Raw genomic sequence first — 144,179 nt, forward strand, 5'->3', positions numbered from 1 at the left:
CATGCGGTTGTTCTGAGGACCAAATTAGTTGATATATCTAGGTGACTTAGACTAGATAGTAGCCATTATTATAAGGCATTGATACAGAAAATCCAAAATTTGGATCCAATATCAGAGCATCTGGCCAGCCCGCCTCTGCCTTTTAAACTCATCTGATATGTGTTGGACATCAGTCCTTGGGTATTCAGGGGATACTCATCAAACTCCCCAGGTTCCAGAGACTTGAAGCAGGGAGACCCAAGCATTCTATTCAGGGATAGGCTATCGAGTCAATCCCTGGGCTGGGAAGATCCCCTGGAGAAGGAAATGGCAACCCACTCCAGTATTCTTGCCTGGAAAATCCCAAGGACAGAGAAGTCTGGTGGGCTACAGTCCATGGGGTCGCACAGAGTCGGACATGACTGAGTAACTTCACTTCACTTATCAAGTCCAGTAACCACCAGACCCTAGACATTCTCTCCACCTTCCTGGCTTCTCTAGCCTCCAACCTCAGTTTGTGTTCAAAACACTATCTTTGAAATTTCCTTCCTCAAATCTTGTGCAATAGCTTCAGACCTTACTTTGTACCCTGGCATCTGTTGTCTTGGATATTCAACCTAAATAAGACAAGTATGATTCTCTCCAGTAATTTTTTCTGCAACTGGAATGGTCTCAAACACTTATCTAATTCATTGATTTGTGTCTGAATGTGTAAGTGCTTATTGAATATTTATTGAATGCTATATAAATGTACTAATACAAGTTTCCTATTTGTACACATAATTTGATTAATTACTTATGATGGAAAACTATTTCCTCTGAGCTCTTTCAGATCAGGTTAAGCTGTCCTGTCAGGAGGTTTTTGAACTAACTGTCTTGAGACTGTAGTCAAGACTACCACTGCGGCCTGTGGTAGCCTTTTCCATGCCCGTTCCTAGACTCAACAGTGCCAAACTTGTGAACATCATAGCTTCTTGTCCCAGAAGCAACTTGCTTTATCTCTTACTCTCTCCTGAATTCATAATCCATTCATTTGGGAGCATTTTAGGTTCTGAGAAAATGGATTCAAAGCCTGACTCAACATTTTTGTTCAGGCTTCCAGCTGCTAAATAACCCTCCAATCAGTTAGGTAAAAGGGAAGTTTCACTTAACAATCAGGCTGCTTCAGACCCCTGCTGTAAAGAAATCAGGCCTTGGAAGGATTCCAAGGCATGGGATCCGGGGACACCACATCTGGGCTGGGTGAAGCAGAGACACACAGTTAGGGGAACCAGGCATGGTAACTAACTGCTGTCTCCACAGTTGGGAGGAGGTGAGCTGCTGCGCAATGAGCAGCGGTTGTTACCCACAAACGACTCTCCTTCTGGAGGGCCAGAGCTGATCCCTTACCCATCACGCTGAGAACAGAGCCGAAGTCCTTACTTCATCTAAAGGTTCATATCATCGTCACCTCGATCCCTTCCCTGGCCTTCTTGGTGTTACTCAAAAAAAGCAGCTCAGCCTCATCACCTGCTTTTCTTTCTTTCTTTCTTTCTTTTTTTTTTTTTTTTTTAACATTTTTAGTGAAGCACAGTTTCTTTACGATGTTGTGTTAGTTTCTGCTTTACAGCAAAGTGAATGCTTACATATATCCCCTCTTTTTTGTAGTTTCTTCCCATTTAGGCCACCGTAGAGCACCAAGTAGAGTTACCTGTGCTATACAGCAGGTTCTCATTGGTTATACATTTTATATGTAGTATACATGTCAAACCCGGTCTCCCAATTCATCCCCCCCTTCCCCCTTGGTATCCATATGTTTGTTCCTTATGTGTGTTTCTCTATTTCTGCTTTGCAAATAAAATCATCTATACTGCTTTCCTAGATTCCACATGTGTGCATTACTGTATGTTATTTGTTTTTCTCTTTCTGACTTGTTTCAGTCTGTATGACAGTCTCTAGGTCCATCCATGTCTCTGCAAATGGCACATTTTCATTCCTTTTTATGGCTGAGTAATATTCCAGTATGTGTGTGTGTACATATAAACCACAAATCTTCTTTATCCATTCCTCTGTTGATAGGCATTTAGGTTGTTAGTTTCCTTAAAAAACTAAAAATAACTAAAAATAACCATATGACTTAGCAATTCAACTTCTGGGCATATATCCTGAGAAAACCATAACTCAAAAAGATACATGTACTCCAACGTGCATTGCTTTTCTTTCTGTCTAGAAATGACTTTCCACAGACCTGTGCATGGCTCACTCTCACTTCTTCCAGATCTCTAATACCATTTCTTCTTCAAAGGAGACTTTGTTAACCATTTTACTTTAAAAAACTCCCAGCCCCCTAATCTAGTCACTGTATTCCTTCATCCTGTTATACTGCAGTGCACCAGTCTGATGCATTCTTTTTTTTTTTTATTTTAGTTGGAGGCTAATTACTTTACCGGAGAAGGCAATGGCACCCCACTCCAGTATTCTTGTCTGGAAAATCCCATGGAAGGAGGAGCCTCATGGGCTGCAGTCTATGGGGTCACTAAGAGTCGGACACAACTGAGCGACTTCACTTTCACTTTTCACTTTCATGCATTGGAGAAGGAAATGGCAACCCACTCCAATGGTCTTGCCCGGAGAATCCCAGGGACGGAGGAGCCCGGTGGGCTGACATCTATGGGGTCACACAGAGTTGGACACGACTGAAGTAACTTAGCAATTACTTTACAATATTGTAGTGGTTTTTGCTATACATTGACATGAATCAGCCATGGGTGTATATGTGTTCCCTGCCTCCCACCTCCTTCCCCATCCCATCTCTCAGGGTCATTCCAGTGCACCAGCCCTGAGCACCCTGTCTCATGCATCAAACCTGGACTGGCAATCTGTTTCACACATGATAATATACATGTTTCAATGCTATCCTCTCAAATCATCCCACCTTCGCCTTCTCTCACAGAATCCAAAAGACTGTTCTTTACATCTGTGTCTCTTTGCATTCATTTTTATCTATTTGCATATTTTCTGGATCCTTCCCTTGAGAGTAAGCTTCATGAGGTCAGAGGCTTTATCTGTGGCTGTTTCCAGTACCTTGAACACTTAGTAAGTGTTCCAGAAATATTTCTTGAATTAATAAGTATTATCCTACTTGTTTTCATTTTGTTTGTTTTCATCAAGTATCTCATATGTGCACAGAAGTCTGAGTGTGACTTACAAACTAAATTGGAAAGCCTTATAACTCAAACTTGGACCATCAGAACTGACACTACAAAAACAGAGCCTCTGGCTTTCTCCAAAACTACATAAGGTAATGACTGTATATTAGTGCCCTGTGGCTGCCACAGTAAACTACCACAAAGTAGGTGGCTTAAGGGATTCCCTGGTGGCTCAGATGGTAAAGAATCTGCCTGCAATACTGGAGACCTGGGTTCAATCCCTGGGTTGGGAAGAGCCCCTGGAGGATGGCATGGCAACCCACTCCAGTTTTCTTGCCTGGAATATCCCCATGGACAGAGGAGCCTGGCCGGCTGCAGTCCATGGGGTCGCAAAGAGTCAGACATGACTGAGTGATTAAGCAGAGCACTGGTGGCTTAAAACAACAGAAATGTATTTCCTCATAGTTTTGGAGACAAGAAGTTCAAAATCAAGATGTCAGCAGGGCCATACTCCTTCAGTTCAGTTCAGTCGCTCAGTCGTGTCCGACTTTTTGCAAACCCATGAATGGCAGCATGCCAGGCCTCCCTGTCCATCACCAACTCCCGGAGTTCACTCAGACTCATGTCCATCAAGTCAGAGATGCCATCCAGCCATCTCATCCTCTGTCGTCCCCTTCTCCTCCTGCCCCCAATCCCTCCCAGCATCAAAGTCTTTTCCAATGAGTCAACTCTTCGCATGAGGTGGCCAAAGTACTGGAGTTTCTGCTTTAGCATCATTCCTTCCAAAGAAATCCCAGGACTGATCTCCTTTAGGATGGACTGTTTGGATCTCCTTGCAGTCCAAGGGACTCTCAAGAGTCTTCTCCAACACCACAGTTCAAAAGCTTCAATTCTTCGGCACTCAGCTTTCTTCACAGTCCAACTCTCACATCCATACACGACCACTGGAAAAACCATCGCCTTGACTAGATGGACCTTTGTTGGCAAAGTAATGTCTCTGCTTTTCAATATGCTCTCTAGGTTGGTCATAACTTTCCTTCCAAGGAGTAAGCGTCTTAATTTCATGGCTGCAGTCACCATCTGCAGTGATTTTGGAGCCCCCAAAATTAAGTCTGACACTGTTTCCACTGTTTCCCCATCTATTTCCCATGAAGTGATGGGACCGGATGCCATGATCTTCATTTTCTGAATGTTGAGCTTTAAGCCAACCTTTTCACTCTCCTCTTTCACTTTCATCAAGAGGCTCTTTAGTTCTTCTTCACTTTCTGCCATAACAGTGGTGTCATCTGCATATCCGAGGTTATTGATATTTCTCCTGGCAATCTTGATTCCAGCTTCTGTTTCTTCCAGTCCAGCGTTTCTCATGATGTCCTCTGCATAGAAGTTAAATAAGCAGGGTGACAATATACAGCCTTGACGTACTCCTTTTCCTATTTGGAGCCAGCATGTTGTTTCATGTCCAGTTCTAACTGTTGCTTCCTGAACTGCATAACCCTGCACCAAAGATATATCAAAAGTCCTAACCCACAGTATCAGACTGTCATCATATTTGGAAATAGAATCTTTACAGAGGTAATCAAGTTAAAATGAGATTATCAGGATGAACCCTCATTCAGTCTGTCTAGTGTCTGTATAAAAAGGGGGAATTTAGACACAGAGACAAACAGGTACAGAGGAAAGACAGACATGTGAAGATGGAGGACTGGAGTGATCCAGGGATAAGCCGAGGAGTACCGAGGATTGCTGGCAACTTCTGTGAGCTAGGAAGAGGCAAGGAAGGACCCTTCCCTGTCAGGTTCATGGCCCTACCAAAACTTGATTTCAGATCCGGCCTGCAGAACTGTGAGACAATAAATGTCTGTTGTTTTCAGCCACCTAGCTTCTGGTACTTTGTTATGGCTGCCCTAGAAAATTAACATAAGCCCTGACCTCGACCATCCCCCTTCCTTAAGCACACAGAATTCCCTGTCCTCCTGCTACCGCCCTCCTAGTTGCTACCTGGGTTGCCATCTGGGTCAGTTCTTTGGTTGAGACTTAAAATAATACAATGAAAGGCTAATCATTTATTTGAAGCTCCAAAGAAGGCTTCAGGAGAATTATTTCAAAATTTGAGGCAAGTGAATGCATGTGTAATAATAGTTCAAGATAAGGGCTTATTTATATAATCTCAAACTGGCCAGTGAATATGCTAATTCATATAAAACCTGCATAATTATTTAAAACGGTTTAAGATATAAGATAAGTTAAGAAGACAGGAATCCTGTTGTGAGAATAATTGAACGCTGGGCTAAGTCTGGAGTAATTATCTCATAAATTTTTGAATTATAAAAATATGACTTTTCCTCTTATCTATTGGCACACCCCCAGACTCCCAACAGGGCTCCATCTTTGCTTCTGCAGGTGTAGCATGCAGAGAGCAGAAGAACCACTGGTATTCCTAGGATGCTACAATAGGCTGGCCCCTGTGCTGGAACATTCAAAGGCTGCCCATGCTGTTAGCTGAGAAAGGTCCTTCTCAGTGACTGGTACTGTTATGAGTTGTCCTCACCATTTTAATATTGTTTAGACAGAAAAAGATGTCTGCATGACGTGTAATTAGTAATTTTTATTCTATTTTTAACTGAGAAGAAAAATTTCCCTATAAAATATCCATTGTTAATATTTAATCATCTAACAAATGCATGTTTTCCTATTTCCATTCTATGTGAAAGTAAGATACTAATGCAAATTCTTCCAAAAGGGATTACCTTCCCAGAAGATATGTGCATTTTATCAGGGACCCTCATCCAAAGACATTAATACCTCTACTTTATAGGCTGCAGGGTTAGTGAGGGTGGATTTTTTTCCGGCAAGGTTCTGGCCTAATGTGTCTCAAATCACACAGCAGAATGGCTGCCCACGCTGTCTTTGTATAAAGCTATCCAGAAAGCTCAGCACGATGGAAGTGCAGCACCGTGTGCAACTGTGATGGACCAACAGCAAGTGGCCTCCCAGCTCATGGAGCAAAAAGGGGCATACGAAGTTCCCGAGAGGACTGCGTGTCAGACTTGCCTTCTGCAGGACACCTGGTAATGGTTGCCTCTTGCCCCTGAGACCCGTACCCTGCCATACTCCCCAGGGACGATGTTTCCATGACCTTCCTGAAATGGCAACCAAACAGTGATGGGTCAATGTCACCATCTGGCGACTAGCGCTCTAACCATCTAAGCTGAAAGTTGTTCCTACTTTCTTGAGCAAATTAGATAGAACAAAACCTAACTCCCAACAATCTGCTTTTCCTCAAGTGCCAACATTCACAACAAAGAATAATCAAAAATGTGCCCAACTTTTCCTTCTTTTATTTAATTACCATATTGGAATAATATTTTCCAGTTTAGATACATAGCATTTTAAATGAAATGATTTTAATTTTAAATGAAATGAAATCTTTGAAGGCTGTCTGGTGATCTATTTTCTATGTATAAACATAGTTTCATGGATAACTATCTTCATAGTTCCAAACTATTGAAATATTATTAGAATTGACTTTTGGTTTGCAATTTCCTGATAATTTGGAACACAAAATATAAACACACACACACCACCAAATACCTTAATTTCAGGATGCAAAATATATAATTTTCTGTCATCATTTAAATAAAATGTAATATTTCTAAACCTCCATCCTTCTGTAATGATGGGAAATTCAATCTCATTCGTGACTAGATTCTCTTCCCCTAGTTTCACCAGGGTTATTGAAAGGTCCAAAGTATCTTATTCAGGCCAGGTCTTACGTGAAGGGCCCTTTGGTCTTTAGTCTTCATGGTCACTGCTGATTGTGATGGGAACACACAGAGAACAGTTGGTTCCACTGGTTTATCAACTGAGGGGAGGGGCAGAGAGATCTTTGCCAAGTACTGTTTTCCTTCCCAGGGAGGGGCTGTCTAGATGCCACCGACAGACGTTCCCACCCTATGGGGAACTGCCATCTCCCCTGTAGCTCTTCTCTCTCTGTCCTCCCATTGCCCAATGCCACCCGCCTAGGTGTGGAGGGTTTCTGTCCCTTCCATAGGCCCCCATCTGCTTTCCTGGTCAGAGCAAGCTCTTTTAGTTTAGGCAGTACCCTGCACCCCCATTCCCAACCCATAAACCACCCACCCTTCCTCATCCACTACTTCCAAAAGGCAAATATTTTCCATGAGTAAAGGAAGCCTTGAGTCTTCTGGACTTCAATCCTTGTTCGTCATCAAGGTCGTGATTGTGGGGGAAGGACAAATACTCCTCATTGTTTCTCATTCTTCCACAGACAAACAAGTAAAATAGAAAGCAAGCAAGAGTAGCAAAGAAAACAAAAAATGCCACAATATCTTATTAAACTGCCCTTCAACATGTGGGTACTTGTGATTGAATTCTGATGTTCTTAATCTTACAAAGTGTTTTCAACACTCTGAGCAGTTAAATATTGCACATTACGAAATTTTGTCATTGAGTCTTTGAAAAAGTAGTAGCAGAAACTGGACTGCATTTTGAGTGACTTTAAAGACATACTACACTGATTTTTCAAATTGGGGTTGTTCCAGAAAGGTTTTCACCTTTGTGTAACACGCACTGCTGCTGCTGCCGCTAAGTCGCTTCAGTCGTGTCTGACTCTGTGTGACCCCAGAGACGGCAGCCCACCAGGCTCCCCCATCCCTGGGATTCTCCAGGCAAGAACACTGGAGTGGGTTGCCATTTCCTTCTCCAATGCATGAAAGTGAAAAGTGAAAGTGAAGTCGCTCAGTCATGTCCGACCCTCAGCGACCCCATGGACTGCAGCCTACCAGGCTTCTCTGTCCATGGGATTTTCCAGGCAAGAGTACTGGAGTGGGGTGCCATTGCTTGACCCTAAAACATTTAAATGTATTTGGGGCTTTCCCAGTGGCTCAGATGGTAAAGAATCAGCCTGCAATACACGAGACCCAGTTTGATCCCTGGGTCGGGAAGATTCTCTGGAGAAAGGAACAGCTACCCACTCCAGTATTCTTGCCTGGAGAGTTCCATGGACTGAGGAGTCTGGTGGGCCATAGTCCATGGACTTGTAAAGAGTTGGACACCACTCAGTGACTCACAGTTTTACTTTCACTTTTGAGATGAGAGGCAAGTCTCCTGGCAGGGTTGCTGTTGCTCTCAGGTCATGCCTCCTACAAGCAGGGTGAGGTCTGGTACTAACTTTTCCTTTCCTTGATCCTCTCTCCATGTGGGACTCTCTCTAGAGTCATTAACATAGTCAAAAAGAGGGAACTTTCTGACTAAGGGAAACATCTACAAGGAACAAATCTATCATTTATCTTCCTCCAAGGAGAATGACCTCAAAATCAAGATATGAATGTTGGATAATACAGTTAAGAATTGAATGGATTTTTTAAAATGTCATTTTTTCTTTGAAAACCAACCTCCTTCAATTTTCTTGGAAAAAAATTAAAAACCCTGCAGAGCTTGTGATGATAAATACAGCCCTTGGCCAGCTTTGCCTGTGTTGGAGTGTTGGAGGTGCTGATGTAGGGTTTTTTTCTTAAGTTATTTTGGGGAATAGAGCTTATTTAAATTCCGCCAGTTGGAAAAAAAAAAACCCACCCCCAAACACTGCTGTTTCATGTTGGTTGAATAATTCACGAATGGGCAGATGGAAGGACACATATAGCTACAGAGTGTCCCTTCGTATAAGCACTGTTTTGTTAAACACTCCCTAGCCAGTTCCATCACAGTTAATGCAGTTCTTGGGACGAAGAATAAGATCACTTCTCCACTAAAATACTATGTGTATGAGGTATTTATTAAAACACCTACTAGCCAAGCGCTATTTTCTGGAATCCTCTAAACAAGAACAGAGTAATCAGAATTCAGGCATTGTACTGCAAAAGAAGCTTCCTGTCAAAGAATTCTACTCCTGATTCTGAGTTTCTTTATTTCTGAAAAAATAAATTTGTTTGGAAAAACACGATGATTACATTACTATTAAAAAGCATGAGTGAAAAAGCAGAAATAAATGCACTGCCATGTTTTCCTGAGCTCTCAGCCCAGGCCTCCTGCAGAGGAGCAGTGGGGGCTGCGTGACTCAGGAAATTAAGCGCTGGGATCAGCTCCTGGGGCCTTCATCTAATTTTCAGTGACCTTGTGAAAATTACTTCACATGTCTGTACCTTTGCTAGCTTTTAAGGTGAGGAGAATAATATTGGCCTCCCACCAAAGGAGTATGGGGGGTGAATAGCAAATGCATATAATTGATATTGCCTTGCTGATACTGTGTGAAGAGCCATGTGGAATGATAAACCGACTGGATGTAAGATGGTGGAAGGATGACAAGTAGCCTGGTGTATTTCCAGAACTACAGTTCAGCCATGCTTAGCTTGGAATCCTTTGAACGCTTTGTCATGGTCTAAGGGCATGAAGCGCTCGTTTTAGTCCTAAAGAAATAGAACATTAGCAACTTGCATAATCAGGTGTTTCAATAAGATTTTGGAAAAGATATGTCTACTTTCATTTTGGGCTTCCCAGGTAGTGTTAGTGGTAAAGAACTCGCCAGCCAATGCAAGAGATATAAGAGATGCAGGAAGACCCCCTGGAGGAGGGCGTGACAACCGATTCCAGTATTCATGCCTGGGGAATCCCATGGACAGAGTCACTTGGAGGGCTACAGTCCATAAGGTCGCAAAGAGTCCAATACGACTGAAGCGCCTTAGCATGCACGCACCCACACATGCACTTTTAGTTTATTCGAAGGTCCTAGAGGCCTCAGAAATCATTCAGCCCACATCCTTAGGAACCACATCCCTGAGTAGGGCCATTTCCTGTGGGAAGACAGTCACCATCTCCTGGGTGAATATAATAGGCCGCAATTCTTTCTGATACTGAGTTGAATTCTGATTCCCTGTACCATCCATCTGTGGGTTCTAGTCCTACTCTCTGCAGCAGCAAAACCCTGTCTATTTCTTCTTGCATGTAACAGACTTCCAAATTATTGCATGTCTGTCTCTAGGTAAAATATTTCCTTCTCCATTCCTTGTATGACCAGGTACTAGTAGCTTCTCATCATCAATGCCATCTTCTTGTAATTCAGCCCAGCTTGTTTTTCTTTCCCTTAAGATGTCTTCAAAAAGGATCACTGCCTGAAGCAGTGCGTCTAATAGTTCAAGGCTCAGTCAGGCCTCTTTTATTTACATTTTAATCAAAATCAAATTTATTGATTATCACTTTGGATATAATAATGAACAACATAGACATAATTCTTGGCCTTAAAAGCTTATGCTGGGAAATGGAAGAAGTGCATGGGGAAGATCCCCCTCCCAAGAAGATAGTTTACAATGATAAGACTTGAGACTCGGACCAGGAACAAACTCAGAACCAGAGGCAGAATTCTTGGGTGGATACAGCTTATTAGTACTCAGCCTCCAATCCTCCCCTCCTTCTAGCTTGTCTCCCTTTTCTGCACAGCCTGGAAAGCTAACACTATACTTCCCAGACAGTCTTGTAGATAGGAGCCTGGACAGAAATTAGGCCCCACCAAATAAATGCAACTCAGGTCCTTGCTAAGGAGTTTTGTTAATGAAATAAAAAGTCATTGAGTAAATTTAAGCAGTATTCCAACATTTATGTGTTTAACAGGTTAGGTACCTGATAAGGCTGATCTTCTGTTATTTATTTTTCCCTTTTTTTTTTGAAAATTTTAAGCTCTTTTTGCCCAGTTATACAACTAGATGAAGTTTAGGATAATTTTATCAATTAAGACATCCAACTGTGGATGATCATATTGGGTTAAGCTTAAAAATTAATTTGAGAAGAAATAATTTAGTTTTCCATCCTTGACATATACTTCTTTCCACTTATGTACATTTTCTATCTCTTAAAAAATTGAATAGTGAGGTAAACAAACATACTGATTATTGCTGCAATGAGGAATTATTGGGGCATTGTGAGAACTTACAACGGAACTTAAGGCATACTCAGGATCAGAGGCAAGTCTTTCCAAACATGACATCTTAGTTAGGCCTTACAGAATGAATAGGAGTTCACTGGGCAAAGAGAAAGATGAGGGAAGAGACTTGCAGGCAACTTGGTCATTTTATACGAAGACCTAGAGACAGAAGAGTATGGGATGGTCTTTCAAGCTTTAAAGTGGCTAGCACAAAAAATTCAAAAGGAAAGGAAGACAAAAATGGAACAATCCAGGTAAGCAACAGCCAAATTATGAACAACTTTGTTAGCTGTATTTGGGTATTTAGATGTGTCTTTAGAGTTTAGATGGCAGAACAAACTGGACATAATAGTAGAAGCGTTGGGATGGTGATGAGAAGGGAGGTGTAAGTAGAGTGCCCAGGCTTCTGGCTTTCGACCTGGGAGGATGACTGTGCTTTTCACAGGGACAAGGGCAAGAGGTTAATCAACTCTTGAGGGGGGAAAATATCATTAATGCGTATTTGTACCCATTGAATTTGTGCTGCCTGGGGACACCCAAGTGGAAATGTTCTGCAGACTTTGAATCACAACCAAAGATCAAAGATGTAGATGGAGATATTGGTTTCTGAATCATTATAATTGAAGGCACCAAAGTGGACAGTATCAGTCAAGGACAGTGTGAGGATCAAGAAGTACAAGAAAAACATGTGACTTAGGCCATTTGTTTTTAAGCCCAAGGATAACCTTGGTGAATTTAGAAGTCCCATTACACTGCTGACTCATACTGCATTCATATAAACCTTTTGGTCTCTTTTGCACACACTCTAGTGAGGCCACCTGGTTATAAGTGGCAGAAACCCAACTCAAACTAGTTTAAGAAGGGAAAAAAAAGGAGATTGGGCTCAAAAAGTAGGAGATCCAAGGTAGACTTTAGATATCGTGACATCCAAGGGACTCAAAAGCTTATTTCTGATTAGTAAATATCTATAGAGACTCTGTTTCTACATAGTAGACAAGAGGAACCCCAGTCAACCCAGATTACAACCTCAAAGCTTAGCAGTATCAATGGAAAGACTATTACTCTCAAATGTGTGTGTATATATACATATACATTATATATATAAACCTTAGTGTGTGTGTGCATGCATGCTCAGTCATGTCTGGCTCTTTGCGACCCCATGGGCTATAGTCCACCAAAAGAAGACAGCAGTTGGCTCTGCTTAGGTCTTATGCCCAACCATAATTTGTTTCAGTGATCAGGATAATGGAGCATTGGATATTCTATATCTGGATCTCCAAGAAAGTTAAAATTCTTGAAATTCACTCCAGACCTTCTGAATCAGAATGTCTGGGGAACAGTCCCATGAAGTACTATTTTTCACAAGTGGCTAGGGTGACTCTTACTGGGGGCAGGGTTCACAGATCATGTTTTGAGAAATTCTACAAGCTCCAGAACCACTGGGACAGAATCCTGCCTGAGAGGTCCTCAGGTCTGTACCCTGTCAGTCTTGGTAAAGTTGAAAAACGTTCAGGCTTTTGAGTGGATTTGAAAGGACTTGGGGTGCACTCTAGTCTGAATCACCTCATTAAATCTATGACCAGGCAATTCATTTAATTCCCTTTTGACATTTACTTCCCTCATTTCAGCACACAGGGAAAATGCTTACTCAGAATAGTTGTGCAAGGTTAAATCAACAACACTGTGAGGTCTGGTTGCCCATTATTCTTTCTCCATTGCTCAGAGGCCTCAACCCCGTGACTAACGTCTAGGTTTTCCATTGCTGGGGTGGTTTCTGCCTCCTGTGTCATTGCCATTTATTGCCTAAGGAAGTTCTCAATGTTCAATGCTTCCATGTCCTCTCGGGTCCCTACACCTGCACTTCCAGGATGCTAAACTCAGCCTGTCCTCCCAGACCCTCACTGTCTCTCTGTCTCATCTTTTACCTGCCATACCCCTACCTGCGCCAACCTCCACATCAGTTGTTCAGGGAGTTTTTTAAATCTCCACAGTCTATACTTCTGAACCTAGGCTATAGGCCTGGGATATATTTTCATATATGATTTGGTACAGATAGCAACGTCTTGAGCTGAAAGCTGATCTGGGCTTTTTGAGTGCCAAATTGCAGAAGAAATAAAATGATCACTTTTTTGCTTTTTTAGGAGATAATATCTCATATGAAGGACTTGATAATAGACACATGAGACTCCTTGAAGAGCTATGCTTAGGTAAAAGTAGACAAAAACCTACAGATGCCAGACTACATTACTCCTGTATTTGGCCCTTCATCATTTTTTAATATCTTTTTTTCCCAGCTGCCACCTTGGGAGAAATAGAAAAGCAAAGAGGGTGCAGAAAATTGACCTGTAATTTAAAAGAAAGCTGACTCCACTTATGAGAGCCCTGATGCAGCACATATCAGAAATGGGACAATGAATGAAATGGCATCAGTGCCCTGTGAACTCATGCCACCCAAGAGCGCTTTGCCATGCTCTGACAATGCTCCTGAATTTGTGCCAGGAAGAGGTTTGTAAAGCTGCTCTTCTGTGAGAGCCCAGCTTCTTCAGCTTCTAATCTTGAATACTGAAGGCACTGTGCTGTATTTTGCAAATTTTGCCCTCTGTGGTTACTGGGTTGGTGCCAGAAGAAAAGTTAATGGAACCCTCATCCAAATCATCCTAAGACCTTTATTCTATACTTGGTTCCTTACAGTTAAGTGGCATTTCTTTTCTAAAGAACTCCAAGTGGCAAGATACTATTTTGGTATTATTTTACCCTGGATTATTGTATTTTTCCTTCCCTGTATTTTCTTTGTTGAAACAGCTTACAAGTCTCCGCCCCCCACCTCCAAACCCCCACTCCCAGCCACCGCCCTGGCCACCTCCAGAGAGGAAGGGGCTGGATAAACTTGGAAATCCTGGCTTTTATTTTCCAAATCCTAAGCCCTCGAGGGAGGAGAAAATTTGTGGGCCCAGAGAAAGTGACCTTAATAAGCATGGTGAGTAAATGTTCCACCAGATGAGATATAGTCCCCAGAGCCCAGGGCTGTGAAGAAAGTGATGGGTGAGTTCATGCCCTACTTCCTTGTTTTACTAGCAGAGAAGGTCTTGGGTCTCACAAGCAGAAGGGACTAAGGCAAGCAAGACCATGGAGACCAAGGTGTTGTGGGTTCTCTAACCAGGCTCATAAACTCAATGTGTTCAGGTTCCTGGTGGGTAACATATGTGTGAGGATTGGAAGTGATGTGAGTGGAAGACTGTGTGTGCATGCTAAGTCACTTCAGAGTGTCCAACTCTTTGTGACCCCATGGACTGTAGCCCACCAGGCTCCTCTGTCCATGGGATTCTCCAGGGAAGAATACTGGAGTGGGTTGCCATGCCCTCCTCCAGGGGATCTTACTGACCCAGGGATAGAACCTATGTCTCCTATGTCTCCTGCATTGGCAGGCAGTTTCTTTACCACTAGCGCCACCTGGGAAGCTGAACAGGAGACGAGTGAGGCTTGTACTCTAGAGTATGTGTCCTGCCCAAAGGCAATCTAGTTCTCACTTCAGTTCAGTTCAAATGCTCTGTCATGTCTGACGCTTTGCGACCCCATGGACTGCAGCATGCCAGGCTTCCTTGTCCATCACCAACTCCTGGAGCTTACTCAAACTCATGTCCACTGAGTCGGGGATGCCATACAACCATCTCATCCTCTGTCATCCCCTTCTCTATAAGCACAAAAGAAACCAATCTGTTGTACTTGACAAGTTTTGGCCCACAGTCCAGGGGCCACATTGAATGGAATAATGACTGTGTTGATATTATTTACTGTGGGGCAGATTGCTAAGGCTGAAGGCGCACCCAATGCCTTTATGCCACATCAGCCCCTAAACATTGTCATTAACTCAGGGTACAATGAGAGGGATGAAATCTTGAATGGCCCAGGTTAATAGTTGTTGAAGTTTCAAGGTGAGGCTTAAAATAGAAACTGAACCAAGTTAAAGAAATCTTTAAGACTTTCTTGTACACCTGAATTTGTAGACTGATAATATACTTCTATCATTAGAGAGGTATCTAGGATAGTTTGGGCTTTACCAATGTGGAACTTGGTGCTGTGTGATCTTAGGAAAGTCAGTATCTCAAGCCTGTTTCTCCAACTGTGAAAGAGGAACAAATGCCTTCTGAAGTTTGCTGCATTAAATGTAGGACAAGGATATGGAACAGTGCTTGCCTCTAAATAAGATTGTAACTCTTAGTGCCAAAGATGCTGATACCTTGTGTTCATTGCCTCACAGTGAGTTTGGTGAAATACTATTGATGAACTTTATCAATAATGAAGATGTCAATACATGATTCTCTTGTCCCTTAAGATGTATTTCCCATCTTGCTCCCATCACTCTCATATGAAGATGCTCCTAGAGTCTCCCCCATCAGGCTAGAGTCTCAGACATCTTCAGACTCACTTGAATTGGACTCTTAACATTTTCTTCCCATTGCCTTTAGACTAAATTACAAGTTCTTGAAAACAGCCAACGAGCCCAACCTGGCCACTTACCATCCACCTCCATAGCAAACTTCATATTGGAAGACTTGAATTACTGCCTTGTGTTTTGATTCACAGCTGACCTAGTAGGTCTACTGGGGGTAGGTCCAAACAACACAAGTTTAAGAGTCATGAACTGATGTAGGTTTGAGTTATATCTCTGCCCATACTAAAATTGTGATTTTGGGCAAACTTCAATTTCTGCATTCATGAAAGTAAACCGGGATACTTCTATTATCTGGGAATAATAACATTATCTGCCTCTTATGTAATTCAGTGGCTTAAAAAAAAAAGGCACAGTGAAGATGAAAAACACTCATCAACCGTAAAGTGTTACATAAATGTCCGTGCTGCCCACATAGGCTTGGCCAGTCCCCACCTCTTTTTTCTCCATCAGACCATCTCAGCTGGTGCTCTCTCTGATCTTGATCTCTTTGTCCACCTGCTTTTTGGCAGTGTGGGTCAGCTGCAGCTCAGGAGGGCCCTGGAAGATTCAGGCCACCTAACCTCACTTCAGGTCGACTCATTTGTTCCTTTGCAGAGAAGCCCACTCTTAGTCCCTGCTCAGCCTCAGATCTGGTGATGGAAGCCTTGGCTCTGCCCCAGCTCATTTCTGGAGCAATTTCTGTCTCCCATAAGGGCTAAGTAAAAATGATGTGTGTGATTGTGTGTGTGTGTGTATGTTGAGAGAAGTGGTGACAGACAAAGGAAGAATTAGGCTACTAACTATGTCTGGGACTCTCTTTACCCCTTGTTGTTCCAGGGAGAGGACAAATGCATTTCCAAATGGAAGAATTATGGACTGAGAAGATTGTAAGGAAAAGTAGCTCATACCAGTATATCTTTAGGGATCATCTATGACCTTTGTGAGTCTGGGGATTATTCCACCGATTTGGAGCACCAGAATACAGTCCATAAGTTAACATTCTCTGATTCATTCAGGCTTCTTAACTCACTTGTTGAAATTTTCTGACAGGGATCAGAAGCATAGGGAACTAATTTTCCAATTCTTTAAAGTTTTGAAGAAACAGCAGACCTCACATCCAGGCTCTGGGGTCAATTACACAGGAGGACACTATAAAAAAGCAGCAAAGGAACAGAGAAGAACTTTTTTTTTTTTTTTTTCATTGCCTAGAACTAGAGCAAATTACTTTTTTATGCTGGAGAGCTAGAAGATGCATTTAAAAATACTATATAGAAGATTCACTTTTTGGATTACAAAATTACTACATGAACATCATGACAGGCATTTACAGACATAAATTTCATCTACTGTGAGTGGTGCCTTACAAAGAATCTTTTGTATATATATAAAAGCTTTTGCATATGTATAAATTGCATAAGATAGCATTTTCACAAAGGAAGAAATTCTGCAGGCATTTCTATAATTGCTTTCCATTTCAAATTTGATTAGAAATCCATTTCATTGTCTTAATCTTTCTTTTATTGTTTAAAAAACTCCTTATGTGAATTAATTATCTATACAAAAGCTTCTAGACCTTGAATTATGACAACTCATATATATGTATCTCAAATATTATGTTAAATGTTAAGCTGCAAAAATAGAGCTATCCAATCTATTATTAAATTTCCTGGGCATCTTGAAGAAAAAGTTATCATTTTTCTTTAAGTTTCTGAATAAGTGTCGATAGTCTTCATGCTGAAGAACACATAACCATTATAAACATACACACACCTGACAACAGAGACCCAAAGTGTATGAAACAAAAATTGGAAGAATTAAAGGGAGAAATAGTTCTACAGTAATAGTTGAGTGTTTTCCATGCCCTGCTTTCTATAATGGACTGAACAACTAAACAGAAGACAATAAAGAAATTAAGGATTTGGCCAGCACTGTAAATAAACTAAGAGGCTTCCCTGGTGGCTCAGTGGTAAATAATCCACCTGCCAGTGCAGGAGACATGGGTTTGATACCTAGATTGGAAAGATCCCCTGCAGAAGGGAATGGCAGCCCACTTCAGTATTCTTGTCTGGGAAATCCCATGGACAGAGGAGCCTGGAGGGCTACAGTCCATGGGGTCACAAAAGAGTTGAATGTGACTTAGGGACTAAAGAACAACAGCGTAAACAAACTAGACATGAGAGACAAATATAAAACATCCCCCAAAGCAGAATACATGTTTTTCTCAAGTACATTTGGAACAGTTTCCAGGATAGACCATATGTTAGAATACAAGTCTCAGTAAAATTTTTAAAGTTTAAAATCATCCAAAGTACCTTCTCTGATCACAATGGAATAGAACTAGAAGTCAGTAACAGAAGGAAAACTGGAAAATTCACAAATTTGAGGAAATTAAAGAATATACTCTTAGTAGAAGTCAACCCGTAACAAGGATTATTGTTGTGTTTTTTTTCCCCCTCAAGTACAGTTAGAAAACTAGAAAATGACTCTAATGGCCCAACTGGACATTGGTCACTATCCCTGAGCCAGTCAGTTAGGGCCAAGGTGACTGGGTTAAGAAGAGGCTAATCCTCCTATAGACTCACAATGGGGTTTGGGTGATTTCCCAGGAACAGGAAGGGGACCCACCACACTGATAGTGGTTTTTATAAAGTCAAAAGCGTTATAAGGAAATTAATATTTAAGATACACACGGAGAAAGTAGGCTGATAAGATAAGGGTCATCTATTGCTATGATGGGTGAGGAAAATGTTTTTACCTCTGTTGCCCAGGCAATGTGAATCTCTACATCTGAAAGTAGCAATGGCCAGCAAACCTGAGAGTGAGTATCTCTGGTTTTCTATGCCAAAGAAAATAGAGCAGATCCAAATGTGTCATTAGAACAATGTTTCCTGAGCTAAACACTGAGAGCTGAAGCTACAGAGAAAAATGTATTGAATAACCTAGGAAAGATATAAGGAAAGCGGCACAACTTAGACAAATGCCAGAGGTCAGGCTGTGGCCCACAAAAGTATATGTTCATGTTTCTAAAAACATATGGAGAGTGTGCTGTGCTGCTGTGCTTGGTCACTCAGTCGTGTCTGACTCTTTGTGAGCCCGTGGACTGTAGCCCACAAGCAAGAATACTGGAGTGGGTTGCCATGTCCTCCTCCAGGGGATCGTCCCCACCTGAGGATCGAACCCCAGTCTCCTGCATTGCAGGCGGATTCTTTATCCACTGAGCCATCTGGGAAGCCCCCATATGGGAAGGGTGGTGGTGGTGGTGGTTTAGTCGCTAAATCGTGTCTGACTCTTGCGACCCCATTGACTGTAGCCTACCAGGCTCCTCTGTCCATGTCATTCTATAGGCAAGAATACTGGAGTGGGTTGCCGTTTCCTTTTAGGCTAAATCTAATAGTAAGACTTGATGATTTTAAGAATACATTTGTTTCCTTATTCTAATCCTTTCATATATATTTCACTTCTTTTGTTCTTTGTTTCTGGGGGTGGAATGAAAAGAAGGCTTCTAGAAACAAAGATTTACATTGCTATTGTCACTTAACAGGGTAGACCCACTAACAGGTCCCTTTCCCATTTCAGGTAGTCTCCGAGAGTGTTGTTTGTGGTGTTTCTCGTTTACGGGTGCTCATCTCCTTATCTGGATGCAGCAGGGAGACAGGGAAAGCACCCTGAGCCCAGAGCTCAGAGCACTCATAGGGGGTGGGTGTTCTCAAGGCAGAGCTTTCTTTGTTCAGAAACTGCTGAGCTCACCTCTGTTCCTGGTAATTAACAGGCTCTTCTTCACCCTTGTTCAGGGGGAGCTACCTTTTTTTCTTTCCCTTGGCAGTGACCAGTCTACTTCTTTGACAGCTTAGTGAAATTCCTAGGAGGGAAAGGATAAGAATAGCTCTCAGCAAATTCACCGCAAGAGGAAATTCTTTTATAAAGGAGTTTAAATTAGGAAATACATTGATGTTAAATAGTGTTTGTCCCATTTTGGAAACTTAATGAAATGTCTTCATATATTTTGAGCTCGCTTAAGTAAACCTTCCTGAGTACTCTAAAAATATTCAAAAAAAATTAAAGCTACAATATTAGAGAAACTCGAATTTTCTTAAATGTCCACAAACTGTATGTAAATTTATTAAGATTTCATTTTGAAATCACAAGTGTAAATTAATTATCCAATTATTCATTTTAAACTGAAATTACAAGGTTGATCTGTTACTTTGTCTAAAGTCTTATAAGCCTAACAAGTACAAAATAATAAAAATACACAGTTTCATTAACACAAATATTAATACCATGGTTTTGTTTACTTGTACATGTCTATATTTAATTCTAAATCTTTACAGAATTGAAAGAATGTTTAACTGTCAGTGAAATAATTATGACTTTGTGAGTAATTTTGAAGGATCTCTTCTCTGCTTGTTGAAATTCTTGTTGTGGATGACCTTGATGGGGCTTTTTTTTATCAAGACCCTCTAAATAGGGTGATCTGATGGTACTTGTGGGCCTTATTCCTATGATTAGGTTGTATATTACCCAATTCTTTTATCTAATCATGTAGTATGAGACTCACATTCAGCAGTACATAAATTATTCTCTTAAATCCTTTTTTCTTCTTCCAAGGGGTTCTGGCTGAGGAATCTTATACCAGCTACCTATTTCTTTATGATAAACTACTTCAAAACTTAGTGGCACTAAGAAAAGCTCTATTTTATTATATCTTGCAATTTTTATGGGTCAGAAATTTGGGCAGGAATCAAGTGGTTCATCCTTCTATCAGATGACCTCCATTAACATCACATGGAAGAGAAGGATTATCCAGCTGAACCCCACAGCATTCCTGATGCACAAAACTGAATCTAATAAAATGGTCTGAAAAGTCCAAAGTGGTTTCATTGCCATGTCTCAAACTTTGGGAGAAGAGCTAGAAGGCTGGGCTTAGCTGGGACTATCAGTTGGAGTGTATCCATGTGGGATCTCTAGCAATGTGACCTCAGGGTAGTCAGACTTCTTACGTGGACTTCAAGGGCACTAAAAGCAAATGCTCCTGTGAGCAAGGTGGAAGCTGCATGAGCTTTTGTGATCTAACCTCAGAAGTCCCAAGGGCTGTACTTGCCACTGGACTTGAGTGGTTGAAGAGTCACAAACCCCATCCATATCCAAGAAAAGTGCACATAGACACCCCCCTTTCTACGGCAGAAATGTCAACAAATGTGTGACCACATTTGAAACTGCCACAAAGCTATTAGCATAATTAAAGATCTTTTCCATTTAACTCCAAAGGTCTTTGACTTGTGCATTATTTTCTTTTTTTTACTTTACAATGTTGTATTGGTTTTGCCATACATCAACATGCATCCGCCACAGGTTTACACGTGTTCCCCAACCTGAACCCCCCTCCCACCTTCCTCCCCATACCATCCCTCTGGGTCATTATTTTCAAGTACTTCCCATATGCTATAAACATGTGGTATTAAAACAACATCTGATTAAATTCTAGGTATATTGCATGGCATTGTCTCACAATCTGTTCATGACTTTGAAAGATCATATTATTTGATAAAATGACCTTGGAAGATTATTCTACTTGATGAAATTATGTATAAGAATAGTTCTGTACTTTATTTGCTAATGAGCCACAGATGCCATCTCTTGAACTCAAAGGTGAAATGTTCTGGTCTTACATTAATGATTTTTTTGAATTTTTCTAACAGATAAGTGTGCTATGAAGAATACTTTATGTTCTTCTATACTCAATTCAACAAATACAGAATGAGTACATTCTTTAAGTGAAGCGCATTTTAACAAAGGTTTGGATTTCATCTGGTGTAGATGGCTTGGAAGTCATTCAAAATGCATGGGAGAAGATGAACAATAGAGAGAAGACATTTTTTAGAGTAGTTTGTTAAGAAAAAAATACAAGCAGGTCTGCAACCTTCTTTGTTCAGTCAGGTTTGGGGACCAAGTTCTTTCTGTTTGTCTTATCTTACTCCATCTTGTTAGGCTTCCCCATGGCTCAGCTGTGAAGAACTTGTCTGCAATGAGGGAGATGCAGGTTTGATCTCTGGGTGGGGAAGATCCCCTAGAGGAGGGCGTGACAACCCACTCCAGTATTCTTGCTGGGAGAATCTCATGGACAGAGGAGCCTGGTGGGTTATGGTCCACGGGGTCACACAGAGTCAGACACGACTGAAGCCACAGCAGCAGTAGCACTACTCTGTCTAACTCCTACACAGATCTTAATCTTGATCCTGCTTTTTGGGTGATTCTGTCCATTGCTCCTCATTGAAACAAGAATTGGTAGAGGTTGAATAAATATTTGTTGACTGAACAAATGAATGTCTAATTTCAAAGAATTTGAACATATGAAGTCAGCTCTTCACACTAAAATTATACTGCTCATAATTTTTCAAGGATCAGAAAGCATTTTACATTCTCACTAGTGCCTTTGGTTATCATTGTAAATAATCAGTTATCATTGTTTTTGCCACTCAACTCATTTTGCTTTTCTGGGTATTTTGATTCCAGATAAAGAGGCATATACTGTATTGCTTTCCAACTGGTTTTTCTATCTAAATAAGATAATAGAGAATTAGGACTCTAAGAATTCAAAGCGAGCTCACTGACATACAAACTATCACGAGCATTTTCAGTGGCTACTATAAAATACCCTCAGGAATAGAATCTTGTTTGGGTCCAGTGAAATGCCCTGAAGAATGCATAATGTTTGATGTGTGTTAATATTGCAAAGTCGCCATCCCCTACATTCAGCTGGTTTTGATCTCATTTAGTTGTCCTATAATATGGGTCCTATAATATGGGTCTGAAGAGAGATTTGCTTGATCTGCCTCTGATGTAGTTGCAGGGTTGCCCTACCTTTTACCAGTTCATACTACCTCCATGTTAATTCCCTCTTTCCACTCCAAATACCGCATTCTCATTGTCTCATTCTCATTTGTCTTATGTAGTTTGTGCAGCTCTTGAAAATAACCTACCACAGTTAAGGGGGCCCAAGAGGAAAAGCGATCACTGTGACTTAGGGTGATAATATCAATTTTCAAACACCCTCTACATACGAGTGTACTTGCTTGGAAAAAATGTGTTTAGAATGGGATCAATTGTGACAGGCTTCTTGGTTTCAAGAATCTGAAGGGAGTGCTGAACAGAGAGGATTGGAATGGAATGTGAAATGAGATTCATAGTCCTAAACTCTGGCAGGCTGAGCTGTGTCACGGTAGGGAGCCATTCAAGGGGAGTGTGACATGGGCCTTGGATGTGTTTTCTCCTTATGCTGTTGCAGCTAAGTGACTGTGCTGTCAGTGTTTTCCTACCATTTAAAAACAAAAAGCGTTCCTGGTAGGAAGGCCTCTAGCTATTTTTGATTTATTAACTAATTTTAGGAGGCTAGAAATTAACAACAACAAGAAATGAAAATGGGCAGAGAATAGCAGAAGCTCTACAATGATAATTCAATCGTATGAATAAATAGCATTTCAACATTAAGGCAAACTAGGTGTGGCTATTTGAGAAACCTCAGGGTCTCTGCTGTCTTTTATTTCTTAGAATCTGAGATTTTAGTTAATAATCTTTGTAGGGGGAAAGAGTTTTTTCCCCCTGAAAAACCAAGTTTGAGAAATGTGGATTGCTGATTTATTGTGCCTAAATTATTAAAAGAAAAAAAATCAGCAAAATAAGTTTTCATGTACGAAGATTCTAAGAAGGAAGGAAGGAAAGCAGGAAGGAGAGAAGGAAGGTGTGTGTGTGGGGTCTTATAGTAGAGTAAGAGTAAATAATAGTAAAAATCATCCTTTAAGGACTTCCCTGGTGGTCCCACAGTTAAGAAACTGCCTTGCAATGCAGGGGATGCAGGTTCGATCCTTGGTCAGGGAACTAAGATCCCACACACCGTGAGGCGACTAAGTCCATCTGCTGCAACTCACCTCAGCCAAGAGAGGCTGTGTGCCGCAGCTAACTAATGCAGCCAAAATATATATATATAATCCTTTAAAACATCATATTAGATTCAGGTAAGAAACATAGACAAAAGTAATTTAAATCATCTATGGTAGTATTTAGTGTAGTGAAGAGACAATTTGATGAAAAAAATGACATTTACATTATCTTAAAAAATTCACCAAAAATTGTTTACTAACCATAAAAAAAAAAATAGTAACTTTGGAAGTGGAGAAAGGCAACACATTGTCCAAGTTCTCAACATTATCACTAAGGGGAACTAAACATCACATGCCTCTAGATATGATACTTTGGGAAGACCATAATATCTCTTATTTCCCCCAAAATGCATGACCTAAATCTAACCTTAAGGACAAGGATATTGGGATGGAAAAATACTTTTTAATTGTCAAGGTTGAATATTCCCTGTAGTAAGTTTTGGATAAAAAAGCTCACTTCACTAGTAAATCTGTAAGAATTGACTGTGAATGACAGGGTTTTTTTATTGATGCCATTCAGGTACTCAGATGATGGACAATTGGTACAGACGGAACCAGTCAGTCAGAAACAGAATGAGTATGTTCTGGCAACAACAATAATATGAATATATCTTCTAGAAGAAGATTCCAACTACTTTTCTCCAAAACTGTGCTCTTTTGACAGCTATTCAGTAAGTAACAATAATGACAAAAACAATAGTAATGCTAGGCAGGAGAGGAAGTCAGAAAGAAAAGGGCAAACAATTATTGGGTGTTCACTTAGTGCAAGGAACTGAACTAGATCTTTCTGAATTATGTTCCATTACTATTCTTGGGCGGCAGCCGAGAGGAGCTACCCCACGTCCAAGGAGCAGTGGCTGCGCGGGTGCAAGAGGGCCAAGAGGAGCTACTCCACGTTCAAGGTCAGGTGGGGCAACCTTGTCCAAGGTAAGGAGCAGCGGCTGCGCTTTGCTGGAGGAGCCATGAAGAAATACCCCACATCCAAGGTAAGAAACCCAAGTAAGACGGTAGGTGTTACGAGGGGCATCAGAGGGCAAATACACTGAAACCATAATCACAGAAAACTAGCCAATCTGATCACATGAGCCACAGCCTTGTCTAATTCAATGAAACTAAGCCATGCCATGTGGGGCCACCCAAGATGGATGGGTCATGGTGGAGAGAGATCTGACAGAATGTGGTCCACTGGAGAAGGGAATGACAAACCACTTCAGTATTTCTGCCTTGAGAACCCCATGAACAGTATGAAAAGGCAAAATGATAGGATACTGAAAGAGGAACTCCCCAGGTCAGTAGGTGCCCAATATGCTACAGGAGATCAGTGGAGAAATAACTCCAGAAAGAATGAAGGGATGGAGCCAAAGCAAAAACAATACCCAGCTGTGGATGTGACTGGTGACAGAAGCAAGGTCCGATGCTGTAAAGAGCAATATTGCATAGGAACCTGGAATGTCAGGTCCATGAATCAAGGCAAATTGGAAGTGGTCAAACAAGAGATGGCAAGAGTGAACGTCAACATTCTAAGATTCAGCAAACTAAAATGGACTGGAATGGGGGAATTTAACTCAGATGACCATTATATCTACTACTGTGGGCAGGAATCCCTTAGAAGAAATGGAGTAGCCATTATGGTCAACAAAAGAGTCTGAAATGCAGTACTTGGATGCAATCTCAAAAATGACAGAATGATATCTGTTAGTTTCCAAGGCAAACCATTCAATATTACGGTGATCCAAGCCTATGCCCCAACCAGTAACGCTGAAGAAGCTGAACAGTTCTATGAAGACCTACAAGACCTTTTAGAACTAACACCCAAAAAAGATGTCCTTTTTATTGTAGGGGACTGGAATGCAAAAGTAGGAAGTCAAGAAACAGTGGGAGTAACAGGCAAATTTGGCCTTGGAGTACAGAATGAAGCAAGGCAAAGACTAATAGAGTTTTGCCAAGAGAATGTACTAGTCATAGCAAACACCCTCTTCCAACAACACAAGAGAAGACTCTACACATGGACAGCACCAGATGGTCAATACTGAAATCAGATATTCTTTGTAGCCAAAGATGGAGAAACTCTATACAGTCAGCAAAAACAAGACCGGGAGCTGCCTTTGGCTCAGATCATGAACTCCTTATTGCCAAATTCAGACTTAAATTGAAGAAAGTAGGGAAAACCACTAGACCATTCAGGTATGACCTAAATCAAATCCCTTATGATTATACAGTAGAAGTGAAAAATAGATTTAAGGGACTAGATCTGATAGACAGTGCCTGATGAACTATGGACGGAGGTTCATGATATTGTACAGGAGACAGGGATCAAGATCATCCCCATGGAAAAGAAATGCAAAAAAGAAAAATGGCTGTCTGAGGAGGCCTTATAAATAGCTGTGAAAAGGAGAGAAGCAAAAAGCAAAGGAGAAAAGGAAAGATATTCCCATTTGAATGCAGAGTTCCAACGAATGGCAAGGAGAGATAAGAAAGCCTTCCTCAGTGATCAATGCAAAGAAATAGAGAAAAATAATAGATTAGGAAAGACTAGAGATCTCTTCAAGAAAATTAGAGATACCAAGGGAACATTTCATGCAAAGATAGGCTCGATAAAGGACAGAAATGTTGTGGACCTAACAGAAGCAGAAGATATTAAGAGGTGGCAAGAATACACAGGACAACTGTACAAAAAAGGTCTTCAAGACCAAGATAATCACAATGGTGTGATCACTCACCTAGAGCCAGACATCCTGGAATGGGAAGTCAAGTGGGCCTTAGGAAGCATCACTACGAATAAAGCTAGTGGAGGCGATGGAATTCCAGTGGAGCTATTTCAAACCCTGAAATATGATGCTGTGAAAGTGCTGCACTCAATATGCCAGCAAATTTGGAAAACTCAGCAGTGGCCACAGGATTGGAAAAGGTCAGTTTTCATTCCATTCCCAAAGAATGCTCAAACTACTGCACAATTGCACTCATCTCACACACTAGTAAAGTAATGCTCCAAATTCTCCAAGCCAGGCTTCAACAATACGTGAACCGTGAACTTCCAGATGATCAAGCTGGTTTTAGAAAAGTCAAAGGAACCAGAATCAAATTGTCAACATCCTCTGTGTCATCGAAAAAGCAAGAGAGTTCCAGAAAAACATCTACTTCTGCTTTATTGACTGTGCCAAAGCCTTTGACTGTGTGGATCACAATAAACTGTGGAAAATTCTGAAAGAGATGGGAATACCAGACCACCTGACCTGCCCCCTGAGAAACCTGTATGCAGGTCAGGAAGCAACAGTTAGTACTGGACATGGAACAACAGACTGGTTCCAAATAGGAAAAGGAGTTCGTCAAGGCTGTATATTGTCACCCTGCTTATTTAACTTATATGCAGAGTACGTCATGAGACATGCTGGACTGGAAGAAACACAAGCTGGAATCAAGATTGCCAGGAGAAATATCAATAACCTCAGATATGCAGATGACACCACCCTTATGGCAGAAAGTGAAGAGGAACTAAAAAGCCTCTTGATGAAAGTGAAAGTGGAGAGTGAAGAAGTCGGCTTAAAGCTCAACATTCAGAAAACGAAGATCATGGCATCCGGTCCCATCACTTCATGGGAAATAGATGGGGAAACAGTGGAAACAGTGTCAGACTTTATTTTCTGGGGTTCTAAAATCACTGCAGGTGGTGACTGCAGCCGTGAAATTAAAAGATGCTTACTCTTGGAAGGAAAATTATGACCAACCTAGATAGCATATTGAAAAGCAGAGATATTAGTTTGCCAACAAAGGTCTGTCTAGTCAAGGCTATGGTTTTTCCAGTGGTCACGTATGGATGTGAGAGTTGGACTGTAAAGAAAGCTGAGTACCAAAGAATTGATGCTTTTGAACTGTGGTTTTGGAGAGGACTCCTGAGAGTCCCTTGGACTGCAAGGAGATCCAACCAGTCCATCCTAAAGGAGACTAGTCCTGGATGTTCATTGGAAGGACTGATGCTAAAGCTGAAACTCCAGTACTTTGGCCACCTGATGTGAAGAGTTGACTCATTGGAAAAGAGTCTGATGCTGGGAGGGATTGGGGGCAGGAGGAGAAGGGGACGACAGAGGATGAGATGGCTGAATGGCAACACCGACTCAATTCACATGAGTTTGAGTGAACTCCAAGGAGTTGGTGATGGATAGGGAGGTCTGGCGTGCTGTGCTTTATGGGGTCGAAAAGAGTTGGACATGACTGAGCGACTGAACTGAACTGAACTGGACTATTCTCGCTGAATGAAGGAGGAAAACAAGGCACAGAGAAATTATGTGACTTGACCAATGCAAAGACTATCTATCTAATATCTGCTTTACCTCCCCAAAGGATAGAGTAATGATTCTTGGGAAATGGCTTTGGACAAAGTGGTAAATCTATTTGAATCAAAGGTAATTCAATCCCTTTTACCAGTGTTTGATTTAAAATGGGTTAATGACCCAGTTCTGGCCATTGATAAATGAGGAGATGATTAATGGAATCTTTAGAGAAAGATCTTAATTTGTTTTAAAAGCCAGTCTCACTCTCCCAGTGGGCTTAAACTGGGAGGCACATGGCCATGGTCACTACTGGTGGCCACCTCACAACTGCAAAAGGAACCAGCTTTATTATGATGTATGGGAAAGAATATTAGATGGGCAGAAAGAACCTGGGTCTTGATGAGGATGAATTACTTCTGAAACTGCCCTTCTCTAGGATTCTTCTTACATAATATAACCTTTTCTTCTTCTTCTTTTTTTTTTTCTGCTTAAACTCATTTGCATATGAGTAGAGCAAACCCAGGGACGGGGGAGCCTGGTGGGCTGCCGTCTATGGGTCTATGGGGTCACACAGAGTCGGACACGACTGAAGCGACTTAGCAGCAGCAGCAGCAGCAGAGCAAACCTAGAGTCAGACCCAGTCAGCTTTAATCCTTAAATTCCAATAAATATTTCATCAGTACTGTTGAGTCACAACAAAATAAACTCACATTAATCTTTGCATACCTTGTTTGACTGAACATTTTTTATACTTTTTCTTTGATTGTTTAAAAAACAATTGTTTATCATTCATATCACAAAGGGCTACTTTCCTAATAAGTAAGAAGGTCTTCAAATCAATAAGAAAATAACAAGCAAGTAGAAAGTTAAGCAAATTCCACAAACAGACAATTCACAGAAAAGGAAAAATAGATCTTAAATATAAAAGAGGCTTAGCTTCACTCATATTAAGTTAAATGAAAGTGAAAATTATACTATTTTATACTATTTTTCTTCTATCAGATGGCAAAGACAAAAATATTTGATAACACACTATGCTGGCAAGTGTGGAGAAATGGTGTTATCATTCCAATACATGATAGTAGTAGATAGTTTACCTCCCCAATGCTTATTAATGGTTATCTAATTGGTACAACTTTTATGAAGGCTCATTTGGCATCTTTTTTGATCAAGCGATTCTACTTATAGGAATTGAACTTAGAAGTACATTTACACTCATGTGAAATTAGGACTTCTCTGGTAGCTCAGCTGGTAAAGAATCTGCCTGCAATGCAGGAGACCCTGGTTCAATTCCTGCGTCAGGGAAGAACCCCTGAGAGAAGGAGTAGGCTACCTACTCCAATATTCTTGAGCTTCCTTGGTGACTACAATGATAAAGAATCTACTTGCAAGGCTAGAGACCTGGATTCGAGCCACGGGTTGGAAAGATCCCTTGGAGGAGGGCATGGCAACCCACTCTGGCATTCTTGCATGGGAAATCCCATGGACAGAGGAGCCTGGCAGGCTACAGTCTATGGAGTCACAAAAGTTGGACAAAACTTAGTGACTAAGCACAATCACAGCACATGTGAAAGTATATTTTCACAAGTTTATTAAGGGAATGACAGAGGATGAGATGGTTGGATAGCATCATAGACTTGATGGACATGAGTTTGACCAAGCTCTAGGAATTGGTGATAGATAGGGAGGCCTGGTGTGCTGCAATTCATAGGGCCTCAAAGAGTTGTACTGGAGAAGGCAATGGCACCCCACTCCAGCACTCTTGCCTGGAAAATCCCATGGACAGAGGAGCCTAGTAGGCTGCAGTCCACGGGGTCTCGAAGAGTTGGACACGACTGAGCCACTTCACTTTCACTTTTCACTTTCACGCATTGGAGAAGGAAATGGCAATGCACTCCAGTATTCTTGCCTGGAGAATCCCAGGGACAGGGGAGCCTGGTGGGCTGCCATCTATGGGGTCGCACAGAGTCAGACACGACTGAAGAGACTTAGCAGCAGCAGCAAAGAGTCATACATAACTGAGAGACTGAACTGAACTGAACTGATTATTTTCAGTTTTGTTTACCATAGCAAAATATTGGGAACAACCTATATATTTAGGTACAGAAAGCTTGTTAAACAAATTAGAGTGTACTTTACAATGTAATCAGGAAGCTCCAGTGGCTCAGTGTTGAGGAATCTGCCCACCAGTTCAGGAGTTGTAAGAGACTTGGGTTCAATAGCTGGGTCAGGAAACTATCCTGGATAAAGAAACGGCACCCCACTCCAGTATTCTTGCCTGGAGGATTTCATGGACAGAGGAGGCTGATGAGCTGCAGTTCATGGGATCACAAAGAGTTGGACACGACTGAGAGAGTAACATTCGTAATTTTCTATGGTTGAATTTACTACACACAATGAATATGTATCTGTTTTCTCCCAAAGAATAAAGTTTATGTAAAAGAATATGAAATATTCATGAGTTGGAAAAATTTATGCAATAGTGAATAAAAGCATTAAGTTTAGTATTTTTTCTAAACTGTCCACTTGAAATTAGAATAAAAACACTGCATTTTAACATAAAAATTGCTAGTTCTCTTCCTTAATAGCATACCAGCCCATTAAGAGCAGTATTTTTCTAAGGTTCCAGCTATTTCCAGGTGTCACGGTCCCACATGTTTTCCTACCACTTCTTTCCTGGATACAATATTGTCTTCTCTCTCTCTTTTTTAATTTTATCTTATCTTTATTTTTTTTTTAATTTTATTTTATTTTTAAACTTTACAATATTGTATTAGTTTTGCCAAACATCTTGCAAAAAAGAAAAAAAAAAGATTAAAACACACAAAAAAACCTGTAAAAGAAAGGCACAATTTCACCAAAATTTTTAGACTCTTATCAAATAGGGTTTGCAGGCTGAACATGACCAGCCTTACCTTACTAATGTAGGTGGGATAGTTTGGCCTGACATTTATATCACTTTCCTGGAGAACTGCTAAGTTATTTCTCCTCTCTACCCTGCGGTTGACACTGATTAATTTTCCTGAAGTTCCTCTTCAAGTCTTGAGAAGCTGCCAGCACAGATGTTCCTACACTATATTGTTACATGACCTCTTAACCCAGCAACACCCAACTTAATAATTACAACATAGGAAGAAGTAAGAAATTTCCGGTGCCAATCATTGGTGTGCACATGCTAAAAAACCAAAACATAGATACATTTTAATACACACAAAGAAAAACATTGTCTTTTCCCTGTGTTATGCCAGTTCTTCAGGATCAATAGATTTAAATTTTCTGGACTATCTAACTTAAATCATGAAACAATAAATGATTTAAAAATATGCCTACAGGGACTTCCCTTGTGGTCCAGTGGTTGAGGCTCTGTGCTTCCACTGCAAGGGGCATGGGTTTGATTTCTAGTCAGGGAACTAATGGCACCCCACTCCAGTACTCTTGCCTGGAAAATCCCATGGACGGAGGAGCCTGGTGGGCTGCAGTCCATGGGGTCTCAAAGAGTCGGACACGACTGAGCGACTTCCCTTTCACTTTCATGCATTGGAGAAGGAAATGGCAACCCACTCCAGTGTTCTTGCCTGGAGAATCCCAGGGACGGGGGAGCCTGGTGGGCTGCCGTCTATGGGGTCGCACAGAGTCAGACACGACTGAAGTGACTTAGCAGTTTAGCAGCAGGGAACTAAGACCCCACATGCTATCAGTTCAGTTCAGTCCTTCAGTTGTATCCGACTCTTTGCGACCCCATGAACTGTAGCACACCAGGCTTCCCTGTCCATCACCCACTTGCAAGGTGAAAAATAATAATGCCTACAGTAACTAATCTACTCAGCAAACACTACAGTGCCAAGGACTATGGCAGGTACTTTATGTTCATTATCTCCCACCTACCAAGGAAACTTCACACTGTTTTCCATAGTGACCGTACCAACTTGCATTCTCACCAACAGTGCACTAGGGTTAACAGTGTACTCATCTGAAGAATAAGTACCTTTTATACTAAGTTTTTGGAAGGAAAGTTATGATCAACCTAGACAGCATATTAAAAATCAGAGACATTACTTTGTCAACAAAGGTCTGTCTAGTCAAGGCTATGGTTTTTCCAGTAGTCATGTATGGATGTGAGAGTTGGACTATAAAGAAAGCTGAGCGCTGAAGAATTGATGCTTTTGAACTGTGGTATTGGAGAAGACTCTTGAGAGTCCCTTGGACTGCAAGGAGATCCAACCAGTCCATCCTAAAGGAGATCAGTCCTGGGTGTTCATTGGTAGGATTGATGTTGAAGCTGAAACTCCAGTACTTTGGCCACCTGATGCGAAGAGCTGACTCATTTGACAAGACCCTGATGCTGGGAAAGATTGAGGGCAGGAGGAGAAGGAGACAACAGAGGATGGGATGGTTGGATGGCGTCACCGACTCAATGGACATGGGTTTGGGTGAACTCCAGGAATTAGTGATAGACAGAGAGGCCTGGTGTGCTGCAGTTCATAGGGTTGCAAAGAGTCAGACACAACTGAGTGACTGAATTGATAACTAAGTTTGCCAACTGCTCCACAAAATCAACACCAAAATTGCAGGAAGGGGTGAATGGGTTGTATCAACTGAGCCTGTGCTTTTTTATTATGTTAGCAAACTTTTCTAGATGACACACTCAACACACCTCCATTTGTTGGTCAGGACTATATTGTGGCTGGAAGATGTCAAGGGAAAGGGGTTGAAGCTGGCATTAGCTGACCAGGATGTGGGTCAAAGGAAAGCATATAAGCGAGGCAGGGAGACGGGTGAATGGGGCTAAGCAGAAGCTGGGGAAGAGGACCTGTAACCACCACCTGGGAAAGTTGTGCTTGGGATGGGAGACGGAGGGTGTGTGATGTAGACATCTTGGCCATCTTCACCGTGGCCTTCTGCTACACCAAATATCACCTCCACAGCTCTCCATTATGACCCTGATATGGCATAAAGCCCTTCAGTCAGTGTCTTCTCTGCTTTCTTACTTCAGCCAGTGTGGAACTGATTGTCTCTTAAAAACCTGAGCTTTTTTTTCTAAAAAATTGAAGTATAGTCAATTTACAGTGTTTCAGGTGTATAGCAAAGTGATTCAGTCATATATTTATACACACACACATATGTACATATGTTTTTTTCAGATATTTTCTGTTGCAGATTATCGCAAGATATTGAGTATAGTTCCCTGTGCTATACTGTAGGTTCTTGTTGTTTATTTAATTTATATTTAGGATTCATAACAAGAATTATGAAGGGTCTGAGACTTTAATCCTAATAACAAGCTAAGAAGTTATCATGGATGATGACAGAAGATACGAGACTGTGGGGTGAGAGATATTACAACAAAAGCAGCAGATAGACTTTCAGGTTCATTTGTATCAGTTTCCCATAACCTTCAAGTCTGGGGGCTATGCAAGGAGCCCTTGATGGATGCCTGTAGACACACTGAGTTGCATTACAAGAGAGCATGGATCTTGGGGAATCTCCCACTTTTAGGGTGACTGTACTCTTAGTCTTGGGGAAATGTATCTCTTTCTTCAAGATCACTTCCTGCAAACACCATCCTGAAAATGGCCTAGAAAACATCAATCAGGGTCTTGCAGTCTTGACATACCAAGCAAGGCTGTGCAGGACCGCTCAGGACCCCTGGCAAAATTGCTTCCCCCAAAGGAGTGGAGGGTGACAAGCTACACACTGCATGAAATCTGGCTGCTACCTGCTTTTGCATGATCCATAAGCTAAGGGTGGATTTTACATTTGAACCCCAAAAAGGAAGTCACTACGCCCCACAAAAAAACAGTTCTACCTTTCTCATTAATAGACCTACATTACAAAGAAAAGATTTCCTGATTATACCTTGCATGTGTGTGTGCATGCTCAGTCATGTCCGACTCTTTGTGACCCCATGGACTGTAGCCTGCCAGGCTCCTCTGTCCATAGGATTCTCCAGGTGAAAATACTGGAGCGGGTTACCATTTCCTACTCCAGGGGATCTTCCTGATCTAGGGATTGAACCTGCGTCTCCTGCATTAGAAGATGGATTCTTTGCCACCAAGCCATGTAGACCTCGACTTTTATTAATAAAAAATCTCTCTTTTTGTATAAGTTTCTGTTTAATACCATTGATTTTGTCTCTTGACCTGCAAACCCTGAACTATCTGATACTTGATGGAAGAAGTTTGCTAGCTCCTGATCTAAGAAATTGAAAGAAAATTCTCAAAGGTCCTGTTTCTTTGCCATTTTTGTAACTGCTAATTTCACTGCTAAGCTTAGAAGAAATGTGTGACTAACCAAATTAGTTCAGGTGTCTTCAGATTCTTTTTTTAAATATAATTTTTGAAGAGGTAAACATATACATTATTTAATTCAAATCAGAATTTAAAAGGCTTTCTTATCAGCCTTTCTCCAGTAGTTCTGTTGATCTTTGAGTCTCCCATCACCGAGGCTGAGGTTTATCGCTTAAAAACACCTTGACTTTATATTTAGTCTAATAATAAGAATGACTAGCATGCTTGAATTAGAGGGATAGAATACTGCTTATCCAAACTGGTTTTTATTTGTATCATTTCCTCTTCTTTCTTGGACCCAGCTTGCCTGCATAGCTTTATTTAGTTCTCAGTACAAATGTCAAACTAGCTAAAGTTGGTGTTTCAGTTATGTACTGGTGCATAATAAATTACCTCCAAACTTAGAGGCTTAAAGCAACAGCAATTTATTTTGTCTCACAATGCTATGAGTTGACCAGATGGCTCTCCTGCATTCTGGTGTGTCAGCTGAGCACTGGGATGGCTGGAAGGGCCCATAATGGCCTCTCTCAAGTTGCCAGGAGTTGCTTTGGAATTACTGGCTGAAGCCTTGGTTCTTCTCTCACACGGATACCTGGCTTTTCTCTGAGTGGATGTTGGGCTCTAAGAAATTCCAAACCTAGTCTAAGAAAGTACACACAAACCATTGAATTCCAAATGGTTTCTGATCAAAATATATTAGAGAAATGTCCTGCTTATGTAAGATGTTAACATCATGGGAAGCTGGGTGAAGTAGGTACACAGGAACCCACTATAGTATGTTTATAATTCTTCTACAAATTGAGATTATTTTAAAATAAAAAGTTTACAAACAAATAAGTCATGGGATTAGCTGTGAAGAAGGCTGAGTGCTGAAGAATTGATGCTTTTGAACTATGGTGTTGGAGAAGACTCTTGAGAGTCCCTTGGACTGCAAGGAGATCCAAACAGTCCATTCTGAAGGAGATCAGCTCTGGGATTTCTTTGGAAGGAATGATGCTAAAGCTGAAACTCCAGTACTTTGGCCACCTCATGAGAAGAGTTGACTCATTGGAAAAGACTCTGATGCTGGGAGGGATTGGAGGCAGGAGGAGAAGGGGATGACAGAGGATGAGATGGCTGGATGGCATCACTGACTCGATGGACGTGAGTCTGAGTCAACTCCGGGAGTTGGTGATGGACAGGGAGGCCTGGCATGCTGCGATTCATGGGGTCGCAAAGAGTCGGACACGACTGAGTGACTGAACTGAACTGAACTGAAGAGGAGAGAAAATAGACTCCACCTTTTGATGAGGGAATGACCAGATTATATTACAAGAGAGCACACGGGCTGGGAGGGGTTGTTGCAGCAACCTAGTGGGCTACTAACCTCTGTTTCGGAGAAGGCAATGGCACCCCACTCCAGTACTCTTGCCTGGAAAATCCCATGGACAGAGGAGCCTGGAAGGCTGCAGTCCATGGGGTCGCTAAGAGTCAGACACGACTGAGCGACTTCACTTTTACTTTTCACTTTCATGCATTGGAGAAGGAAATGGCAACCCACTCCAGTGTTCTTGCCTGGAGAATCCCGGGGACGGGGGAGCCTGGTGGGCTGCCGTCTCGGGGTCTCACAGGGTCGGACACGACTGAAGCGACTTAGCAGCAGCAACCTCTGTTTAGATCATCTTAGCCATGGCGTGATTTGGAGAGAGAATGTGCGTGTGTCTGTCTAATGCTTTCCCACCTGAATTTGACAGTCTTCCTCTTTCACTTTAGAGCCAGCTGTTAAGAAATACTTCTGTGTTCATATTACCATCTACTCCTCCCTGGATCATATTTTCTGAACATGATCCAGAAAAAAAAAGTTGTCTTGGGTCAAGCCACGAAGCAGTCACTGACCTGATTACTGTGATGTGTTGATCCTGAGATTGAGAATCACACATAGAAATTCATCACATGCAGACTGCATGAGCTGAAGCAGAAGGTGTTTGTTCCTGGGAGACCTGAGTCTCGGTTGCAACCTCCAGCAGCAGTAACCAACCGTTTTGGCACCAGAGACCAGCTTCATAGAAGACTGTTTTCCCATGGATTGAGGAGGGGTGGGGGATTGTTTCTGGATGATTCAGGCACATTGCATTTATTGTGCAATTTATTTCTATTATTATTACATCAGCTCTCCCTCAGATCACCAGGCATTAGATGCCAGAGGAACCCTCTGCTCCAGAATCTAGACAAACTGCCAATCATCAGTACAGCTTTGTGAGCTAATCAATCACAAGCTTTTAGATTTGAAAGCATGGCTGTAATAACTTTCAAGTCATCTGTAAACACCTCAGAATTTATTTAAACTACATTTTGAGATCTGCCTTTGTCTTTCCTGGAGTTCCAAATTCCACCCTCTATTCCTTTAACCTTCCATCATATCCCAGCATGGGAATAGAGGATTTATGAGGGAAGTGGAAGAAAGCTGGAGTTGTTTGGCACAGAAATTCAATCCAACACTTCATTGTTTAAGAAAGCACACCAAAAAAAAAAAAAAAAAAAAAGATAGAAAGAAATCACCATATTCATAAATGAAATTGATCTATGTTTTACTTCTTGTGCTATCTATATCAGATTTAGTTTATGAGACATGCTAGTTTTCCAAAATGCAAAAGATTTCTATCTTTGCATGTTCAGCAAAAGACGAGCCATCTGTTCTTTGACTAAGACACAGTTTTAGAAGTAGATCTTTGATAAGTTAAGTATTTTTTCAGTGACTATTGGTCTATTCTTATTTTCTATTTATTCTTGAATCAATTATGAAAACTATTTTTCTGAAATATCTGCAGTTCCACCCAACCTTCAAATTTGTTGGCAAAAGGCTACATGTGATACATTATTATGATCTTTCAAATGTATCCTTATTTGTGGCTTTACTGTCTTTCTCATTGATAATTTTTTGTTTTTTGTTTTATCTCTTCTCTTGGTTAATCTTAGCTATCCTTTTTCTTTTTACTGTCTTTTTAGAATAAAAAGCTCTGATTCTACTTATTAATTCTACTTTTCTGTTCGCTTTCTAATTTATTCATTTCTTTGGCTCTGTGGGGTACTCTCAATTTACTAATAAGGTCCATAAGCCGAGATAACTGAGGGTAAATTTTCAACATACGTAGGAAAGTTGTCCAAACTGGTGGCAAGGCATGTGGTGGAGAGTGAGGCTGTTGGATACAGTAGGGACTTCTGAATGGTTAGTAAACAAAGTTGGGAGAGGAGGGACCACTTTCATTTAGTATGAGTGATAACATAAAGACAGTCATTTTGAGAGATTTCCCTGCAGTGCAATGAATAATTTAAAGATGTTTAGAGTAAGTAGAGCATAAAGGAAAGAAAGGAAATAAAACTAGCATATTTAATGGTACTTAGGTAGATCTACTCTGCTTTGACTGCTGTCAAATTGTTTTACAGTAATCAAGAGCTTCATGATTTCTAGAAAAATAATTATTCAGAAGGTTATACTTCTAAATTCGAATTTATGAAAGATCTTGTTATTCAGTGATACCTTTTCTTCCATGCAGAGCTATGAACTTCCCACATCACAATGTCTAATCTCTCCCTTCTTGAAACAAAGGCAGATCCCTCATGAACAGAAAGAGGTTTTTATGCCACTGGGGAAACAATCTATCCTTCTGCCATTTTGATAATTTATGGATAATAACTGAGGTTGAATTAGGAATGGAGGGCCCTGTCTCAGGCTTCAACAATTAATAGACTATTACAGAGAAGCAACTCCTTGAATTCAGATTCCTCTGGGACCAGATGCCTGTCTTGCTGAATTTGAATGCAGAGCATGTAAAGCTTGTCCCCAAATTTCATGCCAACCAGCAAATGAAGCATTTATATGGACTGCTCTCAGCCACACCCAGCAGTTTTGCTTACCTCCACCATCTTTCATTCCCTGGACCCAAGAATCTGGACCCCACAGATCTCTTAAACTGAAAATTCTCATATTATTCTCTTCCATCCCATTATTATCTCCTCATGGATCTCTAAACCTCCTAGTTTTGCTTACTCTGAACTCAACCATCTTTGAATTTTTTTCCCCAACTTCACTTTCCCATTACAATTAACCACTCATAACCAATTCAAGCTTCAGTGGTTTTTAAATTCATCTATAAAAGATGCTTACTCCTTGGAAGAAAAGTTATGACCAACCTAGATAGCATATTGAAAAGCAGAGACATTACTTTGCCAACAAAGGTCCATCTAGTCAAGGCTATGGTTTTTCCAGTGGTCATGTATGGATGTGAGAGTTGGACTGTGAAGAAGCTGAGCACCGAAGAGCTGATGCTTTTAAACTGTGGTGTTGGAGAAGACTCTTGAGAGTCCCTTGGACTGCAAGGAGATCCAACCAGTCCATTCTAAATGAGATCAGCCCTGGTTGTTCTTTGGAAGGAATGATGCTAAAGCCGAAATTCCAGTACTTTGGCCACCTCATGCGAAGAGTTGACTCATTGGAAAAGACTCTGATGCTGGGAGGGATTGGGGGCAGGAGGAGAAGGGGATGACAGAGGATGAGATGGCTGGATGGCATCACCAATTCAATGGATGTGAGTTTGAGTGAACTCTGGGAGATGGTGATGGACAGGGAGGCCTGACGTGCTGCGATTCATGGGGTCGCAAAGAGTAGGACATGAATGAGCGGCTGAATTGAACTGTTACTCATGTAGTTTAGATGTATTCTTGCTTTCAAAGTCAGAAAAACTAGGAGTCACCAAATACCAAACTATATTAGACCTTGGGTCAGACACTGGCTACATAAAAATATTTACTCTCCCCTTTACAAACAAAGCTAGTGGAGGTGATAGAATTCCAGTTGAGCTATTCCAAATCCTGAAAGATGATGCTGTGAAAGTGCTGCACTCAATATGCCAGCAAATTTGGAAAACTCAGCAGTGGCCACAGGACTGGAAAAGGTCAGTTTTCATTCCAATCCCAAAGAAAGGCAATGCCAAAGAATGCTCAAACTACCACACAATTGCACTCATCTCACACTCTAATAAAGTAGTGCTCCAAATTCTCCAAGCCAGGCTTAAGCAATATGTGAACCGCGAACTTCCAGATGTTCAAGCTGGTTTTAGAAAAGGCAGAGGAACCAGAGATCAAATTGCCAACATCTACTGGATCATGGAAAAAGCAAGAGAGTTCCAGAAAAACATCTATTTCTGCTTTATTGACTAGGCCAAAGCCTTTGACTGTGTGGATCACAATAAACTGTGGAAAATTCTCCAAGAGATGGGAATCCCAGACCACCTGACCTGCCTCTTGAGAAACCTGTATGCAGGTCAGGAAGCAACAGTTCGAACTGGACATGGAACAACAGACTGGTTCCAAATAGGAAAAGGAGTACGTCAAGGCTGTATATTGTCACCCTGCTTATTTAACTTATATGCAGAGTACGTCATGAGAAACACTGGGCTGGAAGAAGCACAAGCTGGAATCAAGATTGCCGGGAGAAATTTCAATAACCTCAGATATGCAGATGACACCACCCTTATGGCAGAAAGTGAAGAGGAACTAAAAAGCCTCTTGATGAAAGTGAAAGAGGAGAGTGAAAAAGTTGGCTTAAAGCTCAACATTCAGAAAACTAAGATCATGGCATCTGGTGTCATCACTTCATGGGAAATAGATGGGGAAACAGTGGAAACAGTGTCAGACTTTATTTTTTAGGGCTCCAAAATCACTACAGATGGTGATTGCAGCCATAAAATTAGAAGACGCTTACTCCTTGGAAGGAAAGTTATGATCAACCTAGGTAGCATATTAAAAAGCAGAGACATTACTTTGCCAACAAAGGTCTGTCTAGTCAAGGCTATGAAAAGGGGATGACAGAGGATGAGATGGCTGGATGGCATCACTGACTCAGTGGATGTGAGTCTGGGTGAACTCCGGAAGTTGGTGATGGACGGGGAGGCCTTGAGTACTGTGATTTATGGGGTCGCAAAGGGTCGGACATGAATGAGCGACTGAACTGAACTGAACTGAACATCCTTTAATAAGGAAATCTTGATTTTAAGCTGAGCACATAACTTTTCAACTAAAAGGATATCTTAGTAGTGAGTGTGTAGGATTTTCTTCTACCCTTTCTTTGTCCACCTTCCCCAAAGAGAGATTGTGAGCCAATGAGCTATAGCCTGCCAGTAAGAACAGCAGAAAATTGGGTGCAGGGTATTACCATGAACTATGAATTATGTCTTCTACCCCCAGTATTACTGTGTTTGGAGATAGGGTTTTAGGGAGATCATTAAGGTGAAATGAGGTCATAAGGGTGGTGCTCTAATCTGATGGGACTGTTAGCCTTATTACAAGAGGTGTGCTAAGTCACTTCAGTTGTATCTGATTCTTTGTGACACTATGGACTGTAGCCAACCAGGCTCCTCTGTCCATGGGATTCTTCAGGCAAGAATACTAGAGTGGATTACCATGCCCCACTTCAGGGAATCTTCCCAACCCAGGGATTGAGCCTGTGTCTCTTATGTCTCCTGCTTGGCAGGCAGGTTCTTTACCACTAGCACCACCTGGGAAGCCCTATTAGAGGAGAAAGAGACACCAGATCTCTCTCTCTCTTTCTGTGCACACAAAATGGCCATGAAGGGCACAACAAGAAGGCTAATGTCTAGAAACCAAGAAGAGAGGCCTCACCAGAAACCAAATCTGATGGCACCTTGATCTCAGACTTCTAGCCTCCAGAGCTGAGAGAAAACAAATGTTTTCCACCCGGACCGTGGTACCTCATTGTGGCAGCCCTAGCAGGCTAATACAGGTGTGTGGAAACTCTCTGTACCATCTTTGCAACTTTTCTGTAAGTTGACAATTATTTTTAAATAAAAAGTTTATAAAAGGAATAAGAGCACGAAGAAGGAAGAGAGAGTCAAAATACGAAGGGGTCAGAATGCAGAAATGCAAACATAGTCCTTGTTGGAGAATGGCTCCCCTCCATCTCATTGCTGTAGATCAACCACCTCCACTTTTGATTCATTCTTTTCACCTTTCTTCTTTACCTCCCTGCCTCTCCATCGTGCTTTCATGTGCATAGTCCTCTACTTTTGTGAGTCCTCTCTCATCTTCCTCCTCTCTCATATCTGTTTGTTTAGCTTCTTTTTTTTTAACAAGTTATATACTACAGTTACTTCATGCAGCCCACGTTATTTCATGATTATGATGTGGTTATTATAACGTGTTGAGCACCGAAGAATTGATGCTTTTGAATTGTGGTGTTGGAGAAGACTCTTGAGAGTTCCTTGGACTGCAAGGAGATCCAACCAGTCCATCCTAAAGGAGATCAGTCCTGGGTGTTCACTGGAAGGATTGATGCTAAAGCTGAAACTCCAATACTCTGGCCACCCTGATGCAAAGAGTTGACTCATTGGAAAAGACTCTGATGCTGGGAGGGATTGGGGGCAGGAGGAGAAGGGGACGACAGAGGATGAGATGGCTGGATGGCATCACCTACTTGATGGATGTGAGTTTGAGTGAACTCCGGGAGTTGGTGATGGACAGGAAGGCCTGGCGTGCTGCAAATCATGGGGTCGCAAAGAGTCGGATATGACTGAGCGACTGAACTGAACTGATTATAATGTGTAGGGCCACAGATAACATGTCAAATGAACAACATAAACTCTAAAGACAATTGGATTCCAGGGACAAAGGGAGATTCCCAGGGTCCTGAATGGATTCTAACAATACTCTCTGTGGGTATAATGATAGAATAAGAGAGGAAACTGAGGTTCAAAGAAACCAAGTAACTTTCTAACGTTACCCCCTGCTATCCCCTGAATGCTTGTGTACCCCTAAAATTCATATGTTGATATCTTAAACCAGAAGGTGATGCTCTTAGGAAGTGATGGCTTTGGGAGGTAATTAGGTCATGAAAGTGGTGCCCTTATAAATGGGATAAAAGTGAAAGTCACTCAGTTGTGTCTGACTCTGTGACCCCATGGACATATAGTCCATGGAATTCTCCAGGCCAGAATACTGGAGTGGGTAGCCATTCCTTCTCCAGGGGATCTTCCCGACCCAAGGATCAAACCCAGGTCTCCTGCATTGCAGCCGGATTCTTTACTAGCTGAGGCACCAGGGAAGCCCATAAATGAGATGAGTGCCCCTATACAAGAGACTCTGGAGAGATTCTTTGCCCATTCTTCTGCCATGTGAGGGCACAATGAGAAATCTGCCTTCTAGAAAAGGACCCTCATCCAACTATGCTAGAACGTTCATCTTGGGTTTTCAGCCTCTAAAACTGCAAGGAATAAATTTCTCTTATTTGTATGCTACCCGGTCTGCAGCCCAGCTGGACTAAGACATCCCCTTATCAATACCAGTACATTAGTGGAGAATCCTAGCTCTTTGGTCCCCAGCCTCAAAGCACCTGGCACACAGGAGCCCTCATTAAGTGCATATTGAGTGAATGACTCAGTCTTCTACGATTGTTACATTGAAGTTCAGAGAGCACAGACTCAAATTTAAATCCCTGGCTACTTTGCTACATTATCATCATTCTTGGATGACAGTTGTTAGGACCCTTGAATAAGAAAAGAATAATTGAATATTTCTCCAAATAGTCTCCTTTCACACACTGACACTGTCATTGTGCTTAACAAACCCACATACTGTCACCATGACAACGTACTGTCCTTAGTCCCATTCCGACCATTAGACATACTTTATAAATAGAATATTCAGTTTCATTCTATCCAATTTTGCCTTAACTTTTTTCTGTGATAAAGCCAGAGTTACTAAACAATATACTATGTTTTTGCTTTAAAGCTCAGGCTATGGTGCTCTCATGAGGTTTTGATTTAATAGTTCACACAGGTCATATGAGACTTGTGATGAGCATTTAACATTTAGAAACTATTTATTTGGTTCTTGTGACAAGTAGCAAGAAACTTTTATCTGGTGGGTGTAAAATTAGGAGCCAGAAACAAAAATAAAAATGCCTTTCCTTCCCTGGGGACACTTACAGCACAACACATAATTTATTCATGTGTATGATGCATGAATCTGTACATTTAAAATTAGAGATAATATGGTCAGATAGTGTTTCCCTCATTTCGTCTAACACAAATACGATGACTATTGATGCTCTCATATTTGCAGTTTGTTTTACATTTTACTCTGAGAGTCGCATATTATCCTAATGCTGAAGGGTTTATAACTTGAAAAATAACAAGACAGTCAAATTAGCAAAAGAAGAGACAGCACATTAATTCCAATCAGTGGGTTGTCTTCCTGTCTTATTTTAAAATACATTTGGTAAAGAAGCAGTTTCCTTTACCTCAGTTAATAAAATATACTCCGGGAAAATTTTCAGAAAATAAAAAACATTTCGGCCTATTTAATTATATTTTATTTTCAGTCTTAATGATTATCTTTTGGATTTTTCTAGGGATATGAAAATGTACAGAACTAACCAGGGTTGGTAATAACAATGGTAATAGTAGTTATTCTATGTGTTAGGCATGGTGGTCTGCCTACTTATACTCATTACCTCATTTAATCCTGATCATAATCTTGTGAAATATGTACCATCATCAGCCCCATTTACAAAATGAGAAATCTGGGGCTTAAAGAGATTAAGTAATTTGTTGAGCCTCTAAATAGTGAACGTGAGGGGAAGGAAATTTTGAATCTTCTTGGTACTCATCTTCATTAATGAAAAGGTCCTACTTCATCTGTTCTCAAGGTAACTGTCAGACCATTTGCAGCAGATTTTTTACTACAAAGGAATATTTTAAGCAAAGACATTTCTATTCCTTCACAATATACCTTAGGTTATTAATGTCTCTCTTGCTATGAGTAAAACCTACATCCTGTCACTCTATAATACTAACACATCTCCAGCTAGACTCTGGATCCAGAATACCACCCCTGAGGTCACTGTGATGTTAATGTTTCCATTTGGATCTTCCTCCGCCTTCTTCTCTGGGAGCCCGGTTCCGCATCCTTGACTCAGAGCACATACCAATGACTCCGGGTGGCAATGATGCAACCCACCCTAGTTAATATGTCATTAGCAGTCAGCACTGTTGTGGGTGGAAGAGAAAACAACTCTCACTTTGGGCTGAAGTAAAAATGTATACTGTACACGGAGGCAACAAAAAGGCTTGGGAGTATAACTGTGAAAGGCATAGGTATTGTTCCCTTAGAGGCCCCGTGCTGTCAAAATCTTAGTTAAAACATTTTATCCTCATCTTTCTGTGACTGGGAAATATTTCTTAATGTTGAAAATAGAAGGGAAAAATCACTGATACTAAAACCTGAAAGTTAATGGAAAGAATTAGATTTCACCCAGAGTCCTGTAAGTGGTCCAAGAAGAAAAATCAGAATATAAGGAAAGAAAGAAAAAACAGAGCTTTGTAAGATTTCAGAGTTAATGGATAAGCTTTCAAAGTGCTGAAAACCTGAAAGCAACCTAAATGAACATCCAGAATTCTGAGACTTCACTACAGAGCTGCCTAATTACTCAAATCTACAGTGACCGAGGGGAAAAAAAACCCAAAAACGGTTGCTTTGTAAGATTCTTGTCCTCCAGGGACGGTTAAAATATGGTTCTAATTCCAAAATGAATGTTTGGATGGCCCAGACCAGTTTTTCTTAGCCTCAACACCACTGACATTAGGGCCAGGCACTTTTTGTTGTGGGACTGTCGTGTGCCTTGTAGGGTATTTACCAGCATCCGTGATCTGTGACACCTAGATACTGGCAACTTACCCACTCCCTCAGTCATGACTATCAAAAACATTCCCAAGCATTCCATGTGGAGCAAAATCACCAGTTGTTTAGAGAACCAAAGGATTAGATGTCCCTTTTCCAAGCTCCTATTATGTTTGGTGACCCAGCTGACACTTCATTAGGAGACTCAGATACATAGGGTCAGCCCAGGGATAAGGACTTTTGCATGCCATCTGCTACTGCTGCTAAGTCACTTCAGTCATGTCTGACCCTATACGACCCCATAGATGGCAGCCTACCAGGCTCCTCTGTCCCTGGGATTCCCCAGGCAAGAACACTGGAGTGGGTTGCCATTTCCTTCCCCAATGCATGAAAGTGAAAAGTGAAAGGGAAGTCGCTCAGTTGTGTCTAACTCTTTGTGACCCCATGGACTGCAGCCTACCAGGCTCTTCCATCCATGGGATTTTCCAGGCCAGAGTACTAGAGTGGGGTGCCACTGCCTTCTCCTTCTGCACTCCATCAGGTGGCCTTAAATCCCAACTCTTTTGCTTACTAGCTCTATGGGCTTGGTCAAGTTACTAAATAATAACATATCAGTTGTTGTTGTTGTTGTTTAGTTGCCAAGTGAGATTTTCTGAGGGGGGAAAAAGAAAGCTGTCAGGAAAGGGAAAGGGGGGGTTGTTCAGTGGATTCAGGGTTTCAGTTTTACAAGATGAGAAAGTTCTAGAATTCTGTGTCCAACAACATGCACATAGCTAACACTACTGTACTGCATACTTACAAATGGTTGTTGTTGTCTTTCGGTAGCCAAGTCACATCCAACTCTGATTTCATGGACAGAAGCATGCCAGGCTTCCTTGTCCCTCATCATCTTCTGGTGTTTGCCCAAGTTCGTGTCCACTGAGTCGGTGATGCCATCCAACCATTTCATCCTCTGTCACTCCGTTCTGTTCTTGCCCCCAATCTTTCCCAGTATTAAGGTCTTCTCCAATGAGTCAGCTGTTTGCATTAGGTGGCCAAAGTATTGGAGCTTAACTTCAGCATCAGTCCTTTCAGTGAGTATTCAGGGTTGGTTTCCTTTAAGATTGACTGGTTTGATCTCCTTGGAGTCCAGAGGACTCTCAAGAGTCGTCTCCAACATCACAGTTCAAAAGCATCAATTCTTCTGCCTTCCTCTTATGGTCCAGCTCTCATGTTCATACATGACTACCAGAAAGACTATAGCCTTGACTATATGGACCTTTGCTGGCAAAGTGATGTCTTTGCTTTTTAACACATTGTCTAGGTTTGTCATAGCTTTCTTGACAAGAAGCAGTTGTTTCTAATTTCATGTCTGCAGTCACTATCCACAGTAATTTTAGAACCTGAGAAGAAATCTGTCACTACTTCCACCTTTTCCCCTTCTATTTGCCATGAGGTGATGGGGCCAGATGCCACGATCTTAGTTGTTTTTTTTTTTTTTAATATTGTTTTAAACCAGCTTTTTAACTTTCCTCTTTCACCCTCGTCAAGAGGCTCTTTAGTTCGTCTTCACTTTCTGCCATTAAAGTGGTTTCAGTAGCTAATATCTATTAAGTGTGTATGCATTCACTTTTCAACCAGAACGTACTGAAGGAGCCAGGAAATATACTAGGTCCTGGGGATATGATTTTGTGGAATGTAACAGCCTAGCAATGGGATGGAAATTAATCAAGCTATTGCTCATGTAAGTGCATAATTACCCAGTCAGATGAATGCTGAGGAGTAAAGTACATGGCATTAGCATGTAAATAGGTCTGTAGTTGAAGAAAGCTTCAGGCATTCTGAGGGCTTCCCTTGTAGCTCAGTCGGTAAAGAATCTGGGAAAGATCAATGTGGCTGAGTCACAGGAGGAAAATTTGCCAGGGACCTGTCTGCTGAGCACTTTTCCTGCGGGTGGCATGGAGTAGATTCATGCCACATGATACAGGTACTGTTGTTAATACCCTTATTTTTTAAAACCAAATCATAATTTGTCCTTCCCTCCTTCCCTTTTGGGTAACCGTAAGTTTGTAGTCTATGTCTGTGAGCCTGGTTCTATTTCATAAATAAAAAATTTGTGCCATTTTTAAAATTTCACATGTAAGCGGTATATTTGTATTTCTCCATCTGACTTACTTCACTTAGTATGATAATCTAGGTCTATGTTGCTGCAGATGGCAACGTTTCATTCTTTTTTATGGCGGGGTTGTATTTCATTGTGTATATGCACCACGTCTTCTTCATCCATTCATCTGTTGATGGGCATTTAGGCTGTTTTCATGTCTTGGCTATTGTGAATAGTACTGCTATGAACACTTAAGTACATGTCTCTTTTCAAATTAGAATTTTCTCTGGATATATGCCCAGGACTAAGATGGCTGAAGCATATGGCAGCTCTATTTTTAATTTCTTAAGGAACCTCCATACTGTTTTCCATGGTTGCTGAACCACTTCACATTCCCCACCAGCAGGGTAGGAGCGTTCCTTTTTCTCCACATCTTTTCCAGCAATTATTACTTGTAGACCTTTTGAGTTGATACCTCATTATAGTTTTGATTTGCATTTATCTGATAATTAGTGATGTTGAGCACCTTTTCATATGCCTATCAGCCATCTGACTGTCTTCTTTGGAGAAATGTCTATTTAGGTCTTTTACACATTTTTTTGATTGGGTTTTTTGTTGTTGTGTTGGTATTGAGTTGTATGAACTGTTTGTGCATCTTGGAAATTAAGGCCTGTCAGTCACATCATTTGTAAGCATCACTAATTTTGATGCTGACAAATGTATCACCCTTTCCTTTATGGTATATACGTTTTATGTGTCATTTAAGAAAACCTTTCTTACCCAAAGTCATGAAGACATTTTGTTATTAAATGTTCAAGCTTTATTTTTTTAATGTCTTTCACACACTAGAGATGATTTCTGTATATGGTGTAATGTAGGAATCCGATTTTGTGTTTTCCCTTATGGATAACCAATTGTCCTAGCACTCTTTAGCCTTGCTGATCAATATGGCCACCTCTGTCACATAAACATGAATCAAATGTGTGCAGGTCTGCTTCTGGGCTCTTTGCTTCTGATTGTCTTTCCTTGTCACATTGTCTTAATTATTACAATTTTGTCATAAGTCTTAATACCTGGTAGGGTATGTCTTGATCTTATCTAATTGTTTTAAATATTCTTGACTCTGCTTCTCAACGTAGATTTTAGGTAAACTTTCAAGTTATGTTCACCTCCTACTGAGAGGCAGCAGCAGGTTATTGAAGTACTGGAAAAGGGTGAATGGAATGTTTCTTTCCCCCAACTGTCTCCTTAGCAGACCACACCAGATTGTCTGTATCCCTTCACTGAAGAGCTCAGTTCCCTTCATGTAGCCTTCTCCACAGAGCTGCTCCATCCAGATTCTGCCAAGCACACCATCTCCCCACCTCCCTGAGCCCAGAGGTGATACAGCTCTCCACACTCATCTGCAATTATCAGACTCTCAGTCCTGCTCTTGTCACTTTGGTTTCCTTAATCTCTGCCTCATCTTTGTAAAAGGTCCTTTTATTTCAGTCGGTCAGTCAGTTCAGTTGCTCAGTCATGTCTGACTCTTTGCAACCCCATGAAATGCAGCATGCCAGGCCTCCCTGTCCATCACCAACTCCCAGAGCTTGCTGAAACTCATGTCCATTGAGTTGGTGATGACATCCAACCATCTAATCCTCTGTCATCCCCTTCTCCTCCTGCCCTCAATCTTTCCCAGCATCAAGGTCTTTTCAAATGAGTCCGTTTTTCGCATCAGGTGGCCAAAGTGTTGGAGCTTCACCTTCAGCATCAGTCCTTCCAATGAATATTCAGGACTAATTTCCTTTAGGATAGACTGGTTGGATCTCCTTGCAGTCCAAGGGACTCTCAAGAGTCTTGAACACCATAGTTCAAAAGCATCAATTCTTCGGCACTCAGCTTTCTTTACAGTCCAACTCTCACATTCATACATGACTACTGGAAAAACCATAGCTTTGACTAGACAGATCTTGTTGGCAGAGTAATGTCTCTGCTTTTTAATACACCGTCTAGGTTTGTCATAGCTTTTCTTCCAATGAGCAATTGTCTTTTAATTTCATGGCTGCAGTTACCATCTGTAGTGATTTTGGAGCCCAAGAAAATAAAGTCTGTCACTGTTCCCATTGTTTCTTCATCTATTTGCCATGAAGTGATGGGACCGGATGCCATGATCTTAGTTTTTTGAATGTTGAGTTTTAAGCCAGCTTTTCCTTTTACTTAACTGTCCTCAAATGATTCAGTCTGAGTGCCTGTGTTTCATCCTGGGAACCTGATGTATACAAATAAATAGTTCATTCCATACCACTATAACCGGAACATGGAAATGAATGAGTTTTAAATCGAGTATGTCTTCTGTTCAGTGGAACATCTATTCATTGTTCTGATTTAAATGACTGGATTAATGATTATTATTTCTAATGTTTTCTATGTTGCCATTGATTGAAACTACTTGCAATGTTCAAATCAGAGTTAAATAAGCAATGCATATAAAGAGTCTACCATAAAGCTTCGAGGCATTTTAAAGGCACTCTAGCATTTGTTTTGTTTAAAAGGAAGAGAGAAAGGACATTTTGAAGGATTTCAGAGGCAAAAATTGGAGCCATTTTAATAATTTTCAAGCTCACTGCCTCTGCAAACCCAATATTACCTCAAATTTGTGATATTACAATGGAAATTATAGAGCACAAGTCAGACCTGGAAAGAAAGATACAGAAAATTACTTAACATATCAAAAGGAATCCACGTTTACTCTAATTTTCTTCTCGGTTATGCTGACAATCTCTCTCATTTTGGAATGCCTTCCATAGGTTTGTAAAAGGCCATAGACGGACATAATTGGCCCAGTAGAGGTTAAGTTGAAACCAAAACATTGCTCAAAATAACCCCAGTGAAAAAAACTATGGCAATCCTTCATTTGATGATATGCTTCCTTGTAGTGTATTTTTAATTATTCTAGGATAAAAAGAAATTTCAAGTGAATTTAAAAATCCAAGGTAGCAGAGACTACAGCTTTCCATCTTTTTCAGGGATTAAGCAAATACCTCTGGAGAAAGGGATTACTGAAAACAATAATAAACTGACCAATCTCTTACTTGGTATTTAAAATTCTGTATTTAATCTACATAGATATGATATAGATATCTGTTTAGAAAAATAGATAATATGATATTACTGAGTTTGGTAACTTTTAAAACTATTCTGGATATATAGTTTCAAAATAATCAGTCCTAAATATAGTGTCACATTATTGAACCTCTGCACATCCCATTTTCCTCACCAGTCATGTCAGAAGAACATAGACTTGTGTTCTTAATGAATTTCATTGTTGTTGTTAAGTTGCCAAGTCATGTCCAGCTCTCTGCAACCCCACGAACAGTAGCATACCAGGCTTCCCTGTCCTTAACTATCTCCCTGAGCTTGCTCAAACTCATGTCCATTGACTCAGTGATGTCATCCAACCATTGCCACCGGCATCCCTTGGGCCGATCCACCACCCAATAATGAATTTAGAAGCTCTAATAATTATATGAAAATAAACCAAATAGAAAACAAAGAATGTAGAGATTCTCTGGATCGACTCAGTTAAAATCCTCCCCAATATCAATTCTGTTGTGTCTTCCTGTGCTTTAAAACTAACAGTTATATTCCCTCAGTCTCTCTTAAAGGTAAATTTCCAGGTGTAGCTCAGGTTCCAATATGCAAAGAGGCTCCCCCTCTGAGGAATATAGAAGGAAAGGCAGGGTTTGGGGGATCCATTTTGCTAATAGAGATCATGGCACCAGCAGAGTATTGGTATCGGCAGCCATGGCTTTCTGATTCAACAGCTACCTATTGTGGAAGAACCACCAGCTCTTGGAAGTTCAGCTGGTTTCTGCAACCACCCCAAGAATTCTGAGAGTTGTGTCTATCTCTCAAAAAAATCTTTCATGGAGTGGATTCTTTCGCCTCACAATAAAGGCTACCTAAGACTATGGATTATAGTGCATCATTGCATCCTCAGTAGAGCTGAAATGAATAATAATGGGAAAAGAAGATGACCTTCAAACCAGTAGAGCTGAATTAGTCTGCTCCAGGTACAATGCAAGGTGCTTGGAGCACAGCCCGAAGGAGCATCCCTGAAGAGATTTTGTACATGGACGTGGCGTGTGGGGTGGCCAGGGATGGGGCAAGAAGAAGCTGACAAATAAAAACAACCAAATATTGAACATGGTTGTAAGAGCAACATAGAAATCTTGCCTTTCTTTGAAGCCTAATATCTTTTGAAATCAGAGAATTTAGGAAGGGAGAAAGGAAAAGAGAGAGGAAAAAAGAAAAGGAAAAGAAAGGAAAGAAGAATAATATCTAATACTTAATAGACATTGTTTGACCTGAATGATGTATAAACATTACCTTATTTAAAATGCCATCATAATGCACCAAATATATTGAGAATACTGATCCTGCCTTAAGAGAGGAGAAAATTGAGGCTCAGAATCCACACTGCTTTTAATTTAGAGTAGTGTGATGGGGATAGCGGGAGACTTATTAAAATTTGGAGTTGTCCTGACAAAGTTGAATACCCGGTCTGTAGAATAAGATTCGGAGAAGGCAATGGCACCCCACTCGAGTACTCTTGCCTGGAAAATCCTATGGACAGAGGAGCCTGGTAGGCTGCAGTCCATGGGGTCGCTAAGAGTCAGACACGACTGAGCGACTTCACTTTCACTTTTCACTTTAATGCATTGCAGAAGGAAATGGCAAGCCACTCCAGTATTCTTGCCTGGAGAATCCCAGGGACGGGTGACCCTGATGGGCTTCCGTCTCTGGGGTTGCACAGAGTCAGACACGACTGAAGCGACTTAGCAGCAGCAGCAGCAGAATAAGATTTATGATTGTGAGCATTTTTTCCCCTTGAACTTTAATTAGAGCTTGCTGACTTTTTTTTCCCCTCTCTATACATTCAAATCTTTATATTGTGGACATTTACTGGGCAAATATCAAATGAAGACATGAATATATCTGGCTATTTCTTCCCACTCCTGAAAATTTTGCTGATTTGGTTTGATAGTTCCTATAAATAACTCTGTGGAATGGGGAAGTTTAAAGTTGGGAGGAATAAGCCTGCCAGAATGAGCTATGATTCATGATAACATATAATTCCCTTAAAGATTTAAACTCAGAATGCATGTCAATGAAAAACCTTTTTAAGGACATGCTGCATTGTCAGTAGCATTTACTTTATTTGACAGCTGCTTCTAATTACTTAATTTAACACATTTCATGGGTAAGAAAAATGCTTAATAATGTGAGACCTGGTTGCTATTTTGGATCAAGTGAGAGATATGTGTGTAGATTTGCCAGGCATTTGTCATGTGTGTGTGTGTGTGTATGTGTATTGGGAGGATTCATTCAAAGAAACTTTTATAATATCAGAAGTAAAAAGAGATTAATTCCCACATGAAATGTGAAAAAACTCTTCAATTGATGAATACTGGCAATTTTCAGCAGTGGAAAAACCATAGCTTAAATTTATTTCTAATTATATTCTAAAGCTAATTTAAATGTTGGTTCCTATACAAGGCAACGTATTATATGTTTATCCAGCGCCCTCTTGTGTAATAGGTTTTAATAACAAAGTTTGGGAATCAGTATTTAATATACTGTTTTTTTGTAAAATTTGGTATGTAAAACAGTATGTAACACACTGGGACCTCCTTGAATAGCTCAGTTGGTAAAGAATCTGCCTGCAATGCAGGAGACCCCGGGTCTATTCCTGGGTCAGGAAGATCTGCTGGAACAGGGATAGGCTACCCACACCAGTATTCTTGGGCTTCCCTTGTGGCTCAGCTGGTAAAGAATCCCCCTGCAAAGTGGAAGACCTGGGTTCCATCCCTGGGTTGGGAAAATCCCCTGGAGAAGGGAAAGACTACCCACTCGAGTATTCTGGCCTGGAAAGTTCCATGGCCTGTATAGTCCATGGGGTTGCAAAGAGTTGAACACGACTGAGCGACTTGCACTTTCACTTTATGTAACATACTATGTTTTCTGATAAAGTTCAGATATCCATAATATATAAAGAATTCTTACAACTCAACAAAAAAAATCCAAATATCCAGTTAAAAAAATGAACAATGAATTTGAAAATACATGTCTCCAAAGATACACAAATGGCCAATAAGCACATGAAACTATGCTTGTGTTATTAGTCCTTATGGAAATGCCAATCAAAACCACAATGAGGCAGCACTTTACTAGGATGTAGTATCTTTTGATTTCTAATTTCTAAAGGAACATAGTCATTGGACAGTGGTATTATTTTCTCTCTTTCTCTTTTTAAAAAATTTCCAAATAGGAAAAATAATTTTGTAAAACAGGAGAATTTAGTTCTTACTCTTGGAGTTTTAAGGCAAGAAGAAAATGTGGAGATCTGGTGAGCGGCAGGATGTGGTTGGCATTTCTCTTTCCTGTGCAAATACTGCTGTCACCATGTGGGTTGACACAAGCTAAATGGCATCATTAGTTCTTCACATGGAGCATGGTGTTACGGCAAACTTCTCTTTTTAAAAAAATTGTGGGTCTTCCCTGTGGTCCAGTGGTGAAGAATCTACTTGCTAGTGCAGGGGACATGGATTCAATCCCTAGCCTGGAAAGATACCACCTGCCTCGGAAACAAAGCCTGTGCACTGCAACTATGAAGCCCACGAGAGAAGCCATTGCAGTTAGAAGCCTGAGCATTGCAAGGAAGAGTTCCCCTGCTCGCCACAACTAAAGAAAATCCACACACACACAGCAGTGAAGACCTAGCACAGCCATAAATAAATAAATAAACAACGCCCCCCCCCCACCCTCGCCAATCCACCTTTGCTTTTGAAAAAGCTGTGGCACAGATATAGAGAACAAACTAGCAGTTACTGGGGGGAGAATGGGAGTCGGGGAATATAGAGGTGGGATAGGCTACAAGGATGCCTTGTACAACACAACACACGAATACAGTCAATATGTCCAGCCGTAAATGGAGAGTAACCTTTGAAAATTGCGTATATTAAAAAGAAACAGCCATTGTCTGTGAGTCACGTCTTTAGGAAACATTGCAATAAAACATAAGTCTGCTGAATAAAGCCAACTTGGGATGCTCTGTTTGAAAAAGCGCGTTAAAAATCACATAACATAAAATTCACCATCTTAACCATTTGTAAGTGTACAGTACAGTAGTGTTAGCTATAGGCGTGTTGTTGGACACCAGAACTCTAGAACTTTCTCATCTTATAAAACTGAAACCCTGTATCCACTGAGGGTGTTCCCCTCTCTGTACCAGACAGAGAAAGATGATCGAATCTCTGAATTGCTTGTCAATGGAGAAGGCAGCAACTTAAAACAATATTCTTAAGGAAGCATACAAGGGAGACTACTACGATTATTAGTAGTTCATATGGGTATTTCCAGAGAAGGCAATGGTACCCTACTCCAGTACTCTTGCCTGGAAAATCCCATGGACGGAGGAGCCTGGTAGGCTGCCGTCTTTGGGGTCGCACAGAGTCAGACACGACTGAAGTGACTTAGCATAGCATGGGTATTTCCAATTAAATTTTGTCATTACTATGTTTTTACTTCATTTCTTTAATTTCATAGTTTTGTCTTTCTTCCCTTATATTTTATCCTACAATGTAAAGAAACTACTTTTAAATATAATATCAATATTACTACTAAAAGAGCTATGAAAAAATTTTTGTAGATTTTTCTCCCCTAAAATGCATCCTAGTAAGAAGGTACGGTAAAGGTATTTTGTTTTAAAGTTGGGCTTCATACATCTTTCTTCTGTGGAGTGGCACTTATAACTTAAAATACCACCGAGGTCATTTGTTTCACTTGGCTTTCAATTTCAACCATTGAGGTTTCAATAAAATGACATTCTTTAGCAGGTAATGACTCAGAATACAGATCTAGATAAGAATTCTTCCTTCTATCCTTACTCCATCTCATTAGAAAAGAGATAGAGGTAATTGTTTTTTCTGGCGTCTTCTTTAGCCATCTAATCTTTATTTTTGCTAAGGCATTTTTTTTTCTTGTTTTTTTCCTTTCCTACACAAAGGGTAGTGTATTATTCATTTTTATGCTCCCCTTTTTTGTACAGAACCACATATCTTGGTGATCTCTCCACAGCACTGTTGTCTACTCTTTTCTAACTTCATCTATTAATTTTCCTAATTCAGCATCTTCTGAACTGTCTTCCTATGTTTGGGGGACTATGTAGCCTCACAAAGGTAGATAGAGCCCAAAGAAATTGATTCTCACACTTCCCCCCTCCCCTCTTCCTCCTTGCAAAATGGCATTTTCTTGTATTTTCCAGGTTCCTCCAGTCAGTCTGAACTGGCAGAGTGAGCACTTGGGAAGGGCATTTCTGCACAATACCCCTTCTGATGGCCTTCGTGGCAGTAGGCTTGTGAGGCTTCTGCATAGCTGCAAGACCGGTTCCTGGCGCAGAAGGTCAAGGATGACTATGGCATTTGCAGACTTGATACAGTCCACTTAAGGGCATCAGGAAAAAACAGTACCATCTGTTGGCAACTGTCACTGTGAGTGCCCTTGGGCAGATTCCCTTCCACAGTGATGTTTGGGAGCTTGTTCCCAGAAACAACCTTGAGCCTGGTTTTCTAGCCCACCCAGCACTTCCCTGAGCTGCCTGGGATCCTTTCCATAAATTCCTCTTCCAGCTTAATTGGCCAGAGTATGCTTTCCTTGCTTACAACTACGAACTCTGACCTAAATACTCTTTATGAAAAAGTAATGATTAAATAAGACGAAATATGGAGAGTGGGGAAAAGGAGTGTGCCATCTGTCCTTACTTTATCTGTAATAAGTTATCGTTGACCCACTCTCTCTCAGTCCATCCTCAATGTTTCTATTATCCTCATTAGTCTGCTTTTAAAAGAAACCAACGTTTTTTAATGTTTTTTTATTGTGGCAAAAGTCACAGTATAAAACATACTACTTTAATCATAATTAACTGTCCTTGAGTTGGGGAGATCCCCAGGAGAAGGGAACGGCTACGCACTCCAGTATTCTGGCCTGGAGAAGTCCATGGACTCTATAGTCCATGGGGTCGCAAAGAGTCGCACACGACTGAGCGACTTTGAGTTTCACTTTCACTTGGTGGCACTAAGCACACTCACATTGTTGTGGGACGTACCACCACCCATCTCCTGAATCTTTCACCTTCCTAAACTGAAACTCTGTCTCCATTAAACACCAACTCCCCGTTCTCCCTCCCCTCTCCTGCAGGCCCCCGGCATCTACCAATGTACTTTCTGACTCTATGAAGTTGGCTGTGCTAGGTACGTTGTGTAGATGGAATCAAACAGTGCTTGTCTGCACCAACTGTATTTTGGGGGCTTCCCAGGCGGTGCTAGCGGTAAAGAACCTGCCTGCCAATGCAGGAAACATAAGAGACGTGGGTTCGATCCCTGGGTCGGGAAGAACCCCCTGGAGAAGGACGTGGCAAACCACTCCAGTATTCTTGCCTGGAGAATTTCTGATGGACAGAGGAGCCTGAAAGGCTCCATTGGGTTACAAAGAGTCGGACACCACTGAAGTGATTTAGCACGCACGTACCCGCTGTATATTGGAATGCATTTTTAAGGTTAACTTAATGCGTGTCCTACAAACAGCCGGCACCTTCTTCCCCCACCCCCCGTGCTTTACAGTAGGTTCTCATTAGTCATCTATTTTATACACAGCAGTGTGTATATGTCAATCCCAGTCTCATGGTTTATTCCCCTCTGTTCTCCACTTAGTGTTCATGCATTTGTTCTTTACATTTGTTTTTGGAATTCTGTTTTGCCTCCTCCTTGTGTACAAGGATGGTAATTGCAGATAGTAAATTGAAGTTGAGCCATCTTCCCAATGCCAGCATTTTTCAGTAGCCAGAATTCTTTTTCCCTTTTCCCAGCAGCTAAGATGGCTTTGAGGAGAACTATTCTCAAGATAAAAAAGGTGAGAGAAAAGAGTCAAGTTGCTGATTTTTGGGTCTCTATGGAGATTCTTGTGAATTCTTGTGAAGTAAGGGAGATATTCATCTTTTGAAATGTGATTTTTAATTTCAGGAGCCAGGTATCAATATTTGAGGGCACCACAAAATTTGATTATTTGGTTTTTAGAAGTCTGAAAGTCTAGATGTTCTAAGATAACTTAGAACATCAAGAACAAAATCAGGAGAACTCACTAATGCTTATGCCAAAACATGTTGAGAAGGATGAGGGATATCGTACGGGAAGGTTTGGGTTTTCTCCCACTTCTAAAGGAAATGTGGCCAAGTAGGTGAGTGGACCTGGAGATACCTTGGGATGATGCTGGCAGATAGTAGAGAGCTTTGCAGATCTGGCTACCCAAGAGCAGAGGGCACGGTAGAAGCAGTCAATAACAGACTAAAGTGAAAGTGAAAGTTGCTCGGTAGTGTTCGACTCTTTGGGGCCCCATGGACTATATAGTTCATGGAATTCTCCAGGCCAGAATACTGGAGTGAGTAGCCGTTCCCTTCTCCAGGGGATCTTCCCAACCCAGGGACCGAACCCAGGTCTCCCACATTGCAGGTGGATTCTTTACCAGGTGAGCCACCAGGGAAGCCTAAGAATGCTGGAGTAGGTAGTCTATCCCTTCTCCAGTGGATCTTCCCGACCCAGGAATCGAACGGGTGTCTCCTACATTGCAGGTGGATTCTTTACTGCTGAGCAATGGAGGAAGTCCTAAGGGACTAAAGAAACGATTAACATCAGCAGCAAGCATTCACAGAGAAGTGGCCACATGACAGACCCTTGCTTGCCCCAGATGCTACAGTCCTAGTTGAGTATTAAGCTCACTGCCTGGAATATGGGATCTCGGTAATAATATTCTCCTGCTGTTATCACATTATTATGAATAATGATAGCTGGAGCACTACTTGATCACCACTGGAATTAAGCCCGTGCTTAATTAAGATACTATCAAGTTACTATAGGCTATTGAAAAGGGGGACTGGCTGACTTCTGAGAGCATGGTGTGCAGCCATGCCTTGGGCACACTCAGACCTCCAGGGAGGGTGGAGCTGGGGATAAAGTAGAACGTTGGGTTCTGAGAGGCCAGGAACCTCACACCTCACGGTGCCTCTGATGGACTCTGAGGTTGAAGGCACTATAGTCAGGCTGTATAGGCTCAGGAAGAGGGGGGAGGAAGAGGGGTCCTGTGAGGCCTGTGGTGCAGAGAGAAGATAAGGCAGAACCCCCAGAGACAGAGCTGGGAAAGCCTACTGTGCCCTGGACACGGCTGGTAACCAGGGACTTCATTTTCTCCCCCTTCCCTTGTGCTCTGTCCAGCACAGAGGTGGTGTTAGATGCTTTCCATGACCCCTCTCTTTATGCCTCATCATCCCTGGACTCTGGGACCCCTCCAAAGACAGGGGCTTGTCTCCATGAGCCCCGTTACTTTGTTTTCATTTTTTGATTCCTTCCCATGAATCTGCAAAGCTCAGGTTGCTTTTTAGAGTTAACAATTTGATCCCTGTGTTGGGAAGATGCCTTGGAGAAGGGAATGGCAATCCACTCCAGTATACGTGCCTGGAGAATTCCATGGGCAGGGGAGCCTGGTGGCTACAGTCCATGGGGCTTCAAAGAATTGGACATGATTGAGCACACACACACACACACACACACACACACATTTATAAATAAAAATAAGTGAGAATTTATCTTCCTCCCCTCATAATAGATTGTAAACTTCTTTTAGACAAGGAAATTGCCTTCAACAGGATGCCTTATATTATGTACTATGCAAACAGAAAGTTATGACCAACCTAGACAGCATATTAAAAAGCAGAGACCTTATTTTGTCAAGAAAGGTCCGTCTAGTCAAGGCTATAGTTTTTCCAGTGGTCATGTATGGATGTGAGAGTTGAACTGTGAAGAAAGCTGAACACTGAAGAATTGATGCTTTTGAACTGTGCTGGAGAAGACTCTTGAGAGTCCCTTGGACTGCAAGGAGATCCAACCAGTCCATCCTAAAGGATATGAGTCCAGGGTATTCACTGGTAGGGTTGATGTTGAAGCTGAAACTCCAATACTTTGGCCACCTGATGCGAAGAGCTGACTCGTTTAAAAAGACCCTGATGCTGGGAAAGATTGAGAGCAGGAGGAGAAGGGGACGACAGAGGATGAGATGGTTGGATGGCATCACCGACTCAATGGACATGGGTTTTGGTGGACTCCGGGAGTTGGTGATGGACAGGGAGGCCTGGCGTGCTGCAGTTCATGGGGTCGCAAAGAGGCAGACCTGACTGAGTGACTGAACTGATGCAAACAGAGGAGACTTCTCAAATGTTAACTGACTGACACCTAGACCCTTCCATTCTGATGGGAATGCTGGTGACTCTGTCCTCAGCGTCACAGATGAAAATAACAAATAGCACTGGATGTACCAAATGTGTTTGTTTTTCTTTCCCAAGAGGACTACTTAGTGCTTCCCTAAGCCATTTCACTTGGTGGCTCACCAAACTGTAACCCTGTCCAACAAATCTGCCTGACAGATGACCTCATAGAAGCTGAAGCTAATAACCTTGAGGACAAACCAGGATTTCTGGCTTCACCTGTTGCCTCCAAGTATTTGGAACACTTTTTCATGTTTTCTTAACTTTGTTCCATATTTAACTTTATTAAAAGGTGTTACAGTAAATGGCAAACTAATGAGGTTTCATGAGATAAAAATGTAAAATACACAGCTTTGATACCAAGCAAACTCTCCTTATGTGAGCTAATCTTACTATCTGATCTGCAAAGAAATCACCGTATTCGTCATTCTCTCCCATAATCATATATCACTATATGAGAAAGCAACATCTAAGTTGTTGGACTTTTTTGCTTGATATGTATTTTAAGGTATGCCTTCTCCTATTTTCCCTGCACTTTCTACTTTCTAAAGTGGTCACAAATATTAGCACAGTACAAACTACATGAAAAGAAACCGCATTCTCTGTGCATTATTCATGGCCTTTGTCACCCAGAAAGGGCTGGCCTAGTTTTCTATTTCCACAGGGACGTTTTGCACAGCCCACATTCAGCATGACTGTTAGCAGTCATGGCAGGTAATATTTTATTCAGCCAAATATTTTATCCACACAATTCTAAAACTAGAAAGCTGTAACCCCTCTTGGGAAATTGATTACAGAAAATGTACTACTTTGGGTAGTGTGCCCACTCTAAGATAGATCTCAAAAGATCCTATGATGTGGACATTTTCCTGTTTCAAACTTGCTTCTCCAGTCAAGGAAGTAGTATTAAACTTCTTCCTTCGAGGGAGCTTTCAAAGAAGACTGGCAATACTATTGTCAGCCTAGTCCACTGGTTTTCTGCTTTTCATCTGCTTCAAAATAATCTGAGAAATTTGAGAATAGTCAGAATCCAGGGCCTCTCCACTTGAAACTTTACTCTTACACACAGATTCTAAGTCACCAGATGGGGGGCGGGTGTCTCAGGAATTTACTTTCTTAACTCGTCCACTGGGTGACTCACTGGGAGGTGGTGCATAGCCACAGACAGAGAAACACTGGGAGAGTCCATTTACAGCCTCCGAGTTGAGAAGCATTTACTGGGTGTACAGGCTAGAACAGTATCGTGGAAAAAACTAGGTGTGCAGTGTGTTCCAAGAGAATGCAAAATGCTGATGAAATAGACAGGCTTCAAAACACGTCTACATCTTTTGTTTCCTCTCCACGTCTACCATGTGAAAGAGGTAGAGGAAAGACTGGCCCTTGGATGGAGAAGTTAGTGTCTTTCAGGTCAGTTCAGTTCAGTGGCTCAGGTGTGTCCGACTCTTTGTGACCCCATGAATCACAGCACGCCAGGCCTCCCTGCCCATCACCGACTCCCGGAGTTCACTGAGACTCACGTCCATCGAGTCGGTGATGCCATCCAGCCATCTCATCCTCTGTCATCCCCTTCTCCTCCTGCCGCCAGTCCCTCCCAGCATCAGAGTCTTTTCCAATGAGTCAGCTCTTCGCATGAGGTGGCCAAAGTACTGGAGTTTCAGCTTTAGCATCATTCCTTCCAAAGAAATCCCGGGGCTGATCTCCTTCAGAATGGACTGGTTGGATATCCTTGCAGTCCAAGGGACTCTCAAGAGTCTTCTCCAACACCACCGTTCAAAAGCATCAATTCTTCGGTGCTCAGCCTTCTTCACAGTCCAACTCTCACATCCATACATGACCACTGGAAAAACCATAGCCTTGACTAGATGGACCTTTGTTGGCAAAGTAATGTCTCTGCTTTTAGTGGTTCATTATTTTTATTAAAACAAAAATTCCTATTTTTGTGCTTGTTAATACTGAAATTTGTTTTTTGGGCAAAATAAAAGATTACCTCTTTTTCTTCAGTCTATTTATGAAGACAAAGGACTAAAAGAAAAGAACTTTCAATTCCTATAAGACTGGCTTGTAACATTTCTAGATCATGAAACTGTACTCCCACTTAAGACTCCCATGAAAGTGAGGAGCTGGTCTCTGTGTGTACAAATGCCCAAGCCCATGAAATACTTCAGACAATTCCATCCATGTGTGCATGCATGCATGCTCAGACGTGTCTGACTCTGTGTGACCCCATGGACTATAGCCTTCCAGGCTCCTCTGTCCATGGGATTTTCCAGGCAAGAATACTGGAGTGGATTGCCATTTCCTACTCCACGGGAGTTTCCCGATTCAGGGATCAAATCTGTGTCAGTGGCGTCTCCCGCATTGGCAGGCGGATTCTTTACCACTAGTGCCACCTGTGGAGAAGGCAGTGGCACCCCACTCCAGTGCTCTTGCCTGGAAAACCCCATGGATGGAGGAGCCTGGTAGGCTGCAGTCCATGGGGTCTCAAAGAGTCTGACATGACTGAGCGACTTCACTTTCACTTTTCACTTTCCTGCATTGGAAAAGGAAATGGCAACCCACTCCAGTGTTCTTGCCTGGAGAATCCAGGGACGGGGAGCCTGGTGGGCTGCCGTCTATGGGGTCGCACAGAGTTGGACATGACTGAAGCGACTTAGCAGCAGTGCCACCTGGGAAGCCAATTCCATCAATACTGCTGTTGCTGCTGCTGCTAAGTCGCTTCAGTCATGTCCGACTCTGTGTGACCCCATAGACGGCAGCCCACCAGGCTCCCCTGTCCCTGGGATTCTCCAGGCAAGAACACTGGAGTGGGTTGCCATTTCCTTCTCCAATGCAGGAAAGTGAAAAGTGAAAGTGAAGTCGCTCAGTTGTGTCCGACCCTCAGCGACCCCATGGACTGCAGGCTTCCAGGCACCGCCTCCATCCATGGACACCAGTTAATCTTCCTTGTCCTAGAAATTTGTTCTTTTCAAATACAAATCTAGCAATATTTATCCATTTGTTACTAGACCAGGCAAAAGCACTATATTAGATGTGGGGTAGCAATCTGTGCTTTAACAAGCCCTTGAAGTGATTCTGATGCATGCTAAAGTTTGATATCTGCTGGCCTAAACCAAAATATGTCATCCTCAAGCCCTGTCCCTGACAGGTTCTGATTCATTTGGGCTGGTGTGGGAGTCCAATCATTGATGCTTTTAAAACCTCTCCAGGAAATTCTTACTGGCAGTGAGAATTGAGTCTCTGGTCGAAATGTTGGATATGTACTCTCTGGTTCCTGATAACCATCTGTAGCCCCCCTTGGGAGAAAATCTGATGTCCACACCTATGTCTCTATGGCTCCTGGCGTGTAGGGTGGCACTAGCTTGGAGACTAAAGGTGTCCAGTACAAGTAGGCAGCCCTTCTGTAATCACAAGGGCACTTTGTAAGCAATGTGCTCTTCCTCCTTCCAATTAATTTATTGTTTAAGAGCAGGAGCCCCAAGTCCTACTTTCAGGTTATTTAATAAATACTAATTTATCTTTTAGAGTTGTTTTAATGGAAAAGATAAAACACAATCTCTGAGTGATTTATATGACACTAGAAGATAAAAAGGCTCCAAGGACTCCCAGGTGGTGCTAATGGTAAAAGAATTCTCCCGCCAATGCAGAAGACACAAGAGACATGGGTTTGATCCTTGAGTTGGGAAGATCCCCTGGAGTAGGAAATGGCATCCCACTCCAGTATTCTTGCCTGGATAATTCCATTGACAGAAGAGCCTGGCAGGCTACCGTCCATGGAGTCACAAAGAGTCGGACACGACTGAGCGACAAGAAGAGGATAGAAAATCTGTTCCTGGGGTAGAGGTTTTTAGCTTCCAATTGCTGTCCTTAGTGACAAATAGATCAATTTTTGTTACTGATCAGCCGCTCTGCTAACAGCTTCTGTTAATACATCTATTTCACAACAAATGGAGAAATCGTTGTTTTGAAGAGCTTGTGGGCTTTCGATTCACATGAGAAGGAATTTTTGCAAGTCACTGTCCTCTGGAATATCTGCATGACGTCACTAGAGTCAGATGAAGGACACTGCCTTGCCCCATAGAGTAATTTTTATTAAATAATGAAATACACATATATATGTTGATCCTTGGGTTGGGAAGATCCCCTGAAGTAGGAAATGACAAATCACTCCAGGATTCTTGTCTGGAAAATTTCATGGACAGAGGAGATTGTCAGGCTGCAGTCCATGGGGTCACAAAGAGTTATCCATGACTGAGCACACAAACATGTTTATCAGTTCAGTTGCTCAGTGGTGTCTGACTCTTCGAGGCCCCATGGACTGTTACACGCCAGGCTTCCCTGTCCATCACCAATTCCCAGAGCTTGCTCACACTCATGTCCACCGAGTCAGTGATGCCATCCAACCATCTCATCTTCTGTTGTCCCCTTCTCCTCCTGCCTTCAATCTTTCCCAGCATCAGGGTTTTTTCCAATGAGTCAGCTCTTCGCATCAGGTGGCCAAAATATTGGAGTTTCAGCTTCAGCATCAGTCTTTCCAATGAACACCCAGGACTGATCTCCTTTAGGATGGACTGGTTTGATCTCCTTGCAGTCCAAGGGACTCTCAAGAGTCGTCTCCAACACCACAGTTCAAAAGCATCAATTCTTTGGTGCTCAGCCTTCTTTATGGTCCAACTCTCACATCCATACATGACTACTGGAAAAACCATAGCCTTGACTAGACAGACCTTTCTTGACAAAATAATGTCTCTGCTTTTTAATATGCTCTCTAGGTTTCTCATAGTTTTTCTTCCAAGGAGCTAGTGTCTTTCAATTTCATGGCTGTAGTCACCATCTGCAGTGATTTTGGAGCCCAGAAAATAAAGTATCTCACTGTTTACATTATTTCCCCATCTATTTGCCATGTAAGGATGGGACCAGATGCCATGATCTCAGTTTTATATATAATTTTAAAATAAAAACAACCAGTATTAATAGTCATAATCAATTTACAATAAATTGGGTGTTTATTTTTGATGCACACTATATTGGACATATTATATACATTAGTTAACATTTTCTTCACCAGAATCATTCAAAGTTATTATTTTTCCCCATTTTGTAGATGTTATTCAAGGTAGGATACTCAGGATTCAAAACCAGACATTTCTGATTCCAGAATCTATGAACTTTTCACAATATTGCATTATCTTCCATCCTATTATGACATATAGAATCTTAATATTCATATCATGTTTCATCATTTATCATGGGGAAGACTCCTATGACAGAACTCCAAACTTCTCTTGCAACTCAACATTTAAAATGTTTGAGGAACTAGCTGCACAAGATTCATCATCCTCCTTCTAGTCCCAATAAGAGCTGCTTCTGTTTTAAGCTGGTAAAATGCTCTCATTCAATATTGGATTCTCTTGGCTGTTGTTTGAGAGCTTGTAGACTGAATATAAAGTCTAACTGTAATTTCAATAATAATAGAGAGTGAATCTAAATATTCATCATTCAGGTTACTTATGCTATGATCATTTGATAGCACATTGATATTTCTTTAAAGTATTCTTTAAAAACTACTAATGACGTAAGTGGAGAAGGCAATGGCACCCCACTCCAGTACTCTTGCCTGGAAAATTCCATGGACGGAGGAGCCTGGTAGGCTGCAGTCCATGGGGTCACGAAGAGTCGGACACGACTGAACGACTTCACTTTCATGCGTTGGAGAAGGAAATGGCAACCCACTCCAGTGTTCTTGCCTGGAGAATCCCAGGGACAGGGGAGCCTGGTGGGCTGCCGTCTATGGGGTTGCACAGAGTTGGACATGACTGAAGCGACTTAGCAGCAGCAATGATATAAGAAATGTTCAGCAAATAACTCTAAGAGAATAAAATGAGACATAAAATTGTTCCCAATGAGCAACATATGTAAATGAGTAAAATACTAGAATGGCATAGCAGAATATTAGAAGAATTCATATATGGGAAGTAGGGCTGTGGGTAATGTTTTCTTCTTATTTTTTTTATATTTTGAATATTTTACTATGGGCACATACCCATTTTAAAAATAAGAATATTATGTTGGTCTATCATCAGTAAGAAAAATAAAAGTAGTGAGGAACCTGAAATATCTTTCAGTGAATAATTGAGTTGTCTAATTGAAATGATAAATGTCTCTAATTAGTCTCATCAGAGATATTCACATTTGGATATAAAACTTTTCTGAAACTATGTCTGTTTTATAGAAAAACCACAGGTTACTAACACTTTCCTTGGAGTTTGGTATTATAAAATATTGGTTTATATATATTCATGGTTTTCATGCTAGAAATAGAGTAGAAGGTACCTGGTACAACATATGTTCTTAATAAATATTTGTTGAATGAATGAACAGGTAGGAGATAATTCCTCAGGTTGTAATACATGAAAAGATCAGTTATCTTTTGTTAACTTTCTTTTACCATTGCAATCTTATATTCTTTTTTTTTAATTAACCAGCAAGTATATCATGAACATTGTCTTATAAGTATTTTAATCATAATTTTCTTTTGCAGGATTAGTAGAAATATGCTTAAAACAGAGATATAAATTCAACCAGTACTAAAACTATTTAATACATGTGTCTTAATGAGCATGTAACTTCTTTTTGTCAATATGGAAAAGAGAGCATCAAATATTAAACTTGTATACACTTGCCTGAAAGTCTTGAAAACAGTAGAAGCTTCTTGCAATAGCACAAATCTTCCTGGAAGATCATTTGTAATAGAGTTTGGCAACCACACCAGATATTACATAGTAAATACTATTTATATTCTTGCCTTCAATGCCTTTGTTGGCAAAAATTTTGAAACTCTGGAAGTATCATATTCAGAAAGTAGACCTCAGTGGGAATGGAAAGTGATGGACATTCCTAAATCCAAGAAAAGAGCAGTGACTAGATTCACCCAATTGAGAAACCACTTGTCCTTACCTGAAGCTATATTTTTATACTCTTAGGGCTCTCTGGAATTTCCCAGTCTCTATTTGCCACTGTCTCATGAACAATTTAGGACTACTTTTTCAACAGATAGCAAACAAATCAACCTATGTCATTTCAAGAAAAAATAAAGAATATATCAAAGCATCTTAAATTTACTATTCAATTGCTTATTTATTGGGTTAGCCAAAAGTTCATTTGGTTTTCCCAAGAGAACTTTTATGGAAAAGTCAAATGAGCATTTTGGCCAACCCAATATTCTTCCTGTGTTTTAAGATTATGGAGAATTTGAGTGCTTTTAGGTAACACGTAATACCTAACAACAAAAAAATACACTAAAAATCAGGATTGGATAAAATGAAAGTGAAATGAGCACACACATACACAGACTCAACATAACTGGCTACAGGAGGTACAGAAATGTAGCTTTCAGCTTCCTGAAAAAGATAGCACCCCCAAAATTTAGTTGAATAGTATTTATTGTCCAAAAGAAGAAAACTTACAGTTTCTAAGGCCAAGCAACACTTTATAGAACTCAGTTTTGGAAGAAATTACTCAGAGGACTGCATGTAGGGAACACTTAAAGATATGACACACAATGGCTTCAATAATATCTTCACTGCAAATACAGTTATAGATGTCATAAGGTTACTTTTTATTGTGTCTTTCCAAAAAGATCAGTTTCATGATACCAAAAAGCAACCTGGGGAGATCAGTATGCAGTGAATCAAAATAGAGGTCAAGGATATCACTTTCTTAGATTGTAGTTCAAACACTGAATAAAACCTACATTTAAAAAATCAAAATGGATGAATTACTTCACTTGAGATCACTCATCTATTAATAGATGTAGGTATAAAGTGTCATGGATTGAAGGACATTCCAGCCAAATACTGTAAGATCAACCAAATAGGGGAGTGGCCAAGATGGCAGAGTAGGAAGACCCTGAGCTCATATCCTCCCATGGGCACATCAAACTTACAACTATTTACAGAGCAACTATTGGTGGGAAAAACTGGAAGATCAGCAGAAAAGATCTTCTACAGTTAAAGAAATAAAGAAGTAACCCTGACACAGGTAGGAAGGGCAGAGATATGGTATTGTCCTATGCCTCCAGGTGGGTAACTTATAAATGAGAGGATAATTACAGTCTTCTCATTGAGCAAATAGTCTAAGTTCCATATCAGGGTCCCCACCTTGGGAAGGGAACTTGCAGAACATTTGGCTTTGAAGGCCAGTAACATTCTCAGAAAAGCCAGAGGACTGAGGCAAATGGAGACACAACTCTTGAAGGGTGCACACAAAATCTCACAGGCTTCAGAACCCAGGCAGAAGCAGTAATTTGAAGACAGCCTGGGTCAGACCTACTTGCTAATCTTGGAGAGCCTCCTGGAGAGGCAGGAGGCAATGTGGGGACATTGACACTGGCAGCAGAGCTCCTGGGATGCATAGGCAGTCTCCTACCAAAGGCCACTTCTCCAAGGCCAGGAAATGTAAGCTACCTACCAGATGCACAGACATAAAAGCAGCAAATTAGCAAAGTGAAATAATGGAGGATTATGTCCAAAATGAAAGAACAAGATAAAATCTCAGAACTCAGTGAGGTTGAACTGCTGCTGCTGCTGCTGCTAAGTCGCTTCAGTTGTGTCTGACTCTGTGCGACCCCATAGATGGAAGCCCACCAGGCTCCCCCGTCCCTGGGATTCTCCAGGCAAGAACATTGGAGTGGGTTGCCATTTCCTTCTCCAATGCATGAAAGTGAAAAGTGAAAGTGAAAATGAAGTCGCTCAGTCATGTCCAACTCTTCGTGACCCCATGGACTGCAGCCTACCAGGCTCCTCTGTCCATGGGATTTTTCAGGCAAAAGTACTGGAGTGGAGTGCCATTGTCTATGCAATCTATTTCATAGAGAGTACAAGATAATGATTGCAAAGATGTTCCAAGCACTAAGGAGAAGACTAGATGAACCGGGTGAGAAATTAGGAGTTTTTAACAAAGGATTAAGAAACATAATGAAGAACAAAACAGAGATGAAGAATACAATAACTGAGATGAAAAATACATTAGAAGGAATCAATAGTAAATTAGATAATACAGGAAAGGATCAGCAAACTGGAAAACAGAGTAGTAGAAATTACTGAAGCTGGACAAGACAAGAAAGAAATGAGGATAGTTTAAGAGACAACTTCAAGCATAGCATTTACATTATAGTGCATACCAGAATTAAAAGAGAGAGAGAAAAGGGATGAGAACTTTTTTTGAAGACTTAATAGCTGAAAACTTGTCTAACCTGAGAAAGGAAAGAAACATCCAGGTCTAGGAAGCAGAGAGAGTCCCAAGCAAGATCAACTGAAAGAGGACTATATAAAGACAAATTGTATTTGAAAATGGCAAAAATTGAAGACAAAGAGAGAATAGTTAAAGCAGCAAGGGAAAAGAAAAAAGTGATGTGCATGGGATCTCGCATAAGGCCCTTGACTGACTATTCAGCAGAAACTCTTCAGGCCAGAAGGGAGTGGCAGAGTATATTTAAAGTGGTGAAAGAGAAAAAACTATAACTAAGAATACTCAACCTGGAAAGGTGTTCATCCAGATTTGATAGAGAAATCAAAGGCTTTACACATGAACACAAGCTAAGAGTTCAGCATCACCAAACCAGCTTTACAAGAAAAGCTAAGGAGACTTTAAGCAGAAGAGGAAAGGCCATAACTAGAACATGACAATTATGAAAGGAATATCTCATTTTTAAAGGCAAATATATAATAAAGATAATAAATCAACCATGCATAAAGCTTTCAGGAAAGTTAAAAGACAAAAGCAGTAAAATCACCTATATCCAAAGAAGTGGTTAAAGGATATACAAGACAAAAAGATGTAAAATACAATGTCAAAAACAGTAAACCTTGGTGGGGGGTAGGAAAAATACAAGGTTGTTAAAATATGTTTGTACTTGAGAGATTAGCAATGTAAAACAATCACACACACACACACACACACACACACACACACACATATATACAGCCATCTACAGTGTGGGGAATATAGTCAATAATTATGTAGTATGGTGGGGTATTGGGCTTTCCAGGCGGCACTAGTGGTAAAGAACCCGCCTGCCAATGCAAGAGATGCAAGAGACGTGGGTTTGGTCCCTGGGTTGGGAAGATCTCCTGGAGAAGGAAAATGTCAACCCACTCTAGTGTTCTTGCCTGGAGAATCCCATGGACAGAGGAGTTAGGTGGGCTACAGTCCGTCCATTGGGTCACAACTGAAGCGACAAAGCATGCCCACATGGTGACATATTGTAACTAGACTTCTCATGGTGATCATTTTAAACCATTTATAAATATCAAATCACTATGTTGTGTAACAGAAATTCACATACTGTTGTGGGTCAACTATACTTCAAAAATAAACTCATAGAAAAAGAGATCAGATTTGTGGTTTACCAGAAGTGTGGGGTGAAGGAAGGAGGAATTGGCTAAAGTTAGTTAAAAGGTACAAGCTTTCAATTATAAGATAAATAAGTATGTGAGATGCCATGTAAAACATTATAAATATAGTTAACACTGCTGTAAGTTATATATTGGAGAAGGAAATGGCAACCCACTCCAATATTCTTGCCTGGGAAATCCCATGGACAGAGGGGCCTGGTGGGCCTGGTGGGCTGCAGTCTATGGAGTTGCAAAGAGTTGGACATGACTTAGTAACTAAACAACAACAAAGTTATATATGAAAGTTGTTCAGAATAGATTCCAAGAGTTCTTATCAAAAGAAAATCATTTTTTCTATTTCTTTAACTTTGTATCTATATGAGATGATGGATGCTCACTAACCTTATTGTGTTAGTCATTTCATGCCATAGGTAAGTCAAATCTCTACACTGTAGACTTTAACTTTATATAGTGCTGTATGTCAATTATATCTCAAGCAAACTGGAAAAAAAACACCATCAAGGACTGGGACCAATTAACCCAAAAGCCTACCAGCCCCAAATTCAAATTTTTACACAACTAGTTGTTTTAAGCATAAACCAAATTAGCACATTCTTAGCCATTTAGAGCTGCCTGCCTGCTTTGCACACTTCACCAGACAGCGCCCAACATCTGCTAGTCACAGATAAGACAAACCCTGTGGTTATAGAGGCTCTAAGCCGCTGATACCCTTCAGAGTTTTCTGCCCCCAGAGACTTCCTATTGGACTGCTGAGAAACATCACATAAACACGTGAGTTCCCTCTTCCCTGGAAATTTCCTTGCCTTCTCTCCTTGTGGATGTGTCCCCTCCCACAAACTATCTCTAGATTGTTTGGTCCTGGTTCTGTGAGGGGGGCTATTTCAAGATGGATGGATGGTTGCAGGAACAGGGGTGTGTGTTTGTATGTGTATTTCCTAACTCTGTCTACTAAAAAAAGCATAGAGGCAATGATTTCCCAAGATCAATAGGCACTCCTGACACCCAGATCTTGGTCTCCACCTACCATTCCCAAATAAAAGGAACTGGGGCTCCTTAGACAAATGGCTAGGGCCAGGGTGATCACAGGGAAAGAACAAGTGGTGTCAGAAAGTAAGAAAGTGCTCAGTAAACATGGGGTCATTAAAACAAGATGCAGAAGTCAAATTGAAACACTGGCCAAATCTGGGATAATCTGAGAACAAAATAATAAATGGTAATGTTTTAGGTCAGGCAGCTGTAACAAAATACGATAGACTAAGTGGCTTAAACAACAGAAATTTCTTACAGTTCTAAAGTTCAAAATCAAGGTGCCAGAAAGGTTTCTTTCTTTTGGCTTGTAAGCAGCTGTCATCTCTCTGTGTGCTCAAGTGACCTCTTATTTGTGTGTCCATGGAGAAAGACAGCTAGCTTTTTTTTTTTTTTTACAGTTGAAATCGTTTGCATATCTTTATATACCTTTAAACAATGATTCTTATTTTTTCTTTCTAAATTTCTATATATAAAGCTGGTCTTCATGGAAGTAATCTAAAACCATTATTTCCTTTAAATGTATTGATCTTAAATATTATATTTATTTTTAATTTCTAATAAAAAATAATTTTCATTGGTTAATTATGCCTCTTAGGAAGAAAAATCTTAGAACTGAAATGGGACAATAATTTAAAGCTAAAATAAAATTATAAATTACAAGTGGTATTTAAAAGTTAAATTGTTTGCCTGCAAGGCCTTTTATTAATACCCAAGGCAAAGAAAAAAAATCCCATGTGATAAAATTATGAGTCAAATTTTTCTACTTATAGCATGTGGCTATTCTTACATATGAGATCAATAATACTACTCATCCACATTCTGTGACTTAAATTGAACAAAAACAAGAATCAAGTTATTTGATTTTTAAAAAAGCTGGCTAATATGTACTCAATGTTTGCTGCTGTTGTTTAGTCGCTAAGTCGTGTCTGACCTTTTGGCAACCCTATAGACTGCAGCCCTCCAGGTCCCTCTGTCCACTGGATTTCCCAGACAAGAATACTGGAGTGGGTTGCCATTTCCTTCTTGAGGACAGCAATTTTTCTGGTGTCCCTTCTTATAATGGCAATAATCCCATCATGAGGTCCCCTCTTTCATGACTTTGTGTTCAGTTGTGTCCAACTCTTTGGACCCCCTGGACTGTAGCCTGCCAGGCTCCCCTATCCAAGGGATTCTCCAGGCAAGAATACTGAAGTAGGTTGCCATTTCCTTCTCCAGAGGATCTTTCCTACCCAGGGATTGATCCTGTGTCTCTGGCATTGGCAGGCAGGTTCTTTACCACTGACCCACCAGAGAAGCCCCCTTCATGACCTCATCTAACCTTAATTACCTCCCAAAGGCTCCTATTTTCAAATACCATGGAGGGTGAAGGGCTCAACCTATCATCTGGAGTTGGGGTATGCCAACATTTGTAACTGGAGAAGGCAATGGCACCCTACTCCAGTACTCTTGCCTGGAAAATCCCACAGACCGAGGAGCCTGGTGGGATGCAGTCCATGGGGTTGCTAAGAGTCACACACGACTGAGCGACTTCACTTTCACTTTTCACTTTCATGCATTGCAGAAGGAAATGGCAACCCACTCCAGTGTTCTTGCCTGGAGAATCCCAGGGACGTGGGAGCCTGGTGGGCTGCCGTCTATGGGGTCGCACAGAGTCAGACACGACTCAAGTGACTTAGCAGCAGCAACATTCGTAACAGAATATGATGACTCAGTACACATAGAGTAAACTAGGAAACCAGGAATACATGATGATGTGAATAACTGAATAAATAAACAAATAGAGAAGGAATAAAAGCTCCTCTTTAGAATTCCAACTAATGTAAAAAGTTATGGAAATAAATGATCATCGTTTGGCAAATGTCACAGTAATAATCAAGTTTTAGTCAAGAATAATGAATGTTAAACTGAGTGGGTTGAAGTACAATAAAAAACAGGATAATTTCATAAGATTAATTAACCTCATATGATATTAATTACAAAAAGGAACACAGTAACTTTTCGGTGGTGAGACCTGGCAAATCCTACTTTAAACAAAAGATCAAAGTCAACCTCAACAGCAATGGGACAAATCAGCATTACATGCTCTCCAATGTGACACGCTGAGAGTAAGCAATACTACTTTTGCGATATTCTCGCAAAAATGTAAAACTTGAGTATAGTCAGAGGAAACCTCAGACAAACCTAAACTGAGAGACTCTTTAAAAGTCTGAAGTTCATGAAAGACAAAGAAAACCTGAGGAACTCTGAAGATTAAAGGAGACTAAGGGGACCTGACAAGTTCATGCAATCTGTGACCCTAGGTTTGGCCTCAGTTAAGAGTTGTGTCTATATATTCTACCTCTAGTGCCAAATAAAAAACATGGAAGCAAGCACTAAATAAAATGGTTATCAGTAAATACCTATTTATTGATTGCTTACCAAGAAATTTAGGTGGGTAGGGCCCTCTGCTTTCATCAGCCTTCCTCTCTCTGAGTAGAAATGTGTGTTCTGAACCACCCGTATAGTGAAGGTATGCAATTATATATGTCAGAGGAGCTCTATCCTTCACCAGAGAATTTATGGGATATAGACTAAAAAATTGAGTGGTTGCCTGGAGATATGACCTGTGACCTTATAAGGAGATGGCCATTGGGGAAATACAGAGACACAGGGAGAATATCATGTGAGGATGGAGGATTAGCGTGATGCATCAAAAGCCAAGGAATGGTAGAAATGCTGGAAAACTACTAGAAGCTTGGAAGAGGCAAAGAAGGATTCTCATATCAGTTTCAGAAGGAGCATGGCTCTGCAACACCTTGAGTTAAGACTTACAGCCTCCTACAGACCACAGGTCGTATTGGAGTAGGGCCCACCTTACTCCAGTATGACCTCATTTAACTAATGATACATGTATGGAGTGACCCTATTTCTAAATACAACCACATTCTGAGGGACTGGAGATAAGAACTTCACCATATCTTTTGGGGAACGCAGTGCAACCCTTAAAATCCCTGAACGTCTTTAAGGGTCAGTTAATGTTTGTAATTTCTTAACATTTCTGCTGTTTTAAATCTAGTTTGTGACAGTGTGTTATGGCAGCTCTAGTAAGCTAATACAAGGACCTATGTACCAAACCTCATTCTAGTGGCTCTGGATCAAAGTGAAATAAGATGTGGTCCCATCTTCAGGGATGTGCTAGATAAGACTTCAGAAAGAGAGAGAGACAGAGAGTGAGAGATGCGGGGAGGGAGATGAAGAGAAAGAGGGAGGAGAGATATTAGTTAAGAGATTTGTATTATTAGGAGAGAATTTCTCTGATGGGTCAGTCAGTGGTAAAGGCCCCACCTGCCAATACAGGAGATGCGAGTTCAATCCCTGGGTCAGAAAGATCCCCTAGAGAAGGAAATGGCAACACACTTTAGTATTCTTGCCTGGAGAATTCCATGGATAGGGGAACCTGGTGGGCTGTAGTCCATAGAGTCGCAAAGACACACACTTCAGATGTTGGAATAAAAATGATATACCCACAATGAAATTTGAGAGACAGCAAATCTCTATGGACTAATTTATAAAGTTACTAAAAATTCTAGCAGAAGTTTTTAAAAGGAATCCAACAACTTATTCTGAATATGTAGTAGAATAGAGATCCATAAATAGCTAAATCAGTTTGGAAAAAGAAGAGAAAAATGCTATTCTCAACCAAAAAATGGTAAGATATACCATAAAGCTTCCCTAGTAGCTCATAGCTCAGTTGGTAAATCTTCTCTAACAGCTCAGTTGGTAAAGAATCCACCTTCAATGCTCGAGACCTTGGTTTGATTCCTGAGTTGGGAAGATCCACTGGAGAAGGGATAGGCTATCCACTCCAGTAATCTTGGGCTTCCCTTGTGGCTCAGCTGGTAAAGAATCTGCCCACAATGTGGGAGACCTGGGTTTGATCCCTGGGTTGGGAAGATCCCTGGAGAAAGGAAAGGCTACCCACTCCAGTGTTCTGGCCTGGAGAATTCCATGGACTGTGAAGTCCATGGGGTTGCAAAGAGTCAGACCTGAGCGAGCAACTTTCACTTTCTTACCAAAAAGCCATGATAATGAAGCAGTGTGGACCTAATGCAGCCATAGGTAAATGAACCAATAGATTAGAAGAAAGAGCTCAGTGACACACCTGTATGTTTTGGGGAACTTGGTACATGAGGGAAATACTACTTGAATCCATGAGGTAAAATGGATGGACTGCTCAATGGATGTTATTGAGGAAACTGACGGACTCTACAGGGGAAAAGAGAATTGGAAAACACCCAATGTACAAAGATGGGTATCAATGGATTAAAGAACTAAGCATGAAAGACAAACTAAAGCAAATAGGAGAAAATATAGAAATATATATTTGTGATTTTTGAGTAGAAAGGACTAGTGAAACTTCCAAAATGCAAAGTGCAAGGGAAAATTTTTTCAATTGCCTATTTAAAAAATAAGAATCTCAAATGATGATATATATAAAATTATCAGATTATTTACAGATTAGGAAAAGTTAACTGTGAACTTCCAGATGTTCATGCTGGTTTTGGAAAACGAAGAGGAACCAGAGATCAAATTGCCAACATCTGCTGGATCATCGAAAAAGCAAGAGAGTTCCAGAAAAACACCTATTTCTACTTTACTGTCTATGCCAAAGCCTTTGACTGTGTGGATCACAATAAACTGTGGAAAATTCTTCAAGAGATGGGAATACCAGACCACCTGACCTGCCTCTTGAGAAACCTGTATGCAGGTCAGGAAGCAACAGTTAGAACTGGACATGGAATAACAGACTGGTTCCAAATAGGAAAAGGAGTACGTCAAGGCTGCATATTGTCACCCTGCTTATTTAACTTCTATGCAGAGTACATCATGAGAAATTCTGGACTGGGTGAAGCACAAGCTGGAATCAAGATTGCTGGGAGAAATATCAATAACCTTAGATATGCAGATGACACCACCCTTATGGCAGAAAGTGAAGAGGAACTAAAGAGCCTCTGATGAAAGTGAAAGAGGAGAGTGAAAAAGTTGGCTTAAAGCTCAACATTCAGAAAACTAAGATCACGGCATCCGGTTTCATCACTTCATGGCAAATAGATGGAGAAACAGTGGAAACAGTGGCTGACTTTATTTTGGGGGCTCCAAAATCACTGCAGATGGTGATTGTGGTCATGAAGTTAAAAGACACTTGCTCCTTGGAAGGAAAGTTATGACCAACCTAGACAGTGTATTAAAAAGCAGAGACATTACTTTGCCAACAAAGTCTAGTCAAGGCTATGGTTTTTCCAGTAGTCATGTATGGATGTGAGAGTTGGATTATCAAGAAAGCTGAGCAACAAAGAATTGATGCTTTTGAACTGTGGTGTTGGAGACGATTCTTGAGAGTCCCTTGGACTGCAAGGAGATCCAACCAGTTCATCCTAAAGGAGATAGGCCTGGGTGTTCATTGGAAGGACTGATGCTAAAGCTGAATCTCCAATACTTTGGCTACCTGATGTGAAGAGCTGACTCATTTGAAAAGACCCTGATGCTGGGAAAGACTGAGGGCAGGAGAAGGGAATGACAGAGGATGAGACAGTTGGATGGCATCACTGACTCAATGGACATGAGTTTGGGTAGGCTCTGGGAGTTGGTGATGGACAGGGAGGCCTGGCATGTTGCAGTTCATGGGGTCTCTAAGAGTTGGACATGACTGAGCAACTGAACTGACCTGAATTGAATTGAGGAAAAGTTATTTGCAATATGAAACCATAAGAGGTTCTTGTTGTTCAATCGCTAAGCCATGTCCAACTCTTTGCAGTCCCAAGGTCTGCATCACACCAAGTCTTCCCTGTCCTTCACTATATCCCAGAGTTTGCTCAAACTCATGACCATTAAGTCAGTGATATCATGCAATCATGTCATCCTCTGTCATCCTCTTCTCGTCCTGCCCTCAATCTTTCCCAGCATCAGGGTGTTTCCCAATGAATCAGTTCTTTGCATCAGGTGGCCAAAGTATTGGAGTTTCAGCTCAACATCAGTCCTTCCAATGAACACTCAGGGTTGATTTCCTTTAGGCCTGGTTTGATCTCCTTGCTGTCCAAGGGAGTCTCAAGAGTCTTCTCCAGCACCACAGTTTGAAATCATCAATTCTTCAGCACTCAGCCTTCTTAATGGTCCTACTGTCACATCCATACATGACTACTGAAAGAACAATAGCTTTGACTATACAAGTCTTTGTCGACAAAGTGACATCTGTTCTTTTTTAATACATTATCTAGATTTGTCATAGCTTTCCTTCCAAGGAGGAAGCATCTCTTAATTTCATGGCTGCAGTCACTGTCCACAGTGATTTTACAGCTGAAGAAAATAAAATCTGCCACCATTTTCACTTTTCCTCCATCTATTTGCCATAAGGTGATGGGATCAGATGCCATGATCTTAGTTTTTTGAAAGTTGAGTTTTCAGCCAGCTTTCTCACTCCCCTCTTTCACCCTCATCAAGAGGCTTTTTAGGTGCTCTTTAGTTCTGTAAGAGGTTAATAATTAACTATACAAAATCCCAGAGGTAAATATCTAGGATATGCAAGCAAATCCACAAGTAAAAGATAGGAAGACCATGGAAAATATTCCTCTTAAAATGGACCTTGTAAGACCTTATTGAATTTACACATTCAATAAATATTTATTGAGTGCCTATCACATGTCAACACTGCTCTGGGCACCAGGGTTACAGCAGACAAATTTCCTGCCCTTATGAAATTTAAATAGTCCACAACCTTCTCTCTTACCAATAAGAAAAAGAAATTAGTTTCTACTAAATGAATTTTCCTTTAAAATGATAATTGTGTCATTTTAAAATTGGAAGAATTTTTAAGGTGCATTTCTTCTAATTCCATACATTTGTGATAATATTCCCAGGGCACAGTGGCCTGACGCATAAACACAGATGAAGTGTCACCTATGTGTCATAGGTGACACTTCATCTGTGTTTAGAATGTAAAGGCCAGTAGTTAGATGGGTCCAGAATTGCTATGACTGAGTCACGGCTTTTCCATTTTGTGCCATTTGGCAACCTCTCTGAGCTTTAGTTCCTTCATCAGTAAAATAACAAATAATGAGACAGCTCATACAATTCATATGAGGATTAAATGAGATAATATAAAACAAAACAGCATCTGGCACACGATAAAAATTCAATAATGACTCTTTTTACATCTTTATTTCATGTTGATATTGAGTCCAGTAATTGTTATTTCCCCATGCATATCATGGGGCTTTCCAGGTGGCAAGGATTCCACCTACCAGTGCAGGAGATGCAAGAGACATGGGTTTGATCCCTGGGTCAGGAAAATCTCCTGGAGTAGGAAGTGGCACCCACTCCAGTATTCTTGCCTGGAGAATTCCATGGACAGAGGAGTCTGGCAGGTTACAGTCCATGGGGTCACAAAAAGTTGGACACAGCTGAGCACAACAGACATATGCTATTTCAAAATTAGTATGGTAACACTTCTGGTTATTAATCAGGCAATTAATTTTTTCTTTAATTAATAATCAGAAAGGGAAGTCATATGCCTTCCCTGAGACCTACCCTGGTAGTGTGTGAGGTGTGTCTTGTAGATTAACCATTAATCCTAGAGTGAAAACTGAATTCAGGGTTGTCGGGCTGGAAAAGATGTGAGACACCATCTTGCCAGTCCCCGGTTTTTTGACACAGGCAGATGCACAGACCTGAAAGAGGTAAGTACCAGGCTCTGAGTTTGCACAGCTAGAACTATGGCACTTCTCCTGTGGTTATAATTAATTATGATCAGAAAAGATGACTGTGGTTAAGAAATCATGGTTGTGATTAGGAAACATTAATGTTACCAGGTGGCTTTGTGAACTGGGTGTGAACTGGCTCCATGAATGACCTCAATTAATTAGAGACCTAGACTCAGGAGGACTCAAAGTTATTCCGAGTATGAATGTGCTGGACTTCACTTGACTGTTGCTTTGGTTCAGTAGGTGGAGCCACTCTTCCTCATTAGAGTAAACAGATTCAACTCAATTATAAATAGAAAAAAATATGTGCCCTCCGCCATTGAGAGCTGCAGAGAGTGACGACTACCTGGAGACCTCGGGTGCCGCGGTCAGCAGTGTTGGAGCATGAGTTCCAAGCCACAGTCCATCGGGGTCATTGGAGCTCCTTTCTCAAAGGGCCAGGTGAGTCAAATTCTGGCTTTGAATAACTGCAGTTTATGAGAAAAGTTACGAATTTCAAAATTAGTAAGATGTCACTGTCTGGTTAGTTAAACAGCCTGATACAACCTGACCTGAAATTTATACTAAAGTCTTTTCATCATTTTACATCATTGTATAATTATGGTCACAAATCCACTTATAACATTAGATTTATAACTATAACACCTAATCCCAGCCCCAGCCAGTTTTATTTAAATGTGCCGAACTTTTCTTCATTTTTTGAGAAAATAATTTTATTTGAGTGGAAATAGACGATTTCTGCCTTGTAGCTACTCATTTAGATGTCCATGCTCTTATCGCTCTTGGTGTTACTGTGTATATGTAGAAGGAGATAGAATTTTAGGAAAATATATTTTTTTAGTTATATAATTAATACCTAGAAAAATTCATAGATGGGTGGTAAATTTTAAGTTTTAAAAATGTGAATAAACTAAATATTATTGATTTATCAACATTTTGAGTTATTTATATTATTTTAGAGCTTTAATGATTCTATAAAATTGTTGATTCATGGATTAGGTGGAGTTCTTTGTGTACCTCCTTTTGAGGGATGAAAAAAGAAAAGCAAAAAAGGAAACCCACCTGCAGATTGATCACATTGAAAAGACTATTGGAACTCCCAAGTTCTAAAACATGCCAACAACTCTTAAATATACTGTCTTTTTTTTTCTTGCCCAGGCACACTCATTCTGGTAAATTTAATGAGATTACAGATATCTTCAACTCCTCCAAGTGTCTGTGCTAAAGGGGTGGGGGAAGAATAAAACAAAAGCAAATAAGATAAAGTGTGAATTCAAACTCACCATGCAGATTTTTTTGAGGTTGTGGTTGTTTTAAATGAGGTTTCTCGGGTTTCTTAGAACTTTCTCTTTGCCCAGTTGAGCAGTGTATTGCTTCTCTTAGTTCTGAACTCTTGCTTTGCACTCTGTGACTTTTTTTTATTACAAAACAAATTGGGACAGGTCAGAGGTTAGAGATGCGAACTGTATTTGAAATGTCAGTCAAAACTGCTTCACTTCCCTTGGAAATCTTTCAAAGTTCTCTCCCGAAACACAGGCAGGTTTTGCTGACAAAGAGGTATTTCTTATAATGCTGGGCTTAATTGCAAATTCCTCAATGTACTCACCTATTCTGACAGGTTCTAACAAAGATCACAATAAAATAATTGATTAAAAAAAAAGAAGAAGAAGAAAAGGGGATGGAGGGAGAAAGGAAGAAAGAAAGGGAGAGAGGGAGGGAGGAAATGGCTTGAACATGCTCTGATCCCTGGACCCCAGCAGAAGGCCACATGCTGATAACAACAGCCCCTCTAGGGGATAACATTTTGAAACATAGCTTTTTCCGTTCTCCATGATTCTTTCTCCTGCCTCTACAGCCCCTCCTTATTAAAACATGGCACCATGCAAAGAGTAAGACACTACCGACCCATACACACACACACACACGAGAATGAAGCTTCTTGTTTTAAGAGATTTTTCTACTCTAAGCCATAGCATAGAAGGGAAAAATCAGCCAACATATGAATTTCTGTCCCTAGCCAAGGGACATAAAATTTGGATAAACAAGCAAAGGAGAGGATTAAAGGGCAGATGACTAGAAGGTTGAATCTGAAAAAGAACTCCATCCTCAGCCCCACAGCCTTGCAGGGCAGTGGTTGAGGGGAGGGGGTGGTGACCAAAAATGAAGTAGGTATTATATCTATTGTCCCGTCATGTTAGCTAAGGCTCAGAGGGCTATGGTAATTTGTTCAAGGTCACACTGCTTTGACTCCGTAATTCCAGACACTGATACCAAAGCCTGTGCTCCTGACCTGAGTTGTTACATCTTTAGTTCTACAGCGGATCTTGGAGTTGTGGTCAATTAGGGATTGGAGCCTAGCTTCAAAGTCAGTAGTGCTAACAAGAAACAATGAGGAAAGACCAAACATGAGAAGCATTTTAAATCAGATGGAAAATAAAAGCTAGAAAGTGTCAATCTGGGAAGCTGAACAACGGTGCTATTGTAAATATACAGCCAGCCCTCCATATTTGTGGGAATGTCTTTACTGTCATTTTATGTAAGGCACTTGAGCATCTGTGTGGGGTAGGGGAGGGTGTCCTGGTCAATCCTATACAGATCTGGAGGAGAAATTTTAGTATCAGTTAAGGGGTTGTATAAGATTTCTTCTTCTTTTTTTTTTTTAATAATTCTGAAAGTTCAGAGTGGTTTTATTTTTGAAATTTTTATTGAAATATAGTAGATTTACAATGTTTTAGTTTTGAGTGTACAGCAAAATGATTTAGTTATATATGTATATATAATTTTAGTTCTTTTCCATTGAAGGTTATTATAAGATATTGAATATAGTTCTCTGTGCCCTACAGTAGGTCCTCTTTGGTTATCTATTTTGTATATATTAGTGTGCATATTTTAATTCCAAACTCCTAATTTATCCCCTCATCTCTATCTCCCCTTTGGTAGCCATAAATTTGCTTTCTATGTTTGTCAGCCTATTTTTGTTTTGTAAATAAGTTCATTTGTCAGGAGTGTTTAAAATTTGTTCCAAAGTTTGAAAGGGAGAGGGCAAGAGTCAGGGAGTTTTATGACACTGACAATTTCTGAACACCTACTAAGTGTCAGCTCTATAATACAGTGCTGGAAGTGTAGAGAAGATTGGACAGAAATCTAATAAAGGAGAGAAGACAATGACAAATAACTCAATCAAGGCAAAATTTTAGCCAAGTAGCACTCTGCTGCTGCTGCTAAGTCACTTCAGTCATGTCCAACTCTGTGCGACCCCAGAGACGGCAGCCCACCAGGCTCCCCCATCCCTGGGATTCTCCAGGCAAGAACACTGGAGTGGGTTGCCATTTCCTTCTCCAATGCATGAAAGTGAAAAGTGAAAGTGAAGTTGCTCAGTCATGTCCGACTCCTAGCAAACCCATGGACTGCAGCCTACCAGGCTCCTCCATCCGTGGGATTTTCCAGGCAAGAGTACTGGAGTGGGGTGCCACTGGAGTTTAAAAATTGTACCTACTTGTTGAGGGGGTAGGGGTGGGAGTCATAAAAAAAAAAGGCAGTGAAGTGAAGGAGCAAATGTGCCTGGCTGAGCCTGGTGTTGGGGGGGAGTCCCTTGCTGCCAGGGACAGGAATTTGCCATGGAGGATTTGCCTGGTAGTCAGGGCAAGTCATCTGGTAATTTGAGGTGGGAGGAACTTCCGCTTAGTTTGGTGCCACAATGCAACCCTGAGGATGGACACAGGTGTCTTTCGGCACATCTTCCCACCTGACGGCAGGCTTCCCAGGCGGCACTGGTGGTGAGGTGCAGGAGGCCTAAGAGACAAGGGTTGGTTCGCTGGTTTGGGAAGATCACCTGGAGAAGGGAATCCAGAAGGACAGCCCCTCTCCAGTATTCTTGCTTGGAGAATTTCATGGACAGAGGAGACCTGTGGGCTATAGTCCATGAGGTCGCCAAGTGTTGGACACCACTGAGTGACTAACACTTTCACTTTTTCACTCCCACCTAACAGCACAGAGTACCTTTCTCTATTGAAAAGCCTTGTTGGAAATTGGAATCAGAGAGACACATAAAAGAACTATTTCTTTAGATGGCTTATCTGCCAGGGGGCTGGAGAAGACTTACTGCAAGGAAGAAGCATGCTAGCTTCCCCGATGTAAAAAGAGCAAAGGTAGCATTGTGCCAACCATGCTTAGACAGGTCAAAACTTGAAATACTGGGTTGGTCTTTGTGAGTTCATCTCCCAAGTGATGATTTTCCCTGCTGCCTCCTTTCTCCGCAAGAGCCCTAACTTACTACCATGCAGACCTGCACGTAGGTCTGTCTGATGTCATGCTCTTTTTTTTTTTTTTACCTTATGTTTTGACTCAAGCTGTTCTCCAGGTTTGCAAAGTTTCTTCATCACCCCATCTATTTTCCTAAATGACCTACTCATGTTGCAGGACTCAGCAGAAATGTCAGCCTGTTCTCTAAAGAATTCTCTGAAACTTCTCCACCCCTGACAGGGTTAAGAACATCCTGTTTTTGTGGTTACAATATCTTTTAACTGTGTTGATGTAAATCTCTAAGTATTATAATTGGGATTATTAATAAATATCCAAATTCCCTATTCACTTGTGAGTCACTCAAAGACAAAAGCCCTCTCCTTTGGATCATTGTATCTCTGTCTCTCAGAGTGCTTTGGTACAAAACGTGTCCACTGTGTTGGTAACATAGTGTGATGGAGAAAAGAAGCTGCAAGTTTTGGGATCCAAACCATCTGGATGTGAACTAAGGCTCTGCCACTTGTTCGCTGTGTGCCTGTAGGAAAGTTATACAACCTTTTTGATTCTATATCTTCATATTTGACATAAGAGTAATTCAATCTACCTTGCTGTGATGACAGTGAGATAATGTAAATTCCTGACCCTGTAGGTACTCAAAAAGTGATAGTTACTCTTCAACTCATTAATGAGAAAGGTTTCTATTGTGGGGGGTTGATGATATGATAATGTCTGAATTACTCTATGTTTTCATTGTTCAGCCACGAGGAGGGGTGGAAGAAGGCCCTACAGTACTTAGAAAGGCTGGTCTGCTTGAGAAACTTAAAGAACTAGGTAACTGTTTACTTAATCAATTTTTTATTAAAGTATAGTTGATGTACAACATTATATGTTACATATTTATACAGTATAGTGATTCATAATTTTCAAGGTTATACTCCATTTACAGTTATTGTAAAATGCTGGCTATATTTCCTATGCTGTACATTACATCCTTGTAGCTTATTTTATTTGTAATAGCTTGTACCTCTCAACCCTCTACTCCTATATTGCCCCTCCCCCACCCCTTCCCCACTGGTAACCACTGGTTTGAACAAGGTAATTCCTAAGTTGAAAGCTGATCAGCCCAATTTCTTTCTTACTCTGAAGGAAGGTCCAGGCTTCTGTTAAAAGAGGGTGTGTCTGGAGTGACATTTATACCACAGTGACGTTATAGCAGCATTGGCTATAACCTTAGAAGTACATCTTACTAAAAAAAAAAGCAGTGAAGGGGAGAATGCTCAGTAAACACTGCTGGATGAATATCCTCACTCAGATATTTTGTCTTTCCAGTGAGACTACTCTTAGAGTAATCTGTGTGTGAAGAACTAGGGGGTGGGTGCATGGTAGGGGATTCAGGGAAACTGAAAATGAAAAGCCCAGGGCAGCAGAAAGTACATTACTAACAAAAGGATCCTTATTTGTAAAAAGAAATAAAATAAGATGGTTATATAATAATAATAGCAGTACCTAGTATTTGCATTAACATCCTAGTATGTGTACATATATACATATATTCTGTATATACACATGAGCATGCAGATGAAAAGTAGTATAATTTTAAAAGTATGGGCTAAAGTAAAGGTCATCTTTATATGTAAAACCCTGATGAAATGTTGGGGAGGATAGAGATCAATCAGAACTCTCATGTATTTCTGGTGGGAATGCATAAATACACAGCCACTTTGGAAAGCAGTTTGGCAGTTTTTTAAATAAACATGCATTTACCTCTTGACCCAGCAAATCTTCTCCTAGAGATTTACCAAGAGAAGTGATAACATGTACTACAAAGTCTTCTTCTTGAATGTTTGTAGTAGCATTATTTATAAAAGTCAGGAAATGGAAACAACAAACGCTCATTAACTGGTGAAGGGATAAAGAAAAAGTGGTACATCTGTACCATGGGGGTAATACTCAACAATAAACAGGAACACAGGCAAGAACATGGGTGAATCTCAAAGACATCATGCTGAAGGAAAGGGGCCAGACACAAAAGGCTATAAACTGTATGATGTATATGAAATTCTAAGAAAGACAAAAGCCTAGCAAGAGAAAGATCAGCAGTTGCCTGTGCGAAAAGACACAGATTGACTTAAAGGGCAGGAGGGAATTTGGGGAGTACTGAAAATATTCTGAAAGTGAAAAAATTCTAAATCTTTATTATGGTGGTACTTGCAAGACTGTGAATATTTCTAAGACTAGCTGACTTGTAAATTTAAAATGAGTGTATTTTAGTGAATAACAATTATACCCCATAAAGTTAAAAAAAAAGAAAAGACCCCAAGCGAGAATAGAAAGCTAGATCCTTCAGTTAACAAGCGTAGTTTGGCCACATTTTATATCCACTTGAATCTCTTGAAGGTGTTACTGATTCATGGATACACATGGACATGTAATAAGTACAATATACTATGACTGATTAATTCAGAACACTGTACTTATCCCATATCACACTTTTGCATGAAACCTGTACCTTGAAGCCTAAGCAGGGCCTTTTAGGAAGTGAGCCTAGGTCTTTAGAATCTTTACGCTATGCTACGCTAAGTCACTTCGATCGTGTCCGACTCTGTGCGACCCCATAGACGGCAGCCCACCAGGCTCCCCAGTCCCTGGGATTCTCCAGGCAAGAACACTGGAGTGGGTTGCCATTTCCTTCTCCAATGCATGAAAGTGAAAAGTGAAAGTGAAGTCGCTCAGTCGTGTCTGACTCTTAGAGACCCCATGGACTGCAGCCCACCAGGCTCTTCCATCCATGGGATTTTCTGAGCAAGAGTACTGGAGTGGGGTGCCATTGCCTTCTCCATTAGAATCTTTAGGTTATCTGTAATTTATTTAAAAAGTATAAAAATAGAGCCTTTATTTCCTGACCTCATGGAAGCATTATCAGATCAGTCTCTCAGTCGTGTCTGACTCTTTGCGACCCCATGAATCGCAGCACGCCAGGCCTCCCTGTCCATCACCAACTCCCGGAGTTCACTGAGACTCATGTCCATCGAGTCAGTGATGCCATCCAGCCATCTCATCCTCTGTCGTCCCCTTCTCCTCTTGCCCCCAATCCCTCCCAGCATCAGAGTCTTTTCCAATGAGTCAATTCTTCACATGAGGTGGCCAAAGTACTGGAGTTTCAGCTTTAGCATCATTCTGTCCAAAGAAATCCCAGGGCTGATCTCCTTCAGAATGGACTGGTTGGATCTCCTTGTAGTCCAAGGGACTCTCTAGAGTCTTCTCCAACACCACAGTTCAAAAGCATCAATTCTTCGGTGCTCAGCCTTCTTCACAGTCCAACTCTCACATCCATACATGATCACTGGAAAAACCATACCTTGACTAGACGGACCTTTGTTGGCAAAGTAATGTCTCTGCTTTTGAATATGCTATCTAGGTTGGTCATAACTTTCCTTCCAAGGAGAAAGCGTCTTTTAATTTCATGGCTGCAGTCACCATCTGCAGTGATTTTGGAGCCCCCAAAAATAAAGTCTGACACTGTTTCCACTGTTTCCCCATCTATTTCCCATGAAGTGATGGAAGCATTAGGTTAATCATATATTCTTATTTAATTCAGACAGTCTCATTATGAGGCAGGTACAATGGGCAGGCAGAGTAGGAAGCTGAGTGGCTTCAGTTGGATGACCACTTGGAATGAAACCAAGGGCTCTTAATATAGTGTAAGGAAGTTGAGAAAATATCAGTGTCTTTTTTTTCTGAGCGTAAATATATATTGTTGCTGTTCAGTTGCTAAGTTGTGTCCAACTCTTTTGTGACCCCATGGACTGAAGCTGGTCAGGCTCCTCTGTCCATGTGATTCTCCAGGCAAGAATACTGGAAGGGGTTGTCATTTCCTTCTCCAGGGGATCTTCCCAATCCAGGGATCAAACCCAGGTCTTCTACTTGGCAGGTGGACGTTTTACCACTGAGCCACCTGGGAAGCCCTATATATATATATGTATAAATACATATTTTTAAAAACAGCTTTTTATTACCTACACAAAACAAGCTTATCATAGAAAAGTGAACAGCACACAAACAGAACCCAAGACAGTGTCGCCATGCTTCAAGCCCAAACCAGCTTATCACTGTTACACTTTCATGTCTAGCCTAACTGACTGAGTCAAGAAGAATTTTCAGAGAACCCAGTATAGCAGACAGCGGTGTAGAACCCAGTATACAGCAGGCACCGGTGTGCAGTGAAGTTGGGATGATGATGTCAGCTAATAGTGGATATGGTTTTTACTTTCATGAGATTTTACAGCCATTCCAGGTTCTTTTTTTTTTTTTTTTGCAAATACACCTATTTGGTAAAATTGGAATTATCCTAAAGTCTGTTTTATAATCACCTTTACTAACCTAACTTCCCCGGTGGCTCAGACGGTAAAGTGTCTGTCTACAATGCGGGAGACCGGGGTTCGATCCCTAGGTTGGGAAGATCCCTTGGAGAAGGAACTGGCAATCCACTCCAGTGCGATTGCCTGGAAAATCCCATGGATTGAGGAGCCTGGTAGGCTACAGTCCATGGGGTCGAAAACAGTCAGACACAACTGAGCTACTTCACTTACTAACCTAAAACTTTTAATTATAGAGTGTGATGTGAAAGATTATGGGGACCTGTCCTTTGCTGATAATCTTGATGACAGTCCCTTTCAAATTGTGAAGAATCCAAGGTGTGTGGGAAAAGCAAGTGAAAAGCTGGCTGATGTGGTGGCAGAAGTCAAGAAGACTGGAAGGATCAGCCTTGTCCTGGGCGGAGACCACAGGTCTTTTTTTTAAATGTTTATCTCTATGGGAGTCTGGTATAAATACGGTGAAGGAAGTATAACCAAAACCATGAGAAGAGAGAAAATAGGAAAGGAAAGTATTGATCAATATTTTATATCACATTTTCTGTCTTGTTTCTTTTGATTTTATTGATTACTACTTTATTTTGGAAACAAAAACTTCCCTCTGTTTGAAGTCTGTTATGACCTTTTTCTATGACAGCAGAAAATACATGGTATGTGAATGGATTTCAGCAAAATGTTCAAGCTTACATTCCTAAATAAATAAGCACTGAGGAAATTAATAGTCAGCCTATTGTACTTGATTAGTGATAACAGAAATAACTTATGTCAACAAGTAAAGCATGTGTTTCACACTATCAAAGTAGTAATTATCAAACTTTTGAAATACACATGCATATATAAAAGAAAAAAAACAGTGGCAATTGTTCTCTAGAAACCATTTCTACTAGAATTTTGAAAATCTGTTACATTTCCTGCCTGCCATAATTTTTCCCTTGTATATAATTTTAACCATTGTATGCGTTATCCTGTTTTGTTCATCTACACTACAGATTTCCTTATGTTATTAATACCTCACAATACATATGAGCATAATTTTTTACTGTTGCTTGATATTTCATCTAGGTATGATATCTCTCTCTCTATATATATGTATATATATATATATCTCTCTCTCTCTCCATGTTGTCAGATATTCAGGTTATTTTCAAATGTCACCATTATGAATAATGTGGTAAAGATAATGTTGTGCGTGAGTCTGCCCATGTTTACTCTCAAGGTCCCAGGACATGTAATCAGAAGTACGATTAGATCAAAAGTGCAAAGACTACAATGACTCTTAATGCAGGAGTCAATTACTTCAGCCCCCTTCATATTTTCCTTGAAAGCCAAAGTGTTTTCAGGACTTCTGTGACAAAACTCATGTTGAGTAACTGGAGCTCTCTTTTTTTAAGTAAAAAAAATTTGTAAGTGGGAATTTTGACTGGCGCATGGACAAAGGAAAACAAACCTGAAGGGAAAGACAAAGAGCATCAAGAAAGGCCTGCTTCTGAAAGCTCACGGTTCTCTGGAGGGTTCCTGAGCGTTCACAAGTGGGACAATGCAGACTTTGTATGGCAAATCCTGGTCTTTTAACTTTTGTGTGAGATACTACTTAGCTTTGCCATACTGGCAAGTTTTATGGAGCTTGGAGTGTTTGAGATGAATTTTGAGGGTTCTGGACCTGGCTAAGAGTGAGTCCTTAAATACGTAGCAGGAGACTAGAAAGTTCCAGCAGAGGATCTGAACATTGAATAGAGTGAGCGTCCAGGATACACTGGCTGAAGTAGATGTAAGGGTTTTGAGTGATGGTCCCCAATTGTAAAAGAATTGGATTTTAAGAAAAATGGGAGGACTCTGTCATAATTCACTTGGGAGAATTAAGTATTTACCAAGAGAGATGAGAGTACAGAAAATGAGCCTGTTTTAACCCTGAGAACTGAGTGATATCTCATGCTAAAAAACTTGTGTGGCTACTGTCTTTTCACATATTTAATTTTTAGTGAAACTAGAATTTGCTATTAGAAGGTGGTTTTGAAGAAAAATGAAAGTTTTTTTAGTAATGCCGTTACAGTGAATAAATATAACTTGTTAGTAAATATTGTGTTAGGTATACTTTATTGCGATTGTTTAATTGGGATCTTCAGTTTAAAATCTCTCATAAATATTAGCCACTTTGACTTAAAGAAAAATCAGGCAAGAATATTGTGTAAATGATGTGATAAACATACTGATACTGCAAACCTGATGTTCACACGAACTTCTTTTCCTTTAAAGTTTGGCGATCGGCAGCATCTCTGGCCATGCCAGGGTCCACCCAGACCTCTGTGTCATTTGGGTGGATGCTCACACGGACATCAACACTCCACTGACAACCAAAACCGGGAACTTGCATGGACAACCTGTGTCTTTCCTTCTGAAGGAACTAAAGGAAAAGGTAAACAGCTGGTTGGTATTCTGTTACAGAAGAATTGTCTTTAGCAGAAGTTCAGAAGCCAGAAGGGAAGTAAGAACCCCTGTGCCATTTTATTCTTGATTAATTTTCAAACCATTTTCTCAGCAGCCGATAAGCAATGGGGGGGAGGTGGACAGAGGTAGTGAGACTGTGTATCTCTACGTTTTTAACAGTTTGCAAACTGACTTCAGGAGTAGCTCCCCCCCCCCTTTTCCCCCCCCTCAGAATTCCAAATAGTTTATGTAGATTCTCTGCTCTCAGAAAGGTGGAACACAATTCTCCACTCCTAAGTGGAGAATATGGCTGCTTAGTTTAGAGCCTTCCCCTAAGGTAGTATGAATTCCCAGCAAGGCCTATGTTCCCAGGACCATGGTGCTCTCCAGACTTCTTCCATGGGTGCTGTCTCTGTGCCTACAGTCATCCAAGCATGAGATTTGGCCCCTTACATCTTTAGGTTTAGAGAGATGAAGACCTTAAGTGAAGAAGTTCTAAGGGTTGGTGACAGAGGGGACAGGGTTCAAGGCACAGCCTGCTGTTTCAGATACATAATCCTTCTAGAAAGGGCAGGCAGCACAAGGTCGGGGGGCAAGGCAGACTAGTGGGTGACTGGAGGGAGGGAAGCCACAGACAGTATGCTCGCTCCTCGGGTAGCACAGGAGGACAGACATTCTCTTCCTAATTTTATACTATATTTTAATGATTTCCTTGAATTTTATGTTCTGAATATAACATGCAATCTAACATGTGTCCTTAACTTTCAATATAAGATTTGCTTATGTATAACCCAATGGAACCATTGCAATTCTAGATGCCTGAGGTCCCAGGATTCTACTGGGTGGCTCCCTGCATATCTGCCAAAGACATTGTGTATATTGGTCTGAGAGATGTGGACCCTGGGGAACAGTAAGTTTATTTCTTGATGTGGTTTACCTTCCTTTTTGTCCTTTCTCATGTTAGGCGTGCTGGTCAAGTCAATGCGAAAAAATTATTTTCAGCATCAATTCTATATATCTATATGTGTGTGCTCAGACGCTCAGTTGTGCCCAACTCTTTGCAACCCCATGCCTGCCAGGCTCCTCTGTTCATGCGATTCTCCCAGCAAGAATACTGGTCTGGGTTCCCATTTCCTCCTCCAGGGGATCTTCCCCCTCCAGGGACAGAGATAAGAGAAAATAGTCTCTTAAGTCTCCTGCATTGGCAGGCAGATTCTTTACCACTAGCACCACCTAGGAAACCCTATATCTATATCTGTATCTAAGTGCATGCTAAGTCACTTCAGTCATGTCTGACTCTTTGAAACCTATGGACTGTTGCCCGCCAGGCTTCTCTTTCTATGGGATTCTCCAGGCAAGAATACTGGAGTGGGTTGCCATACCCTCCTCCAGGGGATCTTTCCGACCCAGGGATCGAACCCATGTCTCTTATGTCTCCTGCATTGGCAGGTAGATTCTTTATTGCTGAGCCACCTAGGAAACCCGTCTGTATATAGATCTGTATCTATCAGATCAGATCAGATCAGTCGCTCAGTCATGTCCGACTCTTTGCAACCTCATGAATCGCAGCACGCCAGGCCACCCTGTCCATCACCAACTCCCGGAGTTCACTGAGACTCACGTCCATCGAGTCAGTGATGCCATCCAGCCATCTCATCCTCTGTCGTCCCCTTCTCTTCCTGCCCCCAATCCCTCCCAGCATCAGAGTCTTTTCCAATGAGTCAACTCTTTGCATGAGGTGGCTAAAGTACTGGAGTTTCAGCTTTAGCATCATTCTGTCCAAAGAAATCCCAGGGCTGATCTCCTTCAGAATGGACTCGTTGGATCTCCTTGCAGTCCAAGGGACTCAAGAGAGTCTTCTCCAACACCACAGTTCAAAAGCATCAATTCTTCGGCGCTCAGCCTTCTTCACAGTCCAACTCTCACATCCATACATGACCACAGGAAAAACCATAGCCTTGACTAGACGAACCTTTGTTGGCAAAGTAATGTCTCTGCTTTTGAATATGCTATCTAGGTTGGTCATCACTTTCCTTCCAAGGAGTAAGTGTCTTTTAACTGCTGCAGTCACCATCTGCAGTGATTTTGGAGCCCAGAAAAATCAAGTCTGACAGTTTCCACTGTTTCCCCATCTATTTCCCATGAAGTGATGACACCAGATGCCATGATCTTCGTTTTCTGAATGTTGAGCTTTAAGCCAACTTTTTCACTCTCCTCTTTCACTTTCATCAAAAGGCTTTTGAGTTCCTCTTCACTTTCTGCCATAAGGGTAGTGTCATCTGCATATCTGAGGTTATTGATATTTCTCCCGGCAATCTTGATTCCAGTTTGTGTTCTTCCAGTCCATCGTTTCTCATGATGTACTCTGCATAGAAGTTAAATAAACAGGGTGACAATATACAGTCTTGACATACTCCTTTTCCTATTTGGAACCAGTCTGTTGTTCCATGTCTAGTTCTAACTGTTGCTTCCTGACCTGCATACAAATTTCTCAAGAGGCAGATCAGGTGGTCTGGTATTTCCATCTCTTGAAGAATTTTCCACAGTTTATTGTGATCCACACAGTCAAAGGCTTTGGCATAGTCAATAAAGCAGAAATAGATGTTTTTCTGGAATTCTCTTGCTTTTTCTATGACCCAGCAGATGTTGGCAATTTGATCTCTGGTTCCTCTGCCTTTTCTAAAACCAGCTTGAACATCAGGAAGTTCACGGTTCACATATTGCTGAAGCCTGGCTTGGAGAATTTTGAGCATTCCTTTACTAGCGTGTGAGATGAGTGCAATTGTGTGGTAGTTTGAGCATTCTTTGGCATTGCCTTTCTTTGGGATTGGAATGAAAACTGACCTTTTCCAGTCCTGTGGCCACTGCTGAGTTTTCTAAATTTGCTGGCGTATTGAGTGCAGCACTTTCACAGCATCATCTTTCAGGATTTGGAATAGCTCAACTGGAATTCCATCACCTCCACTAGCTTTGTTCGTAGTGATGCTTTCTAAGGCCCACTTGACTTCACATTCCAGAATGTCTGGCTCTAGGTCAGTGATCACACCATCGTGATTATCTGGGTCGTGAATATACACATATATATACATATACGAGCTTCCCGGGTGGCTCAGCAGTAAAGAATCTGCCTGCCAATGCAGAAGACGTGGGTTTGATTCCTGGGTTGGAAAGATCCCCTGGAGAAGGAAATGGCAACCTACCGCAGTATTCTTGCCTGGGAAATCCCATGGACAGAGGAGCCTGGTGGGCTACAGTTCATAGGGTTGCAAAGAGTCAGACAAGACTTACAAACGAAACAGCAACAACATAGATATATATGTATGTATTTAGGTGATTTTTACCTTGACTTGCTGTTTAAAAATTATTGATATATACATACAGTTCACCAAACTTAAATATATATTTTTAAAGATTTATGTTTTGGCTATGGTGAGTCTCTGGTGCTGCACATGGCCTTTCTCTAGTTGCGACGAGTGGGGGCTACTCTGTTGTGGTGCTTGGGCTTCCAACGTGGTGGTTTCTATTGTGAAGCATGGGGTCTAGAGCATGGGGGCTTCAGTAGTCGCAGTGTGCGGCTTCAGCAGTTGTGGCTCACGGGCTCTGGAACGCTGGTTCAGTAGTTCTGGCACACTAGCTTAGTCACTCTGCAGCACGTGATCTTTCCAGACCAGGGATCGAACCAATGTCTGTTGCATTGCAAGGTGGATTATTAACCGGTGGACCACCAGGGAAGCCCCTTAAATAATTTTTGAATGTTACCACACTGATCTTTTCTCTAAAAGGAAACAAGAGGGTCAGCCTCCTTATAAACTGTAGATTCTCTTAATATCTTCTCTTTCATAGCTATATTTTGAAAACTCTGGGAATTAAATACTTTTCAATGACTGAAGTGGATAAACTGGGAATTGGCAAGGTGATGGAAGAAACATTCAGCTATCTACTAGGAAGGTATGACGTGTTTGTGTGTGTGTGTGTATAAACATAAATATTATTAAAACGACTTGCTACTAATACTAGTCAATGTAAGTTAATAACAAAGCCTGCAAGTATAATCATGAAAGTTCACAGGGTTGTCACTTTTTGTAAAACAAAGAACTGAATTTTCTACTAAATATTAAACCACCAACTTTAACCTGAATTCCTTTCCCACCTTTTAAAAGAAAGAAAAGGCCAATTCATTTGAGCTTTGATGTTGATGGACTGGACCCATCTTTCACGCCAGCTACTGGCACACCAGTCCAGGGAGGTCTGACTTACAGAGAAGGTCTCTACATCACAGAAGAAATTTACAAAACAGGTGAGTAAAACTCTGAATGAATACAAGACAAAGTGTACATCTGGCCAATATGTATCGATACCTCCCTGATCTGAAAACAAAGCCCCAACTTGACACTCTCTGAATGCCCACTGCATAATACAAGGACTGAAATGTTTTCAGTTGTTACTACCTCTTTGCACTCCTGGATAATAATTCAAGTCAGTCTGTACTAAATTACAAATGTCAGCTATTTAATAAATTACATTATTTCCATTTGTTGTTATAGGTTTACTCTCAGGATTAGATATAATGGAAGTGAATCCATCTCTGGGGAAGACACCAGAAGAAGTGACTCGAACAGTGAACACAACAGTAGCAATAACCATGGCTTGCTTTGGGGTTGCTCGAGAGGGTAACCATAAACCTATTGATTACCTTAGCCCACCAAAGTAAACATGGAATCATCATATAAAAAAGTCTCACAGCTAAATGACATAATTAGCAAATCTAATAAAGTTACAGTCATCGTCCCAAAGATTCGGTCTTTCAGGAAAATCTTTTGCCTGGGTAAATATTAGTACAATTAGTGTAAACTGTATCAATTCCCTCTTGGTGTGAAATTCAAGATATGGAAATGCTAACTTTTGTGAAATTAAAAAGTTTATATTCCCATTTTGGCAAAAGACTTATCCTTAGAGAAACATACATTCATATTCAAATAAAAATTTGCTGGCATTAAAAATAAACACTTTTATCAGCCCGAACATGTACAGTGGGACTCCTGATATCAGGAGACAGAACTACCCAACTTGAAAAGGGACCATATTTCCATGTTGTTCAAAGCTGTAATGCCTAGAAACTGCTCTTCTCTATCTAAGATTCTGTCATCCCTATACAAGTTTCTAAATACACGCAACACACACAGATACTGACACACACACACCCTGCTTAGACTACCATAAATACTTAAAAAACCACAGTGAAATTATTATCTCCAAAACACTGTAAGACCTTGGTTAAGTTATTTAAACTCTTTTGCTCTGGTTCCCTCATCTGTAAAATGGATTATTATAGGGTTTGGGCAGTCTCTAAGTTCACTGATGTTAGATGACCATGTCTCACTTTTTTTAAACCTCAAGCATAATATTGGTTAATATCATGTTAAGCATGGCTGCTATTCAGATAGTCTTTTGGGAAACAGAGGAAAGAAATCAACTATTTTTGTTTCTAAGATATGCTAATTTGGGTTGCGATTTCACTGAAAATTATCTGTGGCTTCCAAATGCCCCACCTTTCACTTATTTCAGTTGGTAAAGAATCTGCCTGCAATACCGGAGACCTGGCTTTGATCCCCGGGTCAGGAAGAGCCCCTGGAGAAGGGAATGACAACCCACTCCAGTATTCTTGCCTGGAGAATTCCATGGATAGAGAAGCCTGGTAGGCTACAGTCCAAGGGGTCCCAAAGAGTCAGACACAACTGAGCAACTAACACTTTCCCAAGTTTCCAAATGCCCCACCTTTCACTCACTGCAGTTAAGAGTGTACTCACTGGCTGAACTCCTGAACATCCTAAAAACTCATCTCAGCTCTATTATATAGTGAAGGAAGTGGAAAAGTAAGTGAAAATAAACTAGAATCAAAACAAGGGAAGTGAACTCTTTCCCTTTCCTCCAACTTACATGGAACTCAAAGTGGAGTCTGTAATGAAGCAGGCTCCATGAAAGAATTTTTACTGTTATTCTTTTTTTTAAAAAGTTAATTTATTTTTTTTTATTGAAAGAGAATTGCTTTACAGAATTCTGCTGTTTCCTGTCAAACCTCAACATGAATCAGCCATAGGTGTATGTATATGTATATATGTATATATATATATATATCCCCTCCCTTTTGTTATTCTTGCTATAACAGCTTTATGCGTTAAAGAGCCTCTACCATCTGATTGTTTATCTGCAATACAGAATTTTAAACCTGTTGACACTATGGACTTTGTAGAATAAGTGTTTTACTGAATAAGTTTTAGATAAGAGCAATTATAGTGGATCTTACTCTAGAGAACCTGATCCAGTACAGCAGTCACAGGCAGTTACATTAATTAAAGCTTAATAAAATATTCAGTTGCACACAGTAAGTGCTTAACAGGCACATGGAGCTACTAACTATTGAACTGTACAGCACAGATATGACTATTTCTACACTGCAGAAACGCCTAGTGAACACAGCCACTCTAAAGTTATCATTAGTTTTCAAAAAGAAAAATTTTAGGATGTAATGGATATAAGTATTTTATTCTCAACTGTATTCTAAACACAAATTAAGCTTCTGTCTTCTATTAATGTCTCTGATTAATACTAACCTCTTAAAAGCCTATTATGGGAAATCATATTCTCTTTTTTTTTAAGCTAGAGAGGAAAAACTCAATTTTTAATAAAATTAACTGGAATGTGTAAGTCCTTGGAGAAGGCAATGGCATCCCACTCCAGTACTCTTGCCTGGAGAATCCCATGGACGGAGGAGCCTGGTAGGCTGCAATCCATGGGGTCGCTAAGAGTCGGGACACGACTGAGCGACTTCACTTTCACTTTTCACTTTCATTCATTGGAGAAGGAAATGGCAACCCACTCCAGTGTTCCTGCCTGGAGAATCCCAGGGACGGGGGAGCCTGTGGGCTGCCGTCTATGGGGTCACACAGAGTCGGACACGACTGACGTGACTTAGCAGCAGCAGCAGCATTGTTACACTTATTTCTATTCCTTGAGGCAGCAAGAATATATTGACTCTAGGTTAAGAGTAATAGTTGAAATCATTTCTAGTATAAAATTTCTGGAGAATTTTAAGAATATCATTAGCTTAGAAAAATTGTTTATACCATTATACAAATTTTAAGCAGTCTTTGCATGGCAAATAAAGATCCAGTGATTATAAAAATATGAATCATGAAGAAGATAAAGGTCTAGGAGGAATGATTTGCAAACAGAAGTTCACAGTTAAACTTCACTAATTCTTTTTTAAAAAAATCAGCACCTCTTAATTCCTAAGTTAATGTCAGTCACTGACTATAGCATACAATCCATGGAGGTGGCTCAGTTCTCTGTTCTAATCCAGCCAGTACATTGCCTGGCACCCAGCAGACGCTCATTCAAACTGAGTAATTAATCAGACAATTTATTCATTCAACAGATTTTACTAATTATTTTCCAAGTCTTTTACAATCTTAATGCCACCCCCCCAAAATAACAGTGTGTCTCTCAAAATCTAATAAACTCTAAAGAACCAAAATGTATATGATATTTAAAAATATAAATACTTAAAAAATTTAAGACTATAAAAATTCAAAGAATCACATCATCTGCCAGGTAAGTGTGTCAACCTGGAAAAGTAACTGATTTATTTTTAAAAACAGGTATTAAGAAAATTGATTTTCTTAAGTTATGTTATTTTCTTACATGGCTTCCAACTCATTTCATATAGTAAGTTCAAGTCTACAGCAAAGGCAAAAACTTACCAATCTATCTCAATAGAAACATTAGCCTGTTTACTTGGAAATCTATGATAAAAAGTTTAAGCCATTTAAAAAAGAATATGAAATTGTGTTTGCTCCTTTAATGCAATGAAATCTAGAGACCTTTACTTGACAAAAATCTCTGTTGCAAAGATATACCAAGAGAGATTTATGTATAAAAGAATTTGTAATAACTATTTTACATGTGTGGTGCCTTTAAAACTGGATTTGAAGACTGAATAAGTTATTAATACTAAAAAATAAAAACAAAAACAATGGTCAAAACAGGAAAGATTGAGAGTGCCTGGTAAAGGCCATTTGATCAGATATGTCCATATCCTAGGCAGCTCTAATACCTTGCTGTGGATACGAGCAATGTGTAGTTTACGTGATCTCTTAGAGACAAAGCAATGGGAAGACAGGAGTTGGAAGTCAACAGATCCACCACATGAATCAAAATAAAACAATCTGAACACCGCTGCCTCTCCTCAGCCACAATGTAGCACTCTCAGGTTCAGATCTAATAGACTCAAGTCCACTTTCAGCACAGCACACTCTGACTTCACTGAGTCACCGGCAGAGACCCTGGCACCTGAGTAGACTGAGGTGCTGGAGACCCACTGCTGACGGCTTGCGGAGGCACGGCAGCCGGTTCCATCTTGCTAATGTGAGTGATGAATCGAAGACGGAGTTTTAAAGCCGGTTTTAAATTACAGATAATCTTTTCTACCTAAAAAACAAAAGCACATTAAAACATATTTTCACCAGGGAAGTTCAATTTCCCACTTTTAAAGAAGTGACTTACACATTTCCTGAGACAATAAACCAGGGAGTAGAACAGGTGGATGAGAAGTTTCTCTCATATTTTGTGTTTTAACAAAAGCAGATAAAACTATTTCTTTCTTACCTGAAAAAAGCATGTGTTGTCCCTCACACACTATTATATATATGTACATTTGTGTATGTGTATCTATCTATATATGCATACACTTAACAGAAACATACTCACTGACCTAGACAGCCAGTCACCCTCCTGCCAAAAGCTAGTAGTTTACACTGGGGGTTCTACACATCCACCAAGGGACTCATCCTTTTAAAATGCCATCTTTATGCAAAGCACCATTATATTTCAAAGATCTTTGAATAACTCAGGTTCAAAACATTTACCTATACAGTTAACTTTTTTTGGTTTTGATTTACACCTGGAATGCAAACTAAATCATATTAGACTTACTCTTACTTAAAATGCTTTAAAGAAATAAATACATCAAGTAGTTCCATAGCTTTCTCAGCTTTACTTATATATTCTTGGATCCTACTAGGAAAGATTGGTCCATTAAAAATCCTTCCTTTCTGTATTCCCTTGTGTCAAAGTTTCTTAGGCTCAAATATAAGGAATATGCTAAAAAAAACATTTCTCTGTTGGTCTCCACAGTCCTGCGGAGGCGCAAAGGAGTCAACACCCTCCCAACTCCACGTCACCAGCTTCAAAGAGTGAATCCTCAAGACTAGGATTTACATGCTTACGTGTACCAATGTATATTCCTTTCCCATTTTACAGAGAAACAACATTAAAGTATAGTGAGGAAGTCACTTAACTTCACCTATTTGTCCTCCCTCCACCCTTCTAAAAGAGCTGAGATTCTGGTTCCCACAGACAGGAAACTCAGGAGGTATTAAAGAGGTATTTAAGGAGGTTCTTTCCACTTGGAGACAGCCCTCCCAGGGAGTGGCTCTTTATATGCTGAGTCGCATGCCTTTTAAAGTGACACAGAACAAATTTAATACCTATTCCAAATGGCAACCCCCCACCCCTCAAACAGTTAGGATAGAATTAATTCCCTAGGACTTTAAAAAAAATTCAAGTTCAGCACCCTCAGTTTTTAAATACCCTTCATGAGTTATTCTTCTGACCCTCCTGGTTTTAATCTTGTAGTCACACTGCTATTTGTCTTATGTCCTCACCGTGTACCCTAATCACTGTGGGGAAAAACAGGCTCTGCTTTACTCACTACACAAGGCCTCTCTGATCTTTTCAGTAGCCACGCTGTACTGTTTCTTCCTGATGAGTTTACTATTAGTAACTCCTCAGGTCATTTTCAGATGTTTTGTTACAAATGTCAAGAAGGAAAAGTGTGAGAAATTATAATAGATATTTATTTTTAAATTGGCAGACGATTGCTTTACAATGTTGTGCTGGTTTCTGCCATACAACGTGAATCGACTATAAGCATACCTATGTCCCCTCATGTTTAAGTTTTCAAAACTAAACATCATTGAAAAATAATTAAAGTGAACTTACTTGTTCTTTTACACTGTCACCAGTAAACATATACTTCATATGATACAGGAAGTCACAGATGGGATCCATGTAGTTTAAGTGGGTGCTACACTGGTCTACGTTCAGCAACATGTCATAAAACGCCACACCAATCTATTTAACAAATAAAATTATTTAAATGGTCAAAAATGGTTCAGTCATGATGCAGCTGGTCTCCGTGACAAGAACAGCACAGAGGGTACATCCTTGTTGAGGAACTGTCTCTATCACACAAGCCTCTGTGTACACGAGTGATACGGAACTGCTTGTATTTATGATGGAATTCAGAGTGCTGCCAACTGACCCCAAGTAGGAATTAAATACACTTTCTCTGCCTAATTTAAAATTTAAAATTAAGAGATAGACAACCCCTTTTCTGGAAACCATCTCTCAATTTCTGGGATACTTGGCAGTCTCAGGGAGCCTTTATATACTGTGCCTTCTTAGTTCCACTGGGTGTCTCACACTGCAAAGTTCTATATTTGGGGCATTCTCTTTTCTCTACACTTCTGTTACAAGGGATCAACTTTAGTCATTCCCATGACTCTGACGAATTCCTCTGTGCTATAGTGCACATGCTCAAATGCACTTCTCCATCTTTAGCTTTCTTCTCAGCCCTGATGATGAGTATTTTCCCCTGCATCTCCAGTTCAGCACATCCCACACCAAACTCATAGGCATACTAAGTTACGGGGATGCTAAGGCCTTAAGCAATACTCTTAGATCCTGCTAAACTGATTTTCCCACTAATGGTAATGATACACAGTTTGAAAAACACTAGGAAAGAAACCTTAATATACATTTTAGAACTTAATCTTACCATCGAAAACCCAGATTAAATTTTACCTCTATCATACATCGAGTTCTCTCTTGCTGAAACCTTTGTAAAAATGGTCCCACAAGGTGGTACACATAAAGCAACTGGAACTCAGTCTTCACTATAGGAAGAAGTACTTCAGTGAGAAATCTAAAATTTAAAGATCAAAATAAAAAATTCTTGTGACTCGAAATCAGTTAAATTGTTTGAATTTTGTTAATATAGCCTATCCAAGTATTTTCAAAATCTGTAATAATTTTTTTAAAGTTTATTTTAATTCTGGTAACATTTCTAATTAATCTCACATCTCTCACTGGCTCTTATTTTCATTTGATTATTGAAACAATTTACTTCAGATTTAGGAGTTGTTCCTAACAGTACAATTACTGAATGACGGAATGTGAATTATTTGAAATAAAAGAGGATAATCAACCTAATATAAAGGCCATTCTCAAGAAATTTAAATCTAATTAATACAATTATACAGTCAAAAATAATAATCAGAAGATAGGCTAGTATCAGGTATGCAGTACAAAAGGCAAATTTTGCGATATATTCTAGAAAAAGCATGCATTTGATTAAGCCCATTGAAATGATGCTAAAGCTGAAACTCCAGTACTTTGGCCACCTCATGTGAAGAGTTGACTCACTGGAAAAGACTCTGATGCTGGGAGAGATTGGGGGCAGGAGGAGAAGGGGACGACAGAGGATGAGATGGCTGGATGGCATCACTGACTCTATCGACGTGAGTTTGAGTGAACTCTGGGAGATGGTGATGGACAGGGAGGCCTGGAGTGCTGCGATTCATGGGGTTGCAAAGAGTCGGACACAACTGAGCGACTGAACTGACTGACTGATTGAAATGATAAAGGAAAACTGAATACGAGACTATTACTTATACATATAAATTATTTTTCTTCAATTAATTCTGACATAAAGGAGTCTTTCTGACACCCAGAAACTACTTAAGACTTTTACTGTGTCAGCTGTTCCACTGAATCAGATATATACCCCAGGTGTACAAGAGATTAAAAAGCAAAAACAAAATAAGTCAAATGTTTTTAGGAAATCATAATACCTACTTGGGAATGAGAGAAAGCTGCCCTATGCTGGAGTGGTGCCACACTGCATGTGCCAGAGCTAACGTGTAGCTACAGCTCATCTCAGAGTAGGACTGATGGCAAGCGGTGAAATCGAAGAGCCGGAAAGGATAGCCGACCCACTCTGTCTCAGACGTCAAGCTGGGACTGCTGATAACACTCACTATTCGATCATGAAGGACAATCCAATACGGCTCCTTTAAAACCAAGAAAAAGCCTGAAGAAAAACACCATTTCTCTAGTATTCCACTCTATATCCAGTATTGTACTCCAAAAGCCTAAAATAATAGCACTTTCTCATTCTTTAATGTTTTCTATTTATCCAGCTTGTGTGGCTTCACAATGAGTCAAATTAAGTCAATAACAACCTGGGGAGAAGTGTCTGTGAGTTAAGAGTGCTCCAGACATGAGTCTGTCCAGTTAATTTAATTGCTGATATTTACTACATGGTAAATTGACTTTATCTATATTTACTATACAGGTAATGCTGGTACACATTTATAATTCACAAATATGTATATATTTTGGAGGAGTGTAAGGAAGAAGTGATTCATAAAGATGCATAATCAAACAAGTTTGGAGAGCACTGCTTTAGACAATATTACTGACACGCAAAGATGTCAGACATTGGTGTGGTGCTGACTAGACATGTGTGGAGGTCACAGAGAGAGACACTGCATGAGTGGAGAAATTATAGAAGGCTTCGCTGAAAAAGCAAGCCCTAAGTTAGCAAAGAATGAGTAGGCTTTAGGGAAGGTAACAGAAGGAAAAGCATCCTGGTATATTCTCTTATATGGCAGAAGTACCTGAAAAATGTCTCAACAAGCATCATTTGCAGGAGGAAAGGATAAATTAGAGATACCAAGGAAACACTTCATGCAAAGATGAGCTCAATAAAGGACAGAAATGGTATGGACCTAACAGAAGCAGGAGATATTAAAAAGAGGTGGCAAGAATACATAGAAGAACTGTATCAAAAAGATCTTCACGACCCAGATAATCACGATGGAGAGATCACTAACCTAAAGCCAGACATCCTGGAATGGGAAAGCAAGTGGGCCTTAGAAGTATCATTATGAACAAAGCTACTGGAGGTGGCAGAATTCCAGTTGAGCTATTTCGAATCCTAGAAGATGATGCTGTTAAAGTGCTTCACTCAATACGCTAGCAAATTTGGAAAACTCAGCAGTGGCCACAGGACTGGAAAAGGTCAGTTTTCATTCCAATCCCAAAGAAAGGAAACGCCAAAGAATGCTCAAACTACTGCACAATTGCACTCATCTCACACACTAGAAAAGTAATGCTCAAAATTCTCTAAGCCAGGCTTCAACAATACATGAACCGTGAACTTCCAGATGTTCAAGTTGATTTTAGAAAAAGCAGAGGAACCAGAGATCAAATTGCCAACATCTGCTGGATCATCAAAAAGCAAGAGAGTTCCAGAAAAACATCTATTTCTGCTTTATTGACTATGCCAAAGCCTTTGACTGTGTGGATCACAATCAACTGTGGAAAATTCTGAAAGAGATGGGAATACCAGACCACCTGACCTGCCTCTTGAGAAATCTGTATGCAGGTCAGGAAGCAACAGTTAGAACTAGACATGGAACAACAGACTGGTTCCAAATAGGAAAAGGAGTACGTCAAGGCTGTATATTGTTAGCGTGCTTATTCAACTTATATGCAGTGTACATCATGAGAAACACTGGGTTGGATGAAGCTGGAATCAAGATTGCTGGGAGAAATATCAATAACCTCAGATAGGCAGATGACACCACCCTTATGGCAGAAAGTGAAGAAGAACTAAAGAGTCTCTTGATGCAAGTGAAAGAGGAGAGTGAAAAAGTTGGCTTAAAGCTCAACGTTCAGAAAACAAAGATCATATCATCTGATCCCATCACTTCATGGCAAATAGATAGAGAAACAGTGGAAACAGTGGCTGACTTTTTATTTTTACTTCAAAATCACTGCAGATGGTGACTGCAGCCATGAAATTAAAAGATGCTTACTCCTTGGAAGAAAAGTTATGACCAACCTAGACAGCATATTAAAAAACAGAGACATTACTTTGCCAACAAAGGTCCATCTAGTCAAGGCTATGGTTTTTCCAGTAGTCATGTATGGATGTGAGAGTTGGACTATAAAGAAAGCTGAGCACCAAAGAATTGATGCTTTGGCACTATGGTGTTGGAAAAGACTCTTGAGAGTCCCTTGGACTGCAAGGAGATCCAACCAGTCCATCCTAAAGGAAATTAGTCCTGAATATTCATTGGAAGGACTGATGCTGAAGCTGAAACTCCAATACTTTGGCCACCTCATGTGAAGAGCTGACTCATTTGAAAAGACCCTGATGCTGGGAAAGATTGAAGGCGGGAGGAGAAGGGGATGCCAGAGGATGAGATGGTTGGGATGGCATCACCAACTCAATGGGCATGAGTTTGAGTAAACTCTGGGAGTTGGTGATAGATAGGGAGGCCTGGCATGCTGCAGTCCATAGGGTCGCAAAGAGTTGGACACAACTGAGCTACTGAACTGAATTGAACTCAAAGGATCTAGATACATAATATGTTAAGGGGTCAAAAATAGATCAGATTTTAATTGGAAAACTAAGGTTGGATAGGAAAGTGGGACCAAGGGATGCAGGGACCCATAGTCAGGTAGATTTATTTAGATCTGATGCAAAAGAGGCACTGTAGATTTTAGAAGCAATAATAAAGTGAAAAAAAAAACAAAAAAAAGAAACATTTCATTAATTGCATGATGACCTTGTTTAAATCAAAATGATTAACTTACTGGTAGGGCAGTGATGATCAATCCAATGGCATTCATCCATGCTGTAATGTTCTCTCTTGGCACTAAAGGCTGACTATTAGTTGGGAAAAAGAACAAAAAGGTGAAATTATAAAAACATTTTATATGGTTGACACTGTATCTTACTTTGAGAATATATATAATTTGGGGTTGACACTGATCTATCTCAATAAAACTACAATGGGTTTTTAGTGAGTAAAAATATAAATAAAAACTAAGTAAGGCTTTTCAATTTTTTCAATTTTCTTCTTTAACAATGGTTGCTGAGCTGAAAGACTATTTCACTTATTTATATTTATTCTCCAATCATTATCCTCTACTTTATATTGTCCTTTAAGAAGAAAATCTTGAAAAACTGTCTTTAGGGAAAAGTTAACGTTATGCCTAAGTTAAATGTCAAACAGCTAATAGAGAGTAGAAGAAAGAACAAACCCAGGTTTTCTGGCCGTTCAGGGCTCATTCCATTTCACCTTTATCACTAAGACGAGATCTGGAACCTAAAGATAGTCACTATTCAATGTGCCCTAGCCTTGGGACAACAGGTGTGTCTTACAGCTCCAAATAAAATATCATTCTCTTAAACACTGAATCTTATTGCACGAAACAGGATACACACCTCTTCAGGACAACATTTAGAAGAGCATTTCCAACATCCTGGCCGGAAACAGCCAAGGCCATGAGTTCCACACAAGTAACATGCAGTGCGTGGGCAGCGGGGTTGGGAAACTCATTGAACCTCCAGTCACAGTTTGGGAATGGACCAGGAGATTTGCCAGCCATCGGTGCAGACGATTAAAGCAATAACTGGTTGATAATTCTGAGATTAAAGGCTTCTGTTTGTATAGTGCTTTACAGTTTTCAAAGGTTGAACATGTAAACATTTCATTTGATTATCAATATATCTGATTATGAGCCCTCAATAAGTGATTTATTGGAGAGCTTAAGAGGCAAACAATACAAACTGAATACAAATAAATCTGACATGTGTTGATAGCAACCATGTGATCAGCCACAGGTATCAATGACTGGTCTTATATGAGTGGGTTCTTATTACCATGACATGACAGCTGTAGATGCAACCAAGGTATCCAAAGGCTTTATCAACCTATTTTCTTTTAGTTGTAGGAAAGTTAATAAGAACATTACTTTCTCATGAGTAGCTCTTTTACTTCAGGAAGGAATTCCTGTGTAGGAAAATTAAATCAGGCCTATATATGTAAAACTGCTCTATTTAGTAAATAGAGTGGCATCGTGTATAGTTATATTAAGTATAGTGGGTTAATAATTTAAAACAGAAGTAAAGAAAGAAAACACCAATATAGAATCTTTTTCACTACCAAAAAATGTTTTACTATTATCTACTAATGTTTTAAAAATTATTCAGGGATTTATTTAAAGCGACAAAGTTCTATGTTCTCCATAGAACAAATGCATGTACTATAATACATAGTGTATTTATTTAGGAATGTTTTTCTTGGAAACAAATCTCTTCTCTAAGGTTTTGTTTTTTTTAAATAAAAGTTTTAATGGAGTAAATTTCTGCCTATCTGGCATTATGCTGCTGATTTAAGACTTCAAAACCTTTACAGAAGTAAAAATTAAAAAATAAAATGTTCTAAAAAACTGAAGTCTTAGAATATATAAAAACTTTGCAATATTTAAAATGACAATATATGTTCACACAAATCAACATATAGTTATTTCTGTAGAGTCTGGAAAATCACAATGAAAAGGATATTATCTACCAGTCTGCCAATCAATTTGCAGTAGTAAGAGTCGTCTGGGACCCAGGGATTGTCTTCTCGTGCATTCATAGCATTTTTAAGGTAAGTGTCACTTAGACACCAGCCCTGTGGTCGGTTATCCTTGAGCGACCCAATGATTGCATGGACAAGTTTTCGTTTGAGACTTTCGCGATTTCTCAGGTGCATTTCATAATAATGCAGAGTATTATACAAATAAGTCACTGGACGATCTGCCAAGAAGAAAACATCACTACAATGTTTACCTGGTTACTGACAACTGTGAAAAACTGATCTATTCTCAAGATTGCCAAAAAATAGCTCAGAAGATTATAAAACTATTACCCGTGTTAGGCAATTGCATACAATGGCTATTTTTATTTTAGGACAAGGCAGAAGGCTTCTAACAACATACACAGCTTCTACTGAAGGATAAGCATCACATTTAGATGCAGCAATTCCACTCCTGGAAATTTTTCCTGCAAAAATGATGCATGTGTAAGCAATGTAGCTGCAGCCTGTTTATACTAGCAAAAGATTAGAACAGCCTACATGATGAAAACAGGGGACTGGTTAAGTTAATCATGGCATGTATGAAGCAGCTTTGTATGATCTGATACTAAATAATCAACTGTAAAACCTTATAAAGGTTAATAAAAATAGTGTGTATATTATATTTGTGAAAAAAATAAACTACAAACCCCAGAATATTTAAGGTAGGATACATAAGAAACTGGTAACAGTGACTGCCTACAGGGAAGAAAGGAGGAGCTACAAGAATAAGCTAGAGGACAGGGGTGGGACTGACCACTTTCACTGCATCAGGTGCATATATTACCCAATCCAAAAAGAAGAGTATTTTTAAAGGAAAGCTCCCTTGAACTTCATATCTACTCTGCAGTGCTAAAATGCAATTCAGACTTCTGCTATGAAGGGAGATATCTTAGATAAAAGAGATATCTTAGGTCAAGGACTAAGAAGAACTGCCTCCCCACCCCCTCCACCACCCCGCCAGATAAAATACTCTCTATCCCCCTAGAGTGGGTATAGTCCATGGCTGCTCCAGGACTTCCATGTTCTGTCACTGACTTCACTGTTCTCAGTCACCAGGCTCCAAACTTGAGAGTTGTCCTTGATTTCTTTCTTTCGATATTCTCCCCATAACTGGTCAACCAAGCCCAATTCCTACTCTTGACTCTCTCTCCCTTCCTTCTCATTTTCAGTGTCACCACACTTGTTTCCGGAGAAGGCAATGGCACCCCACTCCAGTACTCTTGCCTCCCATGGACGGAGGGGCCTGGTGGGCTGCAGTCCATGGGGTCGCTAGGAGTCAGACACGACTGAGCAACTTCACTTTCACTTTTCACTTTCATGCACTGGAGAGGGAAATGGCAACCCACTCCAGTGTTCTTGCCTGGAGAATCCCAGGGACGGGGGAGCCTGGTGGGCTGCCGTCTATGGGGTCGCACAGAGTCGGACACAACTGAAAGCGACTTAGCAGCAGCAGCAGCATACTTGTTTAGATGTTAACTGACACAAGTCTTTGAAATGGCTTCCTCCTTCCAAGACACGCTGCTACTAGAACTGGACTCACCTTTTTAAAATAACGCTTTCCATACCATGACTTTACTCAAGAACTTCTAGTTAATTCTCCATTATCTGTAGATTATAAAACCAGAACTTCTCAACCTGGCATTTACAGTGATGAGTTGCCAGGTACAATTTAGCCCAATGAGGCAATTGTTTTTAAAAAATGCCTTGTTTTTAATACCTCCATGATTTTTCCAAAGGATTTCTCCTGCCTATTTTGCTCTCTTCTCCTTTCTGTTTATAAAAATCACATACATTATAGTTCAAACCCTACCCATCCAAGAAGCTTGCCAAGATCCATTTAGTTCACAGTAATATCCATCTGTTCTGAACTAATACTTCTCTCTTTCTGTACTGATTTGATAATTAATCACACAATATATAAAATAAGGCATCTCTTGCATATTATTTATTTTTGCTATAATTTACTTATTAATATTTTTATGTTGTCTATTTTATATATCAAGGTATCATCACATAGCACTTCTCCTGAAAATGCTTTTATTAAAAATTATTAAAATAAAACCTTTATAACGATTATTATCCATATGATCATGTTCAGCCTACTTCTGTCTATAGAGAGCTTAGATGGAATTAAAATTTGAAAAAGCTCACCATGAAATTTATATAAGCCTCCCAGGTGATCTAGTAGAGTCTCCAGTGATTTGGATACCGGGAGCAACTCTAAAAACCTGTGGATTACTATATCAAACACTGGGAGGAATCGGAGACACACATTTCCAAAATAGATGGGCAGATATGGAGACTGTATCGGCACAGGAGGATCAACCTGCTCCGCCAGGCCCTCAAAATAGAGCTTCTCCGGGTATTTCTGTGGAAGTGAGCAAATGGTAAATGTTTAGGGCATCTTTTTAAAATTTTCTTAAAAAAAAAAAAAAAAGAGCTAAATAAACCTGCCATTTTTCAAAGAACATAGAACTATGTTTGCTCCGGTAATGCAATGAAATCTAGAGTCCTTAACAAAAATTTCTATTCTCCTAAAGATATACCAAAAGAGATTTACATATGAAAGGACTGGATTTAACTCTTCATTTTCTATTGTAAGTACCCAAACCTATTAAAACTGTAGTTTCAATTTGTTCTTAATATTAGAGAGACTCTAGAACCTTAAGAAAGTTTAGGCAGCTAAGTCACTTCTACACTGACCGGACAGACAAGAACAGACCTGCAGAGAAAACAGCCAAGTCAATTAGCCAAAGACCTAAAGTTTGGCCTTAAAAGGATGAAGTGAAGCACTAATTTTAATTAGTACCTTGTGATAATTCATGTGCTTGGTGTGCCAGTCATTCTGTAGCCAGTGTTCTGGGGAATTTTCCTTCACAAAGTCACTTACTCGATTTCTAAAATCATTTGGCTTGAGTAACAGCAACTGAATTATGAAATAACAAACTTGGGCTTCATTCCCTTCGTGGCTACGCATGGCCTTTGGAAAAAAAACAGAACAATTAAATGAAAATGACCAACCTATGCAAAAGCAAGGCTCCAGAGAGCCTAAATTTGAGAACAGTAAAATCTCACAATTAGAACTTTATTGTATAATCCATCCCAAAATAATTGTTCAGCATTCCCCAAACATGCCTGACACCTTTTTGCCTAGTTTGGGCTCTCACCTGGAATGTCCATCTTTATTTTTTGAAATTTAGCCCTCTCTTGAAGACCCATCACCTAAGCAGATGTGATCTTTCAGTGCTGCCTGGTAATACTTTCCCTACACCTCTAACTTACTATTTACTGATTCATAGACTTATCTTATTTCCCTTACTAGACTGTGACCATCTTTATATCTATGCTGTAGAGCTGAGAGGTGAATGTTAAGCACTTACACCCTTTAAACATCACTGCTGCTGCTGCTGCTGCTAAGTCGCTTCAGTCGTGTTCGACTCTGTGCGACCGCATAGACGGCAGCCCACCAGGCTCCCCTGTCCCTGGGATTCTCCAGGCAAGAACACTGGAGTGGGTTGCCATTTCCTTCTCCAACGCATGAAAGTGAAAAGTCAAAGTGAAGCCGCTCAGTCGTGTCTGACTCTTCGCGATCCCATGGACTGCAGCCCACCAGGCCGCTCCATCCATGGGATTTGCCAGGCAAGAGTACTAGAGTCAAATATCACTACTATAGTGTTAAAACATGTAGCAGTTTCCAGCCTGATTCAGTGATTTTTCTTAAAATTTGGCCTGAAATAGACATCAAAGTCAAGAGAAAAAAAAACACTTGAGGAAAACTGGGTGACTATAAGAAGCATTCAGTTTCTTATATATTATGGCTAACAAAGTATACATAAATGATTATTAGCACTCTGAAAAAAAACTTAATGACTTTTCTTTTTTTACTACTTCCTGCCTCTTCTAGGAGCTTTTGAGAATCATTTCAGAGCATCACAAAGCCAGGACCACATCTGTCTTACTTACTTCTATACCTTCTGTACATACAACATAGTAGATATTCAATACATGCTTACTGAATGGATGAATAAAGAAATTGGGGAATCTTTAATTCCTTAGGGAATTGATAGCAATGTATGATTTACAGTATAAATTCACTAAATCTTTAAAAACAATATGGGGCTTCCCTGGTAGCTCAGCTGGTAAAGAACCACATGCAATGCAGGAGACCCCAGTTTGATTTCTGGGTCAGGAAGATCCCCTGGAGAAGGAATAGGCTACCTACTTGAGTATTCTTGGGCTTCCCTGGTGGCTCAGACAGTAAAGAATCTGCCTGCAATGCAGGAGACCTGGGTTCGATCCCTAGGTTGGGAAGATCCCCTGGGGAAGGGAAAGGCTACCCATTCCAGTATCATGGCCTGGAGAATTCCATGGACTGTATAGTCCACGGGTCACAAAGAGTCAGACACGACTGAGCAACTTTTACTTTACTAGGAACAATATACGGCAGATCAGCACATGATCCATTAGTCATTAACACTGATCCAAAGAGAATGAGACTGCTTAGACCTGTTTTTAAGTAAGTGTATTCTTACCAGGCAGAGAATTAATCTGTCCAGTGTAACAATGTTGTACTTCCATACCATATCATTAAGAATTTCAATGCATTTGTTGAGTTGCTGACCTCCAGCTGACGTAGAGAACTCATATACCAGGAAATCTGCAAAAGTTCTCACATGGACTACTAAGGCCCTGGCTCCAATTCTCTCCAGTACTCTGGAAAGCAGAGAGTAAAAAATAAATTACACTGCTGTATAGTATGATGGACTGACAAATGGAATGCAGATCTAGGTTTTCGACTTACCTATAGCCAATCTGATTAATGTGATCTGTTTCCAGGAGCATTTTCCAGAGCAGACAAAGGAAGAGAGGAGGAGAACGTTGTGCAGAAAAGTGGGTGATGATGTCATTTTCGTTGGTCATTGACTTCCACTTCCTATACTCCTCCTCCACATTTTTTTTCAGATTAAAACGACTCTCTTGAGGTACATTATTTTGTTTAAAGAATGCCTACAAGGAAGATCAGAAGTTTATTTCAATGGCTATAGTAAAAAGGGCACTAGCTGCAGAATCAAGAAACCAGTTTCAGGCTTGACTCTAACACTAATAAATTCCATGTGCCCTCAAGTAACTCAGTAATCAGGGCCTAAATTTCTATATTGGGAAAATACAAAGGCTTTGATTGGATTATCTGTAAGATTCCTCTCCTAGATTTTCTAAACAGAAATTCCAAGCAAACCTGAATTCAAACTTTCTTCAGTCATCTGTTGATACTTCTGCTCATCTTTGAAAAAAGAGAAAAAGAAAAAGAATGTATGTACTCTTCCATTACATATTTTAATATCCCTATGAGGAAAATCCATTGCACTAGCCAGGTGGTTCTCAGAGCATGGTCCCCAGACCATCAGTATTAGCATGACCTCAGACCTGTAAGAAATGTGAATTCTTGGGCCCCATCTCAGACCTAATGAATCAGAAGCTCTGCAGCTGGAGTCTAGGAGTCTAGCTAAACCACCTCTCCAGGCGATTCTGATAGGTTTGAGACCTACTGTTCCAGTCCTATTAGAAGTTATAGAAAACAGATGTTTACTATGCTTAAAATTTTCTCTGAAAAGTAGAAGACAGATGAGGTTTTCCTTTCTCCATATTATAATAGCCAAGTTTATAGCTTTTCTCTCCATGTGATTAAAAAAAGAAAAATCTGTCAAATGTACACGTGTGTATTCTGTGAAGCCCCATTACATTGTGTTTCTCCCCATTACTGTTCGGTGAGAGAGGAAGAATTGTTTAGGTCATGTGTTACACCTCACAAGATTCTAAAACTGTTAACTAAAAAGATGAAGCCATAACAATTACAGTTTTAGAGACACATCCGCTCCTTTAATAGGACAAGGAACAACTCAAGAGATTTTGGGAGTAACAGCAAAGATTTACAAAAAAGAGAAATAAAAGCTAATATTCTTTGGATGCCATCAAAACTCTCCAGAATAACACAGTAAATGGGAAGACTGATTTCATATACCGTACATTCAATATATAATTCAAAACAAAATTACCTGTAGTGGGCCTGGAAAACAACTAAGAGTATGTGAAGCCCAATTGTGAGGTGTAAAACTCATGATGGTCTGAAGTATGTCTTTACACCAAGTTCCCTGAATTGAATCAGAGCCTGTGAAAAAATCTAACACAAACAAATAAATGTAACCCAGATATAAAAGATCATGTCCATAATTCATAGATGATAAAAAGTCACAAGTTTCTACAGTCAGAGAATTTCACTGCAGGGCATTCACCACTTAACTAGTAATCACATCAGTAAATAATGAAGATAACTAGTGAAAAAAATACAAAAGACATTTGGTACCTTTTTCTCTTTTTAAGATTACAGAACATCAGTGACATAACAGTGGTACAGGCCCACCACGGCTGCTCGTTTACTTCACTCCTGAGAGTGAGGTGTTATCACTTTACTGAGCCAAGGAAACAGAAGTGTTCGAGTACAGCAGGTATCTTTTCTGGCGATCGAAAACACCTATAGTCTATAATCCTCTAAATCAAGGAGGTTTATTTATGTAAAATAAGACAGTATACACAAATGTATTTGAGGTTGCTAAATTCAGTAACTATTTCTCTAAAATAGCCATTCTCAAAGTGTGGTCTGCAGACTTTGTGGGTCCCCAATATCTTTCAAGGATTTGATGAGGTCAACACTATTAAAATAATAATAATAATAATAATAATACGATACCATTGGCCTTTTCACCATGTTGAAATGTGCACTGATGGTGCAAAGCAACGGTGGGGTAACACTGCTGGCCGTTGGAACAAATCAAACAGTGGTACCAAGTTATACTCATAGCCATTGTAATCTTCACCACAACACACTCTTAGCAGGGAAAAAACGCCAGTTTCACTTAAGACTCTCTGATAAAACTGTAAAAAAGATTATATCTCAGCCCTTAAGTATATCTGTTTGTAACATCTTGTGTGATAAAACGGAAGTATGCATAAGGCGTTCCAGCTACTCTTGAGGAAAAATACTTTGTGATTGAATATTGGGTCAAATTAGCTCTTTTTTTCATGGAATCCCAATTTTACTTGAAAGAACACATAGTTTTTAAGATTTGGGCATTAGGCAGATATTTTTCTTGAAAATTAATAAAGGGAGCCTCTAACTTTAAGAAGAACAAATAACTGTATCTTTCACCAATGATAAAATTTGACCTCTCAAGCGAACATCTGAATTTTGGAAAACATGTATCTACTACCACAAGCCTAACAGCTTTCTAAAACTTAAAGACTTTTTTCCTAATGAAATTTGTAGCAAGGTTAAAAAATATAATTTTCTGATACTGTATAATGAAATGTGTCAACATTTATAACATCTACCTATGTAATCCAGTAAATCAATGTTTTCCAAAAAACCAATCCATAAAGTTAAAATATGCATGAACACAAAATCCACTAAATAGATCAGTGGATTATAATGTGACTGAGTACAGAGTTCCCTGATAGGACTTTGGATTCTACATTGCAACAAACATTTAAGAAACGACCAATTTTTCAATTTTGTGTGACATTAAAGCAGATTCATAATTAGCTGGAAAAGCTATTTAAAAGGTTCCCTTCTCATCCTCATATCTATGTGAAACCATAGTGGTTTTTTTTTACTTCTTCTAAAATAACATCTATAATAGGTGAAATGTAAGAGAATTCAGCTATGTTCCTTTACACCAGACATTAAATTCAGCTATGTTCCTTTACACCAGACATTAAATTCAGCTATGTTCCTTTACACCAAAAATTACATTATTTATGTTTACATGCAATAGGCTTTTTATTGTTATTTTAAAATGAGTCATATCTTAAAAAGTCCTACTTTAATACCTAACAAAGCAAATATCATGGATATAATCCATATAAACAGAAAATGTTTGGGAATTTTAATCATTATTATTATTTTTGAGTATAAAGTGGTCCTGAGACCAAAAAGCTCAGGAACCATGACTTTAAAACCATGTCAGATGACTAAAAACTGACGTTCAACCAAATTAAAATGGTAATACAGAAGAACTTGCTTTAATGACTGAAATGGTAAAGATAAACAAACAACTGGTTTTTTTGGATACAAGTGAGAAGAATCTTTTCAATATGTTACCCCCCGACCCCCAGCCCAGTAGTCAGGAGACACAGTACCCTCTGACACATCTGTTTCTGTTGCTGGTGGCTGCATGGTCACTGTACCTGTTACGTGAGTTGCTCTAGCTAAGGTCAGTATCAAGGCACGGTTCAGTTCTTCAGATTCCGCTGAGAGCACCGTCTTGGGATCACTGAGGAAGCGTGTAAACTGCGGCTGTACTTCTGAGCTACCTAGTGCTGTTATAAGCCTGAGTGCAGTACTCTCAACACTGCCAAGTGGGAGAACAAACACAATCATGAAAAAGTTAAGCTGCACATAAACTCAGAACTCTAGAATTAAATGCAATTCTAGGTTACATGCAAACTATAAATTTCTCTTCTTCAATTAAAAACAAACTCTTTTGTGTGAAAACAAGCTTTGCTTAACTTGGTTTTAAAAATCTGAGGTGTCAAGTTTAATAGCAAAAATCATCTGACATTTTTACCCATTTGAAAAAGATAGCATGTAGCTTTAAGGACTAAAAAAAAGATGTCACCTGGATACACAGCATTTCAAAAATGACATCTTTAAAATTTGGAATATATTTTTAATTAGAGCAAAATCAAAATGACATGATACTTTAACCATAAACTAAATAAGCACTAAGTTAAAACACAACGTCAAAGGTCGTGGAAGTACTTGTTCTCAGTCCAAAAATCTCCAGGCAATGATTCAACTATCTTAGTAGGTTTCTATTTAAGAAGTTGAACTCTACTTTCTCTATACTGGAAATAAAACACTCCATAAGCAGAGGAATTTTATAACAGTGAATATTATAAGGTAATGGACTATGTTCACCATCTCCAACAAATTTTCTAACAAATCCAAGGAAAGACAGTCTCCAGTGAGCTCACCAGAGATGGAGCTGGTTCTGGTTTGTCTGTGCAACTGCAGCCAAAGTATGAAGATGACTTAGGAGCTGAACTCTGTAATGGGGCTGAATGTGGTGCATCCGGTAGCTGAACATCTCAAGAAGCGTATGCAAGATACCCCAGGCATGAGACTTAAAAACAGTTGGCAGAAGCTGACCTTGAAGAAGAAGAAAATTTAAGACACTAATCAGTGAAAGCTATGAATTAAAAGATACTTAAAGAAAAGTCACATCAAGTAAAATCTATGCAAAGATTTTGATCATGAACACACACACATGCAAACACATAGATACACACATATATTTCCCTAATTTTCTCCATAATTTGTACTGTAATTATAAGGAAGAGGACTTCCTTGGTGGCTCAGCTGGTAAAGAATCCACCTGCGATGCAGGAGACCTGGGTTTGATCCCCTGGAGAAGGGAAGACCCTTGGAGAAGGGAACAGCTACCCACTTCTGGCCTGGAGAATTCCATGGACTGTATAGTCCATGGGGTTACAAAGAGTTGGACACAACTGAGCAACTTTCACTTTCACTTTGTAAGGAAGAAAATTCAGATTCTTATTGTAACACCAAGTTTGCATTTTTCTTTGGAATTTGAAAAATGATAGACAAGTTCATCTGTGAAAGTAAAGAGCCAGGAAATGGGAAAAAATTACTCTAGCCTTCCTCATGTCTTCATCTATTTTTATTTAGTTATCGTTTAAAGTATTTTAATAAAGTTAATGTTCCCAACCTTTCAAAGCATGAGGATCATTTTTTAATGTACAAATTATATCATAACCCATCCTTTCTGCTAAGAAAGCTTAATTTGACTTTCAATTATCTGGAAAGAATATGATTAAATGGTTAAAATGGTTAAAATGATACCACATTGGTAAAAAATCAGAATTACCACAAATCAGAAAAACACTTTCATAATAGAAAGTGTTTATTATTTAGAACTTCGTAATAACTAACAGACATTGTAATGCAGGAATTGAATTGTAATGCAATTAAATTGTTATTACACTGAATTGCACTGAATTGCAATGCAGTGGAGTAACATGCCTTCCGTATTGCCAGTGAGACTTGGAACTTACCTGCTGTCAGCAAGCCAGCCACATGGAATCATGGGTTTTATGATTACAGACAGGTCTGTCCTGTCCTGTTTACTGCATCCCAAGCACCCAATGCAACTGCATGGCCCAGCCCCACCCCCACTTTTTAACCACAACTTTTAAAAAATGTATCCCATTCCCTGGATCCTCTGTGAGGGTCTTATCCCTCTTTTTTGCTCTATTTTTCTCTGTAAGATTTATTTTATATTTCAGTTATATATATTTTTTGTCATTTTTCTCTTTAGCAGGTGATCTCTACGATGAGAGTGACTTCTGCACACTTCTACATTCCTAGAAACTAGTAAAGTGTATGTTGAATGAAGAAAAAGGTTAATGGTTATAAAACATCAGAAAGTCCTGTCTTACTGATAAATCCTTTGATGCCCAAAGATTCTATTTCCATATAGACCAATAAACGGCTGTAAGTTTCCACTAGGGCTGGAGCCAAGGCCACACTGGACTTTGCGTGAGCAAGTTTTATCACTCTGGTAGCAATGCTGTGGATAAGGCTGAGGAGAAACAACAACATAAAATAAAACAAAATAAATATCCAGATTTTTAACATAAATACAGGGATTGTTCTACTTATAGGGAACTTGGTATAAATGTGAACTTCTAGCTGAGATGAATCAGCTTTTTTTGTCATTTAGGTTATGCAGGACATATGGTAGTGACACACTGTACAACCTGAGGCTGATTCTGGTTTCCACGTTGCTTTCAACCTGCATCAGGGTCTCTCTGCTCCCAAAACAGCAAAATTTGGGTACAACTCATAAGAATGGAATAAAGAAGCTGTGATACATATATACAATGGAATATTCCTCATCCATAAAAAGGAACACATTTGGGTCAGTTCTAATGAGGTAGATGAACCTAGAACCTATTATGCAGAGTGAAGTAAGTCAGAAAGAGAAAGATAAACATCGTAGTGTATATATAAGGAATCTAGAAAGATGGTACTGATGAGTTTATTGGCAGGGTGGCAATGGAGAAAGAGACATAGAGAATAGACTTATGGACACAGGGCAGGGGAAGGAGAGAGTGAGATGTATGGAGAGAGTAACATGGAAACTTACATCACCATATGTAAAAGAGACAGCCAATGAGAATTTGCTGTATGACTTGGGGAATTCAAACAGGGACTCTGTATCAACCCAGAGGCGTGGGATGGGGAGGGAAATGGGAGGGAGTTTCAAGACAGAGGTGACATATGTATACCAATGGCTGATTCATGTTGATATTTTACAGAAAACAACAAAATTCTGTAAAGCAATTATCCTTCAATTAAAAAATAAATCTTTTAAAAAAATACTATGCTTGAATGGTTTTAGGCTGTTTTCCTTTTCCAAATATGTAACTAAAACCATTTAAGAAATTAATTTTTGTTACAGAACCACTTAACAAATAGCTGCAAAATCCAAATATTAACTAACAGGATTACCTATTAATATAAAGTATTAACAGGGCTATATTCAACTCCATCCATAAGCCAGTAAAGTGCATGTATGATTCTAGAACAACATCTACCATCTGAAAAACAGAGTGGCTTTTCTAACCAATGCTCTCCCCACCTGGAGGCCCACACACACATTCTCTTTGACCTATGCAGTGTTTGAAGCTTGAGTCAATATTTAATGGTTGAAAGTCTAGAAATAAAAATCTGGATTTCTAGCCCTTTTCAAAAAACATTTAGAAGAACTAACTACATTAGTATGCAGTTTTACATTATGGAAATTAGCCCACGTGGCAGTACTGTGAGCTGAGCCCCACACACTCCAGTCATTCACAATCCCTCTCTATACACAAGCTTCCTGGCACACGGTTACCTGACTTGCCTGCATGCAGCACCAGGCACCACTCACTTAATCATCAGCTTAGCTCCCGTGGGCACTTGGGGCCTTTTCTGTCTTTTAGAAACCATAAATGTCAATTCTAAAAGCACCCCTATATATATAGTCAATACAAGAAAGGTATTACAGGTTTTGCATCCCTGGACGCAGTAATTCTACTTCTAGCAAGTTATTTAATAAAAATGGGATTATGGATAGGTGCAAAGACAGCCAAAAAGATAATCTTCACAGCCATTTTTATAACACTAAGACACTGCAAATAATTTCAGTATCCAACAATATGCAATACAGACCTAAAAAAAGACCTCTATGTAGCAATTAAAACAGATGGTTCTGAAAAGCACTAGCCCTAAGATGTTTAATTAAAAAATGAAAATAAACAGGTGTTTAATAGAGTTAGATACAACTTAGCAACAGAACAACAATGAGAAAAAGGTGGCCATAAATAGTACTGTAGTTAAGAGCACATTTTGAAAAAAAACAAAAAAAAAAACCCCTATAAATTCATATATATACACATAGAAAAAGGACTCAGAATACATATATACAAATGTAATTTTACAATGCTTATTTTTCAAGGAGGGATTATAGCAATTATTTTCATTTTCTTTGGGCTTATATGTATATTCTAGAATTCCCATAATAAACAATACCATTTTTGTTATAGAATAAACCTAAAGGTTTTTTAAAATATATCTGACCATAAAATATACATAACTAATCGTGAAATCATGTCTTTACTATACTGATATCAATTCCCTGACATAAAACCAAACAAATAAAAAGAATATACCTCATTTTGGCATGAACCGTCAGTGAATCCAGGAGGTTCATTGGTAAGGGCGTAATAGATCCTGAAGCCAAACAGCTCGTTCCAGGAAGTGGTATCCTCATAATTCCATTTCCATAAATAGTCTCCACCAGAGCTCCCATAGGTAACGTAAAACATTCTGAATTTGTAGAGTATGCATTACATAGCAGGGCGATCTTATAGTCATTCATTTGTAAACTCTTATTTCTAAGACTCTGCTGCAGGAACCTAAAATTTCAAGTTCCATTAAATAGAAAAAATGAAAATAAATTCCAGAAAGGTAATCTGCTTTTTTTTTTTTTTTTAATAAAAGTTTAATTTTATGCAAGAGTTTGAGCAAGCTCTGGGAGATGGTAAAGGATAGGGAAGCCTGGTAGGCTGTCGTCTATTGGGTCACAAAGAGTTGGACGTGACTGAGCGACTGAACAAATATACTATCTTTATTCCTACCGATATCATAGTTTCTGCCAAATGAGTGCTGACACACAAAAAGTTTAAGAAGCATTTCAGAAAGAATGTTAGCAGTTAAAAGTGAACAATGAATGGTTATTTGTTAAATAGGTACTACATATACTGCACTAAGATTCAGATAATGAAGAAATAAGTCACAGATTCATGAACTAGGCTTCTATCTATTATCTACTTGCTTAAGTACATTCAAATGCCTTCATTACAGATGTCACTAAGGAAAAATGGTTAAGGGGTATCATACAATGAAAGTCAAATGAAATGTGAAATCTGACTACCCTAAAGTCTCCTGTGAAGAGATCTGACAGTCCTTTTTAGAAGGTCTAGGTGGGAATTAACACCCTTGATGGAGCCCAGTCCTATCTAAAAAAGTGCGTCTTTTTTGGGTAATCACAGCTTTGGAAATGATATAAGGGAGCATGCCAGCCAAATCAGTTCAGTCAATCCTGGCAGCCCAGGGAGTGAGTGATATCTCAATCAGGCTCAAATCTAAGAAATTCTGAAACATTTTTACATATTTTTGGAAATTAAGTATTTTAACTAAGATAAAATACATAAAAGCAAAAATAGACCTGGAAATTAAAAATATATATATATACATATATATATATCCCCGTACATATAAACAGGATTGGTTAATCTTCTAATTGCTTTCTGCTGCAGGTATTGATTAGGTTCTTTTAGTTATAATGTACACATTAAATATTTATCCTTACCTCCAGTGGATGCTGGAAGATTTTCATATTTCATATAAATACTGAGACAATTATCATTAGCCTTCAACCCACTATTAAGTTAAAAAAATGAACTGTCAAGCTACAAACAACTTACTCATGGTGAAGCTTTAGGGAGTGAGGTATTGGAATCTGTAGTTTGGAGTTGTCATTTTGGGCTTTTCTGTTGAGGTGAATCCAAATGCAGGTCATGGCAAAGGCATGAGTTGACTGGGGTTTGTTAATGTCAGGAACTGGGATAAACTAAAAAAGAACAATTTGCATATTATAAGAAAGAGTAGAGTGAACTAATTATATATATTATAGTAATCCATTTCCGCTATACTTCTTTTTAAAATATCCTGTATTAATTTAGCTCCAGTTGTCCTTTGTTCAATAATACAAATCAGATCTAACAGCTATCAAATATTGAAACTATTAAAAGACTGCTTTTACTTTCCAAGAAAACAGAGCATTTACAATCATTAAATTTTTATTCTTTAAAATTTAAACACATCATATGAAGAAATTAATCACATCATTATTTTACTGAGTGTGATAAACATGAATAGAGAATTTCTAAGAGTCACATGTATGCTTTTCAACAACATGTAAGAGATAAGCAATCTAAATGAGCAGCATCAGACGTACTGTATATTGATGGGTGAAATGACATAGATGTCTGGAATTTGCTTTAAAATGATCCAGCATTAGGAAAAACAAGATGAGGAGGAAAGATGAAATAAGAATATTTCTTGGTGATGGGTACATAAGAGTTTCTTTTTTTAATTTACTCTACATTTTTGGTGCATTTAAAAATTTCCGTAATAAAATGTTCCTAAAAAATGGCAATCATCAATACATACCGTATTTCAAACACCTTATATAATAAGCACTGGTGTGACACTGGACAAGGAAATGGCAACACCCTCCAGTATTCTTGCCTGGAAAATTCCATGGATGAAGGAACCTCATAGGTTACAGTCCATGGGGTCACAAAGAATCAGATGTGACAGGGACTTTATTAGTGTGACATACTCAATTAGCAAACAACCAAAGGAAAAAAAAATTAACAGATACTGATGTTATTTGGTCCTTAAATGTGTATATATTAAAACAGTTTCACATTCTTAAAAAATTGTAAACCTTTTTAAAATATAGAGAAAGAGTTTGCTATACTAGATGTTCGACTGTGATCTGACTGTGATTAAAGATAAACTTCAGAAACCATCCAGTTAAATTTCTTCATTTTACATAGAAATGAACTAATGTCAAGAAAGACTGAATGTCCATCCCATGATTACAGGTATTACAAAAACTGGGAAAAGAACCATGTTTCCATTTTTCAAGTCCAGTGCTCTTTTCACAAAATTACACTAACATTCTTAAACATAAACTAGACATAATTCTAATTCAGTAGCCAAACTTACTTCTTTTTCTGGGTACAGAAGGTCGAAGAGCTTCATGACAGGAAGAAAATCAGCTAGTGCATTTTTCTGAATACTTCCAGAAATGAATTGCAAGAGAACCCACATAAGATGATCTCTGCCTTTAATCAGTCCTCGCCCTGCCAACTGTAAAAGATATTTAAATGCACATCTGCAGTCAAAGAAATAGATTTATAAAGTTTAAAGAAAAAAATAGAGAGAGAAATCTTGCTCTTAGAAAGTTAGCATCTAACTTTGGCATTTACTGATTACTTTGTCTCTACTCAAGGCACACCCAGCAAAGCTTTTAAAATTAATATTGCTTCTCCCTGATCTCCAAAACAACTATGCTTATCAAAAATGAAATGTTTTAGACATAATTAAGTCGAGTATGTGTGCACGAGAATCAAGTTTAATATGGGAATATTACTAAAAATACTGCATCAAAACACAAGGAGTCTGGGGTGGGAGGTGGGAGGGAGGTTCAAGAGGCAGGGAACATATGTACACCTATGGCTGCTTCATGCTGACATATGGCAGAAACCAACACAACACTGCAAAGCGATTATCCTCCAATCAAAAATAGATAAATTTAAAAAAATACCAGAGTTTGTTATTATTATAACAAAAAGGTTAAATTTATTTATTTTTAACTCTTCAAGGACTGGTTATCAAAAATACTTTTCCTAGTTTCCTATAGATTGTAACAGAAACCAGTGGTGGTGATAGGGGTGGTAAGTAAGTGGTGGTCAAAAGGATTTTAACAAGTTTTATGAAAAATTTCCCCAAGATAATCCAGGCTATCAAGATGTTACAGATATAACAACACTTATTTTATTCCCACTCCCACTCAATGTGTATAAAGCCTTATGCCTAAAGCCAACCCTTCCCACACACTTACTCTTCTACTCGTGTTCTCTATTTTGGATTCACTGTCCTCCTTTTTCATTCACTGCCAAAGCAGAAACCAGTGAGTGATCCTGGATTCCTGTTACTCTGTCACCTATTGCCATCAAGTCCTATTAATGTATTTCCCAGCCTACCTGGTTTCTGGCTCCTCCTCTTTTCTGCTTTAGGCCCTCAGCCTCTCTCACCCAGACCACTGCAACAGCTCCCTTACTAGTTTCTTGGCCTCTGATTTTGGCTTCATTCATCTCTACATCACTGTCTTCCCATATGTGATGCTTAGCAGTAATTTTTCCAGCTTGTATCTGATGATGTCTTTCCGTTCCTCATTTACTTCCCAAAGTAAATTTAAATCCTTAGAACAAACACAGGGGCATATAAAGGTCTCCATGTCTGGTCTTACTTTCCTGCTTTCCTCATCTCACCAACACTTTCCCTTCTATAGTTTTCTTTCATGTTTTCACACATTTCTACCTCTTTCTAAATGATCACTTTATTGCCATGGAAACACTTTCCTACCTTTTTCCCCTTGGCAAATTTCTACTTGTTTTTCAAGTAATAGTTTCAAGCCCCCTTTGATAAAGCCATTCTTGGGTGTCTTTAACAGAGACTTTTCTCCTTCATTTCTATTGCAAGGAAACATGCTTCCATTATTATTATAACCCAATTGTTTATACCTACATCTTCTCACCAGCAAGGAGCTCTCTGAGGGCACTATATTAGGCCTTTTCATTTGGAATCTCCTGGTCCTGGCACTGTGAATATGTGCAATGAATACCTGAATCAGTTTTCACAGTGACAAGAAAGTGAAAAGTGAAGAAACCGTAAGAGCACTGAACAAAAGAGAAATCAGAGCTTGGAACTTGCGTTCACTAGATACACCCGTCTGAAATATACTAATCAACAGGTGAAGTGGCTCTGAAAAAGGGTGTGTACTTACCTTTTGATGAAGAGAAAGGACCATATGTGGGAAACTTGCAAACTGGAAAAGCACAAAGAAAATGAGCTGACTCGAGAGATGCTGCCAGAGGAGTTGGCTCGTTCCCCCATCATCAAACTTCTCCTCGGTCTCAGATCGCTCCATGGCATAAACCACCAGATCCACCAACTGGTCCTCCAGCACAGGGCAGCGCTGCTTGTGCTGTAGGGCAGAGATTAAATACAGTATTCCAAAAGCCTCCCAGTTAGTTTCAGAAGTTACCAGTTAATGGGTATTCATTGTAACAAAGAGGCCAAGAAGCATGGAATGAAGTTGAACTTAGAAAGTTAAGGCTAGGTTTAGTCCATTAAAGCTGCATCATGTTATATTATCACAGAGGATGAGTTTCATAAAAAATTAGTTTTCAGGTCTCACCTAAAACAGGCTTCCCATTAACTTTTACTACAGACATCATTGTTCCAGAATGACAGAGGGAACTACACAGTAGAAAATTCTGTTATTTATTTCTTGAACAAAGATCATTTTAAAGATATATGAAATGGTGATAACAGCATTAATTTTGCAATCCAATTCAAAATATGAAAATCCTGGATTTCCAGGAATCACATATTATGACAAGAGAGCGAACAAAGCAGTGTGTGATCTAAAAGTAGTCACCACTGGTTTACACTAGCTTTATATACAGATGTATATCTAAATATTCAATGTCTGTTTTTCAACGTGTGGTACTTATTTGATACTGAAATGGAAACTTCCTCTATTAGAAAAAAAAAAGACCTTAAAGTTAAAGCTATGTTCTTCCCTCTTAGAAGTCAAACATTATGCAGCTTTAATTTTAAATTAGACTATTTTAAAATCTAAAACAAGAAAAAGAATTGAGTTTAAACACTAAAATGAAAATGCAACTTCCCTTTCTAGAGGCAAAAAGGTTTATGCTTTGTAAAGTGATTCAAAAGCTTTTATCAAAAGAAATGTTAAGCCATATTTTAAGCCATTTTCATATTTTAATAAAATATGTTATATGACTTAATAGCCAGGCAGTTGGAAGCCTTACTAATGAATACAATACTAATATAGATGCGTTCCCTATAAACTTTAGATGTGATTATTAGTCTTTTGCCATGAAAAAGGGATATGATTTCTTTAAATTTAGGGGAAAAATGCAAAATGGGGACGAATTTGGAAAAAAACAAAACATAATGAATAGCATCCCCTCTTTTGCATGCTTTCTGCCAGCTCCAAACTTGTAAAGCTTCAATATAGCTGCACTTCCTTAAAGCATGCAAATAAAACAAACATCTATCCAAAACAGTAAGCATCAATGGTTGTTTCATAATTTTTCCAAAAACACAATGCCATGATCACAGTTCAACCACATTACAGTTTTACGAAGAGCAATATTAACACCACCAGTTGGGACTACAGTACTTTTCCTCCAAATGTAATTATCATTATGAAGCAGAGCAAAGTGCAACAGACAACACTACAAACTATTTCTTAAATCAGCATGCAAAACTACTGTGTACAGGGCTTGAAATTCACTAGTTCTGCCAACCACCAGCAACCTAAGAAACGTGTCCGACAACACAAATTTAGAGTGAGATCATTCCAAGTATACGAGAGTCAGAAAAATTTGTGAAAAGAAGTAAAGCCAGGATTTCCAGTAGGAATTTTTCGTTAGTGATGGGAATTTGGTTCTAGTTTGGAAACTAACCAATTTGTCATCTATTCCTCCACCCACGACAGTCTTCCATCAATCTGCTTCAGGAAAAAAGAATAAACTAAACAAGGTTGCTTTTTAGCACCTGGGTCATTTTTTTTGAGTTTTCCATGTTAGTACTGGCTATTTGTTTAAAAAAACTGAATTTTAACCTACATATTTTTAGAAGTGTAGTGATTTATGGTCAAAGAGTTCATGATTCAGAGGAAAACCAAAAATACTAAGATTTTGGCAAAGTAAGAACTAGGAAATTTACAGTCAAAGCTGACAATCATTCAATATGTATTAAGACTCAAGACTACCCCCAAATTTTCTATTAATAGTTAAATCAGTCAGGTATATCTAGGGCACCAAATGCAGCTACTTAGTCTGAGGGTAGAAGAACATCTGTCAAAATCAACTCTGCGTTTCCCAGGTGTTTCTGGTTAAATCCAAGGATAGTTCTCAAACCATGCTTAGGGATAGCTTAAACTTACGTTCCTCTTTTACTTGCCAATTTTAATAATACCAAAAAAAGAGAGAGAGAGAGAAGTATGGATTATAAAATGAGCTGTGCTGCTAACTAGAGTACGTTTTGTTTTAGTTTTCAACTGCTAAAAGGTAAGTTCATTAAAATTAAGACTCCCTACCACACAAATTATTTTATAAAGTGGAACATATCTGTAAATCAGTTTAATGACTTTAATTATCAATCACTAGACTGGTAGCCAATGGATGCTATGTCTATGACTATTCACAAGTTGCTGAAAGCTTTCATAAATTTAAGTCTTCAAGATGTAGGTATATAAGTTGAATTAGCTTACATCATACATATATGAATGTTTAGTTAAAGCCTCTTTTTAGCAGTAAGAATCTAAATTTAGCATTTTAATTTCTGCATAATGGTCAAACTGTATTGGAAACTTATTTTAGATTTTCAATCTGAAAATCAGCCACAAGGCATTAATGGAAACATGAATATTAATCCCCTCCATGCCCTTGATTTTTTTCCCACCACTATTTAAAATGGCAAATGATAATGCTTTCAGTCTTAGTAACCATATCCTATATTATGTGGCCCCTGATATTTCCATGTAATGGTTTTGGTACTGCTTATGTGGTACAATTTTAACATATTGTAATTAGGTGTGTGCATTCTAAGTTGCTTCAGTTGTGTCCGACTCTTTGAGACCCCATGGACTGTAGCCCACGAGGCTCCTCTGTCCATGGGATTCTCTAGTCAAGAATATTGTAGTGGGTTGCCACGCCCTCTTCCAGGGAATCTTCCCAACCCAAGGATCGAACCTGTGTTTCTTGTCTCCTGTGCTGGCAGGTGGGTTCTTTGGAAGCCCACACACTTAGGTAGGCATTGGTTAATTTAAAAACCATTATTTCAGAGATAGAAATTAATTTTAAAGCAGTATTTATTCAGGACAACTTGGGAAGAAAAAATCTCTTTGTATTTCATTTATCATATTCTCTACCAACCAGAACTGGAGTCCCCTGTCAGTTAATACCACTTTCAATGGTGCCTTTTAAGGATAAACTGAATGATCAGTCTAGTACTTCACTATCTTGGCACTGCCAGAGTTCATACACCACCACATCTAAGAGCTTGAGGAATGAATCTGTTTTGTAATGCTCTTTTTCAGGAGAAGGAACACAAACTGTTGTGCAAACACACAAAACAGGATTTTTCCACTGTGAACACTCTACCCTACTGGTCACAGAACTGGGCTATTTATGACCTTCTGAATGCAACCGATTTTAGGATAAAGTACCATAGCCCAATTCCTACTGGAAAATACAATATGGACAGCTCTTAAAAGGTTTCAAAGCTTTAAGTAAATTATTGCATTGCTAGAGAAAGGATAAGAAAGTATAGTGCTGGATATAGTTCTGTAATGATAACAGATATGATAACTTGTTAATTTTTAGTCATATGCTTCTTATACAGTGTGCTCTCATTTTCCACCCTACTTTCTAGGTGGTAAAAATAATATGTCAATTCGGCATAAAGCTTACATTTACAAATCGACTCACTACAGTGTTTTCTACCAAAACAATTACTGATGAATTGTGAACTTTTGACAATGTTTACACTACAGTGGGATCAATACTAATAATGTTCTGTCAGCATTTCCATTATAAACTTTATTTTTTATGGATTTATGTCTTAGTCATAAACTTTTTTTAGGTTGAAACTTGTTATTAAAAGGATCAGATCAGAAATATCCTTCTCTAAATTTCATCAGTTTCTCGTTTAAGAAGAGCTGCCCTCCAAAAGCAAAAAGTTAAGGATGGCTAAGGATATCTGGGGGGCGGGATTCAAATGACCATGGGTATGTTTATTCACCAAACTGCAAAAAAAACCTGAGTCAAGTATGCCTTAAAGTTTATTGCAAAAATTAGGTTTAAGACAGCATGAAAGCATTCTTTCAAGGTTAACTGAATACTTACCTCTAACTCAAGTGAAAGCTCATCAGAGTTAATGACTTGGTGTTTAAGATGTTACACTGACAGGTTATGTGAGGTAACTGTCAGCTACTGTGCTGTGAAGCAGTTTCAGTTTCACATGAACAAAGGCTTGTCCAAACAAGAAGACTTGGTAAATTTTTCAGAAGAAAAAACTTAAAATAATAAAAGAGATACTGCTACTAGGGTGAGGTTTGGCATGCAAAGTTTCAACACTGAGCAAGTTTTATGGCCAAGCTATATGTCCTTAAAAATAGGGCTTTATAAATGGAAGCACTGGCACAACCTTCACTATAGTATTGCAAACAGCAACGCTATTTTATACAACTTGGACAAGAACGTCTTATTAAAATCAAAAAGCTGGTCTATTTTAATATGCTGGGCTCAAAAATTTTTAACAAAAATAATCAGAATCACTATTTTGCTTAAAATCTCAAAGGTGAAAAGTCCTGGAACAGACTTGGGAATGTATAAGAGTTCGTTTCATAAAGTCTGGCCATTTCGTGTTCCTCCTGCCACAGGTGGGCTTCCACTGAGAGGCGCTCACTCCAGGAGGGGGTCACTTCCGGCAAAGACTGACAAAGAAGGGTGTTTGTCAAGCAGGTGTGGGGTCACCTAAGAGTGTGACATTTCTTAGTCAATCTCCACGTTTCCAAAAAAACTTCCCCATGTGACGCTTACCACTCCAACTTGTAAAAGTAACGTATCTCTGTTAAACTGTTTTTTTCTCTTTTTTTGTTTTGTTTTTAATTTGTTTTTGTTTTTAGGCAAAGCAAGGCAGGTATTTTTATTGATGTCGTTGTTTGTTTATGTTTTAATTATCTGGAAAGATAAAGGCCACCACAAATCTTTCCATCTCTGAAAATTCCACCAGGCTAGCTTTAGCCCTAAAGTAGGAAAAACAGTAAAATGGAGTGGGAAGGAAAAACAACTCATCAAAAAATGACAGGCTTTATCAAATGCCAGGTGTTGTCTCTTGATTTAAAAAAAAAAAAAAAGAATATTTAAAAACAAAAAACAAAAAACAAACAAACACCAAAAACCAAAACCAAAAACAATCCACCAAAAACAACTCTCATATCCCAAGAAGAAATTCATTTTAGTGGCCTTGGTCTCAGCATGGTCCTGCCAATTTCAAGCCCCGACCATACATGTATTCTCTAAATGGAATCAGTGGCTACAAAGCGGCCAGCGTATCGTTAGTCACAATACAACAGTAAGGTTGTGAACATACCTGAGCAATGTTCAAGGTCTAGAGCATTGGAGGATGGGCAGGACAAGACAGGACAGAACAAAAATAAAGGAAGAAAAAAAGAAAAGACAAAACAGTGACTATGAGGCCAGCCTCAAGGAACCCAGAGTCAGCACAAACCCGCCCACATGTCAAACCACCAAAAACATACACCAAAAAGAAAAAAAACCAAAAAACCAGCAATTGAGGCCATGCTGAAGATACCAAGGGTTATAAAAATAGACACCCAAACAAAAAAAAAAGTCAAAAATTATGGTTAAGTCATGTGTAGGTTTCTCTGGCACAAGGTATACTTGAAACTGGCCTTATAGAAAAAAAAGCAATGCAAAATAAACCAACTTTTAAAATATCTCCTTTTTAATTTAAACATTCTTAAAGCAATATATAAATGATAGAAACAATATATTACTTAATAAACAATATAGTTTAAAAAATCATCAAATAGTTCTTAACTGTTTTGCTCAGTTAGCTATAGCAAAGAAAAGAGAAAAGAATAGTGCAGATTCTATGCAGAATTTACTAGGTTTCCAGCACAGTACAGTACCTGCTTATTTAAACCTAGCATATTGCAGACCATATCCCTGGAATAAGGCTGCTCCAAAACATATCTCAACAAAGCAGTCTGTGGTTCAAACAGATCCTTTAAAGAAAATAAAGAAAATCATTGCTTCAAGATCAGAGTTAATGTTCATTCAAAAAATTTGAAATTGGGATAAAAAAATCCTCTAAAGGCTCTTGTTACCTTCACACAGTAGGCAGTATCTAGTGGGAAAAAATCAAAGGATTTTAGTGTTTACATTAATCTGCTCCCACCCTTCATTTGATAAATGATGTAACTGAGTTGAAGGGACTTGCTCATGGTCATAGAGAAAACTTTAGGAATGGCTTCGGCCACAGTCATGTGAAAGTCTTAAGCATCACTGTAAGGAATGGATTTTCTGCCCAGAAATCTATCAAAGAGGAAAGGAGGCAGTTTCTAACCATTCTTCTGTAAGTATAAACGTAAACATCATTTCCAGATTCGGGAGGACAAATGACTTGACAGCACAGGGATTTATAGTGTAGATTCCGACTCAGATTATCTGAGTTCAAATCCTGACGATACTGTTTGTAAAGTTAACACCCCACGCTGTGTCTCAGTTTCATCACCCGGATAGTGGAAATAGTAAGATGATAGTTTAAGAATAAAAGTTGTTATGAAGTGAAGTTCTTAAAACTGGGCCTGGCATATAGGAAGTACACAGTAAGTTTATCTGTTTTTATTACTGCTATGATTGTACATTCCACTTAGTTTATCACTTTTTTATCTTTCAAAGTATTGCTGACTAGTATCCCAAGAGCTGTGAACTGTCACCTTAGCTGTACTATTTTATCCTCCTTCACTTTGGGGTAAGTCTCCCAATCACTCTCTACATCATTTTTGACATGAAACATTTACAGAACACTATCTGGCCCTCCCTATAACCTGCTCTGTCATCCCTCCAAACCCCAAGATACTAAGATAAATCTGCCAATGTGTTTCATCAAAGCTTTATGTCTATATCTCATATTTCATATTATGGATATATGTGGATTTTTCTCCTTGAGAAATTTCTACTCTACTTTTGTCCTTCCCCACCTCTCCCCTTTTGAAAAAAATGCAACAAATAAGGAGGCTCACTCTTCAAGTTTTAGGGACACTGCAAATTCATGTTTAGTCCTTGCTTTGTAAAGGAAATGTGAAAACAAGGAATCAATTTAAAAATTCAATTATCTAACACGAAGTACTTTGCCAGGAAGTGGACCACTGGAACATAAACACCATAATATCACAAACCACAGGCTAAACTTGGATCCTGAAATCATATGACATAAACCATAGTTTATGGTTATAAACTATCTTTCATTGAATATTTACTTTTTCAGTCTATGAAGAGACAATTTAGCATTACATAATATATAATCTTGGATGAAGACTCTGATGGATCAAAAGCTCCATCATATTGAGCAACATACCTTATCATACGGCAAAAGGCCTTTCAAAGGAAAACGGAGAGTTGTAGGGTCCAATTTCCATGAATTACAAATGGCACCCGAATTATTTACAACTGGTAGAAGGCTGCAACGGCCTGTAGGTATTACAAAAAATGCTTCTAAATAAATGTGAACATAGCAATGCCTAGTCCTTCATTCACTCTACAAATTTAATGAATATCATGCTGAACCAGGCACTGGTTAATGTTAATGAATATCATGCTGAATATCATGCTGAACCAGGTACTGGTTAAAAATATGTTTTGATTAGCTAGAAGTCTGGGGATTTCTTTGAATATTTTTAGCCCAGCTGGTTAAAGACCAAATTGTGCAAAACTTCCAAACTCACAAATGTTGCATTTGTCCAGGGACAGAGTTCAGCAAGCTACAATCCATGAACCAAATCCACCTGCTCTCATCAAGTTTTACTGGAATGCTATTCCTTTGCACTCTAATGGCAGAGTCGAGTAGCTGTAAGAATGCATAGCCCACAATGCCAAAATATCTGTTGTATCACCATTTATAGAAAAAGTTTACAGACCTTTAATCTCAGGTCAAACTAAGTAACTTTAAACATGATGTTCCTAGAGGCCTTAGATGTAGTATATGACCATTAATCAGTTCATGTATCCAATGCCTGATAAATGTTGTCACTGGGATGTCATACAGGCACCTTAAGTTCAATATAACATAAACTAAATTCATCCTCTCTTCTCAAACCTGCACCACTTTCCATAATTCATCAAATGATGTCAATATCCTCTCAGTTATGAAAGCTAAAAGCCTAAGAATTATTGGTCTAGTGTCCTTTTCATTTCCTTTTTGTATTTCCAGTGCCCAGAATAGTAACTGACTCACAGAAAGTGCTAAAACTTGGTCATTGATTAAATAAGGGTCTATAATCCCAGGCTGTTCTAAGGTTACCATGATTTCTAGAAGTAATTCAGGAATATACATATGAGAACTGTAAAAACTGTAAATCATGTGCTTATTTTTAAAAGGAAATTCAGAGACTCTAATAAACATGAAACAAGTGGAAAATAAAAGAAATTATATACAGGGCAAAGGTATGAACTGGAAGGGGCTGGGAGTCAAACAGTGTGGTGTGCTAGAGCCAGAGAGACAGATCTGCTGAGACTTCCAGGTGCCTGGGGAGTAGAGTTATACTCTGCTGCTGCTGCTGCTAAGTCGCTTCAGTCGTGTCCGACTCTGTGCGACCCCAGAGACCGCAGCCCACCAGGCTCCCCCGTCCCTGGGATTCTCCAGGCAAGAACACTGGAGTGGGTTGCCATTTCCTTCTCCAATGCATGAAAGTGAAAAGTGATATACTCAGAGAAGGCAATGGCACCCCACTCCAGTACTCTTGCCTGGAAAATCCCATGGATGGAGGAGCCTGGTAGGCAGCAGTCCATGGGGTCGCTAAGAGTCAGACACGACTGAGCGACTTCACTTTCACTTTTCACTTTCAAGCATTGGAGAAGGAAATGGCAATCCACTCCAGTGTTCTTGCCTGGAAAATCCCAGGGACGGGGGAACCTGGTGGGCTGCTGTCTATGGGGTTGCACAGAGTCGGACACGACTGAAGTGACTTAGCATAGCGTAGGGTAGAGTTATACTAAAATGGCAAGTCACCAAGACACGTATAAGATTTCATCCATCAACTTGGTTCAGTAGTCAGCTCACTAAAAATCAGGTACTATTTAGAATATTTTAAATTATAATCTTACCACAAATGGAGTTTATCCTTGCTGTTGGCCTGAAGGTATCCACAAAGTCTGATACCAGGTTTCCAAGTAACTAAAACAAAATAAAATGAAAACAAGTAAGTAGAAAAATAAAATCAAGATGCTCTGAATATAAGAATCATTTACATAAAACGAGATAACATGTAAAGATTTAGTACCGTTCCGGGCACGCAAAACTACTGAAAGGTTAGTTCTCTTTCATGTCCTCCTAAACAATTACTTGCCAGTTCATTTATCCCTGAATTAAGCCAGGTCATAGCACCATGTCCTTAGCTATTTGATGAAGCTGTGTATATTTTATGAAATGATATATATATAAACTATCTCAACAGGATAGCAGAAAAATTAAAGAAATGCATCATAAAAAAAAATCACATATTATCTAAGGATAAAGTGACCATTAAAAAATAAGCACACAAAAAATCAGATTAATATAATAATTTTTAATAAAAATTTCTATTAAAAAATTTTAAAAAAACATCAAATTTACCCAATGTGGAAGTTTTCCCTCAGGATATAGTTTCCTGATCTCTGTGACTGCAAAATATGCTGGTAGTAAACAAGCATTTCTTTCCAAGATATATGCTATAACCTAGGAAACACAAAAGGGCTATGTTATTATTTTGAATAGTCCCACAGATGTGCCCTTTAAATCCAACAACAATGATATTTAAAAAGTAGAGATATTATTTCATGGATTCAGTTGGCTTAAATATAGCATAAGAATTCATTTAAATGTGAATATCTAAAAATGAAGATTAATACAATGATTGCTGATAGTAAATAACAGACTAGATTCCTGATAGCAGGTAACACTGAACATGCATTAAATATTGGTAGACTTCCCTGTTGGGTCAGGTGGTAAAGAATACGCCTGAAATGCAGGAGACCAAAGTTCGATCCCTGGGTCGGGAAGATACCCTAGAGAAGGGAATGGCAACCCACTCCAGTATTCTTGCCTGGAGAATCCTATGGACAGGGCAGCCTGGCAAGCTACAGTCCATAGTATCACAAAGAGTCGGAAACGACTGAGTTACTAAAACCAACCGGAAGGCACAGACTAAAATAACAATTCTTGCAACATTAGGTACAAAGCACAAAGATCTTTAAAGTGGCCCATAGGACGACATCTTATAATGGTTGAAGATACAATAATATCAATATTGTTGCTTTCATAATTAAAAACTATGAATTAAAACGTAAAATTTCCTTTGGAAGTACAGTGGAAGTGAAACTGTACCTTTAAAATATAAATTTTGTAGAAGAAATGGAACATTTTACAAACTACTGTAAATTTTAAAAGCACAGAACTATAAAACTAGACATCTTTAGGAGATGATCAATGAATTGCAGACAAGTTTAAATTACCTCTCTTGCTGCCAAAAGCTGCTGTACAACAGCTGAGCTCACTGTATTGGGAATTGTCAAGATTTTCTCCAAAATCACTTTTAAGAGATCTCGAACACCCTGATAGAACAAAAAGTCATAGATTAAATTTTTTAAAAGTCCCAGGTGCCGGTTAAAATGCCTAAAGCTTTCAAGATTATATACTTGGAAAAATATGTAACCCTCAAAGTCACACTTTTAATTTTTCTGAAACAAAGCTAACATTCAAACCCCTAACGTTAACCCAAGAGAAGCATCGTATTCCAAAGCAGAATTCTGAAGACTGGCTTGCCATATGAATGAACAAAGGAAGTCACTTATAGATAAAAATTAAACTTTTCACATTCCGTTCAGCTTTTCTCACCTTCATAACATTAGAAAAGTTTCTATTATTACGAGGGACCAAAAAGTTTAATTTGAGCTTAACAGACAAAAATATATTTGGAAGAACTTGAAAATACTCTGAAAAACATGGACAATAAATATTCAACTTTTTGGCAGACAACCTTTTCTGCACCTTCCTTTTGGTATATATTCTAACTTCATTCCCTCTTTCTCATCATCCATCACATACTTTAACCCCTCAAACTTAGCCAATAAGGCTATTCTGCTAACTGGTTATCTATTCAGATCTATTACCAGTTGCATTATTTCAGAGAAGAATCTAATACACAGAGAAGACATTTCATTCGTAGTATAAACTATGTGATCAGTCTTGTAAAAGATAGAACATATACACGAAAGAAACAATTACGAAGCACCATACAAATAAGGAAGTAAAAACTATATATTAACCTGCTAAGGAAAGTGAAGTACAAGTAAATAGAAAATAATCAGAAAAGGCTTCTTAGAACTAATTTTGTATGAAATCATGACTCTGGCCAATAATTATCAGTTAAATCATTTGAGATCAGTGGAAATACAGATATAATGCACAGGGTCAGGTATCTGCAAGTCTTTCAAGAGACAATAACTAAAGTGGCTTGAATGAAGCAGAAGCTTCTGCAGCTGTGGAACTCCTGAGCTGTGTTATGAGACACAATTAGAGAGTGTATGCTGTTGGTTTTGGTGAAGAGCAGAGTGCTGAAGACACCAGTTAAGGAATGACAGTGTCCAAGGTGGCCAAGGTGAAGCAGGATTTGCTCCTTTTGTCAGCTGATGCCTGCATCCCTTCTCAATTCCACACCTCCCTGCTCTATGCCCTTCCATTGGAAAGGGGCCCCGACATCATAAGATCTGTGGCATGAGAGAACCGAGTCTGCTTGGTGACTCCCTACTTGTCATAGAAGTTTATCAGCCACCTGCACTTTTAAGAATGTTGGGAGAGCAGCAGAGAGCTGTGGGAAACACTGGGCGATTTTAAACTCCTTCAGGAAATACAACAAAAAAGAGACAGATTTTATAAATGCTTCCACTTCATTTCTTTTATGTGAAACTAATATACACTGAAAAATTAATCATATCTGACAGCAATTACTTTTTATAATCGGAAAAAAAAATACCTTGTAATCCACCCCTCCAATTATTTTCCGAACCAGTTTAAATGTTAAGGCCCAAAGCTGTGTTCTTTCCCATTCAAGTGTGTCAGAGTTTATCAGGGATTCACAAACCATCCTAGAAAAAAGGAATACCCATTCCAGTTACAAGACAGGATTTTTGTAAGTTCTCTAATAGCCAAGGTCCACAAACTCTGGATATTATATTTGTCACAGTAAGTGTTAATAATTGTCATAAAGGTACATTACTCAAGCACACTTTCAAAAAATTACATAAAGCATTTTATATTTTTTACTTATATGAAAGACTAAACCCAAAGTAGAACTAAACCCAAAGGAGACTCCTTACCATCTTGAGCCACCAGCAAAGTCCTAAAATAGAACTGCTCCTGCTGCTAAGTCGCTTCAGCCCTGTCCAACTCTGTGCAACCCCACAGACAGAAGCACACCAGGCTCCCCCATCCCTGGGATTCTCCAGGCAGGAACACTGGAGTGGCTTGCCATTTCCTTCTCCAATGCATGAAAGTGAAAAGGAAGTCACTCAGTCGTGTCCGACTCTTAGCGACCCCATGGACTGCAGCCTACCAGGCTCCTCTGTCCATGGGATTTTCCAGGCAAGAGTACTGGAATGGGGTGCCATTGCCTTCTCCAAAGTAGAACTAAGTAATATTAATTATGTTATATTTTTGCTAGAAAGAAATGTACCAAAAGCTATTGGTTAAATGTGTATCATTAACCAATTAGTGGCAAACTGTGTTTTTCCAAGACGGCTGCAATAAGACTTTTGACCCCACATACTCTTCTAAAATGTGATATTGATGCTGCTCCCAGGAAGAGTATCAGTGTCAAAAGGGTAGAAAAAAAATCTATCCCTCGGTTTGGGCAGGTCCAAGACTGGCAAATGGAAAGGCTTTCAAGGCAAAGTGATACAGCTTCTGCCTAGCCCTCTTATGAAGGCTTGCTCCTGGACTCCACTACACTGTGAGAAAGTCAAGGTCACACAGAGAAGGCATATGTAGGTTCTGGCCAATAGTGCCAGCTGATGTCTCAGGTGACAGTTAGGCATATGAATGGGAAAATCTTTGTCATGACTCCAGTCATAGCCACCATCCGACTGCAAACACAAAACCTGAGAAAATCCTTCCTACTCCTTGTCCAAGCAAGCACTGTAATCGTGAATGTTAATAATAAAAGGATTATTACTGTTTTAAGCCATGAAGTATTGAGGCAATTCATCATCCAGCAAAAGTTAACTGGAACTGACCCAGGAATTTCACTCCTGGGTATATAACTAAAAAATACAAAAACACTAATCTGAAAAGATACACACATCCCAATGGTCATAGCAGCATTATTTATAATCGCCAAGATAAGAAAGCAACCTAAGTGTCCCTCAACAGATGAATGGGTAAAGATGTCCCTCTCTCTCTCTCACACACACACACACACACACACACACACACATACACACACAGTGTACTACTCATCCACAAAAAAAGAATGAAATTTTGCCATTTGCAATAACATGGACAGACTGGAAGAGTATAATGCTAAGTGAAATAAGTCAGACAGAGAAAGACAAATACTATATGACATCACTTATATGTGGAATCTAAAAAATTCAACAAACAAATCAGTGACTATAACAAATACAACAAACACTACCTGGAAAAGCTTGTCAAAGTGAGTGATTTTAATCCCTGGGCTAAAAGGCAAAGCCTGCATGGTTTTGAGCACCTGAAGTATACAATTTTAAGAATATTGCATCCTCAAAATGAAAACTGAGATACTATGAAGCACTTTTTGTTGACTGTAACTGCCTTCTTTATTCTCTTTTCCTTTTACAACAACCACCTCAACCAATTTCTAAACATTAATTAAAAAAAAGAAAATTTTTTAGATTGCTCATATTCATCATTAACCATACCTGGGTGGAAGGAGACCAGTCTCGACTGCCATTGCTAAGCAGTCATAAAGAAAAGAAATTCTTTTAGGACTATGCTGGCCATGAATGAATTTAACAATCCACTGGATGCACTGTTCATGAGATTCCTGGAAAATTAGAAAATGATCACATTTTAGGTCTAAACTTATATTTTATAAGTAACAAAAAGCTAATAGCATCTGGGAGTATACATGAAGACTATGAGTGAGATACTTCATTATAAATTAATGGATGAAAACAATTTAAAAAGAACTGAAAAAATTCAGATGTAGTAGCTGAGTTATATTAAGCTTAAAATCACACGATTATATAGATTAAAACTTCCACCATTTTTACTATATGGGACCTCCAAAAAGAGTATGATTTTATTAACATATTCATGATTAACAAAAAAGTCTAGCAAAGACTGTGCAAGGCACTGTAAGCAGTGCCCTTAATGGCAGATATAAATATCCCTGTCACTGGAGGAAAAATCCACTATGAATTAGTACATCAGCCTCATGAGAATTTAGTGAATCTGATCCCTAAGAGCCAAATCAGTTATGAACTAATGACATATCCAATTTCTAGATCTGCAAAACTTTAAATCTGATACCAAAATGTGGTGCCCAAATCAAAGATTACCTTCCAGAATATTCTAAAGATGTCCTGCTCTGTGCTACCACTGTCCCTCATACACATTTCTATTGCTGAATAAATAGTGCTGGTTTAGAAATACTTATTTTCTTCCTGGATCCTCTGTCAGAAAACAAAATTCTTGAAGACAAGGGTTTTATCTTAAATCATACAGTGTTTAATCAATTATTAAAACATTAAAATGTTAGAAAGATGTAAGATGTTCAATCTCACTCACAGAAATGCAAAATAAAACTACACTTAGATAAAATTTCTCATGTTTTAGAATGGTAAAGATCAAAAAGCTCAATAACATGCTATTGTGAGGCTTGAGGGAATAGCAATATATATCCCACTGATATATTGCTAGTGGGAGGATAAACTGGTAAAACCCTTATGGAAGCTATTAGATTATTTTTATAAAAACTACACATAGAAATATCCTCTGACCCAGCAATAATATATTCTGTGTCCCCTGCCTAAAACTATTCATTATAGTATTATTTAAAGAGAAAAAGGTAAGAAGCAACCTATCACATGGTGCTGCTGCTAAGTCACTTCAGTCGTGTCCGACTCTGCATGACCCCATAGACGGCCTCCTACCAGGCTCCTCTGTCCCTGGGATTCGGGGGGACTGGTTAAACAAAGGATGGTGCAGCCATATATTAGGATTTAATGCTGCTCTAACTCCAGGAGTTGGTGATGGACAGGGAGGCCTGGCGTGCTGCAATTCATGGGGTCACAGAGTCGGACACGACTCAGCGACTGAACTGAACTGAACTGAAGAAAGAAAGAGGACAGAAGTAACTTTAAATGGATTGATATAAAATTATATCAATTTGAGAACTTAAGAGGGAAAAAGCAAGGTGCTAATGAATAATGTATATGGCATATAGACATTCTATAACAATGATTCTATGCATTAAACACTCCAGAAGGAAACATAAACTGGAAACACTGATTGCAGACATAAAAAGAAACAAATGACTAAGCTAAGAGAAGCAGAAGGCAGATAATCTTACTCATTGGGTAGAACTTTTGGCACCTCTTCGCATTTTGTATCATATGAATATATTAGAAAATAATCAAAAGTAAAAGAAATGTAAAAGAACGAATGTACTGCAGCTATGCAATTCATTTCTGAGTAGTGAGTCTTAGTCACTAGTGGCTCAACTGTAAACAGTTCTCATTTTCCTACTTATAAGGCATCATAAGAAGGTAATAATATACTACTGGATCATGAATTCTTTAAGGTTCAAACATTTTATCTTTTACAAGGCTTTAGTTTCTGGTGAATGCTCTTTGTTATTAAGTTTTACTGTACTTGCCTCAATTTTGTTAAAGTATCTTTGGATCCTTACTGTGGCATCTTTATATCTTTACTATAGTATCTTTATTATAATATCTTTGTATCAATGCTGGACCAGTTCCTTTGCTGATTAAATGAATGAAGTTTTTATCCATTACAACTCCTAACACAGTTGTTCTGAAGTGCACTAAATAAATCAGAATAGGATGAAAATGGTTTTATGTAATCTAACTTGGGAGAGATTTATAAAAACAGCTCACACTGTGCTATGGTCAACTTGATTTTTCAATATAGATTCTCTACTGGAAGAATACAAGTTGAAACGAACGGAAGCCAGAATAGACAAATAAAAGATGATGACAATTTTATTTCCCCTTTTCCAGAAAAATCTTAACAGCAACATCAAAGTAAGTGTAAAAAAATAAAGGGCCAAAAATCATCAGCTGACTGTATTAAACATGCAGTGCTCACCTGAGAAAGACCAGCCCAAAATTGTCTGAAGGCCCCTAAACAGCTAATAAGTTTTGTTTTTTCATCTTCAGGGGTGTCCATAAACATGCTAAAAAACAAAAATCGAATTATTTGCCACTAGTATTAAAAATGTAATTCAACATAAGCAGAATAGTAGATCTTATAAACCTCCAAGACAGATCTAAAGAAAATCTTACAAAGATACCATCAGGTAAAAACTCAAAGATCTGCCATGTATACACTCACCCAGGGAAAGCCTCTTCTATAATCTCCGTTTTCTGTTAAAAAAAAAAAAAAAGTAAACAACATGATTTTTCTTTTTTTTTAATTTTAAGGGAGAGAGAGGGGCCTCCCCGAGCAAAATAATACAGTGCAACATAGGGCAAATCACCTTATCAGCAACGAGGAGAAACAAACAATACCCACCTGCTTGGTCTGTAACAAAGGGTGTTGTGGATTTCAAATGAGACTGAATTTGACAGCAGTTTGAGAATCGCTCAACCCTTGCACACATACTCGATGTCACAACAAGGAAGAGGTGGGGAGAGGTTGCGTGGGCCAGATTTCTTGAGCCGCTATTCCCCAGCCACCCCCTCACACAGTCATCGCCCAGGATCCCTGGCAGTTCCACTCACCACCACCTCCTCAAAAATGCTCTGTAGTTGCGTCTCCATCTGGACCATCACCCTCGCCTTCCTTGGACGCCAGGAGCGCGGCACGGGTCAGGCCCGAGCTCCGTCAATGGACGGGCAGAGGGCCGGAGACGCTGCAGGTAACTTCCACTCGCCGGGGTCAACTTTTTCCTTGGGCGCCAAACCGGCACTGTCCCCTCCCGGGCCCAGCAATCAGCCGGAACCCGCACGGAAGCCTGGAGCGCTGGGTGTGCGCTGACTATGGCGCCCACAGAAACAAGAGACCCAGCCAGATGGTTCCGCCTGTGAGAAGCACGATCCACGAACCAGATGCGAGCGCCCCCAAGTGAAACCTCCAGCCTAAGGCAGCGCCGCCTGAGAAATCTGTATGCATGTCAAGAAGCAACAGAACCGGACATAGAACAACGGACTGGTTCCAAATTGGGAAAAGGAAAGCGAAAGCGAAGTCGTGTCCGACTCTTTGCGACTCCGTGGACTGTAACCCACCGGGCTCCTCAATCCACGAATTTTCCAAACAAGAATATTGGAGTAGGTTGCCATTAACTTCTCGAGGGATCTTCCTGACCCAGGGATTGAACCGGGGTCTCCCTCATTGCAGGCAGACGCTTTACCGTCTGAACCACCAGGGAAGCCCATCAAATTAGGACAAAGGAGTATATCAAGCCTGTATATTGTCACTCTGCTTATTTAACTTATATGCAGAGTACATCATGAGAAATGCCAGGCTAGTTGAAGCACAAGCTGGAATCAAGATTGCCCGAAGAAATATCTATAACCTTAGATATGCAGATGACACCACCCTCATGGCAGAAAGTGAAGAACTAAAGAGTCTCTTGATGAGAGTGGAAGATGAGAGTGAAAAAAACTGGCTTAAAACTCTAAGAAAACTAAGATCGTGGTATCTGGTCCCATCACCTCATGGAAAATAGATGGGGGAACAATGGAAACAGTGACAGATTTTATTTTCTTGGGCTCCAAAATGACTGCAGATGGTGACTGCAGCCATGAAATTAAAAGATGCTTACTCCTTGGAAGAAAAGCTATGACCAACCTAGACAGCATATTAAAAAGCAGAGACATTACTTTACCGACAAAGATCCATATAGTCAAACCTATGGTTTTTCAGGTAATCATATATGGATGTTAGAGTTGGACCATAAGGAAAGCTGAGCACCGAAGAATTGATGCTTTTGAACTGTGGTGTTGGAAAAGACTCCTGAGAGTCCTCTGGACTGCATGGAGATTAAATCAGTCAATTCTAAAGGAAATCAGTCCTGAATATTCATTGGAAGGAGTGATGCTGAAGCTGAAGCTCCAATACTTTGGCCACCTGATGGAAAGAACAGAATCATTTGAAAAGACCCTGATGCTGGGAAAGATTGAAGGCAGGAGGAGAGGGGGATGACAGAGGATGAGATGGTTGGATGGCATCACCAACTCAATGGACATGAGTTTGAGTAAACTCCGGGAGTTGGTGATGTACAGGGAGGCCTGGCATGCTGCAGTCCATGGGGTCACAAAGAGTCGGACATGACTGAGTGACTGAACTGAACTGCACTGAAGAACTTCTAAAAACCTGATTTAAAGAATTCAAATTTTCTGCTGGAGACTAACTTCAAGAGTTATCCTGAGTGTATTAGTTTGCTGCCATAGCAACAGAAATGGGTGGCTTAAAAAATAAAGTGGTACTTTCTCACAGTTCTGGAGGTTAGAAATCCAAGATCAAGTTGGTAAAAATTTGAGATCAAAATTTCCTATTTTTCTCAGTATGTCAAAATCCATTAATATCATTATTTATAAACACATCAGAAATATTTACAATTCACAGGTATATCAGTTGTTGGTTTCTTTGGAGACCTCTCTCCCTGGCTTGTGAGTGGCTGTCTCTTACCTGTGCCTCACATGGTCCTCGCCGGTGCATGGCTGTGGCTGACTTCTCTTCTTATAACTACACCACTCATACTGGGTCAGGGCCCACCACAATGACCTTATTTTAACTTAATTACCTCTTTAAAGACCCCATGTCCAACTAAAATTATGTTTTGAAGATGTGTATTTGAAGGGCCTACAATTTAGCCTCAAAACTATTTCCTCTGGGCCACCAAATGCTTGTCCTTGTAGCATGCAAAATACATTTCACCCATCACAATAGCTCACAAATCTTAGCCATGCTAGCATCAACTCCAAGTCCAAAATTTTGTCTAAATATCTAAATCAGGTGTAGGTCAGACTTGAGGTGTGAGGCATCCTTAGGCAATATTCCCTTCCAGTTATGAGTTAAAAAGCCATAAAATTAAAAGATGCTTACACCTTGGAAGAAAAGCTATGACAAACCTAGACAGTGTATTAAAAGCAGAGACATCACTTTGTTGACAAAGGTCTGTCCAGTCAAAGCTAAGGTATTTCCAGTAGTCATATAGGGATGTGACAGTTGGACTATAAAGAAAGCTGAGTGCTGAAGAATTGATGCTTTCGAACTGTAGTGCTAGAGGAAACTCTTGAGAGACCCTTAGACATCAAGATCAAACCAGTTAATCCTAAAGGAAATCTACCCTCAATATTCATTGGAAGGACTGATGCTAAAGATGCAGCTCCAATACTTTGGCCATCCAATGCAAAGAGCCAACTCACGGGGAAAGACCCTGATGCTGGAAAAGTTTGAGGCAGGAGAAGAAGAGAGTGAGAGAGGTTGAAATGGTTGGATGGCATCATCAACTCAATGGACATGAGTTTCAGCAAACTCCATGAGATAGTGAAGGACAGGGAAGCCTGGTATGCTGCAGTCCATGGGGTTTCAAAGAGTTGGACATGACTGAGCAGCTGAACAGCAAAAACAGTGAATCTGTGAAACCAGGTAACAAGTTATCTGCTTCCAAAGCATAATGGTAGAACAGCCTAGGATATACATCCCCATGTCCAAAGGGGAAAATTGAAAGAAATCAAGGGGTAACAAGTTCCAAGCAACTCTGAAATGTAGCTGGGCAATTTCCTTTAGATTTTGAGGCTTTTGGTGTGATGCTCTGTCCTCCAGGTTGGGAATGGGGGTTGGCTCAGGAGAGTTTGTAGGTACTTGACTGGAATGACGAGGCCTTCTATTTTTTTTTTTTTTTTTTGGCAAAAAGAAAAATTATGTGGAGCCGACCAGAACAGATGGAGCAAAAGGGTGAACATAAAAGTGTACCCAAGGAAGTGTGTTAGTGGTCACACCAATGTGATTAAATTGGTTCAAAGCAGAGGCTTGGCACTGGGAACAGGAAATGCATCAAAAGTTCAGGAAACAAGCAAAGGCGGAAAAGGAGATTATGGTGACCAGTAGGACTTGGACAAAGTGAGATCACCTAGGGTGTCTTTGTAAAGAAGGCCAGATCACTGTTAGAGCCAGCCTTCAGACAAATAGTTGGGTCTGCCTGGAGGATGAGTCCAGAGTGGTACGTCTCGGAATTGGAGAGCTCTGAAAGCCAGGACAGGTAGTTTGAGTCAGCAGCTATTGAGACCATCGTTTTGGGTGTATGAATAAAGGAGTCAACTTTGAGGAAGAGAGAAACCTTCCAGCCCCACCCCCAAAAAAACCCAAAATGCAACAGTATAGAACAGAACCATTTGGTTTTGAAGAAATCCTGCCTTTGATTTGAAGATTAGGGCGTGTACCTACCTGCCTAAGGAATAGGGTATAGCAATTCTAATGGAAAGCTGGAAACCCTAGAAGTTGAGGATGGAGATGAAACAGCTTAGAATCTTTGGAGGCTGGGAGTAGATGGGTCAGTTTGCTACTGTTGTCTTCTCGCCCTAGCTTGCTGATGCTTGTCTTAGTTGAAGTCAGGTGTAGAAACAGAGGTCAAAGACCATTCAAGTGGAGGAGCCTTTCTAAAATGAGAGATGTGAATCCATGAATCATTGTCTTTCAGTCTGGCTGTGCATGGATTAGTTATTAACAATGATATCTGTTAAGGTTCTTCCCATTCTGATTGTAAA

At 39.7% G+C, this 144,179-nt stretch overlaps 2 protein-coding genes and 1 long non-coding RNA gene across 5 annotated transcripts; 1 reads left to right on the plus strand and 2 right to left on the minus strand.

Moving 5' to 3' along the window:
- Positions 1-2,521: 2,521 nt before the first annotated feature.
- Positions 2,522-79,703, minus strand: LOC133254024 (uncharacterized). Of its 2 annotated transcripts, XR_009738534.1 has the most exons (4): positions 79,528-79,703; positions 78,591-78,711; positions 78,072-78,211; positions 2,522-19,328 (listed from the first exon to the last, which is right to left on the minus strand). It is a non-coding gene; the product is annotated as an uncharacterized LOC133254024 (long non-coding RNA). The 2 variants fall into 2 exon arrangements; XR_009738533.1 differs by lacking the exon at positions 78,072-78,211 and having other exon boundaries at positions 79,528-79,676.
- Positions 78,600-94,078, plus strand: ARG1 (arginase 1). The gene is made up of 8 exons (XM_061427999.1): positions 78,600-78,685; positions 83,245-83,317; positions 87,099-87,273; positions 89,113-89,272; positions 90,099-90,193; positions 93,127-93,231; positions 93,444-93,580; positions 93,828-94,078. Exons 1-8 carry the CDS (start codon positions 78,629-78,631, stop codon positions 93,992-93,994), a joined length of 969 nt encoding a protein of 322 aa, XP_061283983.1. The 5' UTR covers positions 78,600-78,628; the 3' UTR covers positions 93,995-94,078.
- A 2,609-nt stretch (positions 94,079-96,687) lies between these two features.
- MED23 (mediator complex subunit 23) lies at positions 96,688-140,464 on the minus strand. Of its 2 annotated transcripts, XM_061427997.1 has the most exons (30): positions 140,190-140,463; positions 139,801-139,832; positions 139,555-139,642; positions 137,142-137,266; positions 135,221-135,332; positions 133,701-133,799; positions 132,823-132,924; positions 132,315-132,384; positions 130,570-130,682; positions 129,119-129,214; positions 128,557-128,574; positions 123,149-123,349; positions 121,306-121,449; positions 119,994-120,139; positions 118,677-118,922; positions 116,400-116,542; positions 114,915-115,089; positions 114,126-114,289; positions 111,938-112,062; positions 110,686-110,891; positions 110,417-110,597; positions 108,694-108,864; positions 108,036-108,252; positions 105,827-106,063; positions 104,705-104,870; positions 104,071-104,143; positions 101,260-101,474; positions 100,207-100,327; positions 99,343-99,474; positions 96,688-97,770 (listed from the first exon to the last, which is right to left on the minus strand). In XM_061427997.1, exons 1-30 carry the CDS (start codon positions 140,235-140,237, stop codon positions 97,603-97,605), a joined length of 4,134 nt encoding a protein of 1,377 aa, XP_061283981.1. In that variant the 5' UTR covers positions 140,238-140,463; the 3' UTR covers positions 96,688-97,602. The 2 variants fall into 2 exon arrangements, with proteins under 2 accessions (XP_061283981.1, XP_061283982.1); XM_061427998.1 differs by lacking the exon at positions 128,557-128,574 and having other exon boundaries at positions 140,190-140,464.
- Between the last annotated feature and the right edge of the window lie 3,715 nt (positions 140,465-144,179).

Source organism: Bos javanicus, chromosome 9, assembly GCF_032452875.1.
Source record: "Bos javanicus breed banteng chromosome 9, ARS-OSU_banteng_1.0, whole genome shotgun sequence".
NCBI classification, from domain to species: domain Eukaryota; kingdom Metazoa; phylum Chordata; class Mammalia; order Artiodactyla; family Bovidae; genus Bos; species Bos javanicus.

Coding starts and splice junctions, on each gene's coding strand:
- MED23 (XM_061427997.1), bottom strand. CDS start 140,237: ATGGTCCAGATGGAGACGCAACTACAGAGCATTTTTGAGGAGGTGGTG. Junction 121,450..123,148: donor TCCTTTCTCTTCATCAAAAG/GTAAGTACACAC, acceptor TATCTTTTACAG/TTGGCAGGGCGAGGACTGAT. Junction 97,771..99,342: donor GTGACAGTGTAAAAGAACAA/GTAAGTTCACTT, acceptor TTTGTTTTTTAG/GTAGAAAAGATTATCTGTAA.
- ARG1 (XM_061427999.1), top strand. CDS start 78,629: ATGAGTTCCAAGCCACAGTCCATCGGGGTCATTGGAGCTCCTTTCTCA. Junction 87,274..89,112: donor GTCCTGGGCGGAGACCACAG/GTCTTTTTTTTA, acceptor TTTCCTTTAAAG/TTTGGCGATCGGCAGCATCT. Junction 90,194..93,126: donor GATGTGGACCCTGGGGAACA/GTAAGTTTATTT, acceptor TCTCTTTCATAG/CTATATTTTGAAAACTCTGG.